This window comes from Canis lupus, chromosome 13 (genome assembly GCF_003254725.2).
Source record: "Canis lupus dingo isolate Sandy chromosome 13, ASM325472v2, whole genome shotgun sequence".
In the NCBI taxonomy this organism is placed as follows: Eukaryota; Metazoa; Chordata; class Mammalia; order Carnivora; family Canidae; genus Canis; species Canis lupus.
Window position 1 is genome coordinate 41,493,197 of NC_064255.1, and position 144,179 is coordinate 41,637,375.

The 144,179-nt window shown below is 39.7% G+C and overlaps 4 protein-coding genes and 1 pseudogene across 12 annotated transcripts; 1 reads left to right on the top strand and 4 right to left on the bottom strand.

The window, feature by feature from the left end:
- Window positions 1–14,841: 14,841 nt before the first annotated feature.
- Window positions 14,842–16,203, bottom strand: LOC112652189 (protein phosphatase 1 regulatory subunit 14B-like; annotated as a pseudogene).
- Window positions 16,204–23,825: 7,622 nt separating this feature from the next.
- Window positions 23,826–67,527, bottom strand: YIPF7 (Yip1 domain family member 7). 8 transcript variants are annotated; one of them, XM_025435883.3, is made up of 8 exons: window positions 66,602–67,527; window positions 64,876–65,107; window positions 53,568–53,666; window positions 48,105–48,221; window positions 38,693–38,853; window positions 31,956–32,101; window positions 27,367–27,548; window positions 23,826–24,249 (listed from the first exon to the last, which is right to left on the bottom strand). In XM_025435883.3, the coding sequence occupies exons 4-8, from the start codon at window positions 48,218–48,220 to the stop codon at window positions 24,087–24,089; spliced, it is 768 nt and encodes a 255-aa protein (XP_025291668.3). In that variant the 5' UTR covers window position 48,221; window positions 53,568–53,666; window positions 64,876–65,107; window positions 66,602–67,527; the 3' UTR covers window positions 23,826–24,086. The 8 variants fall into 8 exon arrangements, 7 of the variants coding, with proteins under 7 accessions (XP_025291668.3, XP_035570165.2, XP_025291669.3 ...); XM_035714272.2 differs by lacking the exon at window positions 66,602–67,527 and adding an exon at window positions 66,182–66,558; XM_025435884.3 differs by lacking the exon at window positions 66,602–67,527 and adding an exon at window positions 65,271–66,169.
- A 159-nt stretch (window positions 67,528–67,686) lies between these two features.
- GUF1 (GTP binding elongation factor GUF1) lies at window positions 67,687–91,114 on the top strand. The gene is made up of 17 exons (XM_025435878.3): window positions 67,687–67,959; window positions 68,729–68,840; window positions 69,007–69,155; window positions 69,622–69,702; window positions 70,574–70,651; window positions 71,611–71,694; window positions 76,020–76,084; window positions 76,577–76,780; window positions 78,132–78,271; window positions 79,430–79,553; window positions 80,322–80,454; window positions 81,264–81,407; window positions 82,302–82,435; window positions 85,587–85,688; window positions 86,509–86,628; window positions 88,462–88,498; window positions 89,274–91,114. Exons 1-17 carry the CDS (start codon window positions 67,795–67,797, stop codon window positions 89,409–89,411), a joined length of 2,010 nt encoding a protein of 669 aa, XP_025291663.3. The 5' UTR covers window positions 67,687–67,794; the 3' UTR covers window positions 89,412–91,114.
- Window positions 91,115–92,179: 1,065 nt separating this feature from the next.
- On the bottom strand, window positions 92,180–117,458 carry GNPDA2 (glucosamine-6-phosphate deaminase 2). Of its 2 annotated transcripts, none has more exons than XM_025435879.3 (7): window positions 117,301–117,458; window positions 113,409–113,570; window positions 109,987–110,088; window positions 108,749–108,931; window positions 103,224–103,408; window positions 99,112–99,286; window positions 92,180–93,495 (listed from the first exon to the last, which is right to left on the bottom strand). In XM_025435879.3, the coding sequence occupies exons 2-7, from the start codon at window positions 113,530–113,532 to the stop codon at window positions 93,434–93,436; spliced, it is 831 nt and encodes a 276-aa protein (XP_025291664.1). In that variant the 5' UTR covers window positions 113,533–113,570; window positions 117,301–117,458; the 3' UTR covers window positions 92,180–93,433. The 2 variants fall into 2 exon arrangements, with proteins under 2 accessions (XP_025291664.1, XP_025291665.1); XM_025435880.3 differs by lacking the exon at window positions 92,180–93,495 and adding an exon at window positions 93,607–96,717.
- LOC125752352 (uncharacterized) lies at window positions 113,597–117,100 on the bottom strand. Its single transcript, XM_049092925.1, has 2 exons — window positions 116,044–117,100; window positions 113,597–113,959 (listed from the first exon to the last, which is right to left on the bottom strand). Exons 1-2 carry the CDS (start codon window positions 116,555–116,557, stop codon window positions 113,847–113,849), a joined length of 627 nt encoding a protein of 208 aa, XP_048948882.1. The 5' UTR covers window positions 116,558–117,100; the 3' UTR covers window positions 113,597–113,846.
- Window positions 117,459–144,179: the final 26,721 nt, after the last annotated feature.

Below are 144,179 nucleotides of genomic sequence, written 5' to 3' on the forward strand. Positions count from 1 at the left end.
TTTAAAAATTTTTGTTAAGTTTTTAAATTCCAGTGTAGGTAACCTACAGTGTTATATTAGTTTTAGGCATACAAAATAGAGATGCAACAATCCTATACATGACTCAATGCTCCTCGTGATAAGTATACTCTTTAATCCCCATCACCTATTTTCCCCACCGGCACCCTCACCCCCAGCTCCCCTCTGGTAATCATGTTTGTTCTCTATAGTTAAGAGTCTGTTTCTTGATTTCTCTCTCTCTCTCTCTCTCTTTTTCCCTTTGCTCATTTGTTTTGTTTCTTAAATTCTGCCTATGAGTGAAATCATATGGCACTTGTCTTAGGAAAACTATTTTTACACCAAGAACCTGGGTTACCTCTGATATACTAAAATGCTTTAAAGATCAATAAAAGAAAAACAAGCATCCTAATAGAAAAGCCATATACAATTCCATATCTCAAGAAGTGTCTCTGGTAAATACCAAGAAAATCAAGCCATTAACTGTGAGAATTATACATGTTGAGAAGAATAAGGCAAAGCCTTGAAGATTAGATGGGGCCAATCGGTGTTGAGAGTTGGGCTTATAAAGGGTCATAGTGAACCAAAGTATTGAGGAAGCATTTAGAGCGCAGAGCAGTGGAAAGAAAACACAAGTCAATACAAAGAACGGAGCATTGCTGCCAAGCGCCTGACAATCCATGAACTTCTGTTGCTGAGCTTACTAGTGCTGCCTTGGATCAGGGTCCATTTGTATGATGGCCAGCTGAACTGTGGTCTCCATTCTTGGACTCTTTTTCCATCTCTGTCTCTCTAATTGCACTAAATGTTTCCTTGCCATAAATTTCTCATTATCGAGACAACTTGAGTGAGTCTCTGTTTCCTTCACCTGAATGATCCCAACTACAACATCTGCGGAGTTCTATCCAAAGCATCAATCTCAGTGAATCAACTGATAGATATTTGGCCTTGAAAGTCAGAAGGGCAGCCCTCGTTTTTACCTAGGAATAAGCAGCAGCAAAGTCCAAACATACTGTTATATTCATACCACCAGCTAAATAATCCTATTCTATATTTATAGGCAAAATCTATTAAATAAATTGTAAGCCTTTTATGGGAGGGGGTGCTATGTCTGTGTTGTTTTAAGCATCCAAACCCATACGTAGTACTGTGTAGTTGATTAGATATGTATCTAGATTTACTGCGATCTCTCCTTACTCTCCCTTGCCCTATCTTCTCAGTAATCAGAAACAGACAGATGATGAAACTGAAATATAAGATTTGCATATTTACCTTTTTTTCTTAAATTAACAGTACCATTATTTCAAATCAATAATCTCATTTTTGAAATATTTTTTCTTTAATGACACAATCGAAAAGTAACTTGGTTCTATCATGTCAGTGGCACTCTGCTTGATAAATAACAATTCAAAAATTTTCTAGCATGCACAGATTTTCGTAAACAAGTTTAAAATACATATATATGTACAAGTTGCTATTGGTTATTGATGTCACATTATGCAGCTTTCACGTCATGATGCCTTATAACACTTTAATTATGTTAGTCAAATCTACAGGCTGTGACCTTGGAAATGATCAAAGATAGATGGATGCTAGATAGATACATAGACAGATAGACAGATAGATAGGCAGATAGAGATGCACACACGCACATACTTTGTTTACCTGGTACCTAAACAATTGAGCTCATGCCTGTGAATTAAATCAGAAGCCACGTGAATGAATTTGGTGGAAGTGTTCACCTAACAAAAACAAAGAAACTAAAAATTAGTCATACCCAAGGTAGAACTCTCTCCTCACGTGAAAGCAGATGAGTGTTTCGGTGTCTGTCAAATGAACGCTCCTTTTGGAATCCCTATAAGAAAGTTTACAAAGTATGTTTCTCAAGCATTACAAGTTTAAATGCTGAGTGTAATTTTGTCTGCATTAAAATCACTTGGTTTTTGAGGTTTACTGTTGAGGTTTAGAGGGTCGAATCGATCCACATTATCTTTTTCTGAAAATAAGCACTGTTTTTGTCAAGTTCCACTGTTAATTCCCACAAACACAGTCTTTTAGCAGAGACAGTAAAATCCTATTAACGCTAAAGCTAGATTATAGAATGCGATAAGCTGAATATTGTCTCCGCTCTGGATTTGAGCAGAATCTGTACTTACAGCTTTGGGGAATATTGAAGAGGTTGATACCAGTTGACCAATTTCTTAACACTTGTGTACTAAGGACCTGTCCATCTATATGAAGACAAAGTAGAAAGTACTGAACGGGAATAAACTGTTTTAGAGTTTGTAGTTAGAAGGTCCAACTGTATGCTTGGATTAGGCTTCATGACTATCTCTGCTTCCTCTACAATTAAAACTTTAATGGATATGTGGATTATTGAAAGTACAATTCTTACCAGCATTATCTGATATTGATAGTCTGCAGAAGACATGAGAATCCTCTGGCAGAGGGCCAGTATTGACACTGACCCCAAATTTGGAAGGAGATGGCTGTGTGCATCATTCTCAATGAAACACTATGTGTGACCAAGCCAAATCTTACATCCCACTGAAAGGCAGCTCCCAAGTAAAGGGAGCAGCTGCTCATATATAAGTACCATTCATAATTCAAAAACAGAGATACCTTGCCAACAGGGTCATCAGCACACAGGAAATGCACTCTAAAAGGCATGCTGATCGATGCAGACACTTCAGCTCTCATTCAGGCTTCAGAAGGTTCCATCAACATTCAGTTTGCACATTCAGGGATATAGGTAGAGATTCTGCATGAAAGAAAAACACCTTTGCAGAGTGTGCTATTCAGAAAACATCGATAGCCTAAAAAAATCAGAGAATATGATTACTTGCATGGTAGTGTGGCCCAGGAATTTTTTCAGAGAAGGGAATATGGCTTAGGATATTGTGGTATTTAAAATAGTATTTATAGATAGTAATACAGGCAAAGTGGAGGTCAACAAGTAAATTTTTAAGAAGTATTTTCTATAAATTTTAGGAATTTTTGTCAAATTGTTGGAACAAACTCTCTTTAAAATTAAAATAATCACACGTGGTATTACTGTGAAATGTAATGTGGCTTTAGCTCTGCTCAACACATTTATTTAATGCTTTTTTTAAAGCTTCTATTTAAATTCCAGTTAGTTGACATACAGTGTAATATTAGTTTCAGGTGTACATTACAGTGATTCAACATACATCGCCAGGTACACATTGAACAAGAGAAACCAGAGCCTGAGAGCAGTTAAGGTTATTCAGGAGCTATTGCAATAGGGGAAGGGAGACTTCAGTGTAGAACTGGGCTCAATTTGAAATATAAGAACCCGTAGGGATTTATAGCCAAAGATCAGGGTGGTGGTCAGTAGATGGAAAATTAGTAAGAGGGAAATCGAGTAAAGAGGGATTCTGCTAACCAACCTGACAGGATGCTTTCTGAAGGCAGGCTGGGGTGATGAGATGTGACCTGAGGGGTTGAGGGGGTGAGGAATTCGATTAGATATTGAAGATGATCAGATATGGAGGGTGGGCGTCCTGGCTAAACTGACTTAGCAGGATTTCTGCAAAAACTTGACAATGCAAAGAGAGAAGGCCAACGGTCAGGCCCTAGATGGGAAGAGGGTTCAGAGGATATTGTCTAAAGTTTGGTCAAGGGGGTCATCTGTAAGTGCGTCCCTGATATAATATAATAAACAACAGTAGAAAGAGATAAAGAGAAAAATAAGTGATGAGTGCTACCTAAAGAATCTTATACTCAAGTAGGGGAGATAGGACGCTTCTTGAATATAAACATTAGATTTGAACCCAGACCAAGACCACCATTACAATCATGTTGCCATTAATGGGCCAAATCGCAAAGGTCCTAAAGCACTACTGGATTGAATAGTAGACTTTAACGTGATCTTTCAAGGATTCCTTTCCTGTCATCTCAGGTGAGTCTCTAGTGAAGATGGGCCCTTCTTTGTCAGCTCTTGCAGAAACCAAACGCCAGCATTAAGTCTTTTACTGATGGTCTCCAGCGTCCTGAGGGCACATGATCTTCCTCAGGCATTGCTACTGTCACCGCCTAGCTTGGGAGGGGTATGAAGGATCTGGCCATATATTTCCATGGCAGAGCTCAGTCTGACTTTTCATGCAACTTTAGGGAAAGTCTAAAACTGGATGCAAAAAACTAAATAAACAAACAAACAAACAAACAAACAAATAAATAAATAAATAAAAAACTGTATGCAAATATTCTCAAGCCCACAAGCTCAGGGTTCACACAGCACATTCAGGCTTGGCTGAAAGGCAGATTCCACTAGGTAGGGGCCAACGGAATACCATCCTCCGTACATCTGCGTGGACCGGCACCTGTTGTAGAGTGTTGGATCCTACCTCCCACACTGATCCTTCCCACGCTCAGATCTGTCTTCCGAGTTCTCATTTCTTCTCCTACCTTTTACTTCTTTCCGGGAAATTTTACAGAGGACCTATTTGCTCTATTCAGAGAAAATACCACCCCTACAATCATCTGTAACGTGTCCTTATTCTCTATTCACAACTGGATAATCAATTCAAAACACAGTAGTTCAATATCCTCTGTTTTCCCAAAACAGAGTCATTCACCATATGTAAAACATCAGTGGTTAATCCAGATTGAACAATCACAACTCAATTTTCTTTATTAAATGGTTATTTTATCCAACTTCCCTATCTTAAAAAACTTCAAATCTTACCAAAAAAATGGCTAGAAAATAGTATGATGATCAATGTACACTGCATCTAGATTTGCCTGTAACATTTTACCACATTTTCTTTATCTCTGTGTATTTTTTTGTTCTTTTTAACATTTGAGAATTGATTGCAGGCAGTAAACAACACTTCATCTCTAAACATTTGGGCATATGCCTGCTAAGAACAAAGGCATTTCCTGACATAATCGCAATGCACTTACTGCATTTGGGAAATCTGACAGTCTGTATTCAGTGTTGGCAATTGTCTCAATAATGTTCTTCATGGAGTTTAGAAATTGGATTGGTGATCCCGCGTTGCATTTTATAGTCTTGCTTCATTGTCTCTATTAACCTAAAACAGGTCCTCATCCTTTTTGTGTGTATGTGTGTCTGTCTGGACATCAGCATTTGAGAACATTCCAAGTAAGTTGTATTATCATACAATTTTTTTTATACTCCATCCTCCAGAATGAGGTGATGTGCAGATTCACATGGTCCTCCAGTGATTCTCTGAATCTCAATTTATTACCTCTTTATAAGCACCTGGTTATCACACACACACACACACACACACACACACGTCTCCATAAGAAAATGCAAGTGCATCCCATATACTCACACAGGGAAAAAAAATAGGAGAAAATTCCTCCACTTCCAAATTAAGCCAACACACACAAAAAAACAAAAAACAAAAAAACAAAAAACAAATCTGCATGGAGCCATAGCATTGACTCATCCAAAATAACGATTTACACTGCAGATAGAATTTTTGGTTTAAAAGAGCTATATACAAATGACTTGTTCTTTAGTTTTTCACAAGAATAATAGGTGACTATGCCTCTACATTTGTATCAATAAAATACCCATACTAATTCTTTACCTTTTTTGAAATCAGGATAATTTATTTCAAAAGATATTTGGGATCTCCAGCTCTTGAAAGGTGAAAGTATTTGTGGCTTTTATTTTTAATTAGTTATTATTCGAAGTTTCACAAATCTTTGGTCAGATTTCAGCCAAATATACTCCATTACAAAAATTTAATATGGGGAACAACAAATAATCCAGAGGAAAGAGAGGCTGAAAAAAATGGGATGGAAAGATAGTACAGAGTTAGTTGTAAGGGTCCAAGAAACAGAAGATCCCATCAAATGACAAATAAGAGGATTTATTAGCTCATAGGGCAAGAAGCCCTGAGGAGAGAAGCTCTGCAGTTATTAATTTAGCAGCAACAATCAAATTTTTGTCATTTTCCTACTCAACAGTAAGCAGCTAGTCACTGTGTAATACAACTAGGTCTCCTGGCACCAAATATCCCAATGCCATTGAAAGGAGGCAGAAAAAAAGTGACTATCTTTTCTTTGTGTTTGCATTTAAAAATTTAGAAACTCTTCTCAGAAGCTCTCAGACACCCCTTCATGTCTCATTGGCCATAAATGGGTGACATGTCCAAATACAAATCCATCATTGGCAAAAGTTCTGGGACTTGGTAATTGGCTTAGACCCATAAGGGTTTAATCAAATTCCATGGGGGAAGGTGGAAATAAAACCAGAATGAAATTTGGTCTCAGCACTCAAAGATTGGCAATAAGTGTTAGGTGAGCAAGTATCAGTTTTACCTACATCCTCTCTAAGAAGGCAGTGTTCTAGACCTCAGACATTTCTAAAACTATCATTATTGGCATTTGTCAGTCCACTTCCCAATCGACGCTCTGAAGACACGGGAATTAATATAGGGATTCAGTGTCTAGAGGATCTACTTGTGGACCAACCAGGCAGACAGATGCTTAGATCAACCCCTGTAAAGTTGAAGAGATGGGACATCAAAAAGAAGATTATTGTAGACCAGTCTTCTCCATACTCCTGGCAAGTCTCAGCTATTGTGCCAGTTTTAAAGCCCAATGGTAAGAGAGAAAAGAGAACACAGTCCTTTGATGGACAACCTCTAGAGTTACACTCCTGATGTACCGGGTCTTGAGATTGGGTCACCCAAGCTTGTGAAAATAGAGGGTTAGGGTAGAGGTGCCATAGAATGGTGTGCTACCGGGTGTTGGCAGCCCAGTGGTAGTGCGGTGTAGCTTGAATTCACCCGTGGTGACGGCGTTAACACCGTAGAAATTCTCACATGTGACAGGCCAAGGATTCCTTCTCGAGCGGAGAGCTGTTGCTAAGCATTGATCGGCAAATCATGTTATTTTCAGCTCTTTTATTTTTTTTAGCCAGATAACCTTGGCCCTTTATACGTATTCCCTTATTTTCTTTACATGTTGAAACTGAAAGTACCTACCTCATGGACGAAGTATGTTTTGTAAAACATTTAGCTGTCTGCTAGGGATATCATAAATAGTCAACACATGTGCACTATATTATTATTACTATGACTGTGGAAGTGATTTTTGCTGAAGGTCATAGTGCAATGTGAATAAGCAACATGTGCAACGGATGCAGGCCCTGCAAACCCTCCACCTCTGACCTGTGCCTGGTCAGTATGATTAAGCCACCTGGGAGGGCTTAGTCAGTTAGGCATCTGCCTTCGGCTCAGGTCATGATTCTGGGGTCCTGGGATCGAGTCCTGCATTGGCTTCCTGCAGAAGCAGCAGGGAGTCTGAGTCTGCTTGTCCCTCTGACCCTCCCCACTCCAGTGTATGTAAATAAATAAATAAATAAATAAATAAATAAATAAATAAAATTTTCAAAGAAGAATATAGATGCAAATACGTTTGAAAAGAACAGTAACAGTTAATGCATCCAGGTTGGAGTTTCCGTGTTTCTTAAATTTATTCAGATACCTGAGCGCCTGGACGGCCTGGTCGCTTAAGCAGGAGCTCTTGATTTCAGGGTTCATGATCTCAGAGCTCTGGGAGGGGGCCCCTCGGTGGGCTCCGCGCTCAGCAGGGAGTTGGCTTGAAGATTCTTTCTCTCCTTCTCCCTCTCCCTCTGCCCCTCCCCTTTCTCGTGCATCCATGCTCTCTGTTCTCTCTCTAAAATAAATAAATAAATCTTAAAAAGATTATTCAGATACCGTGGAGACTGCTTTTGTAGAAATCGAGGTTTGGTGCCATTGGCAAATTATGAGACATCAAATTGGGGTGAGAAATTGTGCTTAGTTTAATGGGCTGTTTTAAAACCTATGAAAGGGACGTAGAGATCCAGGGTGCCTGACGCCAGCTAGCATCTTGTGTGCCTGTTTCATCCCCCTTAATACTCGTCACCTCTCTGTGTTTAGGTGCCGACGTCTGCAAGATGCAAGGGTTGAACCTACCCAGTGGTAACCAGTGCCTCAGTCACTGCCAGCAGAGACAACTTTGGTCTCTTCTCCAATGTCGAACACATTCTACTCCTCAGAACTGGAACTCAGGTCCACCAGACCCAAAATCCATTTATTATTTCCATAACTAGTCGCCAGGTCCTATTGGCCTCATTTCACAAATATAGCTCAGAAATATTCACGATGGCTCCAAGGACCCCAGGTACACAGCTCTTCCTTGGTTTGTCCAAGCACATCAGGCTCTTTTCAGGGTGGGTTTCGCGTCTATTGTCCTGTCTTCCTGGAGATGCTCCTCACTGTGCACAGGGACGCCTCCTCCATCCTTCAGATTTATGTAAGACGCTCAGGCTGCCAAAACGAAATACCATAGACCAGAAGACTTAACCAACGGAGATGGATTTGCCAACATTTCTAGAGGCTCTAAGCCCAAGATCAAGGTAACAGCCGAGTTCATGTCTGGTGAGACTATGCTCCTCAACTTGAAATTGGCTTCTTCTTTCTGTGTCCTCACGTGGCCTTTTCTCTGTGTACAGAGAGTTGCCTCTCTGTTGTTTCTTCCTCTTCTTATAAGGGCAGAAGTCCTAGAGCATTGGGGCCCCACATTCATGAACTCATTTAATTTTAACTACCTCCTTAAAGGCCCGATCTCCAAATACAATCACACTAGGGGTTAGGGCTTCACCATCTTAACGGCAAGGCTAGGGGCACAATTCAGATCATAATAAGGTTCCCAGTTAAGGCTCAGTTGATCAGCAAGTGCTGTCCTGACCTGACCTCACATCTCCAAATTTAATCTCTTCTGTTTTTCTCTCACTGTACCATGTTCTTTTCCTTCAATGTGCACTGCTTATCTATTTAAATATACTACTTATTTATTTGGAGTCAGTTTTCAGGTCTATGATATAGATAATAGTATAAGGATAAGGACCAAGGCCCCTGTATCTGCAACTATGTGTTCAGCAATAAGCATAGGGCCTGGCGCATACTGAGCAGTCAACACATATTGTGGTTTGCTCACTCATTTATTTACTGTGTAAGCATATTTTAAATCAAGATACAAAAGAAGAATGACTCCTAACACTCAGCTCCTCTATGTCCTGGGAGAGTTTCAGGTGTTTTGCAGGCATTATCTCTTATTCTTCACAGCGTCATAAGTTGTCGCAGTTTTGTTTCCTAGCCATAATGATAATCCTTACCTGCATTTATTATCCACAAAAGTGGAATTACTGGCTCAAGACACATAAACATCTTTAGGCTCTTGGCAAATATTAAGCTGAGTTTCAGAAAAATCTATAATAATTTAGCTACTACGATTCAGTGTCCACTTTACCACACCCTCATAAGTATTAACATTCATCTTTATCTTTGCTCATTTTTAAGGGCGAATGTAGTATAGAGCTGCAATTTTAATTTATCCAATTTAATTTATTTGGTTACCAATGAATCTGAAAGCAAGATCCTTGGCTGTGGGCTCTACCCCTGTCTTGTCTACATGCCTCCATGTGCCCCTGCTTCTTCACAGGAAGTTGCCTAGAGACCTCCAAGAACTGGTAACCTTCAGCACCGTGTTACAGAAAGACCTTAATTGAGATAAAATTGCTCGAGGGACTCATATTTTAGTTAGCAGCTTGTCTGCAGAGACTTTCTCGATAGCTCCTGACTACCTTCAAGATTAAGCACAAGGTCCTCCACAGTGTATAAGTCCTCATAGTGCTGACCATCTCCTGATGTCCAGGGCCATCTCTCCTCCCCCCTCCTTCACCCCCTCAAGATCGAACAACATGGCTGGCTGCCTAGAGTTTCTCCTTTCCTCCTTTGCTTCTCCTTTTCTCCTTTGATTCTCCTTTCCATTTCTTGGCTGAAGTACCCCCACTCCTCCGGCCATGGGAACTTTCCCTGCTTCTCCCCTTCCTGCTTTCCTCAGCCTCATACCCTCTGACAAACTCTCATTTCCGGTCAGCATTCTTCAACAAATTTTATTATATGATTTTTCTGGGCCGAGATACCACCTGCCGTGTAACTACGTAACCACTGACTGCATTGAGTGACCTTCCTCTGTCTCCCCATGGCACCCTGCGATCATGTCTGAATCGTAATCATCTGTCCACTTGTGTCTTAGAGTCAAGACAATGGACTCCTTGAGGGCGTAAACCATCTTCACTTTATATTCTCAGGAACTAACACAGCGCCAGTGATAATAACACAGTACCGGATATTTAATAAATAGGTTTACATGAATAGGTGAATAAATGACTGAGAAAATGAATTATTAACTTTGAGCAGGAAATGTGACATTTCCTCCTGGTAAGTGGCAGAGAAAGAAGAGACACTAGTTACACGTCTCCGTAAGGGTTCTGTCAAAACAATAGAAACAACCCCAGGTATTTGATGTTGGACGGGATTTAGCACAGAGCGTGAGGACCAGAAGAGCAAAGATGAGGGGGTCTGGTGATCGGGTGTGATGTCATCAATTAGGGCAACAAGCCAAACTGAAAAGTAAGTCAAGCGTTTATTCACTTGTTGCCACAAGTGCCAGCAAGGGACGAAAGGAGACCCCGGCTTCCCCATGTTCTGTTTTTCCCCATGGGATGGCCCTGGCCAGGGCTCAGGCAGGTGTGGTAAGGGTGGCAGGGGTCCTACCACTACGGAGGAGTCCTGAACAGAGGCCTCTACCTCATTATGGATCCATCAGTGGGTGGTCGGGACTCGGGCAGGGGGGCTAGCAGTGGAAAGGTCTGGGAAATGCAGAGGCCCCCCACCCTGGCTGCCTCATGAAGTGGTTTCCAATGTGCAGACGAATGTGGCTGGCCCAGAGGAGCCTGACTCCTTGACTGTCATTCCCTTCAGAGGGTTTCAATGCCCTGGTTATGCCACAGGTCTGCTATGATGAGGGCGGCTTCCCCCTCAGACACCTGCTCAGTAACACCCTGTGATTGCCTTTGGTGCAGCCTGGACAATCACACAGGATTTGGGTCTGGAGCTGGGCGCCTAACAGTGAAGCCTCTAGAAGTCAAGAATTCAAGTTATATGGGAATTGTGGGAAAATGCCGGTGGTAATCTCCACTGCCTGTGGCATCAAACTGGATGAGTGAGGAGAGAATACCTGAAAGGTGGGAAAACCTCACACAGATCTTCCTCCACTTATGATGGACTTAGGGCCCCACGAAACCCTTCATAAGATGAAAAGAGCATGAGTTGAAAATGCACTTACTACCCCTGGCCCGTCTGATGTCACAGCTCTGCCTGGCGTACCTGACATGTGCTCAGAACACTTGCAGTAGCCTGCGGTTGTGCAAAATCGTGTAACAGTGCTGAATACCTCACCTGACTCATTGGGCATCACAGGGCAGGTGGACACCGGAGTGGCTGGATGTGTGCAGAACAGTTGTGAGTGTTCACCCCTGCCATGTGGCTGACTGGGAGCTGCAGGCTGCAGGCCATGCCATTGTGGGTCGTCGTGATGCACGCGGATCGCTTGCCCGGGAAGGTCAAGATTCAAAATGTGAAGGACGGTTTCTGTGGAAGGAGGCTCACTTTCACACTCTCCTAAAGTCGAAAAAATCGTAAGTCAAACCATCCTAAGCCAGGGACCATCTGTATTTGCCCCCTGCCAAGGCCCCTGCGTTCCCACCACCACCTAGGATCAATGACGATCCATCTCTGCTTCTTTCCAGCCACACCTCCTGCATAAAAGTCTTCCTGGAATCTTACCTGGACAACTCAAGGTGGAAGTTTGGTAAACACAATCTCAAGGTTTCTGACTCGCGTGATTCAAAATCACGCACATCAAGGGAGAAATGATCCTGAGTTGTCAGTACACAGCACACAAGACAGAGGGTATGGGAAGGGAGGGGGTAGGAATATCTTTACCACAGAGATTCGATTTCATTTGAAATATTGGAAGCCAAATTGGGAAGGTGTGGAATTGGAGCGTGTGACTACCAGACGACAGCTGTGACCACTGAGAGAGACTAAAAAGGATGGGACAGTGGGATGGTCAGGAACGGTCCAGAGAATTACTTAGATGATGTGAAGAGCTCATTCACAGGTACCAAGAAATGTATAGCATGAAAAATCTGAGTCTTACTCAAAATCAAACAAATACATACAAATTCTGGTCGCTTAAATTAACAAAACCCTTCAGATGCTGCTCAGTTAGAATGTAGGACAAAACAGTTGTTACTTCCACTGTTACCAAAATCTACTGTTCTCAATTTTCTCAAAGATGATTTGTCAAAGTACATTGAGAAACGCAGAATTGTTTTTTTCTTTAGCTCCTAGGTTCTATTTTTAGACATTCATTCTAGAGAAAAAAAAAAGTTTGAGTTGCTGGTCACTAACAACCTAAATATCCACCAGCAGGGGAAAGTTAGCCATAAATTGTAACGTGTCTAAAAGGGAGGATTTATGAAATTCATTAAAAGTTAAATACTGGAAATAAGTCCCATGGACTCTGGACTAAGTGCATTTTATAATGTTAAGGGGCATTTTGTGAAAATAATGTGCACCTTTTGTGTTTTACACACACAGAAATGAAATTGGGAGGAACAGCACCAAAATCTTAATGGCAATTTTTCCGTAGGATGTTGTAGGTCCTTTCTACTCTCCAGTTTGTTTTTTGTCTGTTTTTCTGAGTTGTATAATAAACATGTTTTACTCTTATAAAAATTGAGTTTCTTTGAGAACCCATTTGGTATTTGAGTTTATAAACTTGAAATCAAACTAATCAGTCGTTGTGCAATTCTCCAGTTTGCTAGCCTCTCCCACAAGACCACGGAGAAAATTAGGAAACCAGAAGTTTATGTTAATCCGAGGATGTTTACAGCTTAGCAAAGCCCGTTGGCAGAAGGTGCATTGGGCTATGGGAGTTGAGTGTGAGACACCATTGTATCTGGCCTGGATAGAAATAAAACTGAAGTGTCTTGGGACGGGAAAAGAATACTGAAATAAAAAAAGGAACGGACTGAAGAACAGATGATGCTAGTGAAATTTTTCTTTCGAGATGGAATAATTCAAGCAAACAGCAAAGTCCAGAAAGCAGCTATAGTAGTACGACGATGGAGGAGAAATAAAGGCGAGGGCAGTGATTGAGGCCCTCAGAAGGTGGAGCGCAGGACACACCATCTACATGGATATGCAGGTCCCTTGAGAAAAGAGCAGCCCAGTAAGGATCCCAAATCCTCAGTGGATACACAAGGGTCCCCTGGAGGAGGCACCACAAGAAAGAGGGTAAAGGCCTGGCCCGAGAAGCATGCACGAAGTGACAGTGGGGAAAAGATGAGAATTGTTGTACCGCCTCCATATTTGGAGTTCTCAGATTTCTGTTTTCAGCTAAAAAACAAAACGAAAACTCCAAAACAAAAACAAAAACCCAACACTTTGATTTTTTAACGTTTTTAATTATCATCACTCCTTATAAAAATGTGCTCAGATGTAACCAATTTTCCTGTGGTACCTTTATGATTACTTAGCTTCTGAAGGGGAAGAGGTTATAGTATCAGTTAATTTACTTCCCCGCTATCATTACAGTGATTAATGACTGGCCATACAGAAGAGTGTGCTTTTAATTTTTTTTCTCATTAAAATTGTGCAAGGGATGTTGACAGTACCAATTGTACCTTAACAGGCATTTCAGGTTTAAGAATATTTGAGAACCATTCTGTGGCTGGTTGCTCCAGTGAATAGATTTCAAATTACGTGAAATTGGTTTTATGTTAAGAGTGCAAGAGTTTGTCCTAAAAATACATTAATTTTATCAAATTGTTTAGAGGGTTGGAGTTCCCTTTGGACAGAGCTAGCCAACTTCTTGGGTAAGGACAGAAGGCAAGACCGCCTCCTTTGCCTCCTCTGGGTACTGGGCTAGTGCAAATACTGCTCTAAGCTTAGGGTACCAGTCCTTCCAAAGGTGGTAAACGGGGGGCAGGGGCTTCAGTGAAGTCAGGTGAGCACAGAGGTGGCTGTGGTCTCGAAGGACAGCGATCGGGGAGAGACATGCCTTCTGTTTGAGGTCTCATCAACGTATTCTCAGGGTAGGAGCCTGATGGCCACAACATCTTCGTCACCAAGGTTTCTGGCCTTGAGCGTTCCTCTGTGTAGTGTCTTATTCCAACAGAGGGGCCGAAACTTCTCAAACAAGCGGGTTCAAGGCTTCAAGAGCCAGGAGGCAGAAGCAGCCTCTCCTCCTAAGGGTTGGGCCCAGAACCTCGACAGTCATTCCCACCGTAGGTCATGAACAGCAGAGTCAGGAAGGGACAGGAGTGTGTGCAGAGGGACAGGAGTTGCTGGCAGGGGCCGTATTCCCTGGGAGATGCTACACACGGGGAGGGGGTGTCCTGAGGGGTATGGAAGATCGTTCTTAGCAGCCTGAGGAAGAGATTAGGAAATTACTTGGATAAATGGATGGTATGAGAGAAACAGGCGCTAACCTTTGTAGAGGATGGTGAAAGGAGATAAAAATGAGGGGCCTTGGAGAGCGCTGTAGACCGAGCTGTGCTCCCCTCTCCTCAATTCATACATTGAAGTGCTAAGCTCCAGTGCTTCACGATGTGAGCATAGCTGGAGAGGGCTTTTATTTTTTTATTTATTTTTATTTTTTATTTTTTATTTTTGCACCAAAGGCATACCCTCGCTTTATTAAAGGGCTGCACCGCAGAGTCAATATAAAAACACAAAAAGTCCTATCAGTTTAATAACAATAAAAAACCCCAAAAATGGAAAACTGAGGAGGGCAGGGATGGGGCCCCTGAGCCAGAGGCACGGGGAGCCCTGCTCATGGCACCAGGCCTGGCTGCAGGGCCCCCAGTATTGCTGTTGCTACGAGGTCAGGGGGCAGCGATTGTCCTGTGGGAGCCACCATTCACCTGGGCCGAGAACCCTACTTCTGGGGTGTGCCCAGCTTCTGCATGCCCTGTATCTTGTCCAGCAGGCCAGAGATGAAGGCCTCAGTGGGTTTGTAACAGTCAACCAGCAGCTCCTTGACCCTGGCGGCCTGGGTATCATCACTTTCCAGGTCCAGGAGTTCATCCACATCAATCTCCAATTCCGGGATCTCTTCTTCCTGGCAGTCATAGAGGCGAGTGAGCTGCTCCAGGATCCACTCCTCCAGGAGTCGTACTTGCGGTCGTACTTGACTGTGACTTTCCCTTGGCACCTCACTGAGCCCTCGTCGTCTGCCCCACCTGGGCCCTCACCAGCCCCAGGGGAGCTCTGAAAGTAGACACGGGGCCCTGGGCCACTGCTGCCTGGTCCTGGGGCAGGGGCTGCCTGGAGAGGGCCTTTAAAGGGATAATTAGGGTAAAATGAGGCCCTAGGGTGGGCCGTAATCCAGTAGGATGGATGGATGTCCTCATGAGAAGTGGCTATTAGGACAGAGAAACCTGACCAAGGAAAGAATCATGGGGGCATAGGTGAAGGTGGCCCCCAGGAGCTCACTGGGGAGGCCTTAGAAGAAACCAGACTTGTTAACACCTGGATCTTGGCCTTAAGACACCCAGTCTGTGGAACTTTGTGACAGCAACCCTAGCACAGCAGAACGATCAGTGTCCTCCAGACGCTTAGCTCCACTGAAGATGTAGACAAACTCAGGCCCTTCTAACACCCACAACAGAAGGAGACACGCAACGCCGTGGGGATGCGTAGAGAAGGCACCATATTCTCTTCCTTTATGTTTTCCGTTAGCATACATTCTCATCACTTTTTCTTTCTTTATTTTTTTAAAAGATCTTATTTATTTACTTACTTGAGAGAGAAAGCAGGCCAGTTGGGGAGAGAGCAGAGGGAGGGGGACAAGCAGACTCCCTGCTGAGTGGGGAGCCCGACATGGGGCTCAATCCCAGGACCCTGAGGTCATGACCTGAGCCCAAGGCAGATGCTTAACCAACTGAGCCACCCAGGCACCTACTCATTGCTTTTTCTGATGATAAAGTGAGATCTTAATATAAAACACTGAACTAGGGTAGGTGCTCACCAGGTGTTCATTCCTTATAGATACTTCCTTCCAGCATATTGTACACACACATATTTTTTTTTCCTTTTTCTACCCATCAAAGGGGGAAAAAAGTAGAAAACCAGAGTGGAAGAATCTGAAACAACTTCAACCAAAACCGCAAATGACTCTGGTGGTCAACTCCTATAGGCTGCACGCACCGAGCTCCGAGCTGCGGTGGAGGACCGGCATTGGCAGGTCACGCAGGAGAGAATGACTGCTGGGCCCATGGTTCTGTTGGTCTTTGCACATGATCCAGGGTGTCTCTGGTGACAATTTAAAAATATTCTGGATTAAAAAAAAAAAATTTTTGGATGAGTTTATTCTCCTCAAGAAGAATCTTCTCAAGATTAAACTATGATTGAGAGCAAACATCAGTAAATAGAATCTTTCATTATTATAAAATAGTAATCTATGAAAATACGTTTAAGTAAATACTAATGGCTATTGAAGGAAGGTATTTTATCAAAGCTTATACATGGTCAAAGGTTTATGAAATAGTTTGTGCCGAAGGGAATTTACCATGGGGAAATCTTCCTGGAGGTGGTATTTCTGATAGGATAAGTAAAGCGTTAACGCATATCAGGGAGGAGTTATTTATATTTCTGATTTATCATTTTAATTAAGAATCTTTTTTTTTTTTTTTAAAGAATCATTTCTTAATGGCACTCGTGACTCGAAGCAGATGAATAAGGTGGGTGTAAGTCAGAAGTGTGCAAAGTGTCTCACCAGGTCCTGTGGTGCCCTGCAGAGATATACCTAGGGCCAAGCCCCAAAAGAGACAAGAGAAATGCTTTTGTGCACTGTTTCCAGAAGTAACGCGAGGAATAAAAATACCCTTGCATACTCTATGCATTGTTGTAGGCTCTCTCCAGTGGTCTCTCTGGGAAAATGAAGGACAGTAAACATACAAATCCGGAACAGTACCTTGGGGCCCGTGCACAACCATCACGGCCAGGGCCTCAGAGCCCCAGGCCCAGGGGAGCTCACACTTCTTATTCAATAGGCATAAATTCCATTCTTTCCGCATTTTAAGAAGCAAGACAGACCAGGGTGCCCGGGCTCAGCAGTGAGCTCACGGCCCCAGCCCACGGGGTCACTAGGCCGCGGGAAGGGCCTCGGCCGCCTCTGCTCTTTCTTGCTTTGCTTTCTTCCTTCTTTTTAAAGATTTTATTTATTTATGTATTTATGTATTTGTGTATTTATTTATTTATTTATTTGAGAGAGAGAGAGAGAGCACAACCGAGCAGAAGCAGAGGGAGAGGGAGAAGCAGGCTCCCTCCAGTGCAGGGAGCCCAACATCATGGGTGGAGGGGTGGGATCAAGTCCTGAGCCGATGGCAGTTGCTTCACCGACTGAGCCACCCAGGCCTCCCTCCCACTGCCCCAGCTTGCATCTGATCTTCTGCTTCCATGAGCAGGTTTAATTGTCCCTGGGCCTTTGTATCAGTTCACCAGGATTCCAGGAGCCAACCAGCAGGCCCTGACTGGCTGACCCTGGTTCACTGGCCCCGGGCCGCCAGGGACCAGGGAGGCTGGGACTGTCTGCTTTAGGGGCACCTGTGGGGCTCTGGCAGTTAAGTGTCTGCTTTTGGCTCAGGTCATGATCCCGGGGTCCTGGGGGCTCAGTCTATTGGGTTCCTTTGCTCAGAGGGGAGCCTGCTTCTCCCTCTCCCTCTGCCTCCCACCCACCACCCACCACCCACCACCCTTGTGTTCTCCCTCTCTGTCAAATAAATAAATACATTTATTTTCTTTCAATTTAAAAAAAAATTAAGTGCCTGCTTTGGTGTCTGCTCTGGTCAATGGAGGGTAATACCTTGACTATAAGAGGCGTCGATGCCTGGTGGACAAATAGTTAGACTTCAGTGGAGATCTTTATTTCAAATTCATAGAACTGTGTTAATATTTCTAATAACACTAAAAAAGTTTAGCTAGCCTTGACATAGTCCCCTCACCGATTGCATTACTATGTCAAAACAGTTGTTTTCCACTAAACATGGATATCAATTAGAGCCATTATCCTTTACTCATAATTTTATTCATGATATAATGGAAAAGCAAAGAGTCTTTCTTAAAAGCTCGTCCTAGAGGATCTATTAGAGCCAGGGCAAGTTTCCATTTACTGAGTAATTACTGTGTTCCTGGCTGGCACTAGGCTACGTCCTGTCTATGCAGCAGCTTGTTTAGACCTCATAAAGACCATACAAACTCTGCACCATTGACTTCATTTTCTGTGTGAAAAAGCCACAAAGCTGTCTCTGTGCAGAACCCAAGCCCAGAATCTAGGATTCTCCTTCTCCTCTTCTTCGTCCCCCATTCCCTTCCTTCCCTACTTTCCTCCCCTTCCTACCTTCTGTCTATCTGCTTTCCTTCCTTCTTCTTTCTTAGACATCAAAGTCCTTATACATAGTGTTTTCACCACTTTGTATGGCTAATTAGCAGCGTAAAAGCCCATGAATCCTACCTTCATGAAAAAAAATCTATTGTTTTTTTCTGAAAATATGTATTTGGTCACCATCATCATGGATTCTCTGTGATACAGCCTGGTTGGTTTTTAAACTTAAAAAAAAAAAATCATTCCAAACTTCCACTTAGAAATGAAAACAGATTTGAAAAGTTATGGATCGTTGACTGTGGCACCAAGAAACAGTATAGAACCTACTGTGCTCTAAGAAAAAGCGGAGCAGGAGACCGTCAGTGTGGTTTCGCAGTTGGCATTCTTCACTGGGAACCAGAGCAGAGTAGGAAAACATCTGTCCTCAAATGTTGCAAAGGCCACTGCTCTAGTTAAACTGTTGTGAACTGGGGCACTTGAGTCTAAGTAATTCAGGACTTTTATTTTCAGCACATGTCCCCAATCATTCCTGTAGAAATGAAGGCCATTTCTTGACTCCAAATGTGCCATTTACCCTTAGCACACAATCTGTAACTTTTATCCAACGAGTAAAGACAGAAAAGTGGAAAGATGTTACATTCTCAGATAAAAGAATCTGAAAACATTTGAGGAAAGGGAGAGTGAAAAGAGTAGTCAGAGTCCATTAAACCAAAAACATGTATTTCTAGTTGTGTACCCTAATTATGCTTCCTTTCACTTTATCATTTCTTCTGGAATATGCTCTACTGAAATAAATACAGTTCACCTTTATGAGAAAAGAAAAATATCTCCATTCCGTACAAATCTATGACACATTCATCATTACTTGGAATGGAGAAGAGGCCCGTATTTTGTGAGATTTTCCTATCTAAATGCTAACTAGATCTGAATATGCATAGCTTATTCCAACCAGAGTTCAGAAATGTGCCCGGGAGTCATTCAGGCAACATTTTAGTCCTTTTAGACATTCTGGATTCTTCTTCTATACTGTTATTCTCCATCACGTAAAGCTTCTTGGTGTCTAGTGTGGGCCAAAGTCGAGAGGAAAGGATACATGTGAGCACAATAAATGGTAGACATGTTGGGGGCCATGAAGATGTAATGAGGGTTTTTGCTCAGTAATAGGCAGTGTTATGTGGTGGTTATGGATCCCAGAGACACACTTCACCGATTCAAATCCTGGTTGTTGGTTAAATAGCATTGAGCAAGTAATTTAGCCTTCTCATAACTCAATAGCCTCATCTGTAAAATGGAGGTGATGATACAAACACTTCATAACGTTACTGTGAAGATTGAGTTATTACTGTAGAGCATCTATGTCAACCCACAGTAAGTCCTCAGTAAATATCAAAATTATGAGAATTTAATACATGTATTTTCTCATGTTATCATTCTTCAAGATGATTTTTCTATCATTACCTAGCATTCACCTATAGAGATGAGTAAGAATTGACTTAACTCACTGTCTATTGTAATAAATTTTTAGGTTATTTCTGATTTCTCAGGGCTATATATTTGCTTATTTTTTCAGATTAACCTTAAAATCATTTTGGCAACGTCCAAGAAAAATACCCCTGGAGTTTTAATTGGAATTATATGAAACCTATATATTTGTTTTGGGGATATTCTTTTACAAAGTTCAGTTTCTTGTCCTGGGGTACAGTATATCCATCTGCATGTTCTAGTCTTCCTAACAAGTGAATCTAGTATTTTGTAATTATTTTCATAGAGATTATCTATTTTTACATTGATTCTTATGTATTTCATAATTTTGCCATTAGGAACTATTAAATAGAATTTATTCTTACTTCTTGCTGTTATGAAATATTTAGTACTTTGTTTATCTGGATATTTATGTGGTGGTTATAATTTTTCATAGTAAAAACATCAAACCTTTTCTGTGTATGACCTATTTCTATGCATAGAAAAATGTCAGCTTACATCCTGAATTTAGAGCAATTTTTACCTATTACTTATTTTAATAAAAGCACTTTTGCAAGGTAAAAATTTTAAGTCTATCATGCAAATGCACCACTAAGCAATAGGATGATTATATAAATAAATCACTTAAACAAATAGCATTCGTACTTCAGGTCTCTTAGATAAAGAGTCCATAGGACTATCTCAGTCCAAGTAGAAAAAGCAAGAACTTAAGAAAACTCCATGACTACTAACAGGTCCATTAATGGGTTTTAGCTACAGAAGTCCAACATTTACTGAAGTCCTGCCTTCTTTTCTACACATTCTTACCTTAGTATTTTTCTCATACTTTTCTAATTGTCTTGTTTATTTACTGTTTATTGTTTATTGTCTATCCTCCACCTCCCACCCCACCCCCACCATTGCCACTGTAATTTCTCTTATGGCTGTAGCCTTGGTTGTCTTGTTTGCTACAACAATCAATACCAAACCACAGTCTTATTCATTCATTTATTCAATAGGTCTTAATCTGCTATTTTTGTCATGAACTATATTGTATTTAGACAAAGTCTCTGGGTTCCACATATTTAGAGATAGAAAAGAAAGAAACAATAACATAATTTCAGGTATCGTAAGAACTCTGGGAGTGTAAGGCAATTCAACCGACTGAGCAAAGCAAGGAGAGGTTCTGTTTCAGAAAGAATAGCCAGTCAAGGTCTATCTAAGGAGGTAAAATGTGAACAGAGACCTGACTAATATGAAAGATTTAGATTGAGAATATTGCAGGTACTGAACGGTCATAAAGATCTTGAGGTGGCTAAACGTGGTGGTCTAAGCCGTAGCAATAAAACCAGGGAATGGGGGCAAAAATGAAAGATGAGGTCAGGAAGGCAAAACATGGTCAGATCAGGCAAGCTAAGCCTTCTTCTCTCCAGTAGTGCTTTTCAAGCTTTGTTGTGTATACAAATCATCTAGGATCTTGTTAAAACACAGACTCTGGTTTAGTTGGTCTGGGGCGAGGGTTGGGATTCTGAATTTCTAATGAGGATGCTATTGCTATTGTTCTGAGGAGCACTCTGAATAAGAAGCTTTTGAGCTATGAAAAGGTGGTTGAATTTTATTGTAAATATGAATGAAAGTCATTAAAGGGCCCTGGACTTGGGATAATACAAGTGATTTACATTTTTAAAAGATCATGAAGGTTGTGTGTGTAGAAAAACCTACTGGGGAGAAAGCATGTAAGCTGGAAACCAGTAAAAAGATTGTTTTCATCAGATGACAGATGATACTGACTTAATGTAGCATTGGCAGTGAAGGAGCTCATAAGACATACTCAAATTTGGAGTACATTTTGATTACAGAGTCAACAGGATGTTCTGATGGATTAGATGTCGGAAGTGAAAATAAGAGTGATAAAGACAAACTACTAGTTTTTAGACCGAGCAGTTGGGTGATTTGTGGTTCCTGTCCAGAGTTTAGGGGAGATTGCTGGATGGGAGATGGAAATTTGGAAGTCATTAGATTTTAAAGCTATGCAATTACATGAGCTCATCTAGCAAGTGAGTATATACAGAAGAGATTTGAGATTGAGAAGGGGAAGAAAACCCAAAGAATTGAGAAAAAGCCATCAGTGAGATAGGAAAAAAAAAAAAAAAAGTGTGGTGCCCCACAAGTCTAGTGAAGTGGTTCAGCAAAGGAGTTGGTGAAGAGGGTAATCAAATTTCTAGGAGTTCAACTAAAATGAATGACTGAGAATTGACCATTGGACTTAGCCAGATGCGGAGGATTTGCTGATATGACAAAGGTGGCCTTGATAAACAGGGTAATGAATCTTGGCTGGATTGTAAGAAAGAGAGAATGGGTGGTGATAAAGTGGAGGCAGAGACAACAGACATCTGTTTCAAAGATTTGTGTTATAGAAATAGGCCTAACTGGGAAGTGGTAGTGAATCAAAGGATTTTTATTTTAAGATAGGAAATAATGAACCATATTTATGTTCTGATGAGTGACAGGTGTGATATTGGGATTTATAGTATGAAATATACATTTGGCCTTCACCCTTCCTGGCACAAAACTCCTAAAACCCTTGAAACTTTTTAAAAATGTCTTTTGTTATGTTGATGAGGTGACCTCTAGAAAGCCCCAAGGCTGGGGGCTGGGTGCTTAGGGAACCAACTGTTGAACTTTCAGTCCCCAACCTCCTGGAAGGAGAGAGAGGCTGGAGATTGAATTCAATCAGCAATAGCCAGTGATTTAAACAATTGTGCTTATCTGATGAACCCTCCATAACAACTCTAAAGGACCAGGGAGCTTCTGGCCCGGCCAGGGGAACATGGGGAGTCCTTGGAAGAATGATGCACCTAAGGAGGGCACAGGAGCTCAGTACCCTTTCCCCATACCTCGCACCTCTTCCCTCTGGCTGTTCCTCAGTTATATCTTTTTATAATAAACTTGCAATCTAGTATGTAAAATGTTTCTCTGAGTTCTATGAGCTGCCCTAGCAAATGAATTAAACCCAAAGAAGAGGTCATTGGAACCTTCAATCTATAACCGGTTGGTCAGATGGACAGGTGACAACCTGGACTTGCAATTATCATCTGAAATGGGGATGGAGAGCAGACTTGTGGACTGAGCCCTTAACTTGTGGAATCTGAACTATCTCCAGGTAGATAGTATCGGAACTAAGTCAAACTGGAAGGCATCCAGCTAGTGTTGGAGCATTGCTTGGTGGTGTGGGAAAAACCCCTACACGTTGGAACCAGAATTAGAATTTATGCAGATCAAGAGGAAAACGTTAGTTGTATAGGTGGAAGGGCTGGCTGTGAAGAGACAGTGTCAGGAGGGAATGCAGAACATTCTTGTGTGTGTCCATACACACATACACATATACATACAGGTACGTGGAAAGCTGCATATAGTCCGGTAGATTTGTTGGTGGGAAAACGTAGCACTTTTCTTCTGGCTGTTTTAATTTTTCAATAAAATGCAAAGAAAGGTCATCAACCAACAGTGAGAAATGTGGTAGGTGTGCTGGGAGATCTGAGCAGTGAAGGAGTGGTGTGATATGATCCTCTTGGAAGGTGGGAAAGCAAATTCAGTAGGGTAATGTCCTAGGATTCACAAGACAGAATTGTGGAGCCATTTAAGATATAGTAATATAATCAAAGTGAAACAAGTAGAATATCCTCTCATCACATTTGTCTATTTAGAGAGCAAATGGTTAAGGTTACTGAGGACAAATGAGAGAAAGAAATTATAATAATGAACCATGGCATCTAAACCAAGAAAAAGGCTTGAAAAGTGGTGAGTCAATGCATTGTTGGGACAAAGGTGCAGCTGTTACAGTAAATGAACTAAAAAACAGGAGATTCTTTGAATTCTTAGGTAAGTAAAACCCATATGACCCTCCTCTTCAATTCTCCAAAGGTGCTGGATGGTGTGACCTTAACCATGTGAACACAGCTTAAATTGTCACGGACTTTTCTCAAAAGACTCACCATTGCTTTACTTTACACAGTCATCATATGATTTTATTTACCTACAATTTCTTAAAAATAGATCCATTGAGAGAAGCAGGGTCCATCAGTACAACAACTGTATTCCCTTTTATTTTAAAATATTTTAAAATGTTTTAATGCACCAAACCAAAAAGCAAAACATCATTCAAACCAAACAAGTTATTAGAGTACCATCCTTAAGTGCTGTTTTGTCTCTTTGCTTATTATTCTCCCAACAGCCATAAAGCAGAAATCATATTACCAAATTTGAATGCTAACGCATTTTCAGGGTAATGTGAACAGGAAACAAATAGAATCTTGAAACAGCATTTCAAATACTCTTCAGAAAACTGTTAGGAGGGCAAAAAGTCCATAAAATAAGGCACAAGGGTAGGCGACGAGAAGCTGTTGTCCTTTCATGTCCAAGGCCGAAATGAAGATTTTGGAAGCGGAGAGACTACACCAGCCAATGATGACCAGTGCCAACACAGTTCCAAAGGTGCCCCTACGGCAAAGACAAAAGAGATGATTACCTTCTGTCAAGGGAAAAAGACATTATTGAGTCAGAGCTGCCTCTGAAACATCCTTGGTACAATATTTTTAAATACTTCCTCCGTTTGTAAAATGAGGGTGGGGAACCCTACAAACTCAAAGGCCTTGGCCATCTTGAAAATCTGTGAGCCAAATTCCCCTCATCAGAGGTAAACGTTTTATACTTCAGTAAAAATGTGAACTAGTAGAAATGCAAATTTTTGCAGTTACCCCCATCTGTCAACACTCAAATCCCAACTCCAGAAAAACTTTTATAGAAACTAGGGTCTTCTTTTATAGTTACAGATTCGTTTCCCCACACGGTCTTCTCAAATGTATGCATGGTATGAGCAGAAAGATAAATGGCCTCGCATTCCAGTAGGGGCCTCGTCCCTACTGCTCCCAGGTCCACTTTTCAGGTTTCTGAGATGGCAAAGCCTGACACAGCTCAAGGAGGGAACACAGACATGTGTGTGGCTTCCCATCTCATTGCTGAAGATTCCTTTTATAAGTGTATTGTGGATTTTTCAGAATACTGGAATGGATTTGTTCAAATTGATATCTTCAAAGACAACTGTGGAGGCACCTGGCTCTCTAAGAAGAAATGGGCAAATACGGTAGTGAAGTCTAGCTACCATGAGGATAAAAAGAGGAGATGCGCATAGCAAAGAGTGAATTTCTCTCCTTATGTGCAAAACAGAATGCTTTATTTGGAAAAATAAGCTGTAAGATTTAGGAAAGATCACAAGATATCTACTCCACAGCTTTGGATCAGTGAGGTGACACATGGAAAATTGCATAGTAAAACGGGCATTATTAGGTCAAGAGCTAATTCTAAAGGAGGCACAATTTGTATTTTTTACAAAGGCACACTACTCCTTTCACCATCAAGCGACACTGTCTCACTTGATCCTGGTATAATCTGAAGTTGAGAATTATGTTTATTATTTGTGGTAATGACAAAAATATTTACTTTTAATAACTGAACCAAAGAAAAACAAGTGGAAAACTATATAGTATAGCTTATAATGCTTTGGATTATAAATAAACCAAAAATATCTAAAATGCATTCTAATAAGGATTATATTCATTGGTTCAATATCTATTAGAAATAATTTGTAGGTTGATCTAATACACAAGGTTTTTTTTTGTTTTGTTTAATACACAGGTTTTTATGAACAAAAATGTAAAATTATGTCTAATTTATTTGAATGATATAGTAATATGCCCCAAAAGGAAATTTCAGTGTAATATTTTTCAGGGTTGGATAATTTACTCTCCTTTAACATAATTTAAGAGATTTCAAAGTCATCCTTTATCATTTGAGAATGAAAATCTAGGGATGCATGGGGGGCTCAGTGGTTGAGCATCTGCCTTCAGCTCAGGTCATGACCCCAGGGTCCGGGACCGGGTCCCACATCAGTCCCACTCCCTGCAGGGAGCCTGCTTCTCCCTATGCCTCTGCCTCTCTCTGTATGTCTCTCGTGAATAAACAAATAACATCTTAAAATAAAAAGAATGAAAATCTAATGAAAAAAGGTCCAGACTTCTAATGATTCTCAACATCTCATTTTAGTTTTTTATTTTCTTCCCCTAATAATCTGGAGTCACTTGAGGTGCCCCAAACCTTAACTCTGCTGGAAATAATCTTTTAAAGTTTTTAAATGGTAAGTCATTATAGCATCCTTTGGCAAAAGCATTTAACAAAATAGAATTTGTAGAACTAAACTCTGTATTAACATGTCAAATGTCTGTACCAAACAACTTAGTAAATAGAAAAGCTTGCTGAAGAACATGATATACAAAAAGTAGTATTTTTCCATGGATAAGACTCAAGAAATATAACTGACATTGTATTCCATATTCAAGGCATCCATTTTCTGTTTTATTTCTCTTTTTAAAATGTTGAGTACTTGCTGATAAAGTAAGGGTTTGCTCTAAGTTATTCTCAAGAATGTCACCTTTAAAATGAAACCATACTGGGGCATCTGGGTGGCTCAGGTACGCAGCCGACTCTTGATTTTGGCTCCGGTCATGATCTTATGGCAGGCTCTGCACTGGATATGGAGCCTGCTTGGGATTCTCTTTCCACCTCTCCCTCTGCCCCTCCCACTCGAGCTAAATAACTAACTAAATAAATATGAGACCATGTTAAGACAAAGAAACATTTCCAACTAAGACATCTCAATAACGTCATGAAAAAAAAACTATAGGAGGTATCTAAACAAAATCTTTAAAGGCTCTCCTTAAATGTCTACCTTTGGCATTGGTGGCATTGGTAAGTTCTTTATATAATATATTGTCCGATTAGCAATTATTAGTGCTAATGACTTAAAATATGGATCAATTATTAATGCTAATAACTTAAAATATGGATCATCCAAGAAAAAAATACAAATTGTGCCTCCTTTGGATGTGGAAGGATGAGCACTGATGGCAAATGTCTACTGGGTTCAGAGAATGTAGGGGATGAAGGACTGTGTCAGTCTTTGCTCTCCCCAAACAGTGGGGGATGTGCCCTGGGAAACTGTCCAACAGCAACAGATCTACTGGATCCTCACTAATAGTCATGAATCGCAAATGCTAACTGCCCGGGAAGTAAAAAAGAAAAAAAAAAAATCTATTGGCTGAGCATATAGGCTATAGAGTTCTCTGACATTAACGTCCTCATCAGGGGTCCTGGGAATTCACTGCAAGGAGCCCAGCTGAGGAGGACATGTGCTTGCTGCCTGGAAGGGAGAGGGCCTGGGAGCTGAACCAATCTGTCAGCCTTCACCAGGTGCTTACTCTTCCAAAATCAAACAAATGAATTTTCTACAGTCATTATGTCACCCTGGACAATAGTCCATACTGAAGAATGCAACGACTTCCAATGTGCTTGGTTTATTTTATCATTGAAATCCTCCAAATGGGAACAGTACCTGAGCCAAAATGGACCTACTTCCCTGAATCTGTGTGTGGCTTTTAATAGCCAACGTTCCCCCAATCCCACGACCCAAAAGATAAGGAAGGCTTTAACTGCGGCCCTGGTGTGGCAAGCCTGAGGGAAGGGAAGACTGCACGAGGGGCACCTGGTGTCGCAGACACTCACTGCAGTGAGAAGACGAGGCCGCAGCCGGACAGGATGACCATGGGTAGCAGGCAGTAGCCCAGCACGCTCGCCACGCAGCCACAGGACAGCCCCGGGGAGCTCATCAAGCTCAGCAAAGTGTGAATCCCCAGGCAGCCCACGGCGCTCAGGCCGTACACGTAACCAAACTGAACCTTTCCTGCCTGCAACAACGGGAAGAAAACAGCTGGACACGTAGCCAACATCAAGAGGACACTGAAATGTCAACAAGGCAGAGAGCATTTGAGAACCAATCAGCTCAACACTGTGTCATGTGTTTCCAGGATGGTCATCAGAAGGCTGGGAGTTCTGGGGAGAAAAAACACTGGCTGTCCTATGAATTCAGGTCCTGAAAATAAACCCTCCTTATTGTATTTGGGGTGGCATGTGCATGCCACAAAAAAGATGAAAATTTTCTAGGTCGTTTTTTTTTGTTTTGTTTTGTTTGTTTTTTGTTTGTTTTTAGCAGAGATCATCTATTAGATGTACAAGACATAAGTAGGAATATGCTTGTTCTCCCCCTATTTGTTAATAATTGAATGAATGAATGAATGAATGAATGAATGAATGAAATCTCCACTTTAGCTTTGAAGACTTTATAAGGCAGATTAGTAATGTTAGCAAATATCTATAGGATGTACTGTTAGGTCCTATTCTGAGCACTTCACGTGTATTAAATTATTTAATCCACACAACAGCCTGATGAGATAGGTACCATTATGATACTCATTCTGCCCATGAGCAAATGAAGGTGCAGAGAATATGTAACTTGTCCAAAGTAAAATAATGTTAAGTGGTGGAACTTGGCTTTGAACCTAGCCAGTCTGGCTCTAAAATTAGATCGTGGATGTCTACAGGGTCTCTCACAGGTCTTAAAATAATGGGATTTACTTAGCCTTATCTAACCTGGCATATCCCAAACTTACTCGACCTTATCTAACCTGGCATATCCCAAACTTACTCGACCTTATCTAACCTGGCATATCCCAAACAATCCTCTGTTTTCATAACACATATTACCAATTTAACTGAACATACCTTATGAAAAGCTGGTTTATATAAGCCAAATGGTAATGAATCAAAAAATTTAAAAAAGTACTGCTAAAGGGAAATCACTGGTGCTCAGGAGACAACACTGACTTTCTGAGGACTCATAATCAGAACCATCCCCCACAAGGCCCTTGGGATGGGAGCTGACATAGTCCCATTAAACCCACCCAGGGAAAGTCACAATCTACTATTGATTCAACTGAGGATATTCTCACGTCTGTTACCTGAGGATGCCAAAGCTCCGGTAAAGAACGCTTTTGGTGTTTCTATTTGCATAAGCTGATTAGGAATTCTAGATAAATATTGAACAGGCTGACTGTTTTTCACAGAAATTATGCAAGACAATGAAGGATCTGGTAAACTCAGAGAGTGAGCTTTTTAGCCGTCATGTTTTCTTCTCCATGGCTGTTATCTATAGTTTTTATGTCTTACAGAATAAAGAGAGATTTACTTTGCAGTTAATTAATGGAGAATATTATGATCATTTTGATGTTCCAAATTGCCTAGCCATTTTGGGTTCTTCTTCCTCTGTACAGAGGGGGAGGTTGGTCACTATCAAGTCCTTTCACAAAATGTCCCTGGGCTATGCTTGCAGAATTCTCTCTGGCATTAGCCATAAATGTTCTCAGCAACTAACTTCCGTAGTCTCATGGCTAGTTTGTGAAATAATATTAATAATGCTAACGGACATCCTTAAGAAGCCCATCAGCTATTGTTCTATTGGGTGAGTTTGCTCCACTTGGAAAATAGTGACCATTTCAAATCACTTATATGTATTAGAGAAACAGTCTACTTGATATTTTAATTGGACGGGAGAATTGTGAGGAAGCAAAAGTTGTAATGGTGAAAGGCAACTTCCCCACAACCAAAGGACACAGAGTTAGACTTTCCCAATCCCAAGTAGTTTTTTGAACAGACTGGGGTATACAGAGGCTAGACAAAACTAATTTAATAGGAAAACTGTTCCTTTCAATATCAATCGGTGACCTCTCTCTTCATCTCCTTCCTTGTTAGTCTATCCAACTTAAGCTGTAATTCCATTTGGAAGGGGCCACCACCATTTTTAATCTGTTAAATTCTAAAAAGGGCTTGTAACTGAAATGGAAAGCAAATGTTCCATTTCTTTTTAACCTCAAAACTTTACGGGCCTTCCTTGTACAAACCTCATTACTGTATCTGGATTTGAAATACTTATTATTCTTCTGACTATGTTTTCACATAGTCATGCATGATCCTTTTCCAGATTGTATTCTTAGATCTACCAGAAAAATTAAATGGAGTCACACTTTTAAACCACTTATCCTCCTCGTTTTGGGGGTGAGAATAATTTTGAGAGCAAGAATAAAACTCAGTTTATGCTGTTTGAAGCTGTCCTTTTTGGTCTGCCTCCTTCACTATGAATAAGGGCCACTAAAAGATATGGTGTCACGCCTTATGTCTTCAGAAATCAGAAAAATAAGTATGTGACTATGAGTCTTATAGGTCTGGAGAAAATGAACTAATTGAATATTGTTTTGGATTTAGTTTTGCTTTCTCTAGTACAATGCATACAGCAGCCTATAAACTTTTCTGTTACATTTTAATTCCAGATGTCCAGGGCATGGTCAGCTTAACTTCAAATGGACTCTGAGTGAAATCTGACTTCATTAGTATATATTTGGGTGACTTTTTGTTGCTTTTGGTCCTTCTTGCTCAATGTTTATTGGAGTCAGTTCTGAAGTAACCACATCTGATGGTAAAATTAACCTGAAGAATGTCTGCCTAAAATATTTCAGAAAATATGCATTTTCACATCTTTCCCTAAATTTTAGAACTGAAGGAACTTCAAGAATACCACTTAATACCACTTACATAGACCTTTATTTGTCTTCGAAATGAAGAAATAGAAAACAAAAATGTCAAGATCATACCTAGAGGCAAAGTTAGGGGTGCATCCAATTTTCTCACTTCCAGTTGGGTTCTTTGCCTATATTGCTTTATACTTAAAACAAAAAAGAAGATATTTAAATAATTCCAACTAACAGGATATACCCAAAAGAGATTTTACTTGGATTAATGTTTTCCTTTACGGGACGGTAATAGTAATGTTTTGTATAGGAAAACAAACAGCTGTTATATTAGAAGTCACTTGAAAAAGAAATATGGGTTAAAATATTAAATTGTTTATATTTGATTAATTGACATGATTTTACTTAGTATATAGCTAAGATAATCAAATTACTGTGACAAAGACAGAAGGGATATTAGAGATTAAATTAAAACTCTAGTTGATATAGTGTTTGATTTACAGAGTATTTGCATTTGCTCTAGTTCAAAGGAAAAAATAAGATGTTATCACTAAATACTATTGTATTGGATAAATGTGATGTGATTTTTAACCATATTACCATGCAGAAACTAGATTACTATCAGTATTTTGATTGGTATAAAGTGAATAAAAAAGTAAAAAGTGAATATTTAGTTGCAAATACATTTTACATCTGCTTTTGAAAACTGTAGCTACACTGGGGAAAACAGACTTATGGAAAGTGAAGAGCTGTTGAGATGGAGAATTGGACTAATAATTATTTTAAGGGATTTTCCTAGAATGTTTAATTTCCTGTATTCTTTCTCCCGTCAAGTTTATCTCTTTGCACCTTAATCAAACTATACTTTTCAGACTGGCCTGACCATCTTTTTCATCCTCTGTTTTCTGCATTTGGTTTAAAACCATAGACCTTTCTTCATTTTCTCTTTTTCTTCCTTTTTTTTAAATGAAATATTTTGTAAAGTATGAGCTAGAATTTCTTCAAAACTTAACTTACACGGAAATGTTTTTCTTTACTTCTTTGGTACTCAATCTCATTACTCCCAGGTTTAAAAAATGAAAGAGGCCCATACACAAGACAAATGGTAAAGTCAGGGGGAAAATGCCTTCATAAAAAGCAGAAAACTAAAATAATAGAGAAATATATAGGTTGAATACATCAAGCCATTGGTTATCATTGCAAATTAATGTGTTTATAATAACCTAAATAGAAACAAGGAAACTCATCTCATACTCATACCTCACAGGGTATTTGAAATATTTTATAGGTGCACTCCAGCAAAGAAAATGATGAGCAAAGAGAAGGGATCTCTCTGGTGTGATGAGAAATGTCACAGAAAACAAGAAATAAAATTTGGGCCTATGTTTCCCAAATTCATGTGTTTTTCAACTCTTTCAGATGGAGGATCTTTTCTAAATAACAAGAAAGACATAAAGGATCCTGTTTTGTGGAAAACTTGCTTGGTAATTTGATTTTTAAAATTCTGTTCACATTTATATTTTATCTGTTGTAATATTTGAGGGCTGCATCTCTTTGTCCCTATGGTCAACTATGTCTCACTCACCAAAAAAAAAAAAAAAAAAAAAAAGTAGTTATCAGTTAAACAAGTGACACTTTATAAAGTAACACAGTTTCTTCTGTACTAACAAAGACTTCTTCAAAAAATGACGCTTGAAAGGACACAGGTTAAAATCAGGTGCTTGCTGCTATTACCAGAAGCAAGGTGGCTCCTAGAGTCACACAAAACAGGATGGGCCCAGTGAGGTCCGTTTCATTCATGATACTGCCGTCTGCTGGCTTCAGTGGGTTTAACACGGTCAAGGTTTTTTGCCATATGTGATTAAAATTAATCCCAAGTTCTGCAAAGAGGAAAAAGAAGGGGAGGGAATAATATAAATATATATAAAAAAATCAACACGAATAATGTTTACTTACAATTAACATATCTAGTTAATTTACTTAGCACTTGATTGATTGTCACTCCTTCAAAATCTAAAGTTCTATGTAACATATAGTAATTTGAAAAAAAAAATCAAAAACAAATTTTTTGTTTGTTTCCAAACAAATACTTTAGAGAAATAATTACATCGAGGAAAAATTTCCCTCCCTTAGGGCATCAAATATAAGCTTAAAATCGAGTTGAAAATTGAGATATAAAAAAAAAAAAAAAAGAAAAGAAAATTGAGATATAGACACTCTACATTCAAACAGTAAAATGTAAAATGGTAGCTAACAGACCAAAAATCCCATCCTATTGTTTATTTAGATATTTCCTTCTCCCCCACTTTTCCTTAATAACACTTTTGAAATCATATTATACTTATATCAAACATGGTATAATTTGTTCAATTAGCAGTATTATTTAAACCAAACATATTTAGCCCAGATCAGGGATATTATTTCTACTCTGCCTGATGAGAAAAGCAGTTCTATGCTAACTGCCTGAAACTCTGCAGAGGAGAAAAGAGGATGGCCCTTTCTTGCACCCATGTTTGAAGAAGGTCAGTGCTACTGTAGTTGAGTCTGTGTGCTCAAAGATTAAATTCTTGAGACAATTTAACTTTTCCCTTTTGTGAGTAGAATAAAATATCCAAAATCAGTGGGGCTCAGTGTCCATGAATCCAAACTCATTTAAAAATACCTAATTTGAGAGGGCGCCCGGGTGGGCTCAGTCGGTTAAACATCTGCCTTCAGCTCAGGTCATGATCCCAGAACCTTGGGATGGAGCCAGCACTAGGCTCCCGGCTCAGTGGGGAGTGTGCTTCTCCCTCTCCCTCTGCTCATGCTCTCTCTCTGCTCATGAGTGTGTGCACTCTCTCTTGTGCGTTCTCTTTCTGTCAAATAAATAAAATCTTAAAATAAATAAAATCTTAAATAAAATCTCCCAATACCTTGCTTTTAAGTAATTCTGACTGCCACCTCAAAGATCCTTCTGCTAGATCCTGCCCCCTTACATCTTTTTTATTTAAAACATTAAAAAACCAGCCATCTGACACCCACTGAATACAGAAATAAGTATTAACACATCAGTTTCTTTTCCCACCACTTCTATAAAGATAAATGTTAAGATGTATCTTGAGTAGAGAAAGGAACACTCAAAAGAGAGAACATGGGTTTACTATTTAGGAATCAATAATCAAGCTGGCTACCCTCCCTCTATTATTTTAAATTTGAATAAGAGTAACGCAGAGGCCCAGAATAATTAGAGATATACTACTATAAAGAACATACATTTCAACAAAAAAGAATCGAATAGGCTTTTTTTTTTCTTTGCTGTTTCCCCTGAATTTTGCTGTGAGCTCTACAAGATTTGTATGAATTCATTTCACAGACCTGTAATAAGGCTAGGACTGTTATTTTATTCTTATTTTATGCATCAGATGGCTGAGGTTTTGACATACTAAGAATTTGTCCAGGGACACCTGGGTGGCTCAGTGGTTGAGTGTCTGCCTTTGGCTCAGGGCATGATCCCAGGTCCAGGGATTGAGTCCCACATCAGGCTCCCTGTGGGGAGCCCGTCTCTCTCTCTGTGTCTCTCATAAATACATAAATAAAATCTTTTAAAAAAAAAAAAAGGATTTGTCCAAAGTCACAGAACTAGTAACAGAAAGTCTAGGTTTCAACGCTAGAGGATCTGACTCAAGAACCCAAGCTTTCCCCTCTAAGACAAGCAATCCAATTACGAACTGGGCAGAGGACGTGAATAGACATTTTTTCCAAAGAAGACCTGCAAATGGCCAACAGGTACGTGAGAAGGTGCTCAACATCACTAATCCTCAGGGAAATGCAAATCAAAACCACAATCAGGGGCGCCTGGGTGGCTCAGTCAGTTGGGTTGAGCATCTGCCTGGGGCTCAGGTGGTGAACAGAGGGTCCTGGGATCAGCCTGCTTTTCTCTTTCTCTGCCATTTCCCCTGCTTGTGCTGTCAAATAAATAAATAAAATCTAAAACAAAACCAAACCAAACCACAATGAGACACCACCTCACCTCCATTAGAATGCTATTATCCAAGAGACGAGAAACAACACACATTGGTTAGGATGTGGAGAAAGGGCAACCCTTGTGCACTGTTGATGGGAATGTAAATTCATGCAGCCACTGTGGAAAACTGTATGGAAGTTCCTCAAAAATTGAAAAATAAATAAATAAAAGGGCTCTCACATTCCCAGCATGCCCACTGTGGTCTGTCACCAGGCCAGGCTGGCAACATGTCCACCTGCAGCTGAGGACGTGGGCTCCTGGAGGTGGTGGCTTCGGCTCGGAGCCCTGCGGGTCAGTCCCCAGGGACTATGACCTGAGCCCTGAACCTGGCCAGTTTAAAAAAAGAAAAAAAACATAGTACTACTACATGATCCCACTTCTGTATATAAATACCCAAAGGCAGCAGAAACAGGATGCTGAAGAGATATGTGTGCTCCCACGTTCAACGCAGCATCTTTCACAACAGCCAAGACATGGAAACAGCTTCCATGTGTGTCAGTGCTTGAACAGATCAAGAAGACACGGTGTTTACACACAATGGGATATTCATGCGTGAGACAGAAGGAAATTCTCCCAGTTGCAGCAACATGGATCGACCTTGAGAGCATTATGTTAATCGAAATAAAACAGAGAATGACAAATACTGTGTAGTGTCGTATGTGGGACCTAAAATCATGGAGGAAAAAAAGAAAAGTCAAATTCATAGAAACAGAGAGGAAGAGTGGTTAGCTGAGGGTGGGAGAAGCAGGAAGAGGTTGACATGAAGGTGCACACACACCGTCTACGCAGAACAAAATAACGCCAACAACAGGAACAAAAACCCTGCTTTCAATCACGTAGCTACGGATGCCAGTGTATATCTAATCTCATAATGGTTGTATTTTTTTTTTTTTGATTGAGCCCAATTCTCCCCCTCAATCATTCATACAAGGCATTCCGCTTCCCTTCCCAGGACTTAGGAATGGTCTTTGGTCGGGTATGGGGTCTGGTATGGGGTCTGCTTCTACAGGAGACCCCGACACCTGATATCCTGCATATCCGACACAGAATACCAGACGGATGCTTGGGACTGCCGTGACCTAGAGGGGCCCTCCTCTGTCAGGGACCTAGACATTTCCAAAAGCTTTTGCCAGACATTGATAAAGGTATTTTTTCACTCGGTTCATATCCAGGCCGACAACCGCTATCCCTAGCTTGAAAAGAAAGAATGCGACTAGTTAATAGCGAGGAAATCATGCCTATGTCAATTTCCACGCTGCGTCCTTTTTATTATCAGCATATTTACATATTTCTTAATGAATATACACTTTAGAGAAGATGAGCGGTTCATCACACTTAAAATGAAGTTAGAATGTCAATGTGATTTTTAAAAAGCCGGAGATCTTTAAAAATGAGAAATATTGTGGTTTAAATTAATTTCGCCTAAGCCTTATGTTGTTTTCAAACTTTATTTTCAATTAAGACATTTAGGCTAGCAATATGTTTTCAGTATTTACCACGAGAAAGTGGCCTTTCATTCAAAATACCTTTTTTCCCCTCAAAAAAACATAATAATGATTTCCTGAAGAAATTCAGATGAAAAATGCCTTATGAGACATTATTACTGATTTCAAACATTTATTTGACGGCATAATTAACTTCTGCACATGTTTCAACATCGAGTCGTGAAACCGTTGAGTGAACGTTAAGACCTACTAACCATCATCACCCCAAAAAAGATTTTATGTGTTTTCTACCAAAATACACCTTCACAATATTTTGTTTTCGAATTCATTACGATACGCAAATAAGATTAAAGTATTTGTTAATTGCAGATATCCTAATATAACACCTTATTGTGTGAGATAAAAGAGGAAACTGCTGTGAAATGTGAATGTAAAATTTATTGTTTTGCTGTCATCTAGTGGTAGTAAAGTATATGATATATATGCTATAAAAATGAATTAATATCTTTGTTTTCTATGCAAATTGTGGCACTGGCCTTTTAAATATAAACATCAGGCTGTGCTACAAATATAAGTACTGAGTATCAGAGTAATTTTGCTGGTTTGACAGACTTGAATTGACTATTATTCTTCAAGATATATATTTGTTAACATATTGATTGTATATTATCAAATAGCAAAAGTTATCATGCTTCTATAAAACTACCATACGAGTCTTTTAGACAACAAGGTGTTTAAGGAATAAACAAGCACATTTTCAAATAACATATTTTGGTGTGAGGGATGTTAATTATTACAGCTTCATAATGTGATAGCCTGTTTGGCGTGTGCTCAATAAAAACTAGCAAATGCCATTTATCACCTTATCCTAGACACCCTGCCTATGGCTTTTTCATATCTTTGAAACAGATGATGCTTGAGGCTTCCACAAAGCCACCCACTCTGAAGAGCATATTGAATCAGCACCCAAGAGTTTCATAGATTCAAAATGCAATATTAGGTGCAATCTCTTGTATCCCTAATACACTAGCAATTTGCTGGGGACAATCACAGAAAAAAAAAAAAAAGTCTGAGAATTTTCTCTAAGCTATATAAAATGGGAGGGGAAATCCAGTATATTTCTTATTTGAATTTAATAAGATATTAGAGGAAGATGCTTTAAAGTTTAGAATATCACAGTAGAGACATTTAGACAAGCCAAAAAGATTGTTTTCAATAAATGTTATAGGACAAGTTTGTTAATCATTAAAGAAAAAAAAAATCCTACCTCACATACTAACGTAAAATAATTTTTTAATGAATCAAAAATTTAAGTGCAAAACAGAAAGATAATTCAAAAATTTAAGAATACACAAGAGGATATAAAGAGTACCTAGAACTAGAGAAGTACATTCTAAACAAAAGAGCAATCAGGAAGGAAATTTACTAAGAAAAATATTGTAGAGTTGAAAACATAAATATTAAAATTTCTATACGCTTTAACGCTCTATTAAAAAATTAGATGGCAAACACCATCTAGGAAAAAAATGCTTGCCATACATATTCCAGGCCATCATTAAATATCATTACCATAAAATATCTCTAAAAATAAACAAGGAAAGGAAAAATCTTAAGATTCCAAGAAGAAAATCTGAAAAAAAAAAAAAGCAAGAAGAATAGTCAATCAACATGAAAAAAATGTGACTTTCCTAGTAGCCAAGAACTACAGAGTATTGCTTTATGCCCACCCGATTCACCAAGACCTCTCCTATTCTACTATGAGCGAGTGAGAGAGGGAATAGCAGGCTCCCCGCTGAGCAGGGAGCCCCCAGTGGGACTCGATCCCAGGACCCTGCGGTCGTGACCTGAGCCCAAGGTGGACGCTGGACTGACTGAGCCGCCCAGGAGCCCCAGCTGGTGTGTGTGTGTGTATGTTTTGTTTTGTTTTTTTTTTAAATAGAGATGTTGGTGGAATCAAGGAGAATGTTTAATGAGGACAGCTTATAATTTTCAGGTATTGATTATCACTGCAGAGGCAAACTAGAATGAATTGGTTAAACATAACTGATCCCAAAATCTAACTGGCTTCTAAAAAGCCAACAAATCTATTACATAATTTTCTGTGCTTCTCTAAGTGGTTTACATCTTTCACAAAAAAAAAGAGAATGTTTTAATGCCAAGCGGTTGGCTGTGTTCATATGAGGCAAACACTGGTCTTCTGATGTAGAATATTGGGAGTCCTAATGTATCCCTTCTCACTTGAACACCTATAAAGGGGTTAGAACATAATAGTTAACCTATTACTATTTCTCCGTGGCTCTTAAATTTACGTCTACTTGAATTTTAGTTTCCCGGTCCCTCTGCTTCTAGCATCAATGCTGATTTTCTTTAACAGCAAACACAGCAGATGAGGGGGGCTGGATTTAAAAAAATAAAATAAAAATAAAAATCAATGGTTAGAAGACCCCTGAAATCCCTGAAGGACCTTCAGCTGCACGGGTCCAGTGGTTTCCTTGCCACCAGCAGTGCTATTTACTGCAATCCTACATCCCTTCCCATTTACTGCAATCCTATATTCCTTCCCATTTGGCCACATGTAGCTGAGATGAGGGGGCCTCAGGGAAGAGCCAGGGAAGAAAAAAACAAAAACAAAAACAAAAACTGGCTTGTCTCCATGATAAAGAAATATTGAGAAACGACTCCCTGGGCTCCCAGGCATCATAGCAGAAGATACGACCTGCTATTGGGAAGTGGCTCCGCTCCCTGGGGTGGGAAGGGTCGTTCCCTTGGTATAGCCACTCTGCTGAAAGATGAGCACTTGAAGACACTGAAGACACCCTCAGTAACTGCCGGGCCCCCCGCTGCCGCCCGTTGTCTCCCCACTCACAGGAGACAAACCCCAACGCTGAAGCCCCTCAGCCTGGCACACCCGGCTCTGCACCGAGGTGTGATGCATGCGGCCCAGACGCACGTGCAGGCCACGTGCTGACTCTTGCTCTCAGCCTCCCAGCTGTGCACACACGAACAGCACTTCCTTAGTGTACCTTCTAGCAAAGGAGGCTCTTCCTCAAAACTGTCCACGTAGGAAGACTGTGAATAATAATCTGGGCTGGACGCTGGCTGGAAAAGTTGGGCCTCGCCACCTGAGGGCAGGAGCATCTCCGGGGGGATGAAGGCAGGCTGACGCTGGTCACCGGCTGGCTGTCTGAAGAAAGGAAAATACCAATTTTTATTCATCTCAGAAAGGGACAGCGTGACAAATCACGGAAGGAAACTTCTATGAGTTTCTATGAGTTTCTATGAGTTCTCTTAGTGTTTATGAGGATGTACCCGTGGAAGAAAGAACTTGCTTAAAATTTACCTTTAATTAAAAAAATGAAGTCACTGGTCGTGAGAAGGTTTTAGAAGAAAGATCCATACCAACTAACATTTATTTGATTACGTGCAATGTGCTGGACACTTTCGCTCATGTTTTGTCATATGATGAATACTCTGGAAGGTTAAAACTGTGGTTTTAATCCCATTTGACAGATAAAGAAATGAAGGTTCATGGAGACTGTAAGGACTTGCCCGGTGTCACAGAGTAATATTTCAGGGGTTGGAGTCCTGAGAGAAGCTGTCTGAGCAGTGCTCAGACTATACAATGTTGTTTTTCTTTTAACTGATTTTCAGGGGCATCACCAGACATGACAACCCTTATAAACCTATGGAAGCAACAAGTAAAAATCACAATTTTAATAGTAGAGTCAATTCACAGGAAACAAACCAAATACATCAACTGCCTTTCTGGCTCTGGCAATTCCCAGACAGTTCCTGCCCAGTGAGTGATCTCTGAGACCTAAGACGATTCTCTGGCTGGCCTAACGTCCTTCTTTGGAAACAAGGTTTCCTGCAATTTAGTGGTGTTGAAACATGATGTTTCCATACTTCCTTGACTGTGCTTTTTAATTTGTTTTTTTTTTATTCCACCATTTGCGTGATCAAGTTGGAAAACAACACTGAGTACGTAATTTCTTACTAGAGCTAGAGAAAAGGAAGGAAGAAGGAAAGTATATGAGACTCTTTTGTCATTTTAAATTATTTTTACTTGAAGGAAGGGGGAGACACCTAAGGCCTTGTCCTTATTAACACGTTTAAGTTTCTTTCATCAGAGCCCCTTAGGCTGAGCTAAAAATTCAGCCCAGGATTCTGAACTTTGCAGCTCCCTGTGATCTGTGTTAAAATATTTACAAAATGGCTTTTCATACTTTCCCTCCAACATTAATCTTAATATGAAGTCTAAGGGTAACACACTCAACTTCCCTTATATGAGTAAGCCTGACAGAGAAAATCATCTTTTCTGCAAAATAAAGCTACCGAGATAGAGATATGCATTTAATCATTCACTAACTCAACCGTAAGCTCATTAGGCTCAGGGACCTGGTGATACTTCTTGGATTCCCCCACAGCAAGTGTTGATTATTGTGATTGCTCACTTAGCCATGGGACATAGCCTTTTTTTTTCTTTTTCTTTTTTTTTTTTCTTTTCCCAGCGAAATAGAACCACTATCAAAAGTACCGGTAGAAATGAAAAATGAATTATAACTAAGAACCTGAATGGCCTGTTGGCTGATAAAAGCCCCCTCTTGATCTATATATACATTTTTTTTAAAATATAAGCATTTCTAGAAGCTTAAAGGGGGGAAATAAAGTTGACTCAATGGGCCAGCATCTAACGAAAGCTACTTCACTGACAACTGTCCTGGCCTCGCCGTAACTCAGGCCCTGGTGTGGCTAATCAGGCTTGCGGAGAGGGAACTTTCACGATTACTCCCTGCCAAGCAGTTTCCACGTATGGGGGAATTTAGCATAGTTGGCTGCCTTGAGCCAACCTCTGAGAACAGAAAAACACAATGGAAAAACAAATTGTGCACATTTCCAGCTAGATCCCATCCCTTTCCCTTTCTTTCCTCTCTCTGTGCTCCTTCATCCAGCAAAACTTCTATATCAGGAGCTCGGCCTCTGGTTGTCCTTATCATAATGGAGATGTAATATTAAAATTCCCCCACCATGTATTTAAGAAAGTATAATTTCAAAATTTGTCTAACAAAGGAAACCCCCAAAGGTTTTATCTACGAAAATTACCACGGTCCCCTGCTATCAGTGTCTGAATTAAAATTCTCTCTTTGTATCTTATAATTTTGTACATGTTGACGCTAACATCTTGCACTACGTGTCAATAAATGAAATCTAAGCAAAACTGATAGTTCAGTTTTGTACTAAAACTGTACTAACACATGGTTAGTACACAGTTCTACCCAACAAACTCTGTAAAATAACCCAGTTCTCAGGTTTTAGGCCTTTTTCTGAAAATTGCGATGAATAACTATAGTTTTACTTAACTATGTATCTTTTAAATTTGTTTTAATTCCAATATACTTAACATACAGCATTATAATAATTTCAGGTGTACCATATAGTGACTCAACAATTCTATGCATTACTCAGTACTCGCTGTGCTAAGTGCTCTCTTAACCTTGTATCTTGGATACTTTACTAATTGCTTTGTCAAGCACATAGCCCTGACTTATTAACCTATTAAAGGCAATTGCATGAGTTAGATTGGTGTCCCCAGTACTTTAGACGGTAAGGTTATATCATATCAGTATTTTGTATAGCAACGGGAATTTTGCAGAGTTTTATCAATGAAATATTCCTCTTTTCCTTGATTACAGAGCATCTTAATTAGCTCTAGGAGAAGGCGCTTTTTGATATTTTGACGATTTCAAACTCCGCACATTATTCCATGTGAAACAAGTGTCAACCGAATTAGACCAAAAGAAACGACTCTGGCTGGTAGAGTTGAAACGTTAATTTTGTTAGTAGGCATCTCCTCTCCCTGTAAGCATTACTCAAAACAACTGTGAGAGGACTGCAAAAGATTCCTTTAGGACAAGTGGCAACATTGTGGTCATACGGCTCTTCATCTGCTTCCTGGCTCTGCGGGGGTTATACTTCTGCTTGTAAAAACAGCCCAGTGATAGAATTTATCTTAAACCAAGCACAGTGGTTAGCAAACATGCCTCTGGAGTTAGACTGCCTGTGTTCCAATCCCAGTGTTATAATCTCAGGCTAATCACCTCACATCTGTGCCTCGATTTTCTCATCTGTAGAAGGAGGATCATAATAGAATTCACAGAACAACAACTTGTGGTTACTAGAGGCAACTTGAGGTTTACAAGTTTGGGGGGGGATGGGCAAAATAGGTGATGGAGATTAAAAAGTACAAGCTTCTAGTTATAAGACAAATTGCGGGGATGACAAGTACAGCATAGGGAATATAGCCGATCACACCATAATAATAATGCACAGTGACAGATGGTGAGGAGCATACGTTAATGTCGAGAATTGTCTGATCACTACCCTGAAACTTATATAATTTTATTCGTCAACTATACCTCAAAAGATATGAACCAATAAGAACCAAATAAAAAATAAACCAAATAAAAAATGTACTAGTCAGTAGCAAAGTAGAATAAGGGCTTGAGGTTCTTCTACCAATATGCCCAAGCCATTAAAAAAGTCTCTTACATAATAATTAATAATAATAATGGAACTCATAAGATTATTGTAAATTAAATTAGCTTAAGTAAAAAGCACCTAGACTGGTGTTGGGCATTCAAAAAATGATCAATGAGCATTAGCTATGTATTTGTATGGCCTTCTCTTCCTGAGACTTACACTAAAGCATTCTAGACCCCTCCACACGCCCTGGAACGGCATCTTCTATATTTGTTAATAGAATTGTCTCTTCCTCAAAGAAAACGGCATTAATAGGAGGCCAGGAGTTTATATGCCTTCTGTGCTGTTCATCTTTAGCTTTTTATCATTTTGGTTTCCTTGCAACACCCAAACAGACTCTGACCACATCCCACCAGTCTTGCGTTTTCCTACCAGGAGAATCTCCACTACACTCATTCAGGACGTCGGTCTCTGAGCAATAAAGCAATAGCCATATGCCTGGTCTGTAAAGAAAACACTCTGTATGTTCACCAATTCTTCAGCATTTCCCTCTTCACCACCCATACCTGGGTTTATAAAGTTCCAGCAAGTCTCCAGACGGATGATGTTAAGGTAAGGCATAGTCTCCAGCTGGGGACACTTTTTTTGCCTGGCTCTGAGGCAACAGGACCTCACATTCATCTTAAGGCAAATATAGAAGATCATTTTTAAAAGACTCGGTAATAGTTTTTATGATTACGGAAATATGTTTTCTGTGTCCTATCATAGAGTCACTAGCTGCACACTTTATTGAAAGTTTTCTTCTTCCAAAACTGTAGGTTTGGACTTCCATCCTGACGGTCCCCTGATGCTCCTTTCCACCGTCAATCTGATCCAGGAGGCATGTAGGTGATGAGCTGACTCCCAGGGTCACGTGGACAGCTAGGGTGTAAATCGGCGGTAAGAAATGTACGTACAGTTCACTGAAAGATACGTACAGATATGTACAGTTCATTGAAAGTTTACCTGCACATCTTAACTAATATTAAAGTGTGGGTATATTTCACGTGGCCAGGTGACAGGAGCGTGGCTCCCGAACCTCAAACTAGGAAGGGTTTCCGAATTTGCAACACCATTACCTCCAACGGCCTGACACAGCAATATGACTGATCTACAACCAAAATACCCTGTGGACTTAAAAAAATTTAGTCTGTACTCCCAGAAACATTTTATTTATAGACGTCTCCAGGTGAGTCAGTAAAATCAGACATTTTAAATATCTTCAGTAAGAAAAAAAAAATGTACAGGCTCAGTTGAACGGTGGTGTGTTTTAGGGAACAGTGGCAGGGGAGTTGACTTCTACGTTTCCAGATTCTGGGTGACTACATGCCATGTACTATGTGTGGAACACTAGAGGAAGATCATGTCTGGGGGATTCAGAAAAGCTGGGGATCTGGTATCGGTCTGTCCAGGTCCTACTAAAACATTCAAAGGGAGTTTTACAGTTGTCCCCTTTTCTGCAAAAATATCTATGTCTTTCTCCAAATCATTTGAATAGATTTCCCATTGTAAAAAAACAGAAAAAGGGCAGCCCGGGTGGCTCAGCTAAAGGTTTAGTGCCTGCCTTCAGCCCAAGGCCTGATCCAGGAGACCCGGGATCGAGTCCCACGTCAGGCTCCCTGCATGGAGCCTGCATCTCCCTCTGCCTGTGTCTCTGCCTCTCTGTGTGTGTGTCTCATGAATAAATAAATAAAATCTTAAAAAAAAATAGCAAAGTCAATTTATAAATAAATAAATACATAAATAAATAAATAGCAGAAAAATATAGTTGGAAAATACAGCCTCGACAACTGACTACAGGTGATTGGAAATAATGCCTGTCTGCATGACTGGATAGTTATTTAAAATGAGGAAACTCCTTTCTTGTTTATTCTAAAACAAGAAAACTTGTTTTTAAATATAAATATTTAATAAATAAATAAATAAATAAATAATTAAAAATTAAAAAATAAATAAATATAAATATTTTTAGGGGCGCCTGGGTGGCTCAGTCGCTGAAGTGCCTGTCTGCCTTTGGCTCAGGTCAGCATCCCGGGAGTCCTGGGATCAAGCCCAGCACGAGGCTCTGCTCAGCGGCAAGTGTGCTTCTCTCTCTGACCTTCATGCCACTCGTGCTCTCTCTCTTGCTCTCTCAAATAAGTAACATATTTATATATATATAAAATATATATATTTTTTAAAATATATATATTTTTAAATATTTGTATAAAAATAAATATTTTTATTGTTTTAGTAAGCACAATCAGCTTTCAGATCAGTATGCCACTGAGAAAGATTTTTAAGCAAGCTCCAATAGGGGGACCTGGGTGGCTCAGTTGCTTGAGCGTCTGACTCTTGATTTCAGCACAGGGTCATGATCTCAGGGTTATGGGATTGAGGCCCAGGTCAGGCTCCATGCTCAGCATGGGGTCTATTTGAGATTTTCTCCCTCTGCCCTTGCCCCTACTCATGCATGAGTGTGTGTGTGTGTGTGTGTGTGTGTGTGGTCTCACACTCATAAATAAATAAACAAATAAATAAATAAATTCATTCATTCATTCATTCTTTAAAATAAGCTCCTATCTACAGGGATGGGGGTGGACAGAGACAGAGAGGAGGAGACTAATTGCTTATAACTATCCCCGGGATCCCTGTGTCTTTTGCCAGGATGGTCAACATCTTATTTTGATTTTAGGTGTATTTTAATTGCACTCACTATTCACCATATGAATAAAGGATCAAATCTCTGGTGTTCCATGTACCCGGGTAAGTCACTGACTTGACTCTGTGTTTTATGTACCTCATAAAACTACCACAGCTAATATGCCCTTTTCTAATTCCTGAGACTTGCAGTGTGGATTGGAATTTAAATGTTACTGTGTCCAAATCATGACTTGGATTTAAATGCTAAGCAACTGAAGCAGGCTGGGCCACCACCTTAATACAATATAATCTTGAATTTTCCCCACTTGATGATGTTAATTTCCATCTCTTCGTCATCTTGATTTCTGGACAATGTTGATATGCGTAATCAAACGGAGAAAGAAAATTGGGTGGCAGCTTGGCGGGGGGAGAAAGCTGTGGTCTGTGAGTCCCTGTATGAGGATAGAGCCTTGTTTCTCTCTTATTGGACATGTTAGTTTAATTTACTCTGAAAATGTAGATTATAGATGCAACCCAGGTGTTTATTCCATCTGGAGAAAAGAAACAGAAGGTGACGAGTTTCCTTCACTACAACAGGAGAACTGAGCAGAAAAATCTTATTAGATCACTCTCATTGCCGATTGCCTGTTTTGAGCTACATCCTGTAACACCTTAATGCTCAAACTACTCCTGCTTGATTAACACTTTCCTGGCAGCAGACACTTTATCTTGAACTTCCAAAGCGGTAAATCATAAATGAAATAAAATTAAGATCTTTTTTGGTAGTTAGAGTCTGCAATGGATTGAGCCAAGTCTCTACAGCCTTACCCTTTTGTCTTATTTTTTAATAAATATTTTTAAAAGTATCTTAATTTATCTAATGATAATACTCAGAGAGAGAGCAAGGGAAGAAAGGAGCATATAGGTTTTCATTTTAGGAGATTTTTATAGGAACCTGGCTGGCGCTGGACAACATAGACTGGGTTCATGAACGGGATTAAACTCCAGATATTTAACTTTTATAGTTTAAAAAAAAAGTTGATACCAATACGTTTCCCTACCACCATAGAGGAATGGCTCAGCAGGAGTAGCTAGGAAACAGCACCTATCTGGCCGTGTCTTCAGGAGTGATCAGCTGGTGGAAACCATTTCCCAGTTAGTTATCCTTTGCATAGCTGGAACAGAAGGGTTCCCACTACCTGTCGTGTTTATTCTAATTTTTCCTCCTTTACCTGGAATTTCCAGGGTACTTACCTGTGCTTAGAAAACCAAAACTCCAAGAATTAATAAGTTTGAAATATTTGTTATGTGTTTTTTTTGGCTTAAACTTCTTGGAATGAGAAACAGTAACCACACATCCCAGTTTTCCTAGGATGGTCCAATTTTTTATTCCTATTATACCAACATCATTATTACTAGTAGGCATTTTACTATTAAAAATGTCTCAGGTTTACAATAAATTATATGCCCACTCTAGTAATGAGTCTAATAAAACAATTTTGAATTAAAATCCAACCCCCATTTCTTATTACTGTGTGTCCCTGAAGAGGTTCCTTAATTTCTCTGACTCCCTGCCTTCTCATAACTAAAACAGGGAAAAATAATGGCCCTCATCTGAGGATTATGTGGGGAACCAATGAGTTAACTGACATAAAGTTTACAAGTGCATCCAACACACAGTAAGAGGTCAGTAACATTTCTCTCAAAAGTCAAAAGGTCTGACGCTTCCCACAGTTCACTAATCTGGATCCACAAAAGAACATCCAAAGCAGCAGCAACTGTATGAACAAATATAGTCCGTTTAAGTGACGTGAGACAACAAAATGTCCATTGCTATGGCAAGGTATAGCTATAGGAAAAAATAACATTTAAATAATAGTTTAACTTTAAAACACAGTTTCCTACACATTTTCACCAACTGCTCTTCATAATTCCATAAGGTAGGTATTATTTATGTCCTTATTTATCAGTGTAAGACACTCAGGGAAGTTGAAAGTCTGTTTTCTTTCTTTCTTTCTTTCTTTCTTTCTTTCTTTCTTTCTTTCTTTCTTTCTTTCTTTCTTTCTTTCCTTCCTTCCTTCCTTCCTTCCTTCCTTCCTTCCTTCCTTCCTTCCTTCTTTCTTCTTTCTTTCTTTCTTTCTTTCTTTCTTTCTTTCTTTCTTTCTTTCTTTCTTTCTTTCTTTCTTTCTTTCTTTCTTTCTTTCTTTCTTTCTTTCTTTCTTTCTTTCTTTCTTTCTTTCTTTCTTTCTTTCTTTCTTTCTTTCTTTCTTTCTTTCTGATTTTATCCATTTATTCATGAGAGAGAGAGAGGCAGAGACCCAGGCAGAGGGAGAAGCAGGCTCCATGCAGGGAGCCCGACATGGGACTCGATCCCAGGACTCCAGGATTAGGCCCTGGACTGAAGGCAGCGCTAAACCACTGAGCCACCCGGGCTGCCTGAAAGTCTTTCCCAATATCACAAAAGCTAGAGCCAGAACTTGAACCAATTCTTCTTACCCTAAATGCCCCGTTTCCTGTAGTAAAGGGTAAATATTAAATTCTTAGTCGTTTTCACTTTCAACTCAAGTTGAATTGTCAACGCAAAATAACCAACACATTCTGAAATATGTTTATTTCAATTCCATTTAAGAGTTTTCACATTGGGACGCCTGGGGGCGGCGGGGGGGGGGGGGTGCTCAGTGGTTTAGCGCTGCCTTTGGCCCAGGGCATGACCCCAGGGTCCCGGGATGGAGTCTTACATCAGGCTCCCTGTATGGAGCCTGCTTCTCCCTCTGCCTGTGTCTCTCATAAATAAATAAAATCTTTTTTTTAAAAAAAGTTTTCACACTGTATTACAATTGCATATTTAATTACCCACTAACATAAATTCTTAAATTTTATGAGGGAAAAGATGATAGACTTCTTTTTTATCTTTGGGTTTGTAGCTCCCTTCTAATACCCAACACACAGCAGGCATTCAAGAAATGTTTACTAGTTAAATAAAATCTATCTCTTGAGCAGTGTCCCAGAAAATATCATGTAAAATGAAAACACGTTCTGTTCTATCCAGCGCCTGTATTCAGGCTTCCTGTTAAGTGATATTTTGAAGAGGAGACGAGCTACCCACCTAGAGATGGGCCTGAGGTGAACTGAATTAACTTCTCTCACCTTTCCTGATATTTCTTCTTGGGTACTTTACCAAGATATGCTGGGGAGAGCTTTTGCTTTCCCCCAGGGAAGCCTTCCCTATGTAGAAACCCTTGCTAAAATATTATGACTTCTTAAAATAAAAGCACATTTTTTCAAAGTACTTACTTTCCAGATACATAAAGATGTCCATAGGCATTAGAATCTTCAGAACTCAGCTCCTGATTATCAATAGTATAATTAGATTGGTAAAAATCAGAGTCAAATTGTCCCAAGTTTGACATCCTGAAAAATAAGAATGTTTTTTACTGAGAACTTTATGAGTCAATAAAACCTCTTTTGAGGTATTTCCAAGGATTAATTGGTGATGTGATTATGGGTGGATTCCTATTAGAGAACAAAGTATTCTTTGGATGGGTTAAACTAAGTATTAAGAAAGGGTATAGAAATGTATCTAGAAAGTCATCTATAAAATGTATATCTTCAAAATTAACTTTTCTGAAGTTTTCACTCACGAGGACTGTGACTTTAACTAAATTGGCTTTAACTGATGAGAAAGAACTAACATTTTCCACCAAATTCCTTATTCTCAGCAGTTTAAGAGAAAAAGTTTAAAATTAGTATACATGTAGATTATTTTCCCTTGAAAAATATTAGCTCCTCACTTTGAATGTGTGGACACATGTTGAGAAGCCAGAAAGCAAATGGCTGATGATAATCTTATTTGAGTTTCATTTTTCCTAGAGCTTTAAAATATGCTAACAGCCTCCCCTGCCCCCCGCCCCACACACACACACAAAATCCCCAAATCCTACATACCAATCTCCTAGTTTTACTCTCCAATTCCTAAAATGTATTTGGAACATTTTCCTTTTTCTCATTCCTTGCCTGCTGCTCCTAGGCTTCTGGCTAAGTCAGAGGGAGAAAGGCTCAGTTCAGCTAAGGGAGGACTCTTTCTATACAAACTCTACATAAGTTCTACTAACTAGGAGCGAAGAAGAGTGTGATCTTGACTTAGATCTACTTGGCTAGAAATACTAAAAGGAGGAAGAAAGTTTTGAGAGAAGAAGTTGGGGAAGAAAATAAAAGGTGATAGTGGCTCTTTGGATGAAAATTACAGAATGGAGAATTTTTTTCAAGTGGACAGATATGGTTATTCAACTCAACATTTTAATCTTTATTTTTCTTTGAAAAAATTTTATTTCAAAGGAATGAATTTAAAAATCATGAGGATCAATCCACATAATACAATAATTTATGGAATACTGCTAATAATAAGTTTCAAATGAAATTGCATTAACAGCCTTAGCTCTAAGATCTTCATTAATCAGAAATATTCGAGTAATTGCCAAATATATCAAGTTTTTTCAGTTCAGTAGAAATATAGGAAGTTTTTCTAAAATTAGATGCAGCAATTCATATATCTGACTTAGTAAATCAAGACTTTTCATTAGTAATGTGTATGAAAGTAGCTATGAATTATGATGAATTATGCAAATTAAAATCTGGACTAGGAGAATGTAAGTTTTTTTTAACAATTTATAGTTTAAAGAATTTAAAATTTAATAGCATAACTTTCTCAGTCCATGAAAACATGTTGTTATAAAGCATAGTGAGTAATTTCAAGGGAGAATACAGTAATATGCAACACTTTATGTAACATGACTATCGGTAATGGAGTCCTTACATAATTCAGTTTCATGTTTTGTTTAAATGCCAAGTTTTTTAGAAGGATGAGACACATACCTTTATAGTTTTTATGTCAAAAGATGTTCCAAGCAATGTAGCTTTGTAGCTTTACTTGAGAAATATATAACAAATCAGTTCGTGAAATGATGACCTGCTGGCTCTCCACATAAGTTTCTAAATTTGTACTCTGACACCCTGAACAGATGCTACAGCCAAAAAAAAAAAAAAAAAAAAAAAAGGCCAAGGCGAACAACAACAACAAACCAACCCTGCTAAAAGCTGGGATATCCAATATTGTACAGGACTTGTTAAAGTTTACAAACACAGTAAATGGTATAGAGACATATAATTTGATAAAGTGAAATGGTAGATTGAGTTTCTCTGTGTGCATCTCCCATTAAACTCTGATTTAAGATCACTCATTTGAGGCAAGCAATGGAGAGCAAGAGGCCTTAATCTTCCTTTTGCTTCATAATCTATGAGAATATATTTAACCTAGACAAGATTTCCTAATAACATGCAGCCAAAATCAATATATAGTACATGACCTTAACATAATGATTTTATCAACAATCTGATAATGGGGTACTGCCAATTTTATCCAAATCTGAACCAACTTACATAAGCAACATTTAGGAAAGGTACCTATAATCTACCTCTGATTTTTTTTTTTCCTTTCTTTCTTCTCCAGCAGAGCCCAAGACGGGTATACTTCTGTGATCTGATCTAGTAGAGCTTATTGGTAGGGCATGTTCTGTTCTGTTTTCAAGCCAATCTTGACCAATTTCCACCCCTAGAAGCTACCTGAGTTGGTTCCCTCTTGTATCTGTGGGTCATTTCCAGGAGTCATCTCCCTAGTTCTGACCCAGGTATCCTGGCTAATACTCCCCAATCCTACCAGGACCTGCCAATATCCACCTCATGGCTGAAAGCCCATTTCCTCTGTGATCTCCTTCATGTAAATTCCCCTCTATAGGACTGAGATTTCCCATGTATCCAGATCTCAGTAACTGAAATCTGCTGTTCAAGGGTGAATATATTTGGCAGTTAGAAATTTTCAACTAGAGCCAAAGGCAAGAACGATAAATTACAGTTTTTCCCACATTATTTTAAAACATTTGGAATTTGAATTTCTCTGATCAGAGCTGTCAGTCAGATAATAGTGGCTTATGTGTGTACTGAGGATCTACTATTGAGTGCCAGACTGTGTTCTAGATGTCATACTTACAGAAGTGTGGACAAAATTATAAAGAGAGATATTTTATTATCGATTCAACTATATCTACAGCAAATAATAATGACTAGCAAGGCATTGTTCTATGAACTTTAGGTTTAAATCATTTTAAGTTTTGCAACGACCTTATGAAGTACGATTATCTCATTTTAGAGGAAAAGAAATAGAGATTAAATAACTTTCAGAGGTGGAAGCTAGTAGGTGAAAGAGCCAGTGTTTGAAACCTGTAAGCTAAGTCCAGGGCCCACATTATTATTCTAGATAATTTCAGGAATCAACTGAAATCTATCAAGTAGTTGGCATATGCTATTAAGAGGTAGAATACAAAGGGGGGGAGGCATTCAGTGAAGGCCTCGTAAGAAGGTCACTTGGACTGAGACTTGACTGTTGAGAAAGAAGCCACTTGAAAGGCTATGTAAAGAGGATTTAAAGCAAATTCTCATGAATTTTGCAGTTTGTGGCTTAGAGAGAAATCATGCAGTAGTGGTTCTGAATCAGGGAAAAGCTGAAGGAGATGGAGGTTGGTGGCATAGACGGAGGCCAGAGTAAAGGACATGGTAAGGGGTCTACATTCTATTATAATTGAACGAGATGTCATTGCAGGATTTTAAGCAATGGGATGACATGCTCAGTTTTTGCAGAAATTGGTTAGGAGGATGAGACACAGGTGGCTTAGACTAGGACAGCAATGGAAGCAGAACTGGTGGAAGAATCTGGGCAGCTGAGGAAAGGATGCCTTGGAAGGGTCAAGCCTGGGGCAGGTGTAAAAGTAAGAGGTTCATTCTGGGCAAATGATGGTAAGTTGTTTTAAGTGGATGAGGAACCATGGAGCTAGTAATGAACAGGTAAAAAAAGATACGTGGAAAGAAGATAGGGTAGGATTCAACTTCTACTGAATAGGAGGGAAAAAGAGAGGGGCAACTGTTGAGGATGATCTCTAGAATTCTGACAACTTCCTTGTCCTCATATATTAATGTCATAAGAAAAGGCCAAATTGTTATATAGTAGCCATATTTGGATCATCATACTTTCCATTCTTTCTTTCAAAGTTCTTTGTGTGAGAATGTTAAGTTCGTTCCTGTAACAGCAAGGACGCAGAGTGCATTCTTTTTTTCTGACCTACAAATTCACTGAAAAGTTTACCACAGATAATATGTTCAATTTTACTCCATTTAAAATTTATTTTTTTCCATTTAAATTTTAGTATTTTTTATTTTTTCCTATTTAAATTTTAAACTCATTTTGTGATTTCATGCTTTTCAACTTAGTTTTCCTTTATGAAAAACAAGCTTGACCAAATGAATTGCAGAAATACATGGTCCAAAAATGGCATATAAGAATGAAATTAATCTAAACCTCAAGTGAACTATAAGCCATGAAACACTGAAAAACAAAAGGACTTCATTCTGCTGATAAGTGCATTAATGAACATTAATATATGCATCCGAATACTTTGAGCTAATCTTATACATGTAACATTGTATGTGAATAAAATATGCATTTAAATTTCTTTTCCATGAACGAATAGCCTCTTATATACATAATGTTTGTATATAGTGGAGATATATATGTCTCCAATAAAGAAAGTTTAAACCAATATTATAAACAGTCAGTTTCATCAATTATTTTGGATCAACTACACAAATAAATATTTCTGGGTTCTGAATGATCAAAGACTGGATAATATGAGTAAGGATTCTCATCTGATACAAAGTGCACTCACTATGTTCTGTTCACAATCCTTCTTTCCTTTCCTCTTTTCCCTTTCTCCCTACCTCCTGTCCTTCCTCCCATCCTTCTGTTCCCTCTCTAAATTCTCTCCTATGGGGGATCCCTGGGTGGCTCAGCGGTTTGGCGCCAGCCTTTGGCCCAGGGCGCAATCCTGGAGTCCCGGGATCGAGTCCCGCGTTGGGCTCCCGGCATGGAGCCTGATTCTCCCTCTGCCTGTGTCTCTGCCTCTCTCTCTCTCTATCATAAATGAATAAATAAAAATATTTTTAAAATATATAAATAAATAAATAAATTCTCTCCTACGGTGATGTCATCCATTCTCCTGGCTCCATACGCTGTCCATGTATAGACAGGTCCTGAAGTCACACACATAGCCCTCACCTTTCCCCACAGCTCCAGACTATTCGGTATTTCATAGACATTTTGAGCTTATCGTAACTGATTTTACCCAAAGTGGTTTCTAAAAATCTCTATGCTATCCAACCTAACGCTCTCTTGTCTGTTCCAAGAAAGGGTGTTGCAAACCACTCACTCACTCCTATAAGAAATCATCTAATTCTTCAATGAATACTACAGACTCTACCTCTAAAATGCATCTTCTGGGACCCCTGGATGACTCAGTGGTCTAGTGCCTGCCTTGGGCCCAGGGTGTGATCTTGGAGACCTAGGATCGAGTCCCACATCGGGCTCCCTGCAGGGAGCTTGCTTCTCCCTCTGCCTGTGTCTCTGCCTCTCTCTGTGTGTCTCTCATGAGTAAATAAATAAAATCTTTAAAAAAAATGCATCTTTCACTAACCAAGTCTCTCCATCTCCACTGCTGTCACCCTGGGTTAAGCTACCATGTTCTTCTTAGACTTCTGTTTCTAATTACTCAAGAAAGTAAGATGTCCCTTTCAAAGTAGCAGATTGGTAGATGATAACAAAGTTTACACAAGGAAGACTATAAAAACTGTACCTTTAATGGCATAGTGACTTACCGAAATCAGGAAAAGAAAAAATCTGTTGTTGCTGACTATAATTAGCAGTGGTCATGAGAAGAATTTCCATCCACATAATTTCTTATTCTCTCTGGTGATCTGTCGGGTGTTGAAGAGATTGTGAGTTGATCAACAGCTTTATCTGAAACAATTCGCCCTTTATCTGACAATTAGGCAAACATACACATGTTAAATTAAAAAATGAATGCTTAAAAAAAAAGATGAATGCTTAGATGGATGATCACTACTTTTAATATTGCATATTTAAAGCCCAGTATTTCTAATTGATCTAATTGCTGTGTATTGATCTAGGAATCCCATAACATTATGACATCTCTACTGTAATCCTTTGATATAGAAATGGAGGCTCAGAAAGCTAAGTGACTTGTGCAAAGCCACCCCCCTAGTATGGGGCCCGACTTAACTTGGAATATCAATTCCCACATCCAGCCCTGTTTTCTTTCATTACTCAAACTGTTTCTCCCAAAAGACTGTCTGTCGCTGTCAAAAACACTGCTGTTGGGGATGTACCTGTTTGGAAACACTAAATATTTATGCGCAACCTGCAAAAAATATTTTTCTGCCGAGCAGTTGCCAATGATCCTTGAGAAAAAATGTGTCATGACTTTCTATCTCTGCCGACAGAGAAATGGATTGTTACCAGTGTTTATCAGTAATTATTTTATTGGGGCTGTCTGTATTGAAGTTTAATGTACAATGATTCCATTGTGACTATCAATTACTACTCTTGGTAAGGCAGAAAGAATACAAGACAATCCGTGTTCCATTACTTTAAAAAATATATATATATATTTTTTGGTCAGTATTCTCTACATGTTCCTTTGTTAATACCATGTAAGATCTGCTCCTGATCATCCGCCTTTAAAGACCATGCTGCTTCCATTTTATAAGCCTGAAACTGCAGCCCTGAATATTACATAGTAACATGAAAATGGGCATAAAACTGTTTCAATGCATGAATTTTAAAGAGCTCAATGTGTTCTATGGTAAGAAAATGAATTACAGGGTTGTCCCTCATTAATGTTGTCATAATTTATCACTGAATTCCAATTTAGCTATTTCTTGTTAGCTTGCACTTTTATCTGAGGGAAAAAAAAGGAATCTAGCAGAATTATTACTGAACACATGAAGTTTTTAGTTTGGTAATGACTTAATTAGCAAAAATATAAATTGCATCTGAAATTATGAAAGTTGATATGAGTAGTAGGTGAGTTATCCATTCTTAGTAAACATACTACTATAAAAATCATTTTAAAATGTAGTAACAAAATCTAATTCTTTCTTTCTTTCTTTCTTTCTTTCTTTCTTTCTTTCTTTCTTTCTTCTTTCTTCTTTCTTTCTTTCTTTCTTTCTTTCTTTCTTTCTTTCTTCTTTCTCTTTCTTTCTTTCTTTCTTTCCTTTCTTTCCTCTTTCTTTCAGATTTTATTTATTCATGAGAGACACAGAGGGAGAGGCAGAGACACAGGCAGAGAGAGCAGCAGGCTCCATGCAGGGAGCCCAATGCAGGACTCGATCCCAGGACCCTGGAGTCACGCCCTGGGCCGAAGGCAGTCGTTCAACCACTGAGCCACCAGGCATCCCTCAGAATCCAATTTATATACATTTAGTACACCAAGAGAATTTTTATAGGAATTCTTTCCTGGGAATTACATAAATTCCTCCACAACTTCTGTAACTACATGGATCCTCAGTTCTCTCACCTGTAAAACAAGAATAAAATTTATACCTACCTCTTGGGGACTATTTTATACTTCTCTCATCTACTTAATTTTATTTTTCCATGTTTCATAATATGCCTAAATTATTAATCAATAAGCAATGTAGATAAATAGATAAGCATAAATAGATTTGTGTATAAAACAGGATTATACAGGCTTTTATAACAGGAATAATTAATACAGTGTGGGGCAAATAGTAAATGCTCAGTAAATGTTATCTGTTATGATTATGCTTCTAAGTAGAAATAAAGTTGGAAAAGAGCAGGTATTTCCATTCCCTCAATCTATAGGCACTCACCACAGAAATATTTCTTATGAATTCTATTTTGCTATGACATAGATCCACATGAAAAAATCCACTGCAGCAAAAGAAGGTGATGGGTATCTGTTATGTAGACATAACGATTAGACATAAAACATAACTTCAACATTAATCTCTTATTTTTTATAAAGAAATAAAATTTTAGCTTTGCACAGTGGCAGCATCATAGCCAATGAGGTTTACCCAAGGCGCGATTGCTAATTGAAAGAAATACAATTTTTAATAACATAAACACTAAGAATGGATTTTCTTATAAATGTACCACTTATTATTTTGGTTAAGCTCTCTTAGATACTAATCAGTAATGTTGCAAGCATACATTGTCTATATTTCCTTCAGTAATGAAAGGCAAAAGCTTTCCCATGTTCTGCCATAATTATACCTTTGCAATTGTGCCATTAGATTTTTTCCAAGGTATTCTAAGCTTGAGCATTTTATTATATCAAGTGGGTGAAAGTAGTTACAGTAGTTTGAAAAAAAATGACCAAATATTATATGTATTTAAATACAATTGCTAACATAGAAATTTTATTTCAGGGACACCTGGGTGGCTCAGAGGTTGGGCGCCTGCCTTTGGCCCAGGTCATGACCCCGGGGTCCTGGGATCGAGTCCCACATTGGGATCTCTGCAGGGAGCCTGCTTCTCCCTCTGCCTGTGTCTCTGCTTCTCTCTCTCTGTGTCTCTCATGAATAAATAAATAAATCTTTAAAAAAAAATATTTTATTTCAGAAAACAGTATCTCCAGCTTTGGCACTAGGACCTCACTAATTACTTATGCTTCAAAATTTTAATTTAATGGACATTTACTCAAACATTGTCTTGATACAGACGCATCCCTTTACAAACGACTCTGTACTTTGAAGTGTTTATATTTTCATTCACAAACAAGAAGTAGGGAAAGTAGTGTACAGAGTAGCAAATCAATATTTTGAATAAAATTTCATTTTTTTTTCATTTATTTTTAAAAAATGTTCTGGATCTCTGGTTTAAAATGGCATTCGGGGGATCCCTGGGTGGCGCAGCGGTTTGGCGCCTGCCTTTGGCCCAGGGCGCGATTCTGGAGACCCGGGATCGAATCCCACGTCGAGCTCCCGGTGCATGGAGCCTGCTTCTCCCTCTGCCTGTGTCTCTGCCTCTCTCTCTCTCTGTGACTATCGTAAATAAATAAAAAATTAAAAAAAAAAATGGCATTGGGTTAGAAAGTTGCCTCACCATCCCCAGGAAAAATACTCATGGGGATTTAGAAAGAGATAAATACTCCACAATCTTAAAATACTGATGCTTGGAATCATCCTACTGCCAGAATCTGGGAAGAATTTCTATGATAAAGTTGATGAGTCTACAGTGAGAAAAATGACTTTTGACTATTGCTGCATTCTTTCTGTCATGCAGAACAGTCATTCACAGGAAAAGAAGCAGATAGATTCCTGAGGTCCCTGGAGTCTTAGATTCTAGACAAAATAGAAGAAAAAGCAGCCATGCCACTACTGTAAGGATTCTGGTTTTTTTCAAAGAATTTATTTATTTGAGACAGAGAGAGAGGGGGGAGGGGAAGGGCAAAGAGCACAAGCAGGGAGGAAAGACAGAGGGAGAGGGGGCGATGCCGAGGGAGCCCGGTGCAGGCTGGATCCCAGGATTGGAGATCAGGACCTGAGCTGAAGGTGGACTCTTAAGGGGCTGAGCCACCCAGACACCCAAGGATTCTGCTTTTCAAAGTGCCAGTGGAAAAACCCTGCCATCTGCTCCAGGGCCCATAGGTATTTAGAGAAGATACTTCTACCGAGAAGGAGCACTGGTGTCAGGAAATAGGAAGGGGAGTTTCCACAGTGCGACTGGGGTGGAAGTTCTTGCTATTCATGGCCTGATGCGTCCTGGAGCTACTGCCTCCCATCTCTGCCGCTGTGGGTAGGGTCAAAGGCAGGAGGTATTCAGGGACAACGTGTATTGAGAGAATAGAGCTTTCCGTGTCCTATGATACTTTCACTTGATGACCTGATCAAGTGAAACATCTGTCTGATGACAGAAACCAACAGAAGAATTACTATATGTGTTTATTCTTATCTAATAATGAGGAAAAAAATGAAGCTTTTCCAGCACTTAGTGTACAGATTTATACAGTGCCCTCGCCGTTTTCCAGGGTTTATCTGTAGTGTTGGTGAGCTCCTGAGGGAAACATGGGCGCCCACACCTTGAAGTGGTTTCTGGTAGTGTCCGTTTTCATCCCTTCTCTTATGTAGGCCCACAACGTATTGTGCCTTACACATGCCCACTAAACATAGTGATGCAATGGATTTTTTTTTTTAGACTTAAGTTTCCTGCACAATATGCACACATAGCTTCAAAGTCAAGACTGATGGAGGACTCGATCCCAGGACCCCGGGATCATGCCCTGAGCCAAGGGCAGACGCTCAACCACTGAGCCACCCGGGTGCCCCAACTACCTTGGTTCTAATCAGTAAAACACGGCAAAAGTGGTGGGGTGCTATGACCACGAGCAAGTTACAAGTGATCGTGACTTGTCTCTATTGTCCTCGTGGCTTGCACACTCCAATGATGCAGGCTGCAGGGTGGCAGAGGCCCGGGTGGCACAGAATCGGGAGGGCTCCAGCAGACAGGGAGGAAATGGGATCCCGAGTCAACACGATCTGAATGCTGCCAATAATCACCGAGTGACTTTAGTCATGGACCCTTGTCTGGCTGCAAGTTCAGAGGAGACTCTGGGTCACATGACCTTCCAAGTTCAACACCTTAATTCCAGCCTTGTGATAGGCTGTGATACACAGGGCCCAGTGAAGCATGGGAAGTTTCTTGACCAGAGATGATGAATGTATGTTGCTTTGTGACAACAGATCTCATAAAAGAGCCTTGTCAGTAAAACTGCCTTTGTGTAAGTTCTTAAAAAAAAAAAATAGGGATCCCTGGGTGGCGCAGCGGTTTAGCGCCTGCCTTTGGCCCAGGGCGCGATCCTGGAGACCTGGGATCGAATCCCACGTCGGGCTCCCGGTGCATGGAGCCTGCTTCTCCCTCTGCCTATGTCTCTGCCTCTTTCTCTCTCTGTGTGACTCTCATAAATAAATAAAAATTAAAAAAATAAAAATAAAAAATAATAATAATTAAATGAACAAAAACTCATCTTCAAAAATGTCATGCCAATATTATGCAACTCTCCTGTCCTGAGAAAGTCAGATAATTTATCCAGTAAACCAAACCAATAGCCATTATAACATCTCCTGTAGATGTGAGACACGTACATGATTTCTCCCTCAATCATTTATGACAAAGAAAGGAAATGGGAGACATTAGATTCATTCAACAACACTTACACGATACCAGAGGATCTACAGCTCACCCTTTTCCAGAGGGAAGAATGGTCTCAACTTTCCCCACTTAGACAGCCACTGAGTGTTGTCTCAGAGGTTTCCCTAGGCATTATTTCCTGCAAATAAGGAGGCTTACGTCGAATAAGGAAAGAGGTCTTCTTCCCCATCGGACATCAGGCAACTTACTTAGCTTTTCTGGATCTCCATTCTCTCATCGATAAAATGAAGTGTGTGGAGGGGTGCCTGGACAGTTCAGTGGGTTAAGCTTCCGCCTTCTGCCCGGGTCCTGATCTTAGGGCCCTAGGATCAAGCCCCGGGTTGAGCTGGGCTCTCTGCTCCGCAGGGAATGGGCTTCTCTCTCATTCCCTCAAATACATACGTACATACGATCTTTTTAAAAATGAATTTTTGGGACTATAAAGTATAAAAACACCTCCTATCCCTACTGAAACACTGAGGATAAGCACATTGAGGAAAAAAGCTGCCCTCTTGATGTGGCCACAGCAGAAGCTTCTGATAGACGCTAATTTGTGATGCAAAGCTGCTTGGCGGGCAGCCTGAACGTGCCAACAATTTCTGCTCACGCATCTTTACTGCAAACTTAAATCCACTGCAATCCGCAGAGATCTTTTCAGTAGAGGCTCTAGGCCTTTCTTTGTTTTTGACAGCTGTTTACTTTTTTCATATTCTTAGCGCAATTTCAAAAGTATTCATTCCTCATGTCCTTTACCCTGGGTGTGGCGATTTCTTTCCTTCAGAGCAATAAAGAAGTAAGTCCCACAACCACCAGAGAGAAATAAGCACAAAATGGAATGACACGCCGTAAGGTAACGCCCTTTCCAATAAATTAATACTAGTGAGGGGCTTCATGAATCTAAAACTAATGACAAAAAGCAGAGCAATTGGAAGAGGAAAAAAAAATGATCAGCAACTGTACAAATAGTGATTCTAAAAAAAAATAAAAATAAAAATAATAAAAAATAAAAAAAAACAGAGAAGATAAAGATAAATAAGTAAATAAGTAAGAAGTAGATGCCAAAGTGATTTTCCAAAGACAGATGGAGTCAACAAAACATTAATTCCCTTAAGGAATAAAGATCCATTTTCCTTGGCATTTTTGCTCTTAGAAACCCACTCTTCTGGATTGTTTATGAATCCTTCAATCTCTATAGTGGACATTTCCTGCCACAGGCTTCCACCGGTTGTCAGGACCTAGTTTTTCCTGTGGAGAACACCTGCCGAGGCGAGCGAGCCGTGTGGTTCGGAGCAGAACGACAGCTCGTCTTCTGGTAGAAACACTGCAATCACCAAGAATCTTACTGCTGCTCCTTCCGTGGCTATTGTTGTACACGTTGGGCTCAGATATGCTCTCAGTTTAGATGCTTCCAGGCTTGCGGTGCCTGCTGGCTCAGCCCCGGGAGCACACAGCCTTCTATGTCAGGGTTGTGAGTTCAAGCCGCATGTTGGGTGTGCGGCCTACTTAAAAACAAAATGGGACAACAGAACCACAAAAACAAAAACCCAATGAAACAACAAAACCACAAAAACAAAACCCCACTTCCAATCTTATGCTTCCCCATATTTTAAGACGATAAAGACTACACGTTGACATTCATATTGGATTACTTATTTGGAAATTTAGTTTTTTATAACGAACCGCTTAAAACCTTTAAGTTGTGTATTCTTAAATGAAATACAAACGCTCGTTGACATTGCATTTGGAAGAAGACACCACTTTCATGGTTTTCCTAGGGAAGATTTGTGCCTTCAAACACACATTTCAAGGGGCACAGCCCGTGCTGGGCATTCCCTTGTGGTTCTGGAAGTTACTTTACCTGACTGCTGAACGCAGCGGCTGGGCCGTTCACGTGTGACATAATCTGGTGTGTGAGGAGCCTGTCGTTTCAGCAGGTCAGAGACTCTAAGCTCTGAGGTCATCAAACAGGCTTCTCTATACCCAAACAACAAACGTGAGAATGCCTGGAGGGTATGATGCTGAGTGAAGTAAGTCAATCGGAGAAGGACAAACATTATATGGTCTCATTCATTTGGGGAATATAAAAAATAGTGAAAGGGAATGAAGGGGAAAGGAGAAAAAATGGGTAGGAAATATCAGAGAGGGAGACAGAACATGAAGACTCCTAACTCTGGGAAACGAACTAGGGGTGGTGGAAGGGGAGGTGGGCGGGGGGTGGGGGTGACTGGGTGACGGGCACTGAGGGGGGCACTTGATGGGATGAGCACTGGGTGTTATGCTATATGTTGGCAAATTGAACACCAATAAAAAATAAATTTATAAAAAATAAAATAAAAATAAAATAAAATAAAATAAAATAAAATAAAATAAAATAAAATAAATAAAATAAAATAGTGAGAATGCCAAAGGCAAGTCATTTCAGTCATTTCTAAATCCCTGAATCAAGAAGTTTCGTGGAGGAATTTGTGAAGCAGAGGCTTTGCTTTAAAGGTTTTTTTCTTTTTCTCTTTTTTCTTTTCTTTTTTTTCTTTTCTCTCTCTTTCCTTCCTTCCTTCCTTCCTTCCTTCCTTCCTTCCTTCCTTCCTTCTTTCTTTCTTTCTTTCTTTCTTTCTCTCTCTCTCTTTTCTTTTTCTTTTTCTTTTCTTTTCTTCTTTTCTTTTCTTTTCTTTTTTTTTTTCTTTCATAATAAAGACTAATATCCCATGAAGTTAGAAAGTAGTTGACTTGGTCTTCACCTGGAAAGGTTGTCACAAGAGTCTCACTGGGGCAAAACAAAGCAAAATGCTGCCTCTTCTGTATTCTTAATCTTTTAAACCAAAGGATGTTATTTCAGATGAATGAAAATCACAGACCAGTTGACACATTTCAAGGATTAAATAGAAATTTTTTTTCTTCTTCTTCTTTTTTTTTTTTTTTTTACTTTGGTTTTGTAAAAGTTGCCTTTTCCACATTCAGTTCCCTTTACAAGGCAGGCCAATTTTACTTTCCAGTCAAGCGTATTTCTTCTCCATCCACACTACCACTGCCCTAATAAGCTATCATCATTTATCTCCTAAACCTAACTTATCCCCTGCCTTCAAGCAGCTGTCAGAGAGACCTACAGAGCACTGACTTGCCACATTCCCCCCCTTGCCTGATACCTCCTAATGTTGCAGTGGGGCTGAAATTACCTACAACATAAACTCCAGGCTCTTCCTTCCAAGTCTGACTTCTGATTTCCAGCTTCCTCTCCTCCTGAACTCGAAATTCCTGCAAGCTAGAAGCTGCTAGAAGTTCCCCATATGTGTCATGCCTTTGCTCACATAGGACCTGGAATGCCACCCACCACTTCCGATTCTCAGCCTGGTTAAAACTACACCCAACTTAGGGGGCATGACTTTACGTCCAGTGGAATGGTTTTGAAATCTAGCATAGGAGTGTCTGAATGTCCCTTCGCCACGTGCCATGTATGTGAATGCAAACAAACTAACCTGCCGAAGCCTCGGTTTCCCCATCTTTAACATAGGGGGTATAATACTAATTACACGGTTGCTTCAAAAATTGAGGTAAGATTCATAAAGGGCTTAGATGAGTATGTGGCACGTACTAAGTCCTTATAAGTGTGTATAAATTCACTTGCCACATGAAGATTTTTCGTATACCTCCACCCCGAGTGTGGAGGGTGCCTTCTTTCTCTTCTCCTATAACAACTGGCCCGTATTCTATCCTATCAAATACGACACTGTAATACTTGATGGCGCTCTTCCCTTTTTTGCGAATCCTTTCAGTACCACATCCGTTATCTATTTCATTTTTGCATCCCTTGCTTCGTACTGCGCTCTTGGATAATTACTGGAATTTCTAAAAAAAAAAAAAATGTAGACACGCATCATACATGCCAGTCTGTGAACTGTGTCGTTCCATGAAAGGGCATCCTACTTAGTGTGTCGGGTTCTCTTCTCAACTGTTTTATTTCCTACTCTCTGACCTCAAAATCTCCCACGGTTTTTGTCATTGTCTTTTTTATATGTGGTTTCCAAAATTTTAGCCCTGAGCTTTTTTCCCCTGGGCTCCATTTATAAAACCCCGCTGGATACGGAGTATTGAAGTTTCACATTCTAGTAAACATCAATCAGATTCTCCAATATATCAAAGCTAGAAAATAGAAAGTTCTCCTGGACTCCTCCCTCCCTCTTACATCCAATTAATCCTAATTGTAGCTCCAAAATATCTACCAATTACTCTTTCATCCCTCTTCTCTGCCAGCAACTCATTCAGGCCCTTACTGTGTCTCATCTAGGGGAGAAAAATAGGAGCCTCTCCTCTTTTGGCCCCATTTCTGCCTCGTCACTTCTCCTGTGTTCCTCTTCTACCTCTTTACACACCATCGTTAGAGCAAGCTCCCTAAGACAAAAACCAGATGTGTTATTTCCTTGCGTACAGTACGACGCCAACTAGCAAGACCCTGTTCAAGGCTCTTCACAGACTTGACTGAAACTGCTTCCTTCATATAGAACTCCTGCCACTTTTCTCCTTCTTTCTCCACGTACCTTCTGCTTTGTGATACAAAAATACCTGTGCAGCCCTCACCTGAAAATACATGAAACTCTGAAAATAATCCCAGATTTTATTTTTTTTAAAAGATTGTATTTATTTATTCGTGAGAGACACACAGAGAGAGGCAGAGACACAGGCAGAGGGAGAAGCAGGCTGCATGCAGGGAGCCCGACACGGGATTCGATCTCGTGATCCTGGGGTCACGCCCTGGGCCGAAGGCAGATGCTCCACTGCTGAGCCACCCAGGTGTCCCTAAGTCCCAAATTGCAGATTTTAAAAACAGACTTAGAAAATTAATTCTAAAAATAAAAATAAAAATTTAAATTTAAAAAAAGAAAAAAAAGAAAATGAATCCTAAAAAAAAAAAAGAAAGAAAGAAAGAAAAGAAAAAAAAAATGAATTCTAAGCTGTATTTTCCACTGGAGACACGTGGTGGCAGCACTCTAGCTGCCTAACAGCAGTCCTGGAGACCCTCAGTTAACATCCACGCATGTGCTGCTTATCAATTTGTTCACGTGCTTGTGAGCACTACTGTAACGTTAAACATTATTGAGAGTATGCTAGTGTTAAAATGCTCCGTGACCAACTTTGAAACAAACTTAGAGGTGCTAAAATCGTTTTATGTATTTTTATTTATCATTCACTTCGTTATGGGCTACGTTGTGTCCCCCGCCCCGCTCCAAATTCATATTGGTGCTCCTAACCCCCGTACACTTCAGAACACGGCTGTATTTGAAGATGAGGTCTCTAAAGAGGTGCCTGGGTTAGAGTGAGGTTTCTGGGGCTGCCCCAAACCTAAAATGACTCACATGCTTGTAAAAGGGGCCTAGGACACGAGCACAGAGGGAAGATCATATAAAGGCACAGGGAGAGGACAATCACCTACTAGCCAAGGAGAGAGGCCTCGGGAGAAACCAGCCCCGCGGACACCTTGGTCTTGGCCCTCTAGACTCCACAGCTGTGGGAAGATAAATGCTGAAGCCACACAGCCTGTGGCCCTCTGTTAGAGCAGCCCCAGCCACCTGCAAGCCCTTCCGATGTCCTAATATTCGTACACATGATACATGCAAATAGGGCTGCTGTGGATTGATGCAGCGTGTAAGGCGGTAACTTCTCTACTACACGGTGATTCATGGGGCCGGGGAGGGGGGGGGGACACGATTCTCGATTTCTGGGAGTTTTCAATCACATGAGCTCTTCGGGAATCCCTGCCTCGAGTGAAATGTACCTGTCCCGGATCTTGCCCATTTGCCTCCACTGACCATTAACGGACAAGTAACTCGTGAAGTCCTAGGTTTGTACCCCTTTGCCCTCGCCCAGTGGACTTGAACGGAAGGGTTACAGGTGGGGACGCTGGAGCCGCACTGCTTGGGCTCCCAGCCACCGGGTCACTAACCGTGGGCAGTTACTTACAGAGCCGCCTTCTCCTCCGAGGTCTGTGCGGGAACAGCCACAGGAACCCCTGCGCCAGCAGGTGGCAGGAAGCATCAAGCGTGGCAGGCAGGAGCGTGCAGGGTCATCCTGGGACATGATGAGCCGTCACCTCACCTGTGGTTCCTCTGCTTGGTCAGGCCCTGCTTGGCTCCTTGAGCAAAACTTGTCATCTTTCAAGGGCCTTAGGGAGGCACACCTGCACCTTGAAACTCTGGTGGCAAAGAAAAATTAGAAAAAAGAAAGAAAGAAAGAAAGAAACTCTGGTGGCTCAACCTCTCCTTCCTTCCCAGACTGAACACTAAATAAACCTGGGCTGGTGAAGATCATCGCAAAGGGTTCAGCTTTGGTTTCAGATGCAGCCCTTTTCCATTCACCTTTTTGTGCGATTTCAGACAATTTGCTCGTTTTCTTTGCATTTCCGGATCCAGGACAGTACCTGATGAAGGAACGCTCGCTGATGCTTTTTCAGCTTACAGGGACGATGCAAATTTTTCTTTTAAAATAAATTACGGGGCAGCCCTGGTGGCTGAGCGGTTTAGTGTTGCCTTCAGCCCAGGGTGTGATCCTGGAGACCCAGGATCGAGTCTCACGTCGGGCTCCCTGCATGGAGCCTGCTTCTCCCTCTGCCTGTGACTCTGCCTCTCTCTGTCTCTCATGAATAAATAAATAAAATCTTTAAAAAATAAAATAAAATAAAATAAAATAAATTATGTATGTTTTTCTACTGAGTGCATGTCTCATCCGTGGGTTTGTGAATGCAACGTCGGCCAGGTAAGACCCTGCAGGGCGACCGAAGCGTGGGACTGATGGAAATAAGGAGGTGGTTTCAGGGGAGAGAAGCATGACATCAAGGGCACTCAGTCCTGCAGGGAAATTTCTGCTCTCCATTTTATTTCAAAGCAGCTAATGAGGTCAAGGCCAAAAATCTTTGGTGCAATGTTTTTAAATTTTTGTCTGATGCCTGTTAATCTATGTTTTTTGTTTTGTTTTTTTGAGAGAGAGAGAGAGAGAGAGGGAGAGTGCCCATGGTTTGAGCATGAACGGGGGGACAGGCAGGAGGGGACGGGAGCCTGACCCTGATGGCAGGGCCACCTCCCAGCCTGCGCCCAAGGCAGATGCGCAGCTGTCCCAGCTGCTCAGGGGCCCCGCTGCTCCACGCTTTTCATCAATACGGATTCAGAGCCTTTCACAGGTGAAATCTTAGCATTGAATCCCATTTTTTTTTAAATCTATTGATTCCACTAACTTTTAACGTATGACAGCTCGTGATGCTTTTTCGACTTACAGTGATGATGCAAATCTTTCTCTTAAATCACGTTGGTGTTATGCTGTGTATTGCCAAATAGAACTCCAATAAAAGATAAAAAGAAATAAAAATAAAAAGTAATAAAATAAAAAATAAAATAAAATAAAAAATAAAATAAAAAATAAAGTAAAATTAAATTAAGTTAAATTTAATTTAATTAAAAAAAATAAATGCACCTGCCTTCAGCCCAGGTCATGACCCCGGGGTCCCGGGATCGAGTCCTGCGTTGGGCTCCCCGCATGCAGCCTGCTCCTCCCTCTGCCTGGGTCTCTGCCTCTCTCATGAATAAATAAGAGCTTTTTTTTTAAAAAAAGAATAAATTACGCATAAAAGGTAATTTCCGGTAAAGAACCCCCGAGTGTGTGGCGGGAGCGTGTGTGAACCGGGGAGGACACTGACCGCTGCGGTCTGCCCGTCACTGCTGGAGCCCGTGGATGACGTTGTCCCTTCAGGCCGCTGTGACGCGGGCCCCGGGGCAGAGGCGACGGCAGGCATCGGCGGGGCCGGGACCGCGGTGACCGCAGCCCGACGGCGGCCGGGACCAGGCGCGACCCTGGGCTCTGCTCGGCTGCTGCCCCGTCGGTCTGCACCCACCTTTCCGCGGTCCAGAGAAGAGCAAGGGGGACGGCGGGGGACCGCGGGGGACGTCGTGGGGACGTCATGGGGATGTCGAGAGGGACGGTGTGGGGACGTCATGGGGACAGCGTGGGGACGTCATGGGGACGTCGAGGGGGACAGCGTGGGGATGTCGAGAGGGACGACGTGGGGACGTCATGGGGATGTTGAGAGGACTGTCACCCACCGGCGTGGGGACGTCGACAGGGACGTCATGGGGACAGCGTGGGGACGTCATGGGGACGTCGAGGGGGACAGCGTGAGAAAGTCATGGGGATGTTGAGAGGGACGACGTGGGGACGTCATGGGGATGTTGAGGGGACTGTCAGCCACCGGCGTGGGGACGTCATGGGGGCTGTCGAGGGGACTGTCAGCCACCGGCGTGGGACACGTGGGGGGACAGCGTGGGGACGTCGGGGGGGACGGGCACTGACGCGCTACGCCGGCCTCAGCACTTTATTTATTTATTTATTTATTTATTCAGAGCGAGAGGAGAGACCGAGGCAGAGGGAGGAGCAGGCTCCACGCTCCCTGCAGGGGGCCCGACGCGGGGCTCGACCCCGGGGCCTCGCACTCTCCATCCCGGCGGAGGCCAGCGTCCCGGACGCCGAGGCCGAGGGGCCGGGAGCCGGGCGGGAGCTGGGGGGCAGGCTCGGCCGCCTTCCGCGGGGCGCACCCCTGCTCGGGCCCTCCCGGACGCAGGACCCGGCCTCGGGCCTCGGAGCCGCGCTGCCCTCTCCGCCCCGGGCGAAGCCGACTCCCCGCGCCGCGGCCGGGCCGAGCGCTCCGCCCCGCCTTCCGAGCGGCCTCGCGGGCGGGCGCGCTGACGTCACCACGCGTGCGACGTGCCGACGCCGGGAGCCGCGCGGCGTCTCGCGTGACGCGCCGGGACCCGCCGGACCTTAACCGGGGCGAACGGGCGCGCGATGGCGGCGAGCCGCGTGGAGACCCGCCCCTGAGGCCCGGGAGCGCGCAGCATGTGGACGCCCGCGGGGCGCGGCCGGTGGCACGGGCGCGCGCTCAGGCTGTGGGCGGCGGCGACCGCACGGCGGGGGCCCCCGGAGTCCGGCCCCGCGCCCACCCGGGCGGCTGCTGCCGCGGCCGGGACTCCGCGCAGCCCCGACGGCCCGGCCGACCGCAAGGTGAGCCCCGCGCGACCGCGCCTCGGAGCGGGGCGGCGTTCATTGCGCAGGCGCGACGGGAGGGGGGTTGTCTCTCGGCGGGGGGCGGGGTCTGCCTCGGGGCGGGGCAGGGCGGGGCTTGCGCTGGGCGGGGGCGGGGCCTGTGGGCGGGGCGGGGGCTGGGGGCGGGCCGGGGGCTGGGCTGCGCTCGGGGGCGGGGCCTGGCAGGCTTCGCCGCCTCCTAGAAGCCTGCCGGGATTCCCCTGTCCTGTGGCTTCCGTGCACCGTGTCTGGAGGCGGCGGACGGCGTCCAGGGCGTGGGCAGCGCGGGCTGGGCCCGGGTGTGCTTCGCGCTGTTCCGGGGCATCTCGAGGCCTGGCGCCGGCGAGGGAGGTGAGCAGTTCGTGACGCTGGGCCCAGGAGTAGTCGTGGGCGTGGGTCCTCGTAAAACCCTAAAGAGGATGCCTACAACTAAAAATCTGGAGTTACTTTTTTTTTTTTTTTTTTTTTTTAAGATTTTATTTATTCCTGAAAGAGAGAGAGAGAGAAGCAGATACCCAGGCAGAGGGAGAAGCAGGCTCCTTGCAGGGAGCCCGGCGCAGGACTCGATCCCAGGACCCGGGGTCACGTCCTGGGCCCAAGGCTGATGCTCAACCGCGGAGTCCCCCGGGCTGCCCTATAAATAAAATTATTCCAAGAAGACTATAGGAATGTTCTTGGAATTGGTATACTTGTTTCATATCCCGCAAAATGTATGCTCATAAATGTTTTATTTTTCTTCCCTTTCTAGGAAAAAATCGACATGTCTAGATTCTCTGTTGAAAATACCAGAAATTTCAGCATCATTGCGCATGTGGATCATGGCAAAAGTACTTTGGCTGACCGGCTCCTGGAACTAACAGGTATTTTCATTTTATGTTCTATAGTTAATTGACATCCACGAGTGCTTAATCATCATCTTTACTGTGCCTTTTAAAATTTTGGTTTTGATTTTATATGCAGTGTTGTGTCTTTTTTTTTTTTTTTTTAAGCCCATAGAAATCTCAGTAAGTGTTTTTCTCCTTGTAGGCGCAATTGATAAAACAAAAAATAATAAACAGGTTCTTGATAAGTTGCAAGTGGAACGAGAAAGAGGAATCACTGTTAAAGCACAGACAGCGTCTCTTTTCTATAATTGTGAAGGAAAGCAGTACCTTCTAAATCTCATCGATACACCGGTACATGTAATATTTTGTCTCTATTGTTGAGTCAGCCTTGGATTGATTCTGCAAACAAATCCCTGTTCAGTTTTTGAACTGAGCATTAAACATTTTGCTTTTGGTTTTCTCAGTGTTTTTATGTTTGAGTCAGTTGTTTCACAAGTATTGTCTAAAAAAAAAAAGGTATTAATTTTTTATCAAGGGGATTCAGTAGATTGACCGTAATTCCTCTCCCTAAAAAATTACAGCTCATGGGCAGCCCTGGTGGCTCAGCAGTTTAGCGTCTTCCTTCCGCCCAGGGCAGGATCCTGGAGACCCGGGATCAAGTCCCGCGCCAGGCTCCCTGCAGGAAGCCTGCTTCTCCCTCTGCCTGTGTCTCTCTCTGCCTCTCTGTCTGTGTCTCTCATGATTGAATAAATCTAAGAAAAATCTTAAAAAAAAAATTCAGCTCACTTGAGAAGTATGGATATTTTCTGTTCTTCAGGGCCATGTTGATTTTAGTTACGAGGTATCCAGGTCACTGTCTGCTTGCCAGGGCGTTTTACTTGTGGTGGATGCAAATGAGGTAGGTACTTGCAATTTTATGTGGTGTGACATGCTATTTGGTTGTTTCAAGAAGTTTTCCTAAAAATATATTTTGGAAATAGAATTTTTATGTTTGAAAATAATAAGATTTATTGTATTAGACCAAATCATATGCTTTGGTCCTGTTGATTTCAATTTTATTGCACTGAAGCAGTCTGAGGTTGACTCGTTCATATTTTAAAGACTTTAATCTTCTAGAAGAATGAAGGATTGTTGGAGTATATACTACATTCATCCCACCAAAACCTCAATTTTTGGAGTTCTTAATTTGGGGTTTTAATATTAATTTTTAGCAGAACTTGAAAATGAATATATCGCAGGTCATTTTGGGTGATTTTAAGGTGATTTGGGAAATATTACCGGTAAGGAAATATGTCAGTAACATTACCAAGTTATTTTGTGGTGTGAAGATAACCATAAAAACATATTCAGGAGCTATGATGTACTATTAAAGTAAGTCTTTGATATGTTTCATTTTCTCACAAAGTTTTCATTCAAAACCCAGGGTATTTGTTGTATTAAACCTTCCTTGCTCCTCAGGGAACTGAGGAACAGTCAGTGTCTGCCTTAGGTACATTGGATACGGGGCTCTAAGAACCGTATCACATGACTGTGTCCTTCAGTAGGCTTTCATGACCTTGAGGGCTCATGTTTCACGTCTTTTGTCTCCAGTAACATTTCCTGATATGAAAGGAATTTTCACAAGGAACAATCCGGATTTCTGGGAGTGAGATACCATACTTTTTTTATAACTCTGCTTTTGGTGAAGATGTGTGGAATGGTTTTAAATCCTAGCTTTTGTGATAGATGGTAGAATGCTCATATCGGTACCTTTGTCTTGATTTTTCTAGGGTATTCAAGCCCAAACTGTAGCAAACTTCTTTCTTGCCTTTGAAGCACAGCTGTCGGTAATTCCAGTTATAAACAAGGTAATTCTAATGAGACAATAATACCCTTTAGTATTTTACTTTCTAAAAGTGAATTTAGTGTTTGACTATTAAGTATACTATTTTTTATGTGAGGAATCTTCAACTGCATATTAAATATATTGGTAAGATTTATTTCTTTGAATTGCACGTAATAGAATTGCAACTCAATCTCCTAATCCTTACATGTAGTTGAGAAGATCATCTCCCTGGATTGACATGGAATAATTGAGGGCTATTTGTGGAGGAAAGGAACAACATGCAGGGCAGCCAAAGTACGTTTATTACGCTAAAACACATATAGGAAAAGAAAAAGCCCTTAATTGGGGGGAAATAGTATAACACATGGAACATAACAGTGAAGTCCTAAGCTGAGCACTGTTGATAAACCTTAACTTTTATATTTTAAAATTAACAGTCTTAATTTAAAAATCCACTTTGCAGGATGCTAGGTGGCTCAGTTGGTAAAGCGTCCAGCTCGATCTCAGCTCAGGTCTTGGACTCGGGGTTGTGAGTTCAAGTTCTGAGTTGGGATCTGTTGGGTGTGGAGCCTACTTAAAAAAAATCTGAATTGCATTCAGTTGAATTTTGTTTACATTATTAGAGTTAAGATTAAAAGATGCAAAGTTGCTTATAGGTAGGACAGTTCGCTGTCATAAGTTATATCTAATTTATAAAATCAGTTTATATGATCTTGGTTGATAAATTGTTATTGAACTCTTTTACTACCTTGAGTTGCCAGCTGCGTAAAGTTATTGCATGCTCTGTTGTCTGCCCTCTGTTTTTCAGTGGATGTATTTCTTAAAATTATATTGCCTATGTCTGGATTATCTTAACACTTTTGAAAAGAAAAATAGAGGTATCAGTTATCGTAGGTATGCTCTTAACTATCTCTGAATACTATTAATATGTAATACATCTTTTTTTACTGTATTAACACATAATGAATTTTTTTTTTTAAGATAGATCTGAAGAATGCTGATCCTGAAAGAGTGGAAAAGCAAATTGAAAAAGTGTTTGATATTCCAAGAAATGAATGTATTAAGGTAAAATATCCTCTTTTTTTTGAAGACATATTTACACTTTTAAAAAATCTCAGGGATTGGGATGTCTGGGTGGGTCAGCGGTTGAGCATCTGCCTTTGGATCAGGGTGTGATCCCGGAATCCTGGGATCGGGCCCCACATCAGGCTCCTGCATGGAGCATGATTCTTCCTCTGCCTGTGTCTACCTCTCTCTCTCTGTGTCTCTCATGAATAAATAAATAAAATCCTAAAAAAAAAAATCTCGGGGATTGGCCTCAGTGAAATTTTATAGTATTTGATGGCCCATTGGTATATAAAGTTTTCATAATTTTACAAATATTTACTAATATTTGTAATATTTTACTAATATTTCATTTGATCTTCATCAGAAATCTTTGTTAGGATAGACAGGAATTATTCTTGTGATCCACTTAAAAGAACTAAGGCTCACAAATTTTATCGCCTAAGATTACAGATCTAGTTAGCTAATGTGTCAGGACAAAGAAACAGGTCTTCTACAGCTGATGACAGTATTGCTTGTTACTATTTTGCCTCCATGGAATTACTCCATTCATTCATTCATTCATTCAGTCAAAGATTTATTTTACACACAGTGTGCGCATGAGCAGGGGAGAGGCTGAGAGGAGGGGAAGAGAATCCTACTCCTTGCTGAGCGAGGAGCCTCACTCAGGACTCCATCCCAGGACCCTGAAATCATGACCTGAGCTGGATGCCTAACTAAGTCACTTGGGTGCCCCTGGAAATACTGTTCTTTAAATAGCAGGTTCAAAATAATTTAAAGGCATTTGTATGTATTTGTTTTTGAATTGACAAAGCTTTTTTTTTTTTTGCAAAAGACCTTGTTATAGTAATAATCTTAAGAAACAATAAATTTTTATTTATATCAAAGTTGGTACTATTTTAAATTGGGATTTTATGTACCTTTCAATGATGATGTAGGTGTTGAATAGCCTGAGCCTTGTGTAGCTGTATGTTTGTATAGAAAGTATGTCAGTGCAACAATACAATGTTCACCTTCCACTTTCCATCTCGTTTGATTTTTGAAGGAGCAAGTTTGAGGTGACGGAGTGATTTTTGTTTGTTTAACCTTAACACGATGGATGATTATATACAACATGGTAGTAACCGAAAAAGCAGTATTTTTTTCTTGGGGATAGATACATACAGAATTCAGTGGTTCTTATTATAAAGAGAAACCTCATAAGGCAGTCCTGGAATTATGGTTTCATAACTTGGGTCATATTAAAGTATAATTAACATTCTGATTTTAATGTATCTTTATAAAATTCATTCAGATACTAATCTGGTATGTGCCAGCTAGGCACACAGCATCAACAGGATAGATGAAGCCCCTGAATCATTGTGTTTATATTCTCCTCAGGGAGGCAGTCATTAAATAAGTAAAGAAAGAAGTAAGTGTAGTAATTATTGAGTAAGAGAGGTGTTAAGAAAATTCATTCAAGAAATTGTGTTTTAGGGGATCCCTGGGTGGCTCAGCGGTTTAGCGCCTGCCTTCGGCCCAGGGCGTGATCCTGGAGTCCCGGGATTGAGTCCCACGTCGGGCTCCCTGCATGGAGCCTGCTTCTCCCTCTGCCTGTGTCTCTGCCCCTCTCTCTCTCTCTCTCTCTATGTCTATCATGAATAAATAAATTAAAAAAAAAGAAAAGAAATTGTAGGTGGAGTATCATAGAAAAAAATCCTTTTTTCTCAGATGCAGAGTATGTTAGGTAGGGCATCTCTGATGAACTGAGACTGAAGAAATGAAGAGTTGGGGGAAACGCATTCCAGGAGGAGGAAAGAGCAAGTGTAAAGGCTTGCATGTTTGGCAAGGTTTGGCACGTTTAAGGAACAGAAAGGAGGCAAGTTAGGTAAGATGGCTTTGTAGAGGTAGGCAGGAATCAAGTCATGCTGAGACTTGCTGTGCTGAGGTTTGTAAACTATTCTAAGATAAAGGATTTTAAAGCAAGTGAGGAAAATAAATTGATCGTTCAGGTGCTTTATAGAGAATTCATTAGGAAAGAATAAGAAGAGCTAGGGGAAGCCAGCTTGCAGTAATAGCTCAGGGGCTGGGGAGGTGGCTAAGTATGTGATGGTGATGTTGCAGAAGTGGGCAAATTTGATGTATATTCGTAGATAGGATAGATTTGCTCGTAGGCTACGTGTAAGGAAGTGATAAAAGAATGAGGTAGCTTTGGATTTAAAGCAAGTAGTTGATAGTAGTAGTTGATACCGATATGAGGAGAAGATACAGGAGAAGACAAAAGCTTTGCTTCGGATGTAATGGGTTTGAAATATCTATTAGACGTCCAAGTAGAGATACTGCGTAAATCTACAATTCAGACATTCATGTAGAGAGTGGGGTCAGAGATAGATATTTAGGAGTTATTAGCCATATATGTGGTATTGAGGTCTTACAGATGAATATCATTTCCTAAGGACGAGTGTAGAGATAAGGTCCAGAAGCCAAACTATGTTCTTATCAGTTTGAGGGTATTTATGAGTAAGAACTTGAGAAGGATCACAGTAGGATTTAGAATAGGAAGTGGACGGATTGAGTATTCAGAGAAGGAATAATTTTCAAATGTAATGGGAGACAGCAAAGAGGTTGTGAATATAAATACAAGTGTATTTATATCTTTTGGGTAAGGGAGTTTGTGATATTTTCTGTTTTCTTAAATGAAATAATAGGTGGAGTCATCAACCAAGAGTGAATTGGCCAAAGGGGGAAATGTGTGATTGAAAGGAAGGTGTTGTGAAATGCCCTACTGAATGATAATGTGAATTTACTATAGGACGCGTCCTGGGAAGTTGGAAGTTTAACTGCATGTTGAGATGCGTGGTCATAAATTCACAAGAAACCAACCAGACCAGTTACTTGATTTTTCTCAGTAATGTTGAACCCTCTGATTATATTGTAGGCCTAAAAAGACACATTGTTGGGGTGCCTGGGTAGCTCAGTTAGGTGTTGCCTTCAGCTAAGGTCATGATCTCGGGGTCCTGGGATTGAGCCCCGCTTTGGGCTCCATGCTCCACAGGGAGTCTGCTTCTCCCTCTCCCTCTGTTCTCACGTGTGCTCGCTCGCTCCCCCCCCTTCTCAAATTAATAAAACCTTAAGAAAAAGACAAAACATAGTTGGAAGCAGTCACGGTTGAGTTTTACCAACCTTAAGATAGGGAGAGAATAGATAGTGGTTGAACAGAGTGATTATAAATAGTGGACCTTGGAGTCTCAGCTGGGAAAGGAGGGGGCAGGGAGCTAATGGATAATGAGAAAAGGTAGTCTATTCAATGGTGTAGACACGGGAACTTAAAAGGATCCTTGCAAAGAAGGTACTAGAGCCTAGAGCAGCGGTTCTCCTTAGAGGGTAGTTTTGCCCCCTAGGAACCATTTGGCACCGTCTGGAGACATTTTCTTTTTCTTTTTTTTCTTTCTTTTTTTTTTCTTTTTTTTAATTTATTTATGATAGTCACACACACAGAGAGAGAGAGAGGCAGAGACATAGGCAGAAGGAGAAGCAGGCTCCATGCACCGGGAGCCTGACGTGGGATTCGATCCCGGGTCTCCAGGATCGCACCCTGGGCCAAAGGCAGGCACTAAACCGCTGCGCCACCCAGGGATCCCGACATTTTCGTTGTCATTCTGGGGAATGGGTGCTACTGTCGTCTTGTGGGTTGATGACATTCCGTAGATTCTGTTAAACATCCTAAAATGCATGGAACAGTCCCTAAAACAATTATCATCCCAAACCGTCATTAGTGCTGACTTGGGAAACTGATCTAGAGACAGCTTAAAGGTTAAGAGGTAGTTTTTAGGGAATGGGCTTTGAAATGAGGATTTCAGAGGCAATCCAGTTACTAATAACAAAGGTGAGTTGTGTCCTTTTTTTTTTTTTTTTGAGTCTTCAGGCTCGCTCACGCTCGCTCGCTCTCTGGAGAACGAAAGTAGTAATATGCTTTATAACTATATGTGTACCATGCATGTATATTGTTTATTCTCTTTATATGCAATAATCTTGAGGTTTAGGAAAAATATAAAGTCATACATTGCATACAGAGTTGTAACTGTTACTCAGATTTTTTTTTAACTCTTAGACCACTTTTCATACGGTAATCAGAATACTTTTGTAATTTAATCCAAGAACCATAGACTCCTCTACTGTAATGGAAGAGTTTTGTCAGTGTTATTATATGGTTTGTGCTTCTTTTTACTGCTTTCTTCAAATTAATGACTGTTAGAATTCTTTCTTTTTTTCTAATTATAAAGCTCAGTCACCTGAATAGAAAAATAGTCTTTAAATGCTTATTTTTTTTGTGTATTCTTTTTTAGATTTCTGCGAAACTTGGAACAAATGTTGAAAGAGTTCTTCAGGCAGTCATTGAAAGAATACCCCCGTGAGTACTTTGCTGTTTTTCTACTGTTTGTCTTTAGCAGACAAAGGCCATCAGTCTGATCTGTAATTTTAGATTAGATCATTCTTGTGAGTGAAAATACAGTCTTTTTTTACTTTTAGTAATAAATAGAAATCAAGTACAGTACAGAAAAAGAAAGCAAACAAGGGTGGTAAGGATGGATCTCTTCCTAATAATCCTTGAATATGGAGACTTGAATACATTAGCAATTACTGTGTTTTAATACTGAATCAATGTATTTCATCAGTTTCGTAGATCTTAAAAGTCATTTATTTAACACTCAAGATTGAATTAAAACTAATATAAAAATAGGCATTATACTTCATAGGAAGATCTTTTTATTTTGGCTGTCAGTTATCAGCCTTTTTCAGGTACTAGAATAAATTAAGCATAACATTTGAATTTAAAAATAAGCATTTTATTAAGATTTTAATTTATCATGTATATATTTTCTTCTCACTTATTTTTAAATAGTCCCAAAGTGCATCGCAAAAATTCTCTGAAAGCCTTGGTATTTGATTCCACCTTTGACCAGTATAGGGGTGTGATAGCCAATGTAGCATTATTTGATGGAATGGTTTCCAAAGGAGATAAAATTGTATCTGCACATACTAAAAAGACATATGAAGTTAATGAAGTAGGAGTTCTGAATCCTAATGAGCAGCCAACACATAAACTGTAAGTAATCTGCAGTAGTAATTAAAATACCTTTGTGTGTGTTTCTACCTCTGCCTTTCTCAGCTTGCTGTGCTTAGGGTGATCCCAGTTGGGTGACTCAGAAAAAACCCAAATGGATTCTTTAATGAGACTAAATATTAAATGCTCTTGCAAAAGGAATCTCATGTGAAGGACGGTATAAATTTGATATATTTTTATTCCTTTTGACTAGTCATAACAAATTTAATGATCTGGTGCACACTGGGCCCTATATTGATGTATTTGAAGAGACCGTGAAAGAGAGAGTTCTCTTCACCCATATCCGTACTATACTGGGCATCAGTTTGGTATTTGATTTTTTATAAGTATATTTATATGTATTTATAAGTACATTATAAGTAGATCATTCGATGTAAAAGTGAAGAAAAATTCGGTAATTTTTCCTTTAGTATGGGAAGACTTTGACTAACTAGAATCCATGGTTAGGAAGGTAGTGTGCGTTGGAAAAACTGAATTCTGAATTTGTTAACGAATATTTGAGTGCCTACTCCAGCATTACACCAGGTACTGAGGAATTTAATCACCTGGCACGTACGTGGGGCAACCTAAGGTCTTTGTTTCCTCATAGGTGAAAACCAAGGTAGTGAATCAGGCGACTGTGTAGGTCACACTTGATAGTTTAATGTCTAAAACTAGCACTATTTTGCTCATTGCATTTTTTATTTGAGGCATTAAGTCTATTTTAATTTTACTCAAATATTTCTTATCTGTGTTCCATCATGTAGATCATGTATTGACAGTTATCGTATCTTCACTTAAGATTCTGATATCCTAAATGTTGTTTGTTACTATGTAGGAAATTTGCTTTAAAACCAACAACAAAAACTAAGCTAAAACTCTGAAATTTTCAGATGTGCTCTTTTCCTAAGGAGAATTAAATTGGTTTCAGATTCATTTAGAGTTCACACTTCTCTGCTTGGTTAAAAATCTTTTTTTTTTTTTAAGTGCATCAATGACACAATTCATTAATAAAATAGTGTTTTACAGTACAAGAAATATCTTATGTTTCTGCACTTAGTTTCACTATGTTTCTATTATATTTTAGAAGCTGTTATTTAATTTGCAAAGGCAGGCAGAGTCCTGAAGAAGGCCATAGGCTTGTGTGGGAGAGGTCTTTGATAATGGATTGTAAGGCATGGTCATGATCTTTTACTGACCGTTTAGCGTTAAGAATTGATAGGAAGCACTTACTCTGAATTAGATGAGGTTTTATTTGGAAAATGTTATAATTTCCAGGAAAGGTAGAGCTAATTGTGAGTATGCACTTGAAACATTAAAGCAGTAAATATTTCCATATAATAATTTTATTTAGATATGCAGGACAGGTGGGCTATCTGATTGCTGGGATGAAAGATGTCACTGAAGCACAAATAGGAGATACATTATATTTACATAAACAACCAGTGGAGCCCTTGCCTGGGTTTAAATCCGCGAAACCAATGGTATTTGCAGGTGAGGAGCTCACAAATTCAAGGATGAGGGACAATTTATTCTGTAAATTGAAATAATAATTACCAGAAATAATCGTTTTCAATAACAGCTAATTCCAGAATACTCTTTTTGTTTTCATTTTTTGAGTGCTATTTATGTGTCAATTTCATATGTATATTGAAGCTTTATGTGGGAGATCATTTCCTACACTTTTTTTTTCTTTTAGGACTTCTTGGAAAATATGGGCTCTCTGATATGTAAAAGAACATAGTGACATGGATTTCCTTTTTGTTTCCCTGGGGGTGTAGGCCATTGCATTTGGAATATTTCTTGAGTTAGCATGCATTCATGACTAATTCTCAGGAGACATTTATTGCTGCCTTCCTGTTAGTTGGACTTCCTTTAACATTGTATAGTACCAGTGTAAGCGGCAGAGGACGGTGCGTCTCCTCCGGTGCAGGACTTCACAGCCTTTCGCTTCTGTGTGGTGTGATACATACTTGAGGAAGGAAGGCCTGATCGGAGGTCATCAGGTTACTCCGTGCTGGTATCCAGCACCTGCTTTTCTCCCCTTGTATCTGTCCCTGGGAATTAGGAAGTTTGTCTTTGATTAGGCAAAGCCAATCATTTGGATTTTGGAGGATTTGAGAGATGAGGACTTGAGGATCAGATGAAAAAGGATCTGATGAATCACTAACTTGATGGTTTTTGTCAATGAATTGAGAAAAGCAAAACATATCTTTGATTTTAATAGATTATCTGCCGTACAGAGTGAAGGGTTCAGTGTAGTTTTCATTTCTAGTTCCGCTTTTCATCTCAGGGAATTTCATTTGTGGTTGTGGGATGTCTTCAACTTTTGTTTCTTGAAATAATGCATTTTTCTAATAGGCCTAATTCCGTGGTTCTTTTTTATTTTTCTTATATTTTTGCAAAAGGATAAAAACATCACTTGGAGTGTGAATACAGTTGTAAATTCATTAAGGCTTTAAAACTTGCAATATACTTTGAAGCCAGTGTAACTTAATATTCAGGTTTTCTTAGTAAACCAATTATTGCGGTCGTTGTAATATAGGGAAGTAATTTAAAAGCTAAATGTTTAATTTTGGTCTTGGAAGCATTATATATTCGGTTTTTAGGCAGATTTTCACATGTGATAATTAGAAATTATTGTGTTCTCAGGAATGTATCCTATAGACCAATCTGAATATAATAACTTGAAGAGTGCTGTAGAAAAACTGACTATAAATGATTCCAGTGTGACAGTTCATCGCGATAGTAGCCTTGCCTTAGGTGCTGGCTGGAGGTAAGATTCTTTTACCCTCCCTGTAGGACCAAATTTTTATTGAAAAGTGAAATTTAAGTGGTTCGTTGTTCCTGAATATTTGGTTAGTGTAAAGCACACCAAAACAAACGTCTGCCTGTTTCATACTCTATTCATGTTCTATGGAAAAGCTTTACAGCAGTTTTAAGTAGAACTCCAAAAGAAGTTTTTTTTTTTTTTTTTTTTAATTTTGAATCTTATTTAATGAAGTTTTGCTAGCATTTAATTATTATTATTTTAAAGATTTTATTTATTCATGAGACAGAGAGAGAGGCAGGGACACAGGCAGAGGGAGAAGCAGGCTCCCTGTGGGGAGCCCAGCATGGGACTCAATCCCGGGACCCTGGGGTCACACCCCGGGATGAAGGTGGTGCTAAACCGCTGAGCCACCCGGGCTGCCTAGCATTTAATTATGACGTGAATTGCTTGAATGACTTTTTGTTTTTATTTGGATTTTTAAAAGATTTTATTTAGTTGAGAGAGACAGCGAGAGAGCATGAGCAGCAGTCAGGGAGGGGGTAGAAATAGACTCCTCGCTGAGCCAGGAGCCCCATTTGGTCCCAGGGGGGCACCATCATGACCTGAGCTGAATGAGGCAAACGCTTAACCGACTACGCCACCGAGGTGCCCAGACTTTTTTTATTTGGAATGACTTAATCCCACCCCTCCCCACAAAGTAACACTATGTTCATCAAAGAAACCAGGGCCCATGAAATATACATTTTGGAGTTTGACGTTTTCTCCCCCCAGGTTGGGATTTCTTGGACTTTTGCATATGGAAGTTTTCAACCAGCGACTGGAGCAAGAATATAATGCTTCTGTAATTTTGACAACCCCTACTGTTCCATATAAAGCTGTTCTTTCATCAGCAAAATTGATAAAGGTACTGTTGTCAACCAACATACAAGGGAAAACCAAAAAGTGTGTGTGTGTGTGTATGTATGCAAAATGCAAGAGAAACTTTTATACACCATTAACTTAGTTATTACATGAAATATTTCTTGATTAGTAGCATTGAATTGAATTACTTTATGAATAATAATGGAGAAGCCACTTGAGAACTAATTAATGCAGTATTTTTCTTAACCTGATAGAAACCTGTATATTGTCAAAACTAACCTGTTACTGAGAATAAAAAAACAGAATTAGTAATTAAAATGCTGTTCTAAACCCAGTACAAAAATGAAGAATATAATTTTGGTCATAAATAATTTATCTTACGAAAAGTGAAGCAGTCATTGCTACCTGGATATAGGAAATTTCAAATTTCAAGCTAATGACAGAGACAGTATTGTATTGCATCTGAATTGCAGTGAATTCAGTTTAAACAAATTTTAACTTTAACATCTAAATATTTTCTATCAAAGTTAACTTAGGAAACTATGCTAATGCCCTATAAAAGGCAGATTAAAATGTCCTTTTACGTATTTTTTTCTGAGTGGTACATGAGATGTGTTTAGTAAATGTCCAGCAGATGTTATTTAATAAAATTGCTATTAAGTGGTTATAGTTGTATGGTTTTTAAAATATAAGCTTGTTAAGATAATAGTCTAACCTTTAGGAATTCTTTTGTTTTTATTCAACAGATGCAATTATTATAAATTCTAATATTTACTATAAATTAAAAGCCAATTTTAAAACAGGGTAATTAAGTTTTTTTTTTAAGCTTTTGATGATTTTTCTTATTTTTAGGAATACAGAGAAAAGGAAATTACGATCATCAATCCTGCACAATTCCCTGATAAATCAAAAGTTACAGAATATTTGGAGCCGGTTGTTTTGGGTACCATCATCACACCAGATGAATATATTGGAAAAGTAATGATGCTTTGCCAGGTATAAGTGTAATACAATTTAATATAAAAGTAAATTTTAGTTCCAACAGTGGTTTCCCACTGAGGTTTTGAAAGTTTTCTCTCTGTAAAGCACATTAAATTTGTAAGAAGTTTCCATAAAGATCTACGTCTACACACGTGTATATTTATTATATGAAATAGATACTTTTAAAATCAGTTTGAGTTTAATAAGAAAAATAGAACCAGAATTTTTATCATCTGTGTTAATTTACTGAGTTGACATGTTAGCCCAAAGAAAAGTTTGATGCTTATTTGTACTGACTAGCTAAAAGAATGATTTTTTTGGAATTGAAGATAGTTTTAAAGATAACTGTAATATTTGAGACTTTTGACTAAAGGGTGGATATTCTCCCTTTTGTCTTAGTTTTGCCATGATGTAATAAATGACTTAATCCACAAATCATCCTCAAAACTATTTGAAATATTCCGATGCATATAGGAAAGAACTGTTAAGTGAGTATTAGTGGATTTGCATTTTAATTCTGTAATCACAAACTAGAAAACTTTGGCCATTTACTTAATATCTTCGGACCTAAGTATTTGTAAAACAAGAAATTAGAACTTTGACATTATCTGTAATTGTATTTGGTTTATCATTAAATACTATATAATTTAAAAAAGATAAAATTGTTAAAGATAAAAGATTTAAAGCTTTGTTATTAAATATGTTACAATTGAAGTATGAAATAGTTCTCTCTGTATTACAAGTATTGTCTGCAAGTTCTTAGTAGACCAGTAAATATTCCTTCATTTTGCCCACTCTTTATTAGGATCTGTAAGGGAATTTTTAAGTTGGTAATTGACAGCTTTCTATGTTCATTATAAATCATTTAAATAGGTTCATCATTAAGTACACTTTTTTTTTCTTTTTTAGGCTCGAAGAGCAGTTCAGAAGAATATGATGTATATTGATCAAAATAGAGTTATGCTTAAATACCTCTTCCCTTTGAATGAAATTGTGGTGGATTTTTATGATTCCTTGAAATCCCTGTCTTCTGGATATGCTAGGTAAAATTTAACAAGAAGTTCAGATACTTGGACAATTCTTTTGAAATATTGACCAACATGAGTATACTAATTCTCAGCTCATTTAATAATCTCTGTTCTCTTAAAAATAGTAGAGAAACAACTCTAAGGATAGAAAGGCTTAGAACAACCTTGTAAGTGTTAGAGTGTTCATAATTTGCTTTGGAAGAACAAGCTTCTTCAACTCATCAAACCATTACCCTTTTTTTTTTTTTTAAGAATTTATTTACTTCTTCATGAGAGACACACACAGAGAGGCAGAGACACAGGCAGAGGGAGAACAGGCTCCATGCAGGGAGCCTGACGTGGGACTCGATCCCGGGTCTCCAGGATCACGCCCTGGGCTGAAGGTGGCGCTAAACCGCTGAGCCACCTGGCTGCCCCTTAACCCTTCTTTTAATAAAAAAGTTATAGTGTCTTCTTCATGAAAGAGTATACTCCCCTGTTAAAAATTATATGTGATTTCAGAAAGCTGCTGTGGTCTCAGTGGCACATTTGAAATGTATTTGTGCTTCTGTATTCCTAGGAGCACCAGAATATATTTGGAAAACAGATGTACATATTTAGTCTGTAAAAAATGTGAGGTGTGCCCCTGGATCTGTGAGCACTTTAATACCTTGATCTTCTCCAGAATAAGTGGTCCACATTATGAAAACCAGGAGTACATGGGGGGAACTGCCTGATAGAAGTGGAGGAAGGTGTAATACTAAGTAACAACTCAAAACAGCATTTGGGGAGTATTTTATGTTGGGATAAATAACTCTAGCTGCCCACAGTGTCCTAAAATCTTACGTTAATGGATAGCATATATTAGAATATAAAGAAAATATGAAATATGCTGGGGAAGTAGATGGGAAAATGACCATTCCCATCTATAAAATACACGTGCATCTGCACACATGTGCAGGCATATTTAATATTAATATTCAAAGAAAAATTCCGGTGTTCAGAGACTGGGCTACAGTGACCTGGAAATTCAGCTTTATAAAATGAGCTTTATAATGAAAGAGTCATCCTAACTGTTTACAAAGGAGTATCCTTTGTGTTTGTGTTGAGGAATTAGTTTTTCTACTTTGTCACCCCTTTTTTTTTCTCCCATGTCTTCTTTCCGATAACGTAAGCAAATAAGTGGCAGTGGGATTTAGAGGAAGATGAATTGTTGTTAAAAAGCAGTTGTAGGGGATCCCTGGGTGGTGCAGCGGTTTGGCACCTGCCTTTGGCCCAGGGCGCGATCCTGGAGACAAGGGATCGAATCCCACGTCGGGCTCCCGGTGCATGGAGCCTGCTTCTCCCTCTGCCTGTGTCTCTGCCTCTCTCTCTCTCTCTCTCTGTGACTATCATAAATAAATAAAAATTAAAAAAAAATTTAAAAAAAAAGCAGTTGTAGTTGAAAGAACAATGACTAAGCTAAATGTTTACAAACATTTGTAACCAAGTCTGTCAGTCATATTCGCATTTAGATACCACTTTATGAATTAAGTGGTCCTAAAATCTTTTAGCTTAGAAACTTAAGAGTACTTCAGAGTAAATGAGAGAGCATGCTTAAGTTTGAACTCTGTAACAATAAAAGAATGCCAGCTTCCAGGATTAATGTGATTCTTATGTTCAGGATGGATCTTTCTGTTAAGTAGTCAGTTCCTAACTTAATAAAAATGCATCATAGTCTGTGGCCATAGTCAGCCTTCCTGGACTGAGATAAGGAACATTTTCTCTTAGACCAAGTTTCAAGACTCTTGTGCTGCTGGGTCAGAAGTTTGATGGAGCTGTTTGTCCTTAAACCCCCAGGTAGCCTTTCAGACTCCTAAATGTGTTTCCTGCATTCCTCAATGTGTTGTACACTGGAATGAATAACTTTTGAATGAGCTTAGGTTTCCATTTAGCCAGCTTGGAAACACAGACAACATTTGTATAATGGTTTCCTTTGAAAAAAATGAGTGAAGAAATTCTAAAATTTTGGAGCACACAAGATTTTAACATTGTCAACAGGTGAAATCTAGGTCCTATGTGTAGATTTTATCTTCGTGTTCTGCGTAGTACTTAAGATATCTTTCATATAGTAAATTCTAATGTTTGTTGGAAGAAAGAAAGGATTTTAGCAAAACTTTAGGTAGGCTGGCTTTAAAGAGTATTAGTATCAACTTGTGACCTTCCTGCTATAAAAGCTTAGAAACCAAACATTTCCAGCTCTAGGCATCAGGGTTTTTTTTTTTGTTGTTCTTTTTTTTAAAAAATATTTTATTTATTCATGAGAGAAACAGAGAGGCAGAGACAGAGTCAGACGGAGACACAGGCTCCAATGTGGGACTCGATCCCAGGACCCTGGGGTCACGACCTGGGCTGAAGGCAGCTGCTCAACCACGGAGCCACCCAGGTGCTCTGGCATCAGTTTGTTTTAAAATTTAAGACAATTTAGGCCATACATGTCTAATCCATAATTGAAAAAACATGTAAGCATGAAGTTTTCCTTCTCACTAGACTTCAGTTTTGTAAGTTAAACCTGTTTTGATTAGCATTCTAAGCTTTGACTATATTGTTTAATAGCTGATGCTAATGAAGTGCTATTTGCTTGTGAGGCTGTGTTCTGAACACTTTTTTTGTATCAGGTACTGTTTCAGTGCTTTACATGTATTCACTCATTTCATCCCCAAAAAAGCTCTGTGAAGATTCAAACTGAAGAGTAGTAGGTGAAATCCGAAAGTCTTATTTATAGTGACCCTTTAACAGGGCATAGTATTTATTTAACTGGTAATAGAAAGCTAAACAGAAGCCCACACGTAATCTCTGCGAATGAGCTATGAATATATGCTGTTGTCTACAGCCCGCCAGTTCTTGGGAGGAAACATTGGGAAGAAGGTGACATTTGTCTTCAGTGTCCCATTTTCCTAGACTTGCTTACCATTTTATTTTCCTCTTGCTTTTGCCTTTCATTTCATAAATGTAAAACGTTGAGGGACTTCCTCACTGTGGTCATCTAGATCTGTTCATGTGAAATGTATATTTAATATTTTGATAGAAAGTTGTATCTTTGGGTGGGGGGGTATGGGAATGGGTAGAAAAAATCTACTTTGCAAAGAAAAATAATAGTCTCTTGGGAAGTATGTTTATCTATCACTTGGATGTTTTTCCTTGTTAGTTTTGATTATGAAGATGCAGGCTACCAGACTGCAGAGCTTGTAAAAATGGATATTCTACTGAATGGAAATATTGTAGAGGAGCTAGTGACTATTGTACACAAGTAAGTTGAATAGAAACTAATCATGGAATGTGAAAGGAACCAGTTTTGACATGTTTTTATTTAATCATTGCTTGCTTATTTTTATTTGAGAGCTACAGTTTAAACACTTAAAAGTAATTAAATTTCCTTGTGCTAGTTTTTCCTTCCATTCTTTTCCCATGCTTCTCTTTCCAAACTGTTAAATATGAAAGAATAGAATTATAATAGCCAAAAAGAATAATGTCATGGAAAGAAATGTTTCCCACATCAGGGTAAGGCAAAGTAGAAGAAATGGTTTTAAACTTTGTGTTAGATTTAAAATTGAAAACAAAAAAAAATTTTATATTCATAAATTGATAATGAAAAATATAATATCCTACATATTCAACAAATAGATTGATAAAAATAAATAATGGAGCACCTATTTAATAATCTTAAGGTATTAAAATTATATTGTACAGTAATATTAATGACATTAAAATGCCTATTCAATAAAAAATAGACATATGCTATGATTCAAACTGTAAATAACAAACTTATGCAGGAAAGTAACTGGAAGGACATATATATGTTTAACACACATTCTAAAATGTTTAACATTGGCTTTCTATGGTGAGGGGAAAGGTAGCAAGAATGGTTTGTTTTCCTACATTTCCTGTAATAGGTATATTTTTACAATCAGAAAAGTCATGATTCAAAGTAAGGGATATTTATGGCAGTTGAGTTCCCATTTGAACCTCTTTAAGAAATCACCTTTACATCTATTATGTGTATGTACTAGAAAAATACTGTAAATATTTGTATTTAGGATATGTGTAAATAGTTACATTTTCTCTCTCAGAGACAAAGCACACTCTGTTGGCAAAGTCATATGTGAACGTCTTAAGGATTCTCTTCCTAGGCAGCTGTTTGAGATAGCAATTCAAGCTGCTATTGGAAGTAAAATCATTGCAAGAGAAACGTGAGTTGAAATTTATTTTTGTTTTCTGTTTTAGAATAAATGGTTGGAAATGATAGGAGTAGAACTATATTATGAAGTGTGATATTAAAAAATTTAACTTCACATTGGTTTAAGCCTTATTCCTACTTGTAGAAACACTAATCTGATTTTAATTCCACTTAAGTGATAATTGTTATTTACTTAAACTGCACTGTTATTTTAATAATATATTAAAATATAAAATATTTTATATTAAAATATAAATTATTTTAATAATTGTTATTTACTTAAATTACACTGAGTGGTATTTTTTAGAATTATTGATATAATGGACATGGGTTTGAAGAATTGCTTTATTTCCACTCATTTTATTTCATGACCACTGAATTTCCTAGGTAAGTATAGCTAATAGCAACTGAAACTTTTTAAGCTTTAGAAAAAACTTTTGGAGCTACTCTTCCAAAAGACAAAACTAAATTAGTTATTTTTTTTAAAGATTTTATTTGTTTATCAGAGAGGGAGCACAAGCTGGAAGAGCTTCAGGCAGAGGAAAAGGCTCCCCGCTGAGCAGGACCCCAGGGTCATGACCTGAGCCTAACTTTTGATCAGCTGAGCCATCCAAGGGCCCCTAAATTACGATTTTTACTTAAAGCACTTAATATCACTTCTCAGAAGTAGCCAAATTAGAAATCGGAAAGATGACGGGCAGAGGAATGCTAATATGTTGAGCTTTGCATTGTACATTGATTGTGTGACATATAGTAGAAATAGAAGATAGGCTGATTCAAGTAGGACCCTGGTCTTTTTTATGAGAGATGTGATATGTATAAATCAGAACACAAGCTGCTCTACCGGTAACAGTTAAGTGCAGGAAATACCTTGTATCATGTTTCCTTGATTTCTGGGAAGTCGGAAGTGTTCCTTTGCTGGAAACTGCCATTTAGTGTAGTTTAAACCCAAACCTACACGTATCAGTAACGGTGAAATTACAACCACCGTTTTTACATAGTTTTGGAATAAATTTTATGCCTATGTTTGCAGTGACTTTCATTTCTTAGCACGATTTTGCTTTAGTTAATGGTTTTGAGTTGCATGAATATCCAGAGCTTAGGCAGACTGGAACGGATCACCAGGGAACATCCTGGAAGGTGCAGTTGAAAGTAGCAAATGACTCTAACCTCAGCGTGTGGAGGTAGAAGAATCCTTACAGAAAAAAAATAGATTTTTATCTTTTCTTATGGAATACATATAAAAGGAACTTTTTTCAAATTTCTTCCAAATTTCTTAGAAACACCCATAGAAATAGATTAGCTTGCATTTGCTTGGTGGATTTGTTAGAATTATTTCATATGCCCTGAAAAGGGTTTTACAAAAGTAATACATTATTTCCCAGTCAGTCTTTTTTTTTTTTTTTTTTTCCCAGTCAGTCTTAATGCATATTTGGTAGAGCTGGTAATGTGATGATAACCGTGTTTAAACTTTTTGGAAGTAGTAGTGAGTGGTAGGAACAGTTTTAGGCTGAGCCAGACATGACCTTGTATAATTCTTAAAATTAAGATCATACTATTGAATTTGGCCTAATCAAGACTACCCACAAGCCTTGACCTTTTTTTATTCTTAAATTTATGTTGATATTCATGTTGAATTCATTTTCTCTTTTATGTCAAATACATGAAAATAGATACAAGAGCATTTGAGCTACCTAATTATTTGTTTATATCCGTTTTACTCAGTATGGCATGATCATTTAAATCTTTAGTAAAGTGGAAATTGTTTTTGAAAATAAAATTCTTTTAAAGAGTGTTGAAATTATGTAATTTTTATGTAAATCTCTTTTTTTTTTTTTTTTTACAGTGTGAAAGCCTATAGGAAAAACGTTTTGGCAAAATGTGTATGTATTCTACTTTGTAATAATATATTTATTTCAAGAGTTTAAAATCAAAGGGTGCATAAATAAATCGGTTTCCATGTTTTTTTTTTTTTTAAATAACCATTTCATCTCTAGTTTTCTTTTGAATAGGTAAATCTCAGCTTGGCTGATAACATACTCATTTTGATAAATTCTTGTTTTTCCATCTTTATAAAAATGTCCTTATATGAAGTACTACCCAGTGAAGTATAATGGTTACGACCAGGATAACATGTGTCATTGATGTAATTTATGAGGAGACATTTTGAAGACAATGACTGTGTCTTAAGTGTGAAGAGTATGGCAGTTTGAAATCCACCTCTCCTACGTTGCTTTGTTGAATTTGTGGTCTCATAGTTCTTAACTCACTTATGAGAAATAAATGGTAGATGCTTTTTCTAAATCTTTATTGTAGGGACTGGCACACTTAGGGCTGTGTGAGTTTATTAGTCTATAGCTACATAATCCAGAATCTTAAGACTGGAATCAGTAAGAAGATTGATAATTCTTTTTGACATGATAACATGTCATGGGGTTTCCTCGTGATCTACCTCTCCACCCAAAAAATAAAAGTCTTTATCATTCTTTGAGAAGATGTTAAATTATGATCTGCTCTGGAGGAGGTTAGAAAGGTGACTTTGCAGACGTCTGCCTCGTGGGTAATAATTGTAAGGTCATTATAATCGTATTATGTCTCTTACATGATTAATTTTCTGTGGAGTGATTTGGACTTCCAATTTTTAAAAATATTTTTCAGTATGGTGGTGATATTACCCGAAAAATGAAACTTTTGAAGAGACAAGCAGAAGGAAAGAAAAAACTGAGGAAAATTGGCAACATTGAAGTTCCAAAAGATGCTTTTATAAAAGTCCTGAGAACACAATCTGATAAATAATTGTGGGGAAAAAAATGAATTTTCATAAATTAAAACTTGTGTATCTTTTCATTTTACTTAGTAATCTATATGTTGACAACAGAATGAAAAGTATAAAATTTGTTGGTTTCAGTATTTTTAGGTTTAAATAATCAATTAGCTCTTTGAAAAGGAAGAGGTGGCAGGATATGAGCTTGGATTCTGAAACCATATTGCCTGGTTTTAAATTTCTATTCCAATCACTCCCCAAGGTAAATTATTACTTTACTCCTTAGTGAAATCAGGATTATACTGTAATTTACCTCCCAAGGCTGCTGTGAAGATTGTATCAGGTAGTATGTTTAAAATACTCAGAAGAGGGCAGCCCAGGTGGCTCAGTGGTTTAGCGCCACCTTCAGCCCAGGGCCTGATCCTGGAGACCCGGGATCGAGTCCCACGTCAGGATCCCTGCGTGGAGCTTGTTTCTCCCTCTGCCTGTGTCTCTGCCCCCCTCCCCCCCTCTCTTTGTCTCTCTTTGTGTCTCTCATGGATAAATAAAATCTTTAAAAAAATAAATACTCTGAAGAGTATGACACAATAGTAAGTGCTGAGTGAATTTTAACTATTTTGTTTTCACACATTTTTTTTCTTACACTAAGAGGCTCAGCATACTTAAGATTCTATCTAGTTCAAGCCTAAGATAAAGTATTTTCAAAATCATCTTAAGTATCAGTTTGTTGTTAGCTGGATAAAATCAGATTTATAGGGAGTCAGTGATTTTTTTTTAAAGATTTTATTCCAGAGAGACACAGAGAGGCACGCCCGGGCTGATCACGTGCTGGGCTGAAGGCAGACGCTCAACCACTGAGCCCCCCAGGTGCCTCACGAGTCAGTTATTAAAGTCAAATACCATACTAGCTGGACATGTGCTGTCTAGTTTTTGTTTAAATTTTTATAAATGTCTGAAAGAGTTTATTATATTCACATCTAAATTAAGGATAGGGGCTGTCTTAATTTTGATAATTAAGGTACATTTGGTGCAAAGTGATAGGTGTCTGGTATTAGCAGCAGCTGTTATTAATGGCAGTTTAATAATTATTTCCAGATGTTGTAATTGAGACTGAGCTTTAAGTATTAAGTTACTTGATATCACACAACCCGTAAATGGCTGTCATGTTTCAAAGCATGTATGTACTCTTCACTCCATTCACCCGGTTAGTGAACAAACCAGATGGCAGGTTGTATTACCAGAAGATACGTAATTTAGCCATTGAATTTTGTCCTCTACCTTGAATGAATTAAGTAAATGTCTTTTAGAGATAAGATTATCAATGCATTTTTAAAAAAATATTTGTGAGAGACACAGGCAGAGGGAGAAGCAGGCTCTGTACAGGGAGCCGGATGTGGGACTCGATCCCAGGTCCCTGGGACCACACCCTGAGCCGAAAGCAGATGCTCAATCCCTGAGCCGCCCAGGCTTCCCTACAATGCATTTTATACAAAGGTAATTACATTGTGAATATTGTAACTATAAGATAGTGGGATTTACTTAAAATTGTGTACAGAAGGGGCTCCTGAGTGGTGGTTAAGTGGTGAAGTGTCTGCCTTCAGCTCAGGTCATGATCCCAGGACCCCGGGATCAAGCTCCACATCAGGCTCCCTGAGCCTGCTTCGCCCTCTCCCTGCCGCTCCCCCTGCTTGTGCGCGTGCTGTGTCAAATAAATAAATAAAATCTTTGAAAAAAATTGTGTTAACCCGTGATTTCATCCTACCTCTGATCTCGGGTACCTTCCCTATCCCCCCCTAGCTGTAATAGTTAAAATAGGAGATTTCATAACAATATTTGTATTTTGTGTGGTATATTTGAAACCAGAAGAGCATTTACAGATCACGTCTAAGACAGGATGTTCTGTTCTGTGACTGTCAGGAGAGGGTTGTAAGTTGGTACCTGGCACTAAGTATGGACCACGTTTCTGCTGTTAAAGCTTTGTGCTCTATTAGCGTGTGTAGAATTGGGACAGATTTAGTTCTCTTTCCTTTATCCTGACTTTGTAGGAAGCAGTTTTACTTGTAGTGATAAATGTAGTTTTCAGACTTTGTAGTAGGAGTTTAAGTTCTCCCCCTGAACCACGCTCCCAGACAGATGATTTTCATGATTTAGAGTTGTGTGCTAAGTATATTCCCCGAGGACCAATACTAACACTTTTGCCAACACTACAGTAATTTACACGAGGACCCGAGTAGCCACCACTTCTGGGGTGTATACCACGTGACAGCCGCCGTCCTGAGCTCCCAGGCGTCAAGGTACCACCACCATCTGTCACCTGGGCGGGCAGCGCAGACTTAACACGTGGCCAGTGCCAGTTACTGACAAAGCTGGGATTCGCTGTTTTTAATCCAAACCATACCCGTTCTTAGCTACCAGGCTTCATTGCCGTGTGGAAATCCAGAAGCCTCTGAGCTAGGGACTAGCGTGACCGGAGATCAGTTTGCCGAGGAGCTCGGGCACTTGGACCTACAACTAGCCCCCTGACATGAAGGGTAGTGATGGGAAATCTGCTCAACTGTGTTTGAGCTAGCACATTTAAAGCACAGAAATACAGTGAATCATGCACCAAAAGTTATGTTTAGCATTTTTAGGATCACACTGTGACTTCCTAAGATAAATAGGGCATTGCCCGGTAGCCAGTTCTTTATTACCAGCTGTGTGACTGGAAGACGATATGACTTAATAGTCATTTAAAGACCATTTATAACCAGGCAATTAGAACTACATTATTTGGAATTAAAGGAACATTTTATACCAACAGTTTCATTTTTAATTTTTATTTGTTATTTAAATATGTCAAGGAACTTAATTGTAAATACATTTCAATCACATTTCAGTTAAAGTAATCCTTCTGGATGGGCTTGTAAGATGCAAAATATGCTGAAGGGAGAATTTTTTTACTGCCCAAGGAGTGTCTAAGAAATCATAGGTAAAATTATTGTCTTTTTAACTTATATCTCCTAAATGCATGATGGCAACAAACAAAGTAAATGCAGAATCAATACTACTAATAATGTTGGAATATATCAGATACATGTATTCGTTTTTACTTCTGGAAATAAAATTTAGGTAACATTTGTTTATTATAAGCTTTATTTGAGTTAAAGATAGAAAACAATATACTCTTATTTGCAATTTAATGATGCAAGTTGTTAATGGCAAAGTTTACAGTAATTCCTTTTATATATACTTCATGTAATCCTTTTAGACATAAGGAATAAAGCTAATCATTTATGAAGTTTAACAATCAGAAAATTGTCTTCAAAAGAATTTAAGTGTGTTGCTAGGTATAAAGTTCATAATTGCCAAAATACTTATATTAAAAGCATGAACCCAAGTCATTAAATAAAAATAAAAGCACATTTGTAAAAAAGTGCTATAGAAGAAGGTGGTGCACAAAAATCATGCACTTATACAGACTTTCCCAAAGGACGTAAACTGTACTTTTAGGCACTGTCCTCTCTTCAGATTTTCTGTTCCAACAATATCTAGCAGGACTTTTGATGTCCAGATGCTACTGCAGAAAGATGACTAAGGCAACCACGTGCAGAAAAGCTTGTGTGTAATGTACAGAAAATACAAAGATTACATTCCAAAAGTAAAGGTCTGCAATGCTTGTTAAGATATCTGAAAGGCTTGGAGTGTCTTAATGTAATTAAAAAATAAAACTCTGAGAAAGCCACCGGATTCATACGAACGATATTTGATGTGTAGATTCTTCGTATGTAAAATGACTTGAAATCTTTTAAACATTTCATTTCTGTGATGTTTTACAGAGTGGCTCTGTGGCTTCTGTACTTTATAATAAACAGCTGTTTGTGAGAGCCAACTATTTCTCCTAAATCTTAGTATAAAATGGACACATTCTAAATATGGAATGTTTAACAGATATTGGACTTCAAAAATGACGATCTTCAAAAAATTCCCATGTTTTAGCATATTGCATAGCTGAAAATTCATCTACTACTTATAAAAGTGTTCTGTTCATTCAAGCAGAGTTTTGCTCCAATCTCCTTCAATTTCCTTCTTTCATACTGTATAGTGGATCCACAAGTTTATTGTGCACATGCATTAAACCTTAAAGAAGAAAAACACAATTCTAGTTTTATTTTTAATTTTGAATTATACCTCATTTACCTTAGAAAATAGAAGAGTTTATAAGATACAATAAATACATTGGTTCCCATCTGATAGAAAATAAATTTTATTGAAAAATGCAGATACACGTTTCATAATGTTTAGCTGTAACTACCTAGCAAATAGCAATTTGTAATTATTTATGAAGCTGTAGATCTAGAATGAGTAGAGATCCCTAAAGAGTAGAAGCAGTTCTTCCCTTCAAAGCTTCAACGAAATAATAAATTTGAATACTGACTTGGTTAATATATTTTAATTACATCTATGAGTTGGTTAAGTTTGATCCTCTGGCACTTCTCTTCCAGCCTCCAGCCCAGGGTCTCAGAACTGTTGTTAAACTAAGGTAGCTTTAGTTCTCCAAAGTATTACCCTATCCATTCATCTGGCAATTATTTTTTACTACTAATGACGTGTATTTACAACAGGGGTGGTAATAAACTATACTGAAGGAAGCTAAAAACAACCAACAACAACAACAAAAAAAGCAAAAACAAAAAAAAACCAAGGTGTCATTAAAAAAGTTGAACACTCCATATTTAAACATAACAAAAGAGTTAAACTTAGTATGCAAATAAGTTAATACTGGATCATTTCTGACTCCCAAAGTGATGACAACTGGAAGCAGAAATCAAATATAGCCTCAACTCTTAGGATAGAATAGAACTTGAGATGGTTCAAGGAGTCTTTGAATTTCCTGCATTAATATACAAAGTTCTGTATGCAAGTGTGAGTGCATGTGTGGGTTTTGTTCGGAGGACCATCTCTTCACCAGGTTTTCATAATGGTCCATGACTCAAAAGAAGGGAAGAGTCACAACATTGGAGCCCTGGTTTTCCTATTTATTTATTTATTTATTTACTTACTTACTTTTATTTTTTTTCCTGGTCTTCCTTTTTTTTTTTTTTTTTAATTTTTATTTATTTATAATAGTCACACAGAGAGAGAGGCAGAGACATAGGCAGAGGGAGAAGCAGGCTCCATGCACTGGGAGCCCGATGTGGGATTCGATCCCGGGTCTCCAGGATCTCGCCCTGGGCCAAAGGCAGGCGCTAAACTGCTGCGCCACCCAGGGATCCCCTGGTCTTCCTTTTTGACCTTAACTTCTACGTTCCCTTTTTAAAAGTATAATGCAGCCCAGGGTCGCCCTGCTGGCTCAGAAGAGCATGCCACTCCTGAAGGTTGGTAAATTCAAGCCCCATGTTGAGTGTAGAGATTACTTAAAAAAAAAAAAATAAACTTAAAAAAATACAACATAACCCCACTTTATCAATATACTTTAACTGTTCTCTAGTCTATTAACAGGAACTTTGTTGCTCCTGTGTTCGCTCTTCCTTACATCCGTGATGTTGCCTGTGCTATTTCCTTCCAACCTGAGTGCTACTATCTGTTTTCTAGGGCTTTCCATCCTTTCAACTCAAAAAGTTTTCTTCAACTACTATTTAATAGCCTTTGGGCTCCACAGGGTGACTGTATATAATTCAGCGCGTGGACTCAGGTGGTTTCATAGTCCTTTGTTCTCTCATCCACGTACCTGTCCAACTACCCACAATTTATCAAATGCCTCTAATGTGCCAGGCAAACTTCTAGATGCTGAAATAATGCAGTGAGCAAAACTTAAGTCCCTTTGTGAAGCTTTTATTTTCATGAAAGTTTCTCAAATCACTTAATCAGTCCACTTTTTATGATGCTGAGTCAACTACTTTCAGACAGAGATACTTCTTACACTTCTTTAACTGACACCACGTTAGACTATGTACTTGAAGGCACTTCAGCCTGTTTTCTCGGCTAATGACACTAACTGGAAAATACAATTTATATTTACCAAAAATAAACATTTAAGGGTAATTTTTATAGCAAAGAAAAAAATACTTGCTAATGGAAATGATTTACCAGATGATCCATCTGAACAGAACCAATACTATTTAAAACAGAATTTAACTGAAAAGCCTGGTCCATTTCAACAACCAGTATGTAGGGCAGTAAAATGGGGACTGGAGACACCCAGGAGGAGAGGGGACGACACACACAATGGTCATGTTAGATACTCGGTTTAGAAGACCTGCGTCTTCTAGAATTAGGATCGTTCTACCTGAAACAATTCCTCTCTCATTTGCTGACAGCTCTGATCATGGAAATAATACATTAGAGCTTGAAAACACAAAACATCAGAATAATTAAAAATTCAACTCTATCAAGTTTACACATTGGCTGTCACTTTTACATGTAAGCTGTTTCCAAACTAGAAATTATTTTGAAAATTTTATTACTTACATTTTGGATGATACATAAAGAATTTATATTGACTTAAGGTAAAACTGACATTTTTTACACAAGAATTCGATTGAAGCAAAACATTGCTACTTAAATCATTAACAGAAAAAAAAAAATAAATTCTGAGTACTCAAATGTGGAGACTTCCTGTCATGTTGCTGGAAGATGTTAAATGTCATAGATCCTAAACGTCACTTTTAAGGTTTTGGCTCAATCTGAACTCATTCGGTCTCCGTCTCAAGCTACTGGAGTAGGGCTTACAAAGGAATAAACAAACAAAAAAAAATGTTCACCATGATGATGAGGTCCTGAAAATATATTCTCAAGGACGTGAAACACAGGCTTTATATAAAATCAGCAAAATCAAACAAATCCGAATAAAACATGAAATATTAGGCTGCTTTCCTGTGATTTACTTCTAGCTTCCAAAAGGTATATCCTGAAATGAACTTCCAATGACTTCTACTGTTTGAGGTGCAGTTCAGGACCTACAGAATTAGAGCCCTTTCATGCACTTTTTAGGGACGACCGAAGAAAGGGTAGGAACGTGAGTAGACCCTGGGGGACTACAGGGGTCACGGCCTCCAGTGCATCCTGAAGTGGTAGGTAAGTCCGTGGGTACGACCCTGCGCCGGTCGCCGAGCGGGTTTAGAACAGTCAGGACTCTACCCTGAAGCGAAGCACCTGCCGTCAGTGGGGGCTGCACGTGGCCCAGAACAGCGTCTCTGCTCCACTTTCCTCCGTCCTGAAGGGAGGCACCCTGACTGGGGCGGACACCCCGAACCTCTTCAGAATACATGCAGCTCCACAGTGGACACACAACGGCCTCCGCAGAGCAGCGCTCCTCTCATGGAGGGTCTACACCTCAACAGAGTTCAGAACCACTTAGATCTGGGCAGATGAATTAAAAAGAACAAAGCACATGTAATCACCTGCCCTCCTCCTGTCTCACGCTGTCCTTAACCTTTGCCTAGGGCCTCCCGGGCAGCAATTACCCGGCGTGAGAACGACCCACACAAGCTCAACCACCATTAGCCAGAGTCCCTTCCTCCTCCTGAGCGAGCACCGGGAGGCCAGAGGCGGCCTCCCCTCCCCCGGGCTCCCTCCCCAGCTCCGCCCGCGCGGAGCCTGCGGCCCTGGCGACTGCGGCCCTACTGGGCCTGTGAACGCCTCTGGAAATGGGACTACGAGAACATCCGCCTCCCTGGGCGGTGAGACCTGCGCACCCCAAGAACAAGCCGTGGAGAACTGAGCCTGGTCATCGGCGGACCGGCTGTTACCGTGTAGCTGAAGCGGTCACTTCCCTGAAATGCAGACATGTTATGACAGGAACCAAAGGGACATCCTGATGAGCACCAGGGGTTTACCTGAGGATTGCTGGTACCAGAATATGGGAAAGTTAAATGAATGTCTGGCATTAAACTATGTGGATGGGGCGCCGGGGAGGCTCAGCGGTGGAGCGTCTGCCTCGGGCCCAGGGCGTGCCCCGGGGTCCTGGGATCGAGTCCTGCATCGGGCTCCCCACAGGGCACCCGCGTCTCCCTCTGCCTGGGTCTCTGCCTCTCTCTCTGGGTCTCTCAAGAGTAAATAAATACAATCTTTAAAAAATAAAATAAAATATGTGGATAATGGGGATTCCTTCTATTAGTTTGTTCAAGGAGTCTAGTATTTGTAATGTACCTGAAAGACTCCTTGGGAATATATGGGTAAAACTCCATAGGAAGGGTCTTATTCACAACTCATCACAGACATTTCTCTTTTACCTGTTAACTTATTTAAAACTTGCCAATATTTCAGTTTAATTTGATACTTTTATGGCTTGGTAAGAAAAAAAAATATTTTTGATAAAAATATGACTGGACATAATCGAAGCATTTAACAGTAAGGGAAAGGTTTAAGTAAATTATGATACATCTACTTGACTTATATAGCCATTAAAAATGCTCTTGAAGAATAGTGAAACAGGAAAATGCTCACAACTAAGTGCAAATATAAAACTACATACATCAAACTCGTTCACTGTTAATCAAACCTCAACCATTTGTGTATCATCTTCAAGATTTTTGCTACATTCACACATTTACAGGAGTTAAAGATTTCCTTTAAAATGACTTATAACTTAAATTTATATAATTATTTCATGAATGAGACACTGAAAACTATATAAAACACACAGTATTTTATGGACCATTAAGAAACAATGCTACTAGATAACAGATAATGTAAACACATTCCAATTTCAGACAAGATAGATGTGAAAAAAGATGTGTCTTAGAAGCAATAAAATATGGTAACTTCTTTAACCCTGTTAAAACAATAATATTCCTGGAATACAGGTTTGATTGGTTCAGTATATTTTTTTCTAATATAAATTAATAGCTAGTAACTAGAGTAAAAAAATTAAAAATACAAAATCATTCATGTAAGATCAACAGTATACATACCACCCTGTGAATTACCTATATATATATATATATATATATAAATATATATAAAAGACCAGTTATGTAATATTTTCATATCTGCTATATAAAATACAAGTACTTTATAAAGCACCTATTTATAAAGCTGTGGAATTCACTCTTAAGCAGGGAATGGGTTCCAAATGGTATTGTCAAATTTTCCTTGAAAAATCTCTTAAATCACCCATTACATCAAGACCATGTGGGTTTTTTTTTTATTTACAACCTGGTATGGTAAGGTTTAAGAATTACTGAACTAGACTGCACGAAGAGCCACAAGGAAAAGCTACGTGCAGAAGGCTGGTCAGCCAAACCCCTGCTTACCTGCAGACTCCAAACTGCTGACACCAAACCCTTGTAACTGATATATGGAGATAATGTGAAGTCGTGAAGATTCAATGATATAGTGGGCAACCCAATGTATCTGCTGATGAGATTTTAACCCAACTTGGTGAGGAAGGTGGGACAGGGGAACCATGACAAGAAAATCAGAAAGAACAAATATACGTTTCCTTTTGGGCTATTTAATCTTGAATATACAGTATGAAAGTAAAATATTTTATTAAATTTTGGATTTCAAGAAAAATCTTGTTTACTGAAAACGGAAGACTTTCTCTTCATGAAAATAATAGGAAACTATTCTGAAAGCTACCATTATCTGAGGTGGAGGCTTCTATTCCTTAAAAAGAACTGGCTACTGTGTTGGCAAGATGCCGGTTTCAACAGGCGCAGGGCAGGATGTCACTCCATAGTCTCATGAGGTCTTACCGATCCTCTACAATGGGACATTCTCACCGTCTGCTTCTGCAATTTCAATGCTCACCTTTAAAGTATTTCACAGTTTTAACTCTTAATTCTAATGTAGCATCTTCGTCACACACAAAGATAGTTCGGGGATGCTGCTGGAAAGCAGAAACGGTCCACATGTGATTTACTCCTTCTTCTATTGCTTTGTAGAGAGCGAATGCCTTGTGTGCACCTGTTATGAGGATCATTACCTGAAAAGTCATGACCATTACATGTTAGTTAATTCTTAAAACATGTTTCAAATGACTAAAAAGCTTCATTTTTTTTTAAGAAAAAATATGTTATTAGCACCAATATTCCTCTGAAGGTAAAATAAAAATGAATAGCTACATATTTCTTCACAGATCAAGGTATTTATTTTTGTTCTTCAAGGTAAAAGGCAAGCATATATTGAAACTCTCTCTGGTTTAAAGTAAAATAGTATCTTGTTATGGAGTATTACTGAATATTCCATAACGTGTGTACTTATTAATACATGAGACAAAAAAAAAAAAAATACATGAGATACTGATGTGCAGAAGTGACCCGGGAAAATGAAGAAAAAGAAAAGGCTGTTTTGCAAAAGCAGAACTGCAGGTCAACAAAGAATATATAACCAGGAATGATAAACCAAATTGCTCTAATCCAGACAATCGATACAACAGATAGTACAGTGAAAGTAAAAGAAAGAAGCCTAAGACTATTTTGTTGAACAGATTGTTATCTAAAGTTGAAACAAAAACTAGATTTAAAGAAGCATTAGGGATCTACTTAAATGCAAGAACCGCCCTTTAAAAAGCACACAAGTCAAAAAAGAAATAAAATAAAATAGAAAATAAACAAATAAAAATAAAAAAATAAAAAGCACACAAGTCTTTTTTTTTTTTTTTTTTTTTTTTTTTAGCACACAAGTCTTACAAACTATAGAAAATCCAAGCTCTTGGTCCCAAGTTCCTAATAGCCTATGATTCAAAGAACATGTTGCAAATATAAATGTATGTGTCAGAATGAATCTTCACCATTTTTATGATTTAGAAGGGGTTTGCAATAATGTTTGAAAAAACTGATAATAGACTAACAGGCAGTGGTGATGCAGGGTGGGATCCTTATTTGCCTCTAAGTTATTTGTTAAATGGCTGGGATTTGGTGACTGATTAGATGTAGAGAAGAAACTGATGATGACATGTATCAAGCTCAGAGAATTTTCATGGTGAGTGCCGCTATTCACCAAGGGAGATAATATTCAGAAGAAAGGCAAATTTGGCGGAAAGAGAAATTTAAATTTTGGACACCATAAATTTTGGATACGCCTTTAGGTATCTAGATCTCAGCTGGAAGGTGGAAATACACAGTGTGCAGCTTCAGGAAGAGCACAAGATACGTGGTATTACCACTGTACTGAGAGTACTTTATCTTTTTGGAATGGTGACAAGATTACTGAAAGAATGCTCCAAAGAGTGACTGCTATTGACTTATTAAAAAAAAAAAAGGGGGATCCCTGGGTGGCGCAGCGGTTTGGCGCCTGCCTTTGGCCCAGGGCGCGATCCTGGAGATCTGGGATCGAATCCCACGTCGGCTCCCGGTGCATGGAGCCTGCTTCTCCCTCTGCCTATGTCTCTGCCTCTTTCTCTCTCTCTCTGTGTGACTATCATAAATAAATAAAAATTAAAAAAAAAAAAAAAACTTTAAAAAAAAAAAAAAGGCATCCCCAGAAGCACTGCAGAGGTTGAGACCATGTGCGCCTCCAGGTTGAGACCCGAGGGAACAACCATATTCAAAGGGCTGGTGAAGGGAGAACAGCTTGGGAGGCAGACTGGGAAGGAACGCTGAGCTCCGCAAGAGGAGTAATGGCAAGAGTTTTATGATGGGAGGGGTGGGGGGGGGTCCGTAGTGCAGATGATGAAGAGGCCCAGGAGGACAGGCCTGGAAAGATGCTGCGTGTCAGAAATGAAGCGGTCACCCCCGACTTTGGGGACTTTCAGTAAGGTAGCAAAATCAAAGGCAGATTTTTAGATTTTATTGGTTTTTTCCTACGTCACCTTAGGAATAAGTATCCAAAGTATTTTAATTATATAAAGCAATTCTAAAGATGTTGCAATAGTGGAAAACAATTTGTTTTCTCTTTCAAAATTGCCTTTAAAATATATGATATCACCTTTAAATATACCTCAGTAAAAACAAAACTGTAATCCTTTGGAGGTACATTTAGCTTTTGGCAGAGCCAAAGGTCGACAAGAATCGGATTTGCTGGTTCAAATAAATGAGCAAACTGCGGACAGAACTGTGTCCAACGTGACGTCTCAACATAGTCCATTCACACTACGCCCCGCAGTTCGTAAGCCCCTGTTATGTGCAGGCAGCGTAGACTGTAAGGTTAAACCGGTCCACCTACAAGAACAACCAGGAGCTGTGGAAAGTGCTACAAAGGCAAAGAACAGAGTGGTCTGAGAGAACAGAAGACAGTCACTCTGACCATGGGGAGTGCGGTCAAGGAGGGGAGTTTCGGGGGGCGGGGGGAGGCCCGGGAGCACAGAGGCCTCGGGCCCACCCAAGGGGTTCCTTACGGGCTGACCATGCCCAAGCCCAGGGGAACCGTGACACTCCCAGGCGTCACTCCCAAGGCCTCAGGGCCGGTCGCTAGCAGGGCCGCCTAATTACGAAGCTGCTTCCTGATGCACGAACCACTCACGTGCATCTTCCCCCTAACAGGAGCATCTCCCCACGTTGTTTCAGGTTTTATTGTCTTTGTTCCTAATAAAACTAAAGTTGAAGAACAGCTCACGCCACAGTTAAAATCACTGGCAAATGAACATCTGTACACGTTAAGCTCCTCGCAGTTAAAGAACGAAGACCATGGAGGGTGATGCCTGTGTCAAAACAACGCTATAAAAAAAAATCAAAGCACGAAGGCCCCTGGGAGAACAATGAAGTCCTAGAATAGTTCTGCCATAATGGTTTTCTCTGTAGTCACGCCGGGAGCTAATACTCTAAGGTGAGTAGCATCGCAAAATCTTTTTGGAAAAAAATGACCAAAAGAAAAAAAATCAGATCTGAGTAACCGTTCATTCTAACAATTAGCCTGTTCTATCACAACTTAAATCTTGTTAAATGTAACAAATCTATTTGCAGAACTTTCAGTTTTTCAGGCTCTAAAATCTTTTTTTCGATGTAATTACTATGGAATTTCAATCCTTCAAAGCTCTTTCTTCACATAAGGATGATTTTTAGATGAAAAAAAAACTACATTTTGAATGACAGTTGTATCTGTGTGTCCCAGCCCAGACGTATTGTCGGTCTGCTTTCCTCCGAACCTGCCCCATCTTGTTACCAGGAAGGAAGTTTCTGTAGAACTGAACCACAGAATCATGAGCTGGCTGCAATTTGTTCTGCTATTCTCAGGGAAGGAAATCAAAGCCCAATTAAAAATTTAAAAATTAGGTAGGATCTGCTATTCGGAGTCCCTGCCTTCTTAGGTACATCCATTTTGGGACACATCCAGCCGGACTTAGATGGGTTCTTTTTCTGCTAGAAACTGGCTACCCTCTCACAGTCAAGAAGTATTGTACACTGTGCTGGGGCGCTGGGTGGCTCAGCTGGTTGGGAGTCGGCTTTCGGTAAGGGTCATGATCCCAGAGCCCCGGGATCGAGCCCTGTTGTCAGGCCCCCCTCCCTGCTCACCGGGTGGTCTGCTTCTCCCTCTCCCTCTGCTCCTCCCCAGCTCGTGCTTGGGCTCTCTTTCTCTCTCTCTAAGTTAATAAAACATTTTCTTTTAATGTACTTTACACTAAATTATCCCGAGCCTCCCGAAAGAGTTTAGTGCTAACCAGCATGGCATCTTTGTTCGAACAGACCTTTCACCAGCCTATTTCACTTATAAACAGACCATCGGATCAGTAGGATTTTAGGAACTCAAATTGTGAGGCAGGAACAGGCAAAGGTAGCAGTGTTCCCAAAGGGGTGGTGCACAATTCCTAGTTTACATATGCCCCAAAAGCCTTAATTTGGTTGGATTCTAAACATGGCAGTGAGACTGACATAGGTCATTAAAAGCTAGACAACAATTTACATTGTGAACAGGATGTAACCAAAATTACTTGGTGCCATAATTCCTCCAAAATCTATAGACATCGAAGAATACTGAATTCTTACTTCTCTTGCGTCCATCACTGTCCCCACACCAACCGTCAGAGCCATGGTTGGCACCTTCGATAAATCTCCATCAAAATATTTAGCATTTGCCAAAATGGTGTCCATTGCTAGAGTCTTTAATCTTGTCCTTGATACTAAACTGGATCCTGGCTCATTGAAAGCGATATGACCATCTGGACCGATTCCTTTTAAAAGAAGTATACACACACATAGACACATAAAGTAAATAAGATTTCTCAGGGTTCAACTTGTTTTTAAGAGCAAACAGTCATAAACACGGCTCACCTTGTTTATTTTGATAACCGGGCGTCTAATCCTGCATTAAAACATTTGTTCCTGTCTTCAATTCAACGAGCATTCCAAGGTTCTCCATATGCTCAGCACTACGCTAGCATGATCGCAACAGCAGTAAAATTTAGCATATTAGCTTATATTAGCACCGTGCTTTACAGTTGATAAAGCCTTTTCGCATCTCAACACCACATACACTTAACAATCTTGTGAGACAGTCTTATTGGGAATATCTATTTCCCTCATCACCTCAAGCTTTCGTGAGCTCAAAAGGGAACTCTGACTGACATGCAAGGAGAATACAGGACTATTCGAGGTAACAATTTAAGCTTACTAAGTTAAATACAGAGACAAAAGACTCAAACCCCAATCTTCGGATGCCTACGCATCAGTATTTATGGCCAACACTCTCTCACTTGGTCCTAGTCTACAGGGTGCAATTCCTAGTGGACCTCCCTGTAGCTTGGACAGTATAGGGCAGTAGTTTTCTTCAGACCCTTTGGCCGTGGCCTACTGCAAGCGATCTACCTGACGCTGCAGTCTAGTACACACAACTACACCTACAACGTAATTAAGGACAAGAACGGCATGAAACAATACCTACCCCTGCGAGGAGCCTTTCTATTTCATTAGCAAAACTTACAAAAGGGAAATGCAGAATGTGAAGGACTATATTGATTTTGTGACCTACTCATGGGTGACGACCACAACCTGGAAAAACTGCTTTAAGGAGACCTACTACCAGCTCTGATATTCTAGGACTGCCTCTAAGAATATAGGTAAAAAAAAAAAAAAAAAAAAATGACATTCCTTATTTGAATGGAATTGGAAGCAAACCTTTTCATAAAATGAAGAAACTTTCTATGGTATAAATAGAGCAAGTCTTACATACGTATGCCCTACCAGCTAGTCCAGAGCTCTGACCACCTCGATGAAAAAGTAAACCCACAAGTTCTGAGTCAAAATACCTGTTACACTGATATATTTACTTTAATGACAGATATGTGTCTTTTACTGACTCTGAACCAGTTTCTCTCAGATCATAACAAACTATGACAAAGAATAACCTGGTTTTGATGGAATAAAAGAGAAATGAAAATCTTGGGGAGCATATTATAAGCTACCAAAGCACCCCATTCTAGGAACTTTTAATGTGGTGACATAAAAAGCCTGTGCTTACTATGTATGGATTTTTTTTTTTATTTTTTATACGCTTGTAAATATAGTCTTTAGATCATAGATGGGCATTTCTTGCTAGATTTAGAAAACTATTGTTTCTCCTCTTAAGTATAAATCTGTACAAATATTTTATTTCTCTATGTATGTATAAAGAAGAAAGCCTGGAACCAGGAAAGTACAAGTTCCAGAAAAAATAGGAAGATCCTCCGTTCTACCTGGTGACGTGCACCAGAAGTGTACAGTAAGGCTGGAAGTATCAGCAGCGGTTCATGACGGCACAGGTCAATGCAGTCCCTCGCCCACCCAGTGAATAATCATCAGAGGTTGAGCTTCCTGATATAAAACTATTTTAAAAGCATTCAGAATGTTTCACAAAGTTTTACAAAACTTTCATTGAAATAATCATGAAATCTAAAAACCATGCCAAATCCTCATTCAGTCTTGAAGTCTAGACTAATCAGTCACCCCCTTAGGAAACATCTCTAAAACCTCAGAGTCTGGATTGCATGCCTTCCCTGTGTTCCCACAGTTCTGTGGGGCAGAGTGCAGATTTCACTGGAATAAGGACTTTCTCTTAATTACTCTACGCTTACCTCTTAGAGCAATCCATGCCACGCAGGAGGCCCTCAATAACCAGTGGCTCAATAAACGAATAATGGCTACTGTTCTTTGGTATGCTCGATATGGTTTCCCTCTCCTCCTCCTGCCCCGCTCTGCTTCCCTCACAACTAGGGGGCCTTGGTCTGCTCTGTATCTGAGGCGGGAGGAGTGTGGTCTAGTGGTAAATACTTGTCTCAAGGTTTCCTGAGAGAAATCCTGAAACTCGAGCAGGGATGCAGAAAAGAAGGCAGGCATCTGCAGCTGTGGTATCTGAGGGCAGCACAGCAGGAAAGCATCCGTAGGTTCCTGCGTTGGAGACTGAGGCTCCTTGGTTCTTGTTCTTCCACAGAGTTGGCTGTTTCAGTTCTTCTAACAATTCTGTGAGTTAGCCCAGCATCATTCCAGTTAATTCACTTTTGGTCCCAAAGTAGATTACAGTTACTTGCAAACCAAAGATTCTAATCATGTAACTACTGGAGAGGGTTAAAGTTTTCCCTGCTGTCTTATCTTTATTTTTTTAAAAACAGTACCTTAAAATAATGGTAAAGTTAGTAAAATCTTTATAGAGTTTATTTGTAAACTGTCATACTTGAATATTTTATTGCTGGGGTTGGGTCAGGGATTGCATGTTACATTTACCCTTCCTCTTAACAATTGTCATCACAGGAAGAATGACAACTTTTGGCAGTACATATTTCCTTTTTCTTTTCTACTGAGAAAAGGGAATTCTTCTATTTCCCAGAGTAAGACAGGACGGATTCATAGTCTTGAGCTCTTCTCCTTCTACTCTTTCCAGCTCAGAGGGGAGGAATAGGAAACCCCATTTTGGCCTCAAGCCCAACCTGAAATCTCTAACCCAACTTTACCTTTAATAAGGCTGATATTTTGATCCCATTTGGCTCAGTTCTTAGTGTTTTTATTAACCAACAAATCCTGGAACAAAAGAAGGGTAAGTGATAAGACCCAAATACCAAGCCTCATCTTGAAAAATCCAATAACAAACCTAGATCAACAAAGGAAAAGAATCAAATGAGATTCCTCCATGAGTGTACATCCAATAACGGGGACCCCAAATAGGAGAAAGTTCAGCGAAAATGCAATAAGCTAGCCCCTCTCCCCTGATACACAGGCTAATCATGTCCTTTGGACGGTGAATATAAAATGGCATGACATGACTACAGTGAAGATGTTAATGAAGAGGCAAGGAAATTGTCTTAATTGATTTATTTTTGGTCAGGGAAGGATGTCTACAGGAACCTTAAGACAAAAATTGGTTAGAAGACAAAGCAAAGTTCTTTCTAGTGGTAAGTGTCAGTGATACACATAAATAATTATAATTTGTACTTCATGTGTTTCAAAGGGAAAACTAAGACGACCTATCGTGAGGAAATAAACCAAAAAACTTTAGCTAAAAAGAAATGGAAAGTGACTTAAAGCTATAGGAAAAGAAGAAAGTTCTAGGGGAAATCTATGATAAGGGATAGTCAGGCTTCAACATTACCTTAAGCTGTAAATACTTTCTGGGAAGCAGACAAAGGGAGAAAATGGAATTCAAGAGTTCTTAGGTACCCCCCCAACAACCCCCCTTGCAAATTCTATTTTCTGGCATGGAATCCCCAAAGGATTTGTCACAAGGATTCTTATATAAGGCAAATAAATTAACAGGAAAGAAAAAAAAAAGACATTCAAATGAAGAAGTAAAAAAGATATTTTTCATTAAGGCATTTTTAATAATGGCTACGTCTAATAACCACCATGCCTTTTTGTATAATGGTAATGAGTGAAAATATTTCTCAATATAACTGAAATACAGATACATTAGATACAATTACGTTACAGTAATTAGGTATACATTGTAATAATCTTACTTGATTTTGCTATGGAGTTTAGAAAATCTAGAGAATGTATGGGTAATGCGTTCCTTAAATGTTCCCAAACATGGATTCAAATACCCTTGATATGGGCAAGTACAAATAGTAATTATCTCAGAACTGAACCATATGGACAATATTGTAATACAAATGTTTTCCAGGAATACTGAAGTAATATTATTAGCGAATTTTATTTAAAACACAGGTAACTTTCTATTTTGAGAGGCCAAGTATCTTAGCTTAGATTCTTGCTGAGATAAAAACCATCCTATCTACAAAATAAAGTAAATGACACTGGCAGTGCGAGGTAGAGAAAAAAATTTCCTCAAAGGGAAAATTTCAATCTCACTGGATACCATTAGAGATAGTTCAGTTAAAAACAAAACAAACAAAAAAAACAAAAACAAACAAACAAACAAACAAAAAAAACCCAGGAAATTCAATGAACTAAGCAACAATTATTTCAGATTCTACAGTTCAGAAAGGGAAGACTGAAGTAACACTTAATGGAGTACCAATTATACACCAGCCACTGTGCAAAGCATTTTATACATTATACCATGGTTAATGCTCACTATTTTTGGAATGGTCAATATTAATCCTCTTTTACAAATAACATAGCTATACTGGATTTCAAAAGAAACTTCCCAAGGTCATACAGATGATAAGTGACCAACACAGAATGTGAATTCACGTCTGACCGTATGTAATACCCAATTTTCCCCAAGGGCAACCAACCACCACAACCATACTGGGCCACCTCAGCCATCAAGTAGCTTCAAAACAGCTCCCCTGAACATCTAACTCATGTACTTTTAAGCAGTCTTCAGTCTTTTACTAAATCAAATATAAGATATATCTGGAGAACTTAACTTAGAGCTTTAGTACGTTTAGTTTAATACTAAAACTTCTGGCAAAAAAGCAAAGTTTGGTTTCAGTTTAGTTGATGCTATACTATCCTTAGGGCAATTAAGCAGCTGTTTCAGAGGCTTCATAATGAAGACAGAAAACCATGTTGTCATTACAAAGAAATAAACTTCCTATTTTCAATGGTACATTATGAACCTGTGCCTACAGATATACATAAATTTTATGTGGAATTTAGCCAATTAAACATTTATTCATGTGGAGTTTATGAAGACAGTTATACAGCTTAGTTCACATTCACTACAGGGTGATGATAAGTCTTTATCATTCTTAACTGACATGCTAAAATCCACCTGTTCCTCATGCGAACTTTTAGAGATTTAACCTTGTAATTTGGTAAAGAAATTCTTGATGGGTTAGGATTTTAAAGGAATCATAAAATATATGAATTATCATTTAGGAAAAGAAACATCAGTCATTTTGTAAGGTGGGTAAACTGTTAATTCTAAAGAGATTAATATAAAAGTTTAGCAGGTATTAGAACTTACTTCTCAAGACATAATTTAAACAATTTTAACTTGTAATCTTAATATTTTTTTTGATGAAAATAAAGTAAAATAAGAATCAGTAGCTTAATAAATGGATATTATATAGACAGTTACGGGTGTTCCCTATATTAAACAAAGGTAAAGATTAATGACAAAATGTTTTACGTACCTCCAACAAAAAGGTCAATTCCTCCAGCTTCTTTTATTTTCTTTTCAAAAGCATCACATTCTGCTTGTAAATCTGTAGCATTCCCATCAAGGATATGAGCATTATTAGGATCTATATCAATATGCTTAAAAAAGTTATTCCACATATAAGAATGGTAGCTTTCAGGATGATTTCTGGGAAGTCCTAAATAAAAAGTTAATCAATAAAAATTTAAGTATTTCCAGGAATAAATCCAAAGTTTACTTTCCCGATTAAGCCATAAATGCTATTTACGAATATATAACCTTTATAATTCCATATCCAACTTCAAGGCATTTTTTTTCAAGGCATTTTTATGTGGAATATATGCTTCATATGACAGATGTTATTTTAATCACTTTACATGTATGCATTAATTCAAATAATTTATACAACATCTACAGAATTACTTTTATCATTCTCATTTTATAGATAAACAACAAAGCACAGAAAAGTTAAGTAACTTTCCTAAGGTCACATTTCTCAGAGAAAGACTGGAACTCAAACACAGAAGTCTAGTTCACATGCATTCAATCATCATATTTCACTTCTAAAACACACAAAAATTTTACCAAAGGAACTGATATATGTGTTAAACTCAACATAAATTAATTAGCCACACATCTGAAAAGTTGGTCCAGGTTTCTCCATTTTTCCTATATGCATGCAAAGTATACTGAATCACAAAAATTGTTTAGCTATCATTTAGGCTACCGTTAAAAATGTATTCCTATGTTCCAAGTTTAAAACAGAGTTAATTCACATCACAGATCTTTCCTGTTAAGTTAGAAATCAATAATGTTAATAGCTTCATAGCCACAAATATAAATGCACTTATATTTGAAAAATCTTTATTAATTAGTTTTACATACGTGGTACTCAATTTATCCCCACCACACTAGTTTTAACTTTGCCTTAAGAAAAAAATAAAAATAAGAATTGAGGGACTGGCTCAAAGTTGCATGATTGGTAACTGGCCGAGCCCAAGAATGAACAGAGCTGTTTTCTAGTCCCGTATTCCTCCCACTATATTGTGCTAGCATCACAAAAATACAGATTTTTATTAAATATAAACTCCCAACTCTCATCACAAGGCAGTACATTATCTTCTAAAAATAATCCTACTACATTCAAAACATAAATACAATATATTAATTCTTAAACTATATTCATTTAAAACATAACATATCCAAATAATATATTCAAATAATATAGCTTACCTACATATTCATCCATGTTAAAGGTCTTCACATATTTAAAAGAAAGGTCTCCATTCTTGTGATATTCTATTAGTTTTTTATAACATCCTAAAGGTGTACTCCCTAAAACAGATAGAGATTCCATTTTCTAATATAACATGAAAAATCTATTTTTTAAAAAAATGTTTCTATTTACTTTACTCTCAATGATCTTCTCTATTTCTAATTTACTAGGGAAACAATTATTAATTTAAATACATATTCAATAAACACATGTATTACAAATTATACAGACATTTGCAAGATACCTTGAACTCTTAGAATTTGTTGAATGAAACTGGAAATCTGTCAATAGATTATAGTTTGGAAAATTATTCTAGAAGTTGTCTAGCATTTGGAATTAATGCTGTATATTCTAAGATTAGAAACTTCTAGAAAGCACATTTGAATTAAAATAAACACGCACACCCCACCTTTGAGAAAAAGCTGATTTAGAGAAGGATTTGTATCATATAAGTGATAACAGAGAAAAGTCAAGTTGATGATTTAATGAAATCAAAAGGGAAACCAGAGCTAAATTTAAATATCGCCTCTACTTTCAAAATAGACTCAGAAATTGGCAAGGACTGATTGAGGAACATTAGCCTTTATGATTTTAACTGGAGATTCTGTTTCTTATTTTCTGTTATCTTCAGCATATATCTGCTAAAATGTATAAAGTTAAATGCCTTTCATTTGAGATGAAAGAATAATGCAAGTGGCTATAAATAATAAATGTTGGTTCAGAGAAGTGAAGACTAAGAGATTTTCTTAAAGTTAAAGCAAACATAACGTTTTAAATTGCAATTAATAATTTATACATCAAATTTAACAATTCCATCTCAAAGAACTATAGCCCACTAACATAAAACCTGTTCAAAAGATGGACAAATGTGCTTTTCCTTCTTCCTTTCTAGAAACATAAACAAATCTGTGTTTGTTTCAATGTCGAAGAATACTATTTATGGGACTCCTTCAACTTAAGAACATATGATTTAAAAAAGGGAGAAGTCACAATGGTGATGAGAAAAAAAACAAAACCCACATTCATTTTCTACTTTTTAATCAAAGTCACTGAAGAAAATAAAATAATGAAAGATATAGTACATGGTGCACTGGTTAAAGAAACCTCATTTTAGTATCTGCTTTGTAAAACTCATTTACTGTAATAGCTATTACCAAGTGCTCAGTATGATTCAGATAAAACAAAGATGAAAACTGTTTCTATCCTTAAACCTCACAGGACAGGAATAGGCAAATATAAAACAACTGGAACAAAGGAAAATATTGTAAATAACCTATAAAAAGTCTGGAGAACTGTTGTAAATCAAAGAAGAAAAGAGTATAGTCTAGTTTGTTGGAGGAAGGATTCATGAAGATGACATTTCAACTGAGTCTTGAAAAAGGGGTAGATTCCAATAGTAAAAGTTAGGGTTGGGTTGTGGTTGAGAACAGAAATAAGATTGGGGCGGCGGGCAGAGATGACACCTGTATGCTTCCCAGGTGCCAGATGCTACACTGGTATCTCTACACATTAGCTCATGTAAATGTCACAACCTCGGGAAATTGGCATTATCTTTCCCATTTTGAGAATGAAAGGATCGGGTCAAAAAGATTGAAGATTAAGGAGCCAGGGATCTGAGAGATCCTTTCGGTTCCAAGGATCATATAGTTTTCAGTATATATGAACTATAGCAACGTGAGTGTAAGTAAAGCCAGCATGTTCAGGTCTATTGTTTGAACTACAAGCAGTCTAATTTTCCTATTGTGCCTCAGACTAAGGGAATCAGGGAGTAAGTTTGGGAGGAAGGACGCATGCAGGCCCTTACATGTGAAGCTTGTTAAGGTCATGTCAATAAACACGGAACAGATACTCCCCAGAAACCGTGCCTGGTTGGAGGGACAATATAGCATGCAACATGCAGTTGCAGAAGTGTATGTGCAACCCTCAAAACCAAGGAAGAGGAGAGAGCATGGTTAACATGTTAATGGTCAAGGAAGGAGGAAAGTGGAAAACCAGCAAAGGTCTTCCAAGATACCCCATCGGCAGGTATATTATTAGCAGCTAAACTATCCAAAAACAAAGCAAAAGTTGTAGATCTAAACACACAAAAGCATGTTTAGGACTGCCTGCAGACTGGGGGAAGATTTCCCGCTCCCAAACTAACATTACTATTTATTTCTATATCATATTTAAGAGCATGATCAAAGCATAGCCTGGATGCAACCCAGGCAAAGTGATACAGAGATACTATGTCCAACCACTGGGGCTCATGTCTCCAAAATGTGGGTGTTGAGGATGCCAGTATACAATTGTTGGTGTATACAATTTTCTGGCGCATACAGTTTTTAAAAATCTACTTCCTTGGACCAAAAGACAAAAAGCAAAATAGCAAACAAACAACTTGATGAGCTAAATAATAGCTTTTATGGAAATTACACCAGTGGAAAAAAAGTGTGTCGTTTTTATGCCGTTAGCACATATGAGGGTAGGAGCAGAAGAAAAAAAATACTGTTTGAATAAGATACACTTATGGGAACCTTAAATTTATGCAGTATTTACAGTAGACAAAGGAGTAGCACAAACATTGCCTTATTTGAGCCTCAAACAACATTATCAGCTACCATTATCCTTATCCTTCTTAAAGGTAAGGAAACCAAAGATCAGGGAGGTAGAATAAATAACTGCCTTGCGATCACCGAGAAAGTGGCAGCTCTGATTCCAGGTCCAATACTCTTTCCTGGGCAAGTCAACAATATCAAATTAAGTGCCATGAGATCAAGGACGCCAGTTGGTTAACTTTAAAGAAAAAAATTAACAGGGAACTAAGTACATTAAAACATGCAATTCACACTTATGTTTATTCTGTTATGAAGACAGACCAGTCTTTGATTTTTCACTCACAGTATTTCTAAAAGAAGAAAATGAATACAGAAATAGTAAAGGGCTAGTAAGATCATGAAAACATAGGAGGCGGGGGAGGTGAAATGAAAAGGCAAGAGTACCTACGTCAGGCACCTCTTATTGATCATTAGGAAGGCTAATCTACTAACTAGTTATATGAATAATGAAAGTAGCATCCCTAAAAAAAAAAAAAGACTGCTAGAAAAAGGTACAAAAATATTATGACCAGAACTTAAGTTAGGACATTTCCTTGTACATTTGGTTAAGTGATCTGCAATTTTATTTTATTTTATTTTTTATTTATTTTATTTATTTTATTTATTTATTTATTTTTGATCTGCAATTTTAATACAAGAAAACAGTAATGAAATGTACACACTAGATAGACATTTCTGGCTCTATATACGGACATGCTCAATCAGTGATGTGGCAAGAAAAAAGGGGAAACTCTCATCCCATGACTTTACGTGTCTAGAATGGAAACAAAATGGTGTATTACCTGTTGGCAATCCCAACGTGAAATACCTGTCCTGTCCAGGTTTGAACTGAATGATGCGGTTACAGATGTATTTGGCCGCCCACTCACTGGCCAAGTCATAGTTGTCAAGAATTACAAGCCTCATTGTGGGGACGCACGGCTTCCAGGACAAGAGGTTCAAACCTGAGAAGAAGATTCCATTGCAGAGCGCGTTAGGTAACGGACAGACACGCAAACCTAAGTGTCTGAACACTCATGACTTCAAGAAGGACGTTACTTCTCAAAGACACGCACACGCACAAATGCAAGCTGTACTCTCAGAGTGGCAGTCACGGCCTTCCTCTTTTGAACAGCCCTCGGGCTCCAGGCAGCGGGCTAGGTAATGCAAGTGCCTACAACAGTCTTCGGAAGTAAATATAACACCCGGTTGTAGGTGAGAAGGACTCACATAATTTGAGGTCACGCGGTTACTAAACGACAAAGCCAGAAGTAACACCAAGGCACCCTTAAAGTCTTTGTGAGACACCACACTGCACGGTCTTGACAGGGACGGTACGTGGAGCAACATAAACCTAAAGGCGAACAAAGCAGGATTTCGTATCTTGAATCCAAGTGTTTGGTAGCAAGGATCACTTCCCACCTCTGGGTTAGTCATGGAAATCCAGAACTCTCTCTATAAGTACTATAAAAACCAGACCTCCCCTTTGTTAAGGGTTTTTGTTAAGGGTTTTTATAAAAACGATACTTGCACTTCTTAAAAGTTTATACAGAAAGGTATAATAGGAAGAAAAAAATCAAAATTTCTACGCTCAAAAATAAAGACTGATAAATAAATAAATAAAATACTGTTTTTAGGCATACAACATCCCAGAGGTCTATCTAATGTGCACATATAAAAACAATGTATAGAAATCATTTTTAACAATGAGATCATATCAGACATGCTGTTTTTAATAAAAAGCGTAATATTTATTCTTCCTGAGTTTAAAGTGAACTAAAACTGCTAGCCTCTGAAGGAAAAAAAAAAAGAAGAAATCATTCATAAAAAGCAGTTTTAGTTCCTAAAAAGCATACTCTAAGGTTAAGACATAATATTGCACTAATATTAAGAAATCAGTCTTTTAAAAAACTATGATTCCATTTCAGACAATGTGGACTGACCCACTACCACAAAAGATATAAAGTCTCGTAAACTCAGATTTCTGTAAAATATACTACTTTTATATCGACAAGATTCATAACATTTACATTGTGTTCTATGGTCTTAATTCCCATGTTTTAATTCTTAGTTTCATATTTAAATGGATCTGTCACCCACACCAACCTTTTACAAATGGCTTCAGCAGTCCTGAGTTCCCACACTTTACATGCAAAAATAAGTCAAATTCCTGACATTAATGGGAATTGTAGGTCTTCTTACAAGGAACATATGAAACCTCACTGATATCCTTGAGAACATAATGATTTAGAATTCAGGCATAACAATAAGAAATTATTTTATTATTTTTTAAAAATGTTTCAACATGGGCAACCCAGGTGGCTCAGCGGTTCAGCGCCTGCCTTCCGCCCAGGGCGTGACCCCGAGGTCCTGGGATCAAGTCCCAAATAGGGCTCCCTGCATGGAGCCTGCTTCTCCCTCTGCCTGTGTCTCTGCCTCTCTCTGTGTGTCTCTCATGAATAAATAAATAAAATCTTTAAAAAAATATGTTTCAACATTGTATTTGATTTAGGGGGTGAGGGGTGACAGGCAGGGGGAGCAGAGGCAGAGGGAGAAGCAGACCCGCTGCGGAGCAAGGAGCCTGGTGTGGGGCCTGATCCTAGACTCCAGGGTGATGACCTGGGCACAAGGCAGATGCTCAAGCGCCCGGCTGAGCCACCCAGGTGCCCAAACCCTAAGAAGTCAGGACCATCACGACTTAGGGTCTGGCGCAGTAACGGGAGACAAACGGCATTTCCAGACAATAACCTACATAGCAAGTCACAAATTCACTGCAACACAATGCACTTTGGCCTCTATTTAAATTCATTTAAATGATCCAATGCCAGCAAGGATTTCAACGCTACAACCGGCAGCAAAACAGATGCAGCTGCTTCTACAGGGCATGTCCCTGAGAGATGTGCTTACTTCTCACGAGAATATTCAGCGCCCTGATCACTGGTACAAAGAAAAACAAACAAACAAACAAACAAGCCCCACCCAACCCTGTCGGGTGGGGAGGCCAAACATCAGGGCTTCCAAGTGTCTCCCGTTCTGGCCACATTAGGTCCCTTTCCCAACTCAACACACCTGGGAGGGCCGCACCTGGGCCAGGCACCCAAGCTCTGCAGTCACAAGAATGACTAGGATAGGGGCGCCGCTAGGAGGGGCCTGTGCGCAGGGTTCAGGTCAAGGCCCTGGGCACCTGGCGCAGGTGCGGGCAGGCTCGCGGGGAGCCCCCTGCGGACCCGGGTGCGGGGCGCAGCACCCACACCCAGGAAAGCGGAATGTCGGGCGCCCGTTCACTCGGATCACAAAAGCGTGTCCCTGCCAGTGTGTGCCGGTGTTCGCAGACGCAGGCCGGGGCGGGCGGCCCGGGCAGTTCCCCGGCGTCACCCCCCGCCGGCACCCACCCGTGACCGCGCCCCCCGCGCCCCACTCGGTCACCCAGCTCGGCACCCTGCTCCGGCGCGCGTTCACTCCAGCGCCCGCCGCTGCGCCCGGACCCCACGACTTCAGAGCAGGACGGCAACTTGCACACGACCCGGGCTGCACCCTCGGCCCAGGGGGATCCACAGGGCACCCCAACTTGCACACGACTCGGGGATCCACACGGGCACCCCGACTTGCACACGACTCGGGGATCCACACGGGCACCCCGACTTGCACACGACTCAGAGGGATCCACTGGGCACCCCGACTTGCACACGACTCGGGGATCCACACGGGCACCCCGACTTGCACACGACTCAGAGGGACCCACACGGGCACCCCGACTTGCACACGACTCGGGGATCCACACGGGCACCCCGACTTGCACATGACTCAGAGGGATCCACAGGGCACCCCGACTTGCACACGACTCGGGGATCCACACGGGCACCCCGACTTGCACACGACTCAGAGGAACCCACACGGGCACCCCGACTTGCACACGACTCGGGGATCCACACGGGCACCCCGACTTGCACATGACTCAGAGGGATCCACAGGGCACCCCGACTTGCACACGACTCGGGGATCCACACGGGCACCCCGACTTGCACACGATTCAGAGGGAACCCCGACTTGCACACGACTCGGGGATCCACACGGGCACCCCGACTTGCACACGATTCAGAGGGATCCACAGGGCACCCCGACTTGCACACGACTCGGGGATCCACACGGGCACCCCGACTTGCACACGATTCAGAGGGATCCACAGGGAACCCCAACGTGCACACGACTCGGGGATCCACACGGGCACCCCGACTTGCACACGACTCGGGGAATCCACGCGGGCACCCCGACGTGCACACGACTCGGGGATCCACCCGGGCACCCCAACTTGCACACGGCACCCCAACTTGCACACGACTCAGGCTGCACGCTCGGCCCAGGGGGATCCACGCGGGCACCCCGACTTGCACACGGCACCCCAATTTGCACACGGCACCCCAACTTGCACACGACTCGGGCTGCACGCCCGGCCGAGGGGATCCACGCGGGCACCCCGACTTGCAGAACTGCAGCTCTGAGCTTCCTTTCCTCCCCCTGCCCCCGACCTGGCGGTGTCTGGGTGGCTGCAGCGACCCCCTTCCCCCCCCACCCCGCCGCTGGAAGGCCCGCATCCAGGGCGGCGGCGGCCGATCCCCGACAGCGCCGCAGCGAGCCCCCCCGCAGGCCCGCCCCGCGCCCCCCGCGCCCCCCGCCGGGCCCCGACCCGGGCCTCACCTGCCGACCCCCCGGCACTTCCCGCGTGGGAACCGCGGAGGCCTGCAGCGCCGGGCGACCCCGAGCGACCCCGGCCGGCGAACGGCGTCCAGGCCCGAAGACCCGGATGTGCTCCCGCCCGAGGCGCGCGGGGCAGGCGGCGCAGCCCGCGGCTGGTGCGCATGCGCGGGCCCAGCCCGAGGACCGGCTCCAGCTCGCGGCCGCGGCGAGGACCAGCCCTCAGAGGCTGCCGGGGGCCGGCGCGGGGCGGGGCGGGGCGGGGCGGGGCGTGCGACGCGAGGGCGGGGCGGAGCCGGGCACCGGGCGGGGCCGCGCACCTGCGGAAGCATCACCTGGGGCCGCTGGTCCGTGTCGGGGTCCCCGCGGCGCGCGCAGCTCAGGGTCTGACTCCGGGGGGTCCGGGGCGGGGCGCAGGGTGCAGGGCATCCCGGAGATGCGGGGCCCGAAGCAGCTGCACACAAGGAGGGTGTCGGCACCGGATTACAAGGCGGACGGCCCTTGGGAGCTTACTGCGGGGGCTTGGGCAGAGGGACGTTAGCAGGAATGCAGCAGGCTGATTTCTACAGTTTTCTCAACCTGAAAGTCTCTATTTCTAATGATAAGAGGGTTTTTTTTTTTTTGGAAAGAGCGACAGCATGCACACCGGCAGGGGGTGCAGGGGGAGAGGGAAAGAACCCCAGGCGGATCGGTGCTGAGCTCAGAGCCGCTGGCAGGGCTGCATCTCAGGACCCGGAGACCATGACCCCCCCCCGCCCCCCATTAGGAGTCGGGGCCTAGCCTACCGAGCCACCTAAGCACCTCTTTTCCTAGCACAGATGTCTTTCTTTTCTTTTTTAAGATTTTACTTATTTATGCATGAGAGACAGAGAGAGGCGGAGACCCAGGTAGAGGGAGGAGCAGGCCCCATGCAGGGACCCGACGTGGGGCTCGATCCCGGGTCTCCGGGGTCACGCCCTGGGCCGAAGGCGGCGCTAACCCTGCGGGCCCCCGGGCTGCCCGGGAAGGACGTCTTTCATACGGCACCTCGGTTTCCTGCTTTCTGGGTGACCGAGGAGGGTCTCAGTATCCTCGCACCGGGTTTTCCTCAATTAGCCTCAACTCAAGATGATTGATAGGCCAGTGCGTGCGTTTCGGGGCAGCTGGCCCCGGGCTCGGGACTTGGTAGGACGGGGACGTGTGCGGAACAACTGTCAGAAGAGGTAGAGGAAGCAGAGTCAGCCACCAGTCGGGCAGCACAGATCCCTGTTCGGGATGGGGGAGGAAGGAAGCAGGACTGGGAGGTGCTTGTTAGAGCAGCGGGCCCTCGGGCCCAGGGCGTGACCTCAGGTCCCGGCATCCGGCTCCCTGCATGGGGCCTGCTTCTCCCTCTGCCTGGGTCTCTGCCTCTCTCTCTCTCTCTGTGTCTCCTGAATAAATAGATAAAATCTTAAAAAAAAAAAAAAGTCACTCAAATAAGGGTCGTTCAGCCTCACTAATGTTCCCATGAAAACCAGCATTTAGGAACAATACCATCTGGCCACCAACATGCGGTGACAAGCAGACTCAAGGTACCATTTCCTTGAACACGACAAGGTTAAGGCAAATGGAAAAATGCTACGTCCTTAATCTTTCTTTGAAGTTCCCCTCATGGGATGTAAATCCTGGATATTTCTTGGGGTCAGATTCTGGAATTTTTCAGGCAAGAGTGGAATGATCCGTTGTCAATGATAAGACTTCACAGGGCCACGTTTTTCTCCTGAACTGATTAGAGGACAAGATTTCTTTGCACTGTAGGGCTTGAGTTCACTTTACAAAAGCAATTTTTAATGCCTTCCCAGCGTTAGGACTTATCACCTAACAAAGGTCTATTATACATCTACCGTGGTCAAAAAGACCCGACGCTAATAAAAAAGAGCTTTGCAGGGGATATTATAGGAGCATAGAAGGATATTTGTGTTTTTGCCCAGTGGTTTTACTTCTTTCTGTGTTTCTGACACTAGAAATAGAAGTCCTGCCCCTACTCCAAGTACTGACTATGGTTAATCTGCCTTCGTTGCTCTTTATCATATCCTGTCTTCCTCTTCTTTCAAGTTGACTGACGTTTTTTCACCTCCTGCAACCCATATGCCATTCTCTTTGCACCGTGATTACAGCAAGGGGTTACTGTCCTTAAAAGAAAAATACCTAGTACTAAACAGAAAAATTGTTTTTGACAAAGGTAGTGACATGTGAGTTATTCATTTGTCCAATCAAAAAACACTTGCCAAAAACAAAAAAAAAGAAAACAAAAAAAAAAAAAACAAAAAAAAAACAAAAAATACTTGCCAAGATCCTATTATGTGCCAGACACCAACATGAGTAAAAAAGACACACGGTCCTTGCTTGCAGTAAACTAAATCTTGTGGGGATATAGAAATCACCCAGCAAATCCTAAAAAGGCCAACTATTCTCAGTCGTAAGACTCTAATTAAGGTTTTCCTTTAAATCTGGAGATGATTTGAGCATAGAAAGGACGTGTGTCTCGTTTCTCCAAATGAAGCCCCGAGGAATGGCAGGGTTAACAGAAAGGTCATCCGGACCAAGGCTTTGGATGGACAGTTTGGAAGAAAAGTTTTAATAGGCTGTCACCCAGAGAAGGTGACCGATTCACAGTGGCATAGGAGCGCTGTAATAGAGGTGGCTGTGTGGGTGACAGGAAAACATGCCTGATGACAGCCCCTGTCGACCGCAGGGCACTGAGAGAAGCATTAGACAACAGTCATACCCTGCCATCCTGAGGGGCCCACCTAGCTGAAGGTAGCTGACAGGCACCAGGGGTGGTGTTTTAGTCAGCATGGGGCATGCAAGTGGAGACCAGTGGGCAAGAAATATTTCCGCAGATACCAATGGGGCCCTGCGCCAGAGACTCAAAATATGCATGAAGAGATGCCTATCATCTTAGTGGATGGCAGGGAAGGGAAAATGGCACCAGTAGAGGTGCCTCCACTGGTGCCTCCAAACACCAGTAGTCTCTCTACCTTAGATTCCATTCTGAGTCGAAGGTAGGCAAGGGGTGGGGGTGGGTGGGGGGAGATGCTCAGAAAGGGCAGGATTTATATTTGAGATGACTGAGAAAACTCTAAAACAATTTGATGAACCTGAAAATAATTGACCGCAGGTTCCTGCTCTCATGAGAATGGGGCCTGGGGGAAAGATTTCAGTAAAAGCCAATATTAAAGATGGAAATGATCTAGAGCGATCACAGAAACATAAGATGACGTATTGGAATTCGTGGCCTGTGAGATTTCTGCTGCTCCAGGATGTTTTAGCAGGTGTATGTGCCATGATCCAACTTGTTTGTCAAAACAAAGCTAAACCCCAAGAGATTGGAGGTGGGTCAGGAGTGGACCACGGTAAGCTGGATTTTTTTCGAGAAAGAGAATACAGAGGGGGGGCCCTCTACGCCCAGGAAATAGCTTGCACAAAGTATGCAGCCAGGAAAGGAAAAAGTATGCAGATGGAATTCTTTTTTTTTATAATAAATTTATTTTCTATTGGTGTTCAATTTACCAACACACAGAATAACATCCAGTGCTCATCCCGTCAAGTGCCCCCCTCAGTGCCCATCACCCATTCTGAACAGCTGCCGTGTAGCTAAGAGTACAATATATTTCAAAAACTAGCAGAGATTGAACCTGGAGAGAGAGAGAGCCAGAGGTGAAACGAAGTCCCCTTTAGATGATGCGTTGAACTTAAGACTTTTATTGTCAGCAATGGGGAGCCACTTAAAAACTTGCTGAACGTGCCAAGAGACTAAGCAGGTTGTGTTTTAGGAAGGAGGTAGATGGGTGAGGATTGGATTATAGAAGCAGAGACCCAGATGCAGAAAGACTTTAGGCTCATTCTGTATGTTTCCTGCCCCAGCCCTAATATCAGACCTTTCACCAATGGGTGATCACTTTTATTATTTTTTTTAAAAGCAAGAATGGACCTTAGGTTTTATCAGAGACTCCCTCCATCTATTATAGTTTGGTTTTTCCATTTAGTCTGTTAGCGAGTCACAGCGATTGATTTTTAAATGTCAAATATACCTTGCATTGCTGAGACACCCCTGAACGGGGCAGAGATTTGGGTTGGCCATCGTCTCTCAACCAGAAGTGACTAACACTTGACTGTGAAGTTTTTGACAAATGCTCCTTTTCCCCAGGGCTGGCTGTAGCACTAGATGAAAGTTCTGAGTTTGACAAAATAAGAGACAAGCCTTTTGGTGGCTTCTTTGTTTTTTTATTTTATTTATTTTTATTTTTTTATTTTTGGTGGCTTCTTTGAAGATATGTCCAGAATTTTCATAGTAACATCTTTTCCATAGACCTGCCGCAAGCATTTTCTTTCTCTTTCTTTCTTTCTTTCTTTCTTTCTTTCTTTCTTTCTTTCTTTCTTTCTTTCTTCCTTCCTTCCTTCCTTCCTTCCTTCCTTCCTTCCTTCCTTCCTTTCTTTTTTGGAAAATTTTATTTATTTATTCATGGGAGACACAGAGAGAGAGAGAGAGGCAGAGGCAGAGGGAGAAGCAGGTTCCCCGATGTGGGACTCGATCCCAGGACCCTGGGATCACGACCTGAGCCAAAGGCAGATGCTCAACCACCCGGCCACCCAGGTCTTCCGCTGCATATTTAATTGGCCATAAGGTAATTTTTCTATAAAAGTCAAAACAACAAGAAAACTGGTTGACAGTTTGGTTTCATCAACCGGTTGAAGTTAGGTTTCATTTCTCCATTGGCACATTTTTATATTACAGAAATCTTAGCCCTCGTAGTGTTTTTTTCTTTCTTTCTTTTTTTTTTTTTTTTGGTGGCACAGGGTGTTGAACTCACATTTTCCCTAGACCTTTGGAACATCCATCAGTGGATATGTGACGATGTGCCAAAAACAAACAAGAACACTGAGGCTTTCACGATGCAATACAAAACTCAGTTACAAATAAGCATCTCAGCATTTGGAAATGGAGACCTCACTTAATGAAGGCAGAAATTTGAGCCAAAAAAAGACAAGTTTGATGCTGAATGAGGAGATAATAAACAAATAATAAATAAATAAATAAATAAATAAATAAATAAATAAATAATACTATGAATGAAAGACTTGGAAGACTAGTGCTTAGTTACAATCCACAAAAATAAAATCTTTTATTTGCACAGCATTGACCTGAATTACACACGTTTCAAATATATTCAAATGTTTTGTATTTCACAGGAGTCTTTTTAATTTTGTCATTCTTTTTTGTGTGTGTGTGTGTTATTCTTCTTTTTATGTTTATGTCTTTTTTAATGAATGCCTTTTTATTTTTTATGATATTATCTTTTATAGGAAAGCTGCCTGTGGCCAATTAGTTACGTGGTGAAAATGCTTACAGGGAAAAGTGTGACTTGACCACTTTATCATTCTTTATCCTCAGTAATCTTCTTTGCTCTGATATCTCTTTGATATTATTATCATCGTTCTAACTTTTGATTAGTTTTCAAATGGTATATATATTTTCCACTCTTCACTTGGAACCTATCCATGTCTTTGTTTCTTTCCAAAAAAAAAAAAACAAAAAAAAAAAACCTAGATTGATGGAAGTATGATTGATACATAAGAACTGCCCATATTTCATGCATACAGCTTGATAAGTTTGGGCATGTGCATACGCCCATTAAACCACCATCACAGTCACCATCACAGTCAAGGAAATAGACATTCCTGTCACCTCCCAAAGTTGCTTCCCTGTCCCCTACTCTGTGTGGTTAGAAGTTAACATGAGATCTACGCTCTTAACAATTTTTTAAGCATATAGTACAGTTTTGTTAACGTAATAGTATATTATCCAGTAAATCTCTAGAACTTATTTATCTTGTATAACTGAAACCTTATGTACATTAAACGACAGATTGCCATTTTCTCCAATCCCTGGCCTTTGGCAAGCAACAGCCTATTCTCTGCTACTCTTAGTTTGGCTATTTTTAGATGCCTCGTATAAAGTAGAATCATGCATTATTTGTCCTTCCGTGACTGGCTTATTTTTTAAAAAATTTTTTAGCATCATGTGCCCCAGGTTCATTGCAGAGGCATATTACTCAATGTTACTCCTTTGTATGTGTGTATCACATTTTTATTTTATTTTTTTTAAGTTTTTTTTAAATTTTATTTATTCATGAGAGACACACACAGAGAAAGTGAGGCAGAGACACAGGCAGAGGGAGAAGCAGGCTCCATGCAGGGAGCCCGATGTGGGACTCCATCCGGGGTCTCCAGGATCACACTCTGGGCTGAAGGCAGGCGCTAAACCACTGAGCCACCAGGGCTGCCCTGTATCACATTTTTAATCCATGCATCTGCTGATGGATATTTAGGTTGTTTCCATATTCAGAGTATTCTAAAGAGTGCTGCGATCAACATGGGACTGCAGATATCTTTTTGAGATTCTGATTTCAGTTCTTTGGGATATATATCCAAGAAATGAGATTGCTGGATTATATGGTAGTTTTATATATTTTAATTTTTTTGAAGAATCCCCATACTGTGTTCCATAGTGGCTGCACTATTTTACATTCACACCAACCGTGTTCAAAAGTTTCAGTTTCAACAGAATGAAAAGGCAACCTACATATGGGGGAAAATATTTGCAAACCGTATAGCTGCTAGGAGGCTAATACCCAAAATGTGTAAGGAACTCCTACTACTCCTGCTTGTTTAATTCTGTTTTTCTGCATGTGCTTTCGGTATATTCAAGAAATCATTGTCAAACTAATGTCAAGAAACTCTTCCCATATATTTTCTTCTAGGAGTTTTATAATTTCCAGTTTTACATTTAAGTCTCGAATCTCTTTGGAGTTGAGTGTTGTGTCCAATTTCATTATTTTGCATGTGGATATCCAGCTTTCTCAGCATCATTTGTTGAAGAGACTATCCTTTCCCCATTGTGCATTTTTGGTTCCCTTGTCAAAGATCAGTTGACTGTGTGATGTATGCATGTGTTTGTTTTTTTCTCGACTCTATTCTGTTCCATTTGCCCATATATCTATCTTTATACCAGCTCCATACTGTTTTAATTACTACAGTTTTATATTTTGAAATTGGGAGGTGTGATGCCTCCGGGTTCGTTCTTTCTCTGATTACTCTGGCTATTTGGAGTGTTTGTGGTTAAATATGAATTTTAGAATTGTCTTTTCTATTTCTGTAAAAAATGCCATTGAGATTTTGATGGGGAGTAGCATTGAACCTGTAGATTTGCTTATGGGTTGTATGGACATTTTAACAATGTTAAGTCTTCCAATCCGTTAACATGAGATGTCTTTCCATTTAGTTTTCTTTAATTTTTTTTTAATTTTTTATTGGCGTTCAATTTGCCAACATATAGAATAACACCCAGTGCTCATCCCATCAAGTGCCCCCCTCAGTGCCCCTCACCCAGTCACCCCAACCCCCCGCCCACTTCCCCTTCCACTGCCCCTTGTTCATTTCCCAGAGTTAGGAGTCTCATGTTTTGTCACCCTCACTGATATTTTCACCCATTTTCTCTCCTTTTCCTTTATTCCCTTTCACTAATTTTTATATTCCCCAAATGAATGAGACCATATAATGTCTGTCCTTCTCCGATTGACTTATTTCACTCAGCATAATACCCTCCAGGTCTTTAATTTCTTTCATCAATGTTTTATAGTTTAAAATGTATTCTTTCACCTGCTTGGTTAAGTTTATTCCTAAGTATTTTATTCTTTTTGATAATATTGTGAATGTGATTGTTTTCTTAATTTCCCTGTGTAGATAGTTCTTTGTTACTGTAAAGAAATGAAACTAAATTTTATATATTGGTATTATATCCTGCAACTTTACCGAATCCATCTACTAGTTCTAACAGTTTGTGGGATCTTTAGGGTTTTCTGCATTTAAAATGAGGTAATCTGCAAACGGATAATTTGCTTTTCCTTTAAAATTTGGATGCCTTTCATTTGTTTTTCTTGTCTTGCCTAATTGCTCTTGCTAGGACTTCCAGTATTATGTTTAGAAGTAGATATATTTCTTTTGTTTCTTAGAAAAAAACTTTCAGCCTTTCACATTGAATATGATGTTAGCTTTGGGCTTGTCATATATGGCCTTTATTATGCTCAGGTAAATTCTTTCTATACCCAGTTTGTTGAGAGTTTTTATCATGAAAGGGTATAGAATTTTGTCAAATACCTTTTCCTGTATCTATTAAGATGGTCACATGATTTTTACCCTCTATCTTGTTAATGTATATTACATTGGTTGATTGAGTCATGTCGTGCCATCCTTTTTGTTTTTTTTTTCAAGATTTTCTTTATTCATGAGAGACACAGAGAGAGAGGCAGAGACACAGACAGAGGGAGAAGCAGACTCCCCGGGGGGAGCCAGACTCTATCCCTGGGTAGGGATCACACCCTGAGCAGAAGGCAGATGCTCACTGAGCCATCCAGGTGTCCCAAGTTGCACCATCCTTGAATCTCAGGAATAAATACCATTTGGTCATGGTACAGGATCCTTTCATTATGTTACTCAATTCATTTTGCTAGTATTTTGTTGAAGGTTTTTGCGTCTGTGTTCATCAGGGATATTGGCCTATAGTTTTCCATTGTCTATTTTGTTTATTTCTGCTCTAATCTTTATTATTTCCTTCCTTCTGCTAACTTTGTGCTTGATTTTTTCTTCTTTTCCTAGTTCCTTGATCTGTAAAGTTAGGTTGTTTGTTTGAGACCTTTCTTCTTTTCTAATTTTTTTTAAATTTTATTTTTTATTTATTTATGAGAGACGCCGAGATAGAGGCAGAGACACAGGCAGAGGAAGAAGCAGGCTCCCTGCGGGGAGCCCGATGCTGGGAGCCCAATGTGGGACTTGATCCCGGGTCTCCAGGATCACGCCCTGGGCCGAAGGCAGATGTTCAACTGCTGAGCCACCCTGGAATCCCATCTTCTTTTCTAATGTAGGCATTTATGGCTATAAACTTCCTTCTTAGGAATATTTTTGTTGCATCCCATTTAAGTTGTTGTGTTGTGTTTTCATTTTCATTTTTTCTCAAGATATTTTCTGATTTCTCCTTTTGCTTCTTTTTTGACTTGTTATTCAAGAGAGTGTTGTTTAATGTCCACATATTTGTGTGTTTTTCCTCTGTTATGATTTCTACTTTTTATTCCATTATGGTTCGAAGAAATACTTAATATGTTTTTAACCTTCTTAAATCTGTTAAAACATGTATAATGACCTAACAAAATACAGAATATTTCCTAGTTTGGATATTATAGTTTTCATCCCTAAACTTTTGTTTTTTTTGTTTTTTTTTTTTTTAATTGTCCATGTTTCTCCTTAACATCTTCAATCTTTCCTTTAGCTTCTTGAACATATGCAATATAAGTATAATAACTTCTTTAATTTCCTTGTCTGCGTTTATCACTTTGTGTTGTATCTGGTTATCTTTCAGGTGATGAATCTTTTCTCATTATGGTTCAACTTATCCAGCTTATTTGCATTCCTAGTAATTTTTATTTGACTTTCACATCATGAATTTTACTTTCTTGTGTGCTGGATATTACTGTTTTCTGAAAATATCCTTGAGATTTGTTCTGGGACATGGCTAAGCCACTTCGAAATGGCTTGCTTCCTTTGGGCTTTCTAAGGTGGGAATAGAGTAGGGATTTTTCTAGAGCTAATTTCCCCTACTTGTAAAACAAGAACCTTATTGTTAATATTATAACGTTACCTCATGAATTACGATGTTTCTATTCTAGTTGTGGGAACAGGAACTATGTCTGTCCCTATGTGCTCCTCAGGTGTGGTTCCCTCTAATTCTTTCAGGTGGTTCTCAGCCGCAGGTAGTTTCCTACTATGTTTGTACTGACCAGTACTTAGCTGAGTCCTCCAGGGGAACACCCTTTAGATCTTTCAGGTTGTCTGTAATCTTGCGGTTCTGTGGTACCAGGGCTTCTTGGACTCCCAACTTTCTTTCCTCAACACAGAGAAACCGTGGGTCTCAACCTTAGTTCTGTTCCCTTGCTACATTGTCGAACTTTCTCTAGGCATTAAGCTGGGATAATCATAGGGCTTGCTTTTCATTCCCCATTATGCAGGGGTCATTGTCCTTCACTGCCTAATGTACAGTTTCTTGAGAGTTGTTGTTTCATATATTTTGTTCAATTTTTTATTTAAGTCAGAAAGGTGAATGAGATCTCCCTGACTCCATCTCAGCTAGATTTAAAGAATGGTTGGATCCTCAAAATAACATTTAATGAAATTTTACTACCCCAATTCTGTCCAGTGCTGAGAAGTGAGTTGATGTGGTTAGTGGAAAAGTAATATATTTTCTCCCGTCCATGTTACAACCTAAGAGACTTCATTAAGAAGTCCTTATCAGGGGCACCTGGGTGGCTCAGTCAGTTGAGTGGCTGCCTTAGGCTCTCAGGTCATGGTCTCAGGGTCCTGGGATCTAGCCCTTCATCGGGCTTCCTGCTCAGTGGGCAGTCTGCTCCTCTCTCTGCACACCCCGCCCAACTCATTCTCTCTCTCAAATAAATAAAATCTTAAAAAACAAAACAAAACAAAACAAAAAAAACAGAAGTCCTTACTTACCAGGGATTACTTATAGCTATGTCAAACATAAAAGTCAATAGAAAAACATGTTATGTTCATGGAAATGAGTTCAAATTTTTCAGCCAATAAAAATAAAAGATATTTTATTTGGAAGTTTTGTACAAATCAAAACTTAACAGCTTTCTTAATACTTTACATATCATTTTTCTTTTCTGAATTATGTAATATGAAGAAGTTAATACAACTTTCCACTAGCCTGACATAGATGCCCTCAAAACTCCTCGGATTTACTTAGGTGTGCTGTATGTATATGTTCTTTTTTTTAAAATTTTGTTTTATTATTTTTTTGAGAATTTACTTATTTATTCATGAACAACAGTGAGACAGAGACAGAGACAGAGACAGAGGCAGAGGGATAAGCAGGCTCCATGCAGGGAGCACAATGTGGGACTCGATCCCGGATCCCAGGATCATGTCCTGAGCCGAAGGCAGATGCTCAACCTCTGAGCCACCCCGGTGTCCCTGATCTTTTTTGATATATGTCACATTACAGGAAGACATTTGTAAGCCCTTATATGAAAAGTGAGTTTAAATCTTGAGTGACTTTTTTCTGTAACAACTTAGCATGATTTTTTAAAAATTTTTATTTATTTATGATAGTCACACAGAGAGAGAGAGAGAGAGAGAGAGAGAGAGAGAGAGGCAGAGACATAGCCAGAGGGAGAAGCAGGCTCCATGCACCGGGAGCCCGACGTGGGATTCGATCCCGGGTCTCCAGGATCTCGCCCTGGGCCAAAGGCAGGCGCTAAACTGCTGTGCCACCCAGGGATCCCAACTTAGCATGATTGAGCTGAGTGTCGGTGGGAGGGACCCGAAAGTTTGTGTATGCCTCCATGTGTGTTTTAATTTTAGAGTTTATAATACAAGCAAAAGTAAGATCTGATTTGATCCACAAAGGAGATAATCTGATAGTCATTATTACTGGACATCATGTGGCATACTGATTGCAGAAATGGCTTCAATTCTTTCTCTTTCCTTAGGCCTACACCCCTTCTATCATGATCAAGCTTGGTGGTGGTGGGGTGGTGACTGAGTGACGGGCACTGAGGTGGGCACTTGATGGGATGAGCATTGTGTGTTATTCTATATGTTGGCAAATTGAACACCAATAAAAAATAAATTTATATTAAAAAAAAGGTTGGTGATGGCTTATTTCACATCATCATTAGAGCAGTTGTTAACTAATACACGTCTGCTGTAATGCATTAGAGATAGACTGTGATCACGTATGGATCCCTCCACACTCAAACATGAGCTCATACAGATATTGCAGCTATCTGCTGAGGTGGGTTTCATGATTCCTCAGATGTTGTCTTACCTTTTTTGCATCACACAGGAGTAAACGTTGGTCAGTTTAGGTTCTTGGTTCATGACCTAGGCCTCCATAGACAAAACAGACATTGTAGGAGCATTAAAATTTGACAAGCTTTCATTTATAATTTTAGCCAGATATTTAAATATACACTCTAAGATGGGGCAAAAGGATTCCTAGGGGAAAGTGGAAAATGCTCAGATCATTCATCTCTTGGAGAAAATATGATATACAGTCTGAGAAGGCAATGGGGGCATTTGGATTTTTAATGTAAGTGGGGTTTTGAATCAGTCATTTAGTTGTAATGAGAGACTGAGGAACTTGATTTGAAGCTACATGTCCATAGCAGGCTTAGTGTTTTAAACTAGTAATGAGGTTTATTTGGGATTTGATATACTTAGAGGAGGAGTTAAAGTCTCTACACATAGGACTAACCTTAGCTGGATACTCCCCCCAAATACTAGAGGAGAATGAGAGACACTCTTATAGTAAAAATAAGAGGGATTGGGCAATTGATTAAATGAGAAATACTCCGTGGGTCTTCATACTTAGGAATGACTGCACAATCTCCTGATAAGAAACACATGATGATCTATAATAGGTGAAACAATAGTCTTTGTGTAATTAAAGGCTAGAATGGGTAAGTATTGATTTAGATATTTCATTAAAGTCAAATTCTCCCAAATATGCCTACCATGGTTTATATCTTGTATTTGTATTCATTATAGAAAAGTTCACTCTGAGCTACATAATAAGTCATCAATATCGGCCATCACAACTGATTTGCCATTCCTTTAAATCAAAACAAGAACTTTTTTTTTTTTGAAAGCCACAAAAACCAGGTAGTAAAATTTGAGGCATTTTTATCAGCACTGAGATTTTCCACAAGATTTTTTTTTTGATAAGAATCATAAAAATGCAGATGGTAAGAACATATAATGAGATTTAGGAAATTTCAATTTTAATAACGTAGGCTAAAGCATTGTCTCTTGTTGCTATTTGAATAAAGAAAGTTTTCCTGGGAGTGTAAACTATGCAATTATAGCCTGGGAGGCTTCTCAGTGACAACTAACACTGAGATTAAATAAGAGCTTTAAAATTAAACATCACAATGCACTTTATTGAAGGTTATATCTTTGTAAATAATATCTGTAATACTAAATCAGCATATTATGAAATTTTTACCAGGAGGAGTTAGGGAGAAAAGTTTAGGGGCAAACAATCAATAGTTTAGGTTTATAAGACTAAGGGAATTATTGACACTGTTTCTTTTGTAACCGGTAAAACTATTTGTACCGTATAATGAAATGTTTAATCTTTGCACGCAGATTTTCAAAAAGAATTTAAACTTCTGTGATAACTAAAGTAAGTCCTAAATCATTTCCGTGAAGATAAGGACCTTGTAGGTCTTACCCGCAGGTGTATCCCCAGCACCCAGCACAGAACCTGGAACAGTGTAGGTGCTAGTTTTCACTGTATTTCAAAACGGGAGCTGCTGTGCTACACTTACACACAAGAGGGCATGATTGAACCTGAAGTAGAACAGGCTGTGCTCTTAGTATAGTCTTTTCTTATGAACTGTGGGATTTTTTTGTTTTTTCGTTTTTCCAATTGTTCTTTATAGACGGTAGTTCATTCCGGCCGGCCTTCTACAGAACAGCCATAACAGACAATAGAGACTATTAAAAAAGGCATTAAACTGAAATGTGCTATAATATACAACTTACTATCTACTTTCATTTATGACATTTAAAAGATTTACCAGGGAATGGGAAAAGAAAAAGAGAAAATAGAGTGATATAAAATTTTAGGATCTTTTTTCGCTAACAGCCACTTTTCCACATGAACTGGGACTCTCCTGTCTTAGATCACTGCCACAGGAATTGTGCTTCTATTTCTCTCCATCTGTGTGAGCAGGAAACCGAAGAAAATTAGTGTAAGAAAATTAACCTTGATAAAGAAAATTTATTCTTTAGAATATACAATAGCGATAAAAAGACCCCAAAGGCTAGAAATGAGAAGTGGCTCCCAATATTTTACATGTGGGGAGAAGGCAGGAGCTCTACCGACCATCCTAGATTCTTGGTAGGTGGCTGTGCTAGGTCTGAGGGCTGTGCTGCTATTTCCTGGCAGTTGTAGGTACAATTGCATCACCATTTTTTTTAATAATAAACTTATTTTTTATTGGTGTTCAATTTGCCAACATACAGAATAACACCCAGTGCTCATCCTGTCAAGTGCCCCCCTCAGTGCCCGTCACCCATTCACCCCTACCCCCTGCCCTCCTCCCCTTCCACCACACTGCATCACCATTATTGATCATTCTTACTCCCCTATCTTTCAGCTCTTCCCCTATGGGCTCACATTGCCCTCATAAGAAAATAAACAGCATAACAAATAATTTAAAAATATATCTATAACTGCTTCCCTATCTATTTTTCTTTCTTGGCAATTGTTACTGTGACATATTTGTTGCTAAAATTGATGGGTGTTCTTCATCTTATTTGATTTCTGGGAAGCATTTAGTACCACTGACCTCTCATCCATCTTAAAATATTGCTCTCTCCTGCCTTTTTTTTTTTTTTTTAATCCAGAGAAGGAGAGAGTGGGGCAGAGGGAGCAGGAGAGAGAGAGAAAGAATGTCAAGTAGGCTCCATCTCACAACCCTGAGATCATGACCTGAGCCAAAATCAAGAGTTGGATGCTTAACTGGCTGAGCCACTCAGGCGCCCCTCTGCTATTTTCTTTATTACCTTCATGGTCTTTCCTTTTCAATTTCTCAAATGGGCTTCTCTTTCCAAGATTCCCTCTTTGGCTCTCTTCCCCTCTTGCATTGCTTAGCTCAGTGAATGTCAATGCCATCTGGACAATGGTCCAAGCCACTTGTCTAAGCAGTTATTTTGACCTCTTCTTTCTCTGCCTCCACAGCTACTCGGGGAGACACTATTGGTTGTCTTCCCAACAGGCAGTCCCAACCATCTTTTCACTGCTATTAGAACCTCTGTACCATTACCAAATCTAGACCTGAAAGGGCTAGATTTCATTTTCTCAATTTTATGTGCATTTAAGGCATGGGCATTTGGTCTAATATGGTTAATGCAACATGAGGGGAAACCTTCCCAAAGCTTCTGGGAAAGACATTTCCATCCTTCCTATAAGGAACATTGTTGTCTGAGGGTGTGGTCCTGTAGGCTGTTGCTTGAGAACAATGCACAGAGAAGTCAACAGTTCTGACAGGGACGTAGCAAGGATACACTCTTCATTCCATTCCATTCTTCTCCTATAAGAAAGTGACCCCAAGTAATTCTCTTACCTAAAGTTAAATTTTTTCTGACTTAAAAGTTGTAAAGACACAACTTGGAAGCCAATTGATTTTAGTTCCAAAATATCTTTTAAATCTGTCTTTTCTTTTCAGTTCCCTTTGTTAATACCTTTGTTTGGGCCTTTGTCATTTCTTATGTGGATTATTGCAACAACAGTCTGATCTGACTGGTTTATCTTCTTCTACTCATTTCTCCTTTTCCAGTCCAACTTTCCCTCTGGCATCAGAGGGATTTTATCTTCAAACTTGAAGTCAGATCATGCTTCTGCCCTTGTTACAAAATTTTCAATGGTTTTTCTTACATAGTAGTTATGGTTAAGTGGTCAAACAGTCCCCAAGCAGCAGCTACTACTTCAGCTGCTAGACATTTCCATAAATTTAGTCAGTAAAGAAGCAATGAGTTTCAAGTGGATCTAGATAGTTTATTACTCGTGGGACATCAGGCAGCATGAGTTTTATGATTGCATTGGTCCCTCTTGTTTCCCCTTCATCATCTGTGGATGATGCAGAGTGGGTCCTAGTAGACATCACACACAACGGGTTTGTACCATAGCTGAGGAACCCTGAGTTTAGGAAACCAGTCTTATGAGGGAGTTGTAAGCTGCAAGCCAATCTGTTCAGTCTTTCCTTCCAAGGGAGAGGTTACCTTAATTATCTTGATCAGGAAACAAATCAGCCTTTCAACCTGAAGGGAGACACTCTCTCCAGTTTCTGAGGATGTTTGGTGTGTAAACATCCTTGAAAAGGTAATCTGAGACTTGTAGGAATGCACTGGAGAACTGTTCTCAACTGTTAGGAGCTGAGTTTGGGAATCAAACAGATCTGGAATTACATTTTAATGTCAATGGCTTCTAAATCTTCCTGTCCAGCCCAGAGTCTTTCCAGTAAACAACAATCTGATATATCCCACGTCCTATTCCACGAGTACTCATGATTATCTGATAAAGATATCAAACTTCCCATATCCAAATCAAAGCTCCTGGTATTTCCCAGCAAACCTCCTCTTCCCAGAGATTAATGGCAGTTTATCTTTTTGGCTGCTCAAGCTTCCAATCTTGCTGCCATTTTTGATTCCTCTCTTCTTCTTATACCCTGAATTCAGTCTATCTGCAAATCCCGTTGACTCTACTTTCAAATATATTGGGGTAACTCTGTTGTTAACCCGAGGCCCTACATTCTAAGGTCTAGGCTACTGAAGACGTGTTCTAACCTGTCTCCCTGTTTCCTCTCTTCAGATTGTTTTTGGCTTAGCAGCCAAAGTGATCCTGTTAAAGCACGTCCTCCTAGAATCAAAACCCAAATGGTTTGTTTGCCTTTTGTTTTTGTTTCTTAATCAAGAGCAAATGCCAAAGACCTGACTGAAGTACAAGGGCTGCCCCCCTCCACTATGACCATCCATATCTCACCTTCTGCTGTTCTTCCCTTCTCTCGCTGGGCTTTAGCCGCACCAACCTCCCATCTCAGGACTTTTCTGACTGCTGTTTATTCTTCCTCAAATACTTTTCCCTTCAATGTCTGCATGTCTAACTCTCCCACTACCTTTAAGCAATTATTCAAATGTCACCTTCCTTCATACATTCACCGCCTACTTAACAAATACACTTGGATGCCTATCAAGTATATCAAACTTAACATGTTCAACATGAGGAGTTTGCTAACCATCTTCATTAAAATTTCAATCTCACCTCCTATTTCACTTCCATATTTCACTTGTTTTAGTGGGTATTGTCATGATCTACTGTTTTATATATATATATATAATCAGCAATTAATAATAATATTAATATATAATATAATATTAATAATATTATGTAATACAATACATAATATATAATAATTAATATATAATATAATTATTAATATATAATAATTATTATAAATTATGTATATAAATATTTTGCATATATTCTATATTCCTCTCTAGAATATAAGTTTCTCAAAGGTAGGTATTTTTATCTGTTGTCTTCAGTACTGCAACCTCAGGATCTGGAACATGCCTCACACAAAGTAGGTGCTCAGTAATAAATCCATGAAAAAAATGAATGAGCTTTGGTTTTATTTCTTATTTTTCTCAGGCCTTGGAAAAATTAGTTAGCATATCTTTATATAAGCATCATCTTTCTCATCAAGTAAAATATCTATCTATCAAGTAAAATCACTGTCTCCTTGGTTTATTGTGAGGGTTAAATGAGACAACATGCATTAAACATTTAGGATTATGCATAGTGCCTGGCAAATAGTAGGTACTCTGATTTCCTAGGAGTGGAAATACCTCACCATCTCCCTTCTGATTTGTGTTAGACATGGATCCTCATAGCATTCTGTGTCTTATATTGTACTCTTGTTTAATTCTTATTTGTGTGGCTATTTTGGTGTCTGACCTATAGTAGAAACTAAGGAGAAAACAAGTGATTTGGCAGGTTACAAGGTGTTTTAAATACATTATCTCATCTGATCCTCAGAACTAACCCATGGAGGGAGAGTAATCTGGTAAAATCATATATAAAAAACTGAGGTTTACAAAGGTTGGTAGTACATTGCCGAATCTTATCCAGTAACGATTTCTTCATTGTTTAGATAAGAAGAGTCTCATACTTTTCTAAAAGGTACTGAAATGAAAGCATTTTTTTAAACAGAAGCAATCTGTACACCCCTGAATATTAATTTGAGTTCTGCAATTCCCAGTTGTGTTTGACTTTCATAGGCATCTAAACACATTTTTACTATCTTTGCGAAATTGCATTAGAAGTGAGATAACACCTTTATTCTCCTTGTTCTCTTATGTGTCACTTATGTACCTATTATTGGAAAATCGAATACGCAATGACTAGTTTTCTTAAGTAGTCTGTTTTTAAGAAGAGATCAACTCATAACACAAATAGCAGATTTGTCTTCTCAGAAATAAAATACCTCATAAAAATTGTTGTGTGCTATTTGAGGATTTAAAAATATATTTTGCTACTAAATTGGTGTCTAAATGACATTAATTAAAATAGCTGTATAATCATGACTTAAATATTCATCAAGTCTTCAGTAATATCTTTCCAAGTAATTGTTTTGACAAAGAAATTTATAGAAAACATCACTACCTTATCAGATTATAATTATCATCTTACAAAGATAGTTTGGGAGTGCTGACAGGTGGTTGAAATAGGAAAGGATATTTGATAGGAGAGCAGCTTCTGGACATTTGGGGAAGTTTGAAACTATTTTTGTAGGTATATTAGTTTCCTATTGCTGCTGTTAAAAATTACCATAAAATTAATATCTTCAAACAACATAGACTTACTATCTTACAGGTCTGGTCTTCCAAATGCTCAAGTGGGTCCCGTGGGCTTAAAATTAAGGTGTTGACAGGGTTGCATTTCTCCTTGGAGGTTCCAAAGGAAAATCTATTTTCTTGAGTTTCTCAACTTCTAGAGGCTTCCTGGATTCCTTAGCCCTTGGCCCCCTTCAGTCTTCAAAGCCAGCAAAGTTTCATGATGCCAGATCTTTGGTTCTGACTCCACTGCTTCCCTCTTCCCCATTTGAGGGACCCTTATGATTGCATTGACCCACCTGGATAACCAGGATAATTTCCTTATTCTAATTTTGGCTGATTAACAATCTTAAATCTGGGCAGCCTGGGTGCTCAGTGGTTTAGCGCCGCCTTCAGCCAGGGCCTGATCCTGGAGTCCCAGGATCGAATCCCATGTCGGGCTCCCTGCTTGGAGCCTGCTTCTCCCTCTGCCTATGTCTCTCTCTCTCTCTGTCTCTGAATAAATAAATAAAATCTTTAAAAAGACAATCTTAAATCTATCTACAACTGTATCTCCCCCTTGCCATCTAATGTAACAAATTCCCAGGCCCTAGGGATAAGGATATGAACATCTTTGGGGGCACATTATTTTGCCTACCAGGGTGGGTAAAGCAAAGAAATAGACTAAAATGGTCTAAGATCATACCATATAGTTATGGTTGTTTGCTTAGGTAGGGAGTTGAGGGATGAATAAGCACTACAATTTAAAATTTGGCCACCTACCAGGTTGCTACATATTTTAAGAAGTTCCTATCATTTTAGGAAGTTCTGACCGTGCTTTTCTATGACTGTTTGACCCAAGTTGAGCTCATGCAATTACCTTAAGCACTTGCTTTTCTGATGGTTTGCCACTTCTATTTTTTTTAGCAAATGATTTTGCAATCAATAATCTATGCCAGTTGATTTGATGCGAGCTTTCGCTTACTTGTTATCCCTTTATTGTCACCTTTTGGCAGGGAGAGGACAATTTTAATCATCTAACGAATTTTAGCTCATATATATTGCTACCCACCACCAAGAGAAAGGGATAATGTTTGGAATGGGGTGAATGCCAAAATAAGTATAATTTTTGAACATCATTATTTTTTTTTTAGAGAGAGAAAGAGAGAATGAGCAAGTGGGAGGGGTAAGGGCAGGAAGAGAAGGAGAGAGAACCCCAAGCAGGCCCCATGGACAGCTGGAGCCCAGTGCAGGGCTTGATCTCAGAACCCCGAGATCATGACTTGAGAGGAAATCAAGAATCAGATGCTCCACCAGCTGAGCCACCCAGGTGCCGCTAAGTTTTGAACATTTTTTAAATTGACAGGAACTTTTCTTCAAATGCTATATTCTGTGGAAGTCTATAGACTTTTACATAAAGCAGATAAAAATGGAACTTTTTTTGTTTGCAGAGGGAAGCTGTAAACTCATTCCTCTACTTCCTACTCCTGGCAATTCCATATTGAAAGAGATTGAATTCATGTGTCCAAAGGAAATGTATAAGGAAATTGTGGGTAAAACAGGTAAAACCTTTTATTTTTTCATTAAAAATGTTTTCTCCAGCTCTAGTGAAATATAATTGACATATAACATCGTATATACGTTTAAGGGATACAATATGATGACGATATATTTATATGGTGCAAAGTGATTAGCACATTAAGGTTAGTTAACACACCTGTCACCTCGCATAGTTGTGAATTTGGTGTGTGTGGTCAGAACTTTTAAAATTCACTCTCAGCGACTTCAAAATATATGATGCAGTATCCTTAATTTCCCTGTGGTATCATAGTCACCATACCGTACCTCACACCCCCAGAATTTGTCTTGTAACTGAAAGCTTCCCTTACCTCCAATTCCCCACCTTAAGCAACAAATGAAAACTTTAGAAGAAGGCAGAGTGGAATAAGTGACAAGAGTGAGGTACCATGTGGTGGAAGTTCAGAAAACAGAAAAATCACAGTAAATTTCTGGAATTGGTTGGTTTAGGAGTCATGACTTATGGAATTGGTTGGTTTAGGAGTCATGACTTGCCATGACCACCAACATGTGTTAGTCATGGCAAGTCATGACAAGCAAGATCTTGGAAGAGTTGAGATGATGAGGAAGAAGCATAGGCAGATGGCAGAGATGAGTGAGGGTGAAGAAACGAGAGGACAGGGTACATTTGTGGACAGGATGTAGATCACTTGGATACCAGCATGGGCTAAACTTAAGAGAGGATTGAGAAATATGGGTCAAGATATGGAATGGGGCAAGGCTGGGGGAAAGCCTGACATACCAGGGTGTTAAAAAACTGAGTTTCTTTTATTCGTTCCTGGTACACTTGCACTGAACATTGGAATCAGGAATTAGAAGCAGATTGTGTTTAAACAAAAAAATGAACCTCAATCATAAACATCATTGATAGTATGACAAGTCTCCTTTGAGCTAAAAAAAAAAAAAAAAGTGAGTGTTTATGACCCATGACCACAACCATGCCTTCCTTTCTGTTGTGTGCTAGTGTGTCCTAGTTCACGACAGAGAATGCCCTCAGCCGTTTTCCTGGCCCCAAAGACTTTCCCTCTCCCAACCCACTCCTCTCGTTTCTATAACAGCACATCTGAAATTTTCCTATTCCTAGAAGGGCCTTTAACTCTATTTAAACAGCAGAACTCAGTGAATATAAAGCCTATTTATATAGCATCCCTGACAATGGTTTCATTTCGGTGAATTCCCACAAGAAGTAGGATTTGGCAGCTGTGAGTGGACTTCATATTGCCTCAGACCTCAGAGGAAATCAGGGCCTGCTTCCACACACCCTGTCGCTGTTCAGTAGATCATGCTGCTCCATCATACGACATGTACTCTTCAATGACAACTTCTTAAAAAAAAAGAATTGAGTCTTATGTTGACTATTTTACCTTGGTATCTCAGGCGTTCTCACTCTGTTGTTTGTATGGATTTATCTTTCGGACCCCTGGAAACATGCCTGGATGTTGTCTTCACTTTCTGGGGAAAACCAGGGCGGGGGTCCTACTAGCTTCATCTATAGATGACACCACTGTCATCTCAGTTTCTTAGGCAAGAAGCCAGGGAGTCATCATTGAGTTTCTCTTTCCCTCTTTCCCATCACTTCTGTTTCCCACAATTATCCGCTCTTCTCTGTCTCCATACCCTCCACAAGGTGACTTTGCAGCTTCTCCCATCAAGAGATGGATCGCCATCCTTTCTCCTTGAATCTATGACATTTTTTATGTGTGTATGTGTGATAGATAGAGAGTCTTTATTATATAATAAACATGACAATATGTATTTTCCCTTGTTCCACGTATTTATACTTTATGCATAGAAATTTTTTCTAGTATCGAGTACAATAGACATATTTGCAAATCTATAGTTCCAAGGTCATCCAAGTTTCCCTTTGTCTTGAGCACAATAAATCTTCTTGTTTAACCTAACAACTTTATTGGGATACAATTACATATTATGAAATTCAACCATTCAAAATGTACAATTCAAGAATTTTTAATATATTCACGTAGCCATGTGACTGTCTTTACTGCCCATAGCCCCCCAACCCCTGGATGCTAGGCAACCACTAATCTGACTTTTATCTTTATAGCTTTGCCTGTTCTGGATATTCCATATAAATGGACTCACGTAGCATGTGGTCTGCTGGGTCTGGCTTCTTTGGTTTGGCGTATACTGTTTTGAAGGTTGTCCATGATGTCTTAGGATGTTGCTGTTTTTCATTGCCAACTCATATTCTGTTGTATAGGTTTACCACTTTTTATTTGTCTGTTTGTCATTTGGTAGGTATTTATTTGAGTGTTTCCACTTTTTGGCTGTTACGAATAATACTGCCACGAACACTCATGTCACGGGGTCATATGGTAACTCTGCGTTTGACTTTCTAAGGAGATGCCAGATGGTTTTCTAAAGTGGTTTACCATTTTAGATTCCCACCCTTGCCGTATATGAGAATTGCACTTTCTCCACATTCCCACCAACACGTGTTAGGATCTGTCTTACTGAGCATAGCCTAACTAGTGGGTTTGAAGCAGTATCTCATTATGGTTTCGATTCGCCTTTCCCTGATGGCTAATGACCCTGGCATCTTTCTTTTCATGTTCTTTTGGCCATTTGTACATTTGTATATTTTTGGAGAAATGCCTTTAAACTTATTTTGATTAATAGATGTTGGAGCTCTTTCCAAGCCCACGCATCAAGCAACCTTGCATACTTCTGCTATTCTCACTAAGACCTCTGTTCTCCCGCCTTGAGAACAAGCATGGGCTAGCCACTGGGGGGGGGGGGGGGCAAAGGACCACATGGAGTGGGGCTGAATCTACTGATTCATCCCAGCTGAGGCCCTAGAGATGAGAGCCCAGCCAAGACTAGCATAACGATCTTACCCCTCACCTGCCAGTTGACTTAGATACACGAGCAAGGCCCTTTAAAACCTTCTGGTGTTAGCTAATCCATAAATTTATGATTTAAATGAATGCTTGTTGTTTTAAGCCATTAAATTTTCGAGTGGCTAATTATGCAGTAATCAGTCTCTGAGTATCATAGCTCTACTTCCTTAACATAATTTCTTCGCATTTCATTTTTTCCTTTACTGCCGTCTATCTCAATTTTAATCCTGTATCATCCTACTATTAGAATAGTCATAGGATTATTCTTCTTAAATCCTTTTATTGGCCCATCATTTTCAATATAATGTAATATACACTGCTGAAGGGAGTCAATTTTCATGTCATGACCTTCTAAGAGGTCAATTTTTCATGTCAGACTTCTTTAATCTTCCATTTTCTAGCTCTGTGACCTTCCACAAGTTACTAGACCACTCTGTGCCTCAGTTTCCTCATGCTTGAAATCAAATAAGAATACTAGCAAACTGATGGGCTTTGTGAGACTCAAATGAGGTTATGCAGGTTGAGTCTAGAATAGAACCCGATGCATCAGAATTACTCAAATGTCTGTACTACAATGTTTACTGCTTAGTAGGAACTGGCCCTTTTATTCTCTCTCTAAAGTCATATTTCACTATGACTTCTTTACAATGCCAGCCAAAGCCCTCAATTTTTCCAGTTTGTACCATATTGTTTAAAGTCTCCATATTTTTATTCACGTTGCTTCAGTTCTTCTGTACCTGGCCCCCGCCCCTCTTATCTCCTGCTTGCAGTCCCCCTCTCTGCCCATATGACTACTGCTCTTCCAATATGTTCCTTATGCAGTGCCATCCTTAAAGTCTTTTCTAGGCTCCGCTGGTATAGTCAGTCATGCCATGATTTATGCCCCTTGAATATCCTGCCCATACTTCTTGTATGGCATGTGTTGGCTTATGTGCTCCAGGCTGTCGGTGTCTTTTGGGAAGAAATTGTGTCCTATGTCTTCTTATTTCTCCATCATCCAGAACAATATTTGACATATATTCTGAACCTTATAAATGCTGATTACAGATTCAGGACATTATAAAGGGAGACAAAGGAAGTAACAGAAGAAACTGATCAGGCTTTAATTTGCTGTTTCCCAAATGCTCACGCTGGAAAGCTGGGAGCTGTTGGAATGATTGCAGGTAACTGGGGCTGAAGACGCCAGTGGGGTCGGGCTGAATGGAGGCACAGGGTGGAGGTATGGCTCGTGTGAGTAACACTGCAGATCTACATGGATCTTGAAGAACTTGGAGGGTGATGGTATTACTACAACCCCAGGAAGAAGTCAAATTTCAGGAGCCGGCAACTCCAAAGGCACGTAGAAATTGCCTAGTTTGGTCAGAATAGAAGGGTTTCTGCTACTTTAACCACTATGAATGAATACAAGCACAATTTCAGTATATCCGCTGCCAAAAGAAGCACAATACAAGCACAATTTAAAATTTAGGATCTTTGAGGGACTCCTGGGTGGCTCAGTGGTTGAGCGTCTGCCTTTGGCTCAGGTCATGATCCCGGGGTCCTGGGACCCAGTCTCTCATCGGGCTCCCCGCAGGGAGCCTGCTTCTTCCTCTTGCTTTGTGCCTCCTCTCTGCTCATTCTCTCTGTCTCTCTCGTTCTTAAATAATAAAATCTTTAAAACAAATTTAAAAATTTAAAAAGCACCCCAAAATAATCGTTGTTTGTAAATCAAATATCATATATCTCAATGGAGAGAGGTGTGATTGTATATCAATGACACAATAATTCCCCATAACCCTTCCTACAGCTGAAACCATCATTTCCTTTCTGTCCCTGATTTTTGACTCCTACAAGTGCCTCATATAAAGGGAAGCATGTAATATTTATATATATATTTTTTTGGTGATTGGTTTTTTTAACTTAGTGTCTTCAAGTTTCACCCCATGTCGTGGCATATGTTAGCCTTCCTTTCCTAAGACTTAAACATATTCCATTGTGTGTATATAAAACACTTGCTTATCCATTTATCCATCAATAGACACTTGGGTTGAGTCTGCGGCTTCGCTGTTGTGAATAACACTTTATAAACATGGGTACTCAGATATCTCTTTTTGAGTCTACTTTTGCTTCTTTCGGTTAAATACTTAGAAGTAGAATTGCTAGGCAGTATGGTAATTATATTTCTAGCTTTTTACCACACTGTTTCCACAGCACTTGCACCATTCTATATTCCCACCAATGATGTTCAAGGGTTCTAATTTCTCTGTATCCTCAACACTACTTGTTTTTGTTTGTTTGCTTGTTTGTTTGTTTTAATAGTGGCGCTCCTAATGGGTGTGAAGCTGTGTCACATTGTGGTATCTATGAAGTAGAATTTCAATGAAATTTTGATTTGCATTTACCTAATGCTTAGTGATATTAAGTATATTTTCATGGGCTTATTGCCATCTGTATATCTTTAGAGAATTATTACCCTTTTTTTTTCTATTATCCTTTTATGAATTGTCTCCTGAATGTCTGTTGCCCTTTATTGAATCATTTATTTTTAATTGTTGAGTTTTAGGAGTTCTCTATTCTGGATATGAATTCCCTTATCAGAAATATGACTTACAAATGTTTTCTCCCATTCTGTGGGTTGTCCTTTGTCTCTGTTGATAGTGTCTTTTGATGCACAGAATTTAAAAATTTTCACAAAGTCCAGTCTATTTTTTTTCTTTTGTTGTCTCTGCCTTTGGCATTATATCCAAGAAATTATTACCAGATCTATTTCTGTGTATCTTTTGCCCTGTTCTCCCCCCCACCCCCAAGGGTTTTACAGTTTACGGTCTTGTGTTTAGGTACATCCTAAGGTACTTTTTTGTACATGCTATCAGATGAGGGTCCAACTTCATTCTTTTGCATGTGGATATCCAACCAGTTTTTGAAAATATTGCCCTTTCCCCATTGAATGGTCTGGGCCTCCTTGTTGAAAATCATTTAGATATATATGCTAGGATTTATTTCTGGGCTCTCTGTTCCATTGGCTTCTCAGTCTGTCATTATACTAGGATCACACTGTTTTGATTATGGTAGCTTTGTAATAAATTTTGAACCCAGGGCATATAAGTCCTACAGCTTTGTTCTAAGCGCCTTATACATCTTTGTGACACATTGATCCCTGGGAGCACCTCACAGATACTCCCAAATACTTGTAGATTTAATGATGAAACTGCTACTATTCTGTAATGTACTCTTTTCTTGCCAAACCTAAAATAATTTCCACAGAACTATTTTCAACAAGAAAATATTAAACATATTTTTCGTAATATAAGTTATTCCATGTACTACTTATTGGAAGCTGCTATTCTGGTAAGGAAAGAATTGATTTATTCTCACAATGTTTTGCCCTCTTTTATGTTCATTAAAATTCAGGTGATTGGTATTACAGAAGGAAAAATATCTTTCAATTTAGTCATGGATTCTGAGCATAAAGTTTTTCAAATGCTAGAAAATTGATCTGACAGGATTTTCTTATCCGTAGAAAATAGCACGATCTCTTTATTACAGTTTGCAGTTGACGTTATGGTATGGATTAAAAGTCTAGGAAAATATGATAGGGGATGTTAAGTGGGAAATATGAAGGGGATGTGATATTTAGCAACGCCATGATATACAGAAAGACAAAGCAATTAGAATCCAGGGAAGTGACTTTCGGAAGTGATGTGTAAGTCATCTGAGGAAAAGAAGTCTAGTGCTGGGGATCCTAGTTTCTTAAATCAATACTTGTTTGTTTTCAAATTTATGGGCATAGCATATACCATCTTTTAATTTTTCTGATTAAATTTTAGAATTTCAGAATCTAAGGTATCTGAATGTTCACCATATTAGTTTAGGTAAAGTTTGCTGCAGCAGAGAGAACTAACAATAGTTTAGTGGCTTAAAGAAAATAAAAGTTAATTTTTCCCCCCTCGGTACAGGGTTTTGTAGGCCACACCTGGAAGTGGTGTCACTTTT

Coding starts and splice junctions, on each gene's coding strand:
- LOC125752352 (XM_049092925.1), bottom strand. CDS start 116,557: ATGTGCAAGTCGGGGTGCCCGTGTGGATCCCCGAGTCGTGTGCAAGTC. Junction 113,960..116,043: donor TGAACGCGCGCCGGAGCAGG/GTGCCGAGCTGG, acceptor GTTCGCCTTTAG/GTTTATGTTGCTCCACGTAC.
- GNPDA2 (XM_025435879.3), bottom strand. CDS start 113,532: ATGAGGCTTGTAATTCTTGACAACTATGACTTGGCCAGTGAGTGGGCG. Junction 108,932..109,986: donor TAACATGGATGAATATGTAG/GTAAGCTATATT, acceptor CTTTTTATTTAG/GACTTCCCAGAAATCATCCT. Junction 93,496..99,111: donor AACTGTGAAATACTTTAAAG/GTGAGCATTGAA, acceptor TTCTTCTTTAAG/GTTTAATGCATGTGCACAAT.
- YIPF7 (XM_035714266.2), bottom strand. CDS start 48,817: ATGAGAAAAAGGAAAATGTTCCAAATACATTTTAGGAATTGGAGAGTA. Junction 27,549..31,955: donor TAGGAGCCACCTTGCTTCTG/GTAATAGCAGCA, acceptor CCGTTGTTGCAG/GCAGGAAAGGTTCAGTTTGG. Junction 24,250..27,366: donor GGCCTCGTCTTCTCACTGCA/GTGAGTGTCTGC, acceptor TCTTTGCCGTAG/GGGCACCTTTGGAACTGTGT.
- GUF1 (XM_025435878.3), top strand. CDS start 67,795: ATGTGGACGCCCGCGGGGCGCGGCCGGTGGCACGGGCGCGCGCTCAGG. Junction 67,960..68,728: donor ACGGCCCGGCCGACCGCAAG/GTGAGCCCCGCG, acceptor TTCCCTTTCTAG/GAAAAAATCGACATGTCTAG. Junction 82,436..85,586: donor CTGTCTTCTGGATATGCTAG/GTAAAATTTAAC, acceptor TTTCCTTGTTAG/TTTTGATTATGAAGATGCAG.